Here is a 118,025-nt window from a genome sequence, read left to right as displayed (position 1 = left end):
CTTTAATCTCAGCACTGTTGAGGTGGAAATCCCTGAATTCCTAACACCCCTTTGTGCTCTTGTATTTGGAAGAAATAGGCGGCCAGTCCAAGAATGGCTGAAGAGGTAACAGTGGGGTGCAGGGGCAGCAGTGCTGCACAAGATGTGGATGAACCCTCCTTTGTTCAGCCTGTGACTTGGGTGGAAGACAGCTAGCTACATGTGTCTCAAAGGCCGTGCTGTCATTTGCTTTCCATCACACACTGCTGGAGCACATGTAACTGCAGTCAGAAACCCAGGTGCAATATATCCATGTCTGTACCTGCATATAGGAAGCAACTGACAGATTGCTTTGCAGGTATTTCTCCAGAACTGATGAAGAATCTCTTAGCACACAGGCTAGCATAATTCTAAAGTTGTTTGGGCCTCTGAGTGTTCTATGAATTGAGATGATATAAAGGACTGAACAGATTGTTAATGTTTAAACCCAACAAAACAGGTGTTAGGTGATGTAAAATCATCCTCTGACCCAACCACATTTCACAGTAATAGTTCCCAATGCACTCACGTACACACCTTTGTTCTCTCCCAAGAAAAGCTTAAATTTGGTAGAAAGCCCCAAGGGATTTGCAGGAGCACGCAAGCATTACATGTGGCAACAGTAAGTACTGATTTGTGCACCTCCCTCTGTCTGTCTACTGCAGGTCTCTTTGGGATGACAGGAGTACACTTTGGTTTTGTGCAACAAGATGATTTGTTTCCTGTTAATGCACTTTAATGTTACGTGTACGTTTATACCTGGATTTGTTTGATGCTTTTCTAGTAAACTGTTGCAAAAATAGTGAATAAATATTTATTTGGTTATCAAAAGCTGTGGATGTGAGAAAATGAGATTAGAAAGAAAAATTCTACCACCCAGATTTGGTGACTGGGCTCTGCTGGATGTGCTCACAGGGCCATACAACAGCAGTGTCAGCATCAGCAGAGTTATGATCCCTGTGATGCCCTTTACCACACTTGGATCTTGAAAGCTTCAAAGAAAACATTAAGAATGCACTTGTGGTGTTTTCTGGGCACCTGGCTGAGACCTTCTCAAAGTGCATTCCCAAGGCTGCACCCAAGTGAATCAAAACCACAGTTCCTTCAGTGTAGGAAGAGCTCCGTTTTGCCATCCAGAAGCATGGGGATTTGGAAAGTTCTAAACTATTTTCACATAATTCTAAGCATTTCTGCTGAGAAACCTTGGAGGAATCCCTCCAAGTACAGCTTCAAAAGTTTCTGTGTATGTACGCTTTGAAAATCCTAGATCTAGTTTACTGTATATAGATATATACACGTCTAAGATAGATATCTAAATAGGTATTGAAACAAAAGTATGGTCACTTTTTAATGCTAGTTGAGATGGAGAGGTGAGACTTAAGGTCTAACCAAAAGCTTTGCTATCCCACTCACCAGATCAAACCACGTTCTGCTGCAAGAATGAACGTTACCAGGTAGACCAAAGCCACAGAATTAGCTATCACATGCTTATAGCACATCCATGGGAGAGAAAACCAGTTTTACCTTTGCCTCTTACTCTCCTGAGCCTGAAACAAGATGGACATCCACTGTGAAGGAAAACGTGCATGGCCTGAACTGCACTGCTCTCTGATCCTGCTGCTGGACCCGTAGTGAGGAAACCAAACTGCTGAAGGAAGGCAACCTGCTAACATTTGAAGAGTGAACGACTGGAAATAGCAGAGGCATCGCAAATGAGAAGCAATGGTTTTGGGATGCATATCTTAATGGCCTTGTCAGTGCTCAAGGCCCAGAGCTTGTCTTCACGTGAGTAGAAAGATGCAGAACTTACAGCTCTTAAGTCTCTCTCCAGTGACACAACCTGGAAGATTGGCAGTCCTGTGTTCATCTGAGACAGCAAGGAAAGTGAAGAGGCACACAGAGTAAAGGACTACTTACCTCTAATTACGTGCTGCTTGCTCTTGGACCAGTTTCAACACCTGCTTCGCTTTCTCAGCAATATTCCAGCTGGCAAATTCCTCATTGACCCTCTGAATGCACTACAAAAATGAGGACAGCTCTTCCCCTTCTGACTCTTTGACTATTGCTGTTTCAGAACTTAAAACGCTCTCAGTAGAAAGCCAAAGTCAATAAAGAACTGCATCTAGATTTTAATCTTTACACTTCTTTAATTGAAAAAGTCTTTTTAGCCATGCAGAAAGAAGTGCAGTAAGATCTACAGGTTCACAGCATCAATCTTAAAATGCTACTTTTTAGCAGTGGGAGCAGAGAAACACATTTTCTTCCCAGCTGTTAAAGTATCAAATGATTTCCTACTCTGCTCCACCCCTCCCCCCTCCAGTATCTTGAACGGCCACAGGAGACAAAGACACAGACAGCAGCAGACCAGGGCTTAAAGCATTAGGATACAACAGATAATTCCCTCCTTTGCCACGTTCCTATTTGTTCATTATATCTGTTTTTTTTTTTAGTGGCTGGTTCTTACCCACGTCTGACAGTGCAGAAACTTCCCCCGTGTAACATTAAGAGATGACACCATGCTAAAGAAGTTTTGCCTTTTATGTACTGTGCTGTTTCATGGACTGTGTATAAATAGATGATCCAGTTTTCCTGCTGTCCATCTGCCTGCAGCACGCGACAGTTTCATTCAAAGAACACAAATCATTCTATTTCTGTTCAGGAGAAAAACCCCACGAACATCTGAGCAGCGTCCTTGTGCACATACTCACAGGATTCAGCTCACAGGATTCTGCAAGTGAAACAGATTCTCACTGAGGATGGGGCTGCTGAGTGCTCTCCTGTTACAAACACACTGCATGGCAAAGTGCTTCACACAATACAGATTCACAGTGAAACGTAGGCCCTGAAAAACCAACGCTGTTTTTAATAATGAAGTGCTGCAATCTGTAAGGGCAAAAACGTGCTAACGTGTCTCATTCAGTTAACTGCAGGAGCTGCACTGTTGTAAGATTAAATCCATGGTGGATTAAGCTTCCTCACAACTGAATTAAACCTACATTTCTGACCATATGGTTCAGCACTATTAAACAAACAGCAGCATTGTCTGTACACGTGAAATGAGCGATGTTAAAAGGAGCTGCTTTTGCCAAGTAGAATTACAAAACCCCATAAAATAAATACTTTTATTTTGTTCTTTTACAAAGAAAAAATATGACTGAAAAGAACAGGTTTCACTCCAGCCGACGATCGACTCACACATCCAAAACCCCACTTTAAAGGTTCTCGTGGGGAAACTCCATTTCTGCGAGCGTTGCCCCAGGCAGTTTTTACAGAGCAGCTGCCACTCGGATTTGTAACACAGAAAGGCAGACACAGGAGCTGTGCTGGGGCAGCCCTGCTCTGCTGCAGAAGGAAGGATGAGGTGCTGCCACGTGCTGCACAGCTTCCTCCAAGGGAGCTTTCAAGTTCGTTGGTGATGCTAACGTGGAACACACAGACTACCTGCAGGCCTTTACTTCAGTACCTCTGCTACAGGGTAACATTTATTTTCAGTTATTTTCAAGGTATGTGTACCACAGAGAGGTCAGGAACTTGGTAGCCATCACGATTACGTACAACTGGAGCACAGGTGATGTTTGCCACATTAAAGTACATAGTTTTAAATGAGATTAAAATAATACTCCCAGCTTTTCAAGGCCTATTCATCAGAAACAGAGTACTCCTCAAGCTATTTGCCCTCAGATTTCCTTGTGAGGACTACATAGCAAAAGCTGGTACCACACAAGGCATTGTGGGCATAGTTGCTTTGCTCCTACCTCCCGGAACCGATCCAGTCTCGATAGCAGTTCTTTCCTGTACCTCCTCTCACTACAATGCATCACTTGTTAGATAAAGCTCTTGTGAAGATGACTTCTAGAAAAGAAGCAATACTCAAACAGAAACATACAGAGACAAAAGAGGCGCCCTCTGCCAGCAAAGCAATGGATGTCTTTTTTCCCCCTGCGTACCTTACATTCTTCATTCTGACCCTCAGTCCTTCAGCTGACATTCTAGCTATCACCATTTCATCAAACCTTTGCAATGGACAGCGTTCTATGTACAGAAATCATTAAAAAAAAGATTAAAAAATGTTACATCAAGTAAACAGTAAAGAGTCGTTTTAAGTAAGTTACACCAAAGAAGAATAGAAGTCACTATGAATGTATTTACACAATTGTTAAAGTACACAAATACAGTGGTAGTACAAATGAAGTGCTCTGATACTGGTTTCCAATACACAGGTTTATACAGACAGTCTAACGATGTCCTGCATGATGGAGTTTAACTGTTACGAAGGAGAAAAACTGCCCACAACTGAGAACAATTCTAGAAGTCTGCAATCAACTTTTAAGTATAGCACAGCAATCTAATGATCCAGATACAGAGAGAATAAAGAGGCTGCTGCCTTTGCAATCCCTCTAGCAGTACATTATTAACCACAGATATTTACAAGGAAAGCACGGTGAAGTGTAAAACTGTTCAAATGTTGGTGCACATGCCTAAAATACCAAAGGTTATAGTGACTGAGGAAATAATTCTCTTATGCAAACTTACATGGATCCAGCTCTGTAGCTTCCCCACTACACTAGCCAATACACACTGCCCCTCAGACCCAGCACAAGCAAATACTCAATGTCCTGAAATCACCTGAAAACAGCCAAAGGAAAATGAATTGTGTTTAATCAATGGATCTTCTGGGGGGGAGGAAACAGTGAATTTGCACAGTTTTAAATTAAAATCATTCTTCCTAAAACTTGGAAGGCCGGTAAGCCTTTAACAGTTTGGGTTTTCAGCAGGGAAGAATTTCTTGCAGTAAGTAACCTTAAACGACCCTCATATGTGCATTTTCATTCCCAGCATGGAACCTCTCATGACTCCTGTAATAATGGTATGAAGAGGACTTCTGGTACTGCTTCAAGCACTACTTGGACAAAATACTTATTTCTGCATTATGAGACTGCTTACAGTGGCAATAATATAAAGCATTTTCCATATTTAATAAGGACATTTTTGCTAACAACACCTGCAACAGTTTTTTGGACAACCAAAGCGAGCCACCCATTCCTAGCTAATGATTCTAGAAATACTCAGGTTGAATACAGTTTGGAATTAAATGTGGTACACACCTGAGTTCTAAAACTCCTCAGGATTTTATAGCAAGAATGCTTTAATTCCTTTTTGAGCCTTGGCATGAAACAGAAGGCGTGAATCAAAAGTGTGGCTGGTTTCTGTTTGATGCTAAATGCAACATTCATTCACCCAAGTGGCAACATGCATTGCCCACCTGCAACACCCTCCAACCTAACCCACCCCGAGTGCAGGAAACAAAATGGTACCAACAAAAGCAGGATTTGAAACCATCCGTTTAAACTCCAGTGTCTTTCACTTTGTTCTTCGTGTTCTTAACAAAAGAAACTGATTTTCACCGCTTCTCCTACACTGAGGCTCTCCTGGAGTCTTCCATTCTCTTTTATGCAAAAGAACATCAAGAATTCCCTTGTGTTACATGGGGAGGTAAATGGTAAGCGTGAATGAAGACATGGAACAGTAAAGTAAAACTCTCAACAGTTTTAAAAATCGTGAGAAAACCTTCTCAGTCAGAATGAGACAATACAAAGAAGTGAACGTTTAAATACAATCAGATGACTTTGATTCATTTACATGCTCCCTGCCAAACTGATTTTTTTTTTTTAAAACAAATTTCAAGTCATTGTCTTTAGTTTAGGATTGCTTGTATTCTACATTTTTAAATCAGAGAAAAGCAAGAGTTCTTTACAGAGAATTAAGCCAATAATTTTAGCAAAATGATACAAAAAACTTTCTTAAACCAAGTAAAAGATTTATAGTTACAGTGGAATAATAAAAAGGGGGTAAAGTCTGCCGCCTGTGGAGGGAAAACTGAAATGGCCATCCAGTAACAGACGGTCAACTCTGTAAACCATCTTCCTTCTCCAGCCCTGTTTCCACAGGGTTCTCTTAAGGTCACTGGGTTTCTGGCAAGTGTCCTGTAATGGCAGCTGCTGGAGTCTGTCCATGTTCCTCCAAGTGCCTTTTAAGTCACATGGAGAACTCCAGTCGTATTGTTTCCACTCTAGTTCAGGGTATTTTTGCTAGTAAAGCCATTGATAACATAGGAGATCAGCCATGCATTATCTGCCCTCCATGGCAAAATAAATGTTCATCGGTGCACAGTGGACTGGAGAACACCGGTAGTTACCCGAGCAGGAATCTACCAAAGCCAAAAACAAGACAACATCAGCACAAATCCTTCCAGTTAATGCAAGAGTGGCTCCCGACGTATTTTCAAATCGTTTGGTGTGAAAAGTGAGAATGTGAGTTAGTAATCCAGTGAGCTACATGGTGTTTTGCACCCACCTTCAGCTACACGAAGTCCCCTGTATTTTCCTCCTTTATTAGAAATTAACATGGAAAAGTTACCTTTCCAGCCAGGAGATGTTTTGAAGATAAGTAAACAGAACACAAGCATGCACAGAAGACAGACCCAACCAGATGAAATCTCTACCAGTGTGCAGAAATAGACTAAATGCACTTTTATGCACTGCAATTTAAGCAGCAAGACATATCTAAATAGCTGAACCATTAATCAGCATTATTTTAAGTTGTAAGCAGCTGCAGATTGGAACACACACGGTGAAGGCCAAACAATGCAGACACAGCCCTAAGCAGAACAGAATCTGGACTCCTTCCACACAGGTCTTTTCAACACAAAGCTGAATGTTTGCTTTTTTTTTTTATTTTGGAACAAATTCTTATTTTTCAAACAAGCTCTGATAAGTGGAATTCAGAGTGTTAAGCTGCAATTTACAGTCGGATCTTTTCACGTTAAAACAGCTGAAGAAGCAGCCTGTGCACAGTCAGCCAAGCACACAAAGCAGGAGGAAAAAACAGAAGAGAACAGCAGGATTCTTCGGCAACTAGAGATAGAGATTAGTGCAAGCTTTGGCCTTAGAGAGGAAGTGAGGCAGCAGATGGAGTCAGACAACAGAATTTACTAAGGAACAGAAAAATCTCACGGCTTTTTTGTTTTTAAACAAGAAGCAAAGCAAAGAAGAAGGTCTTGAAATACTTAGGAAAGCTTTCTGCTATCAAAGTTCAGATTCGAACTGAAACTTGTTATTTCTGCGATGAAATCTGTTATTGCCAAAAGCAGAATGGACTACAAAGCTGGAAGTTGCACACAGCGAGGCAGAAACTTCTACTGTGCTGAACAGTGGAAAGGAGTTCTAAGTACCCAAATCCAAGTCTGCCTGCCCCTGAGATGCTCAAGTTTCAAATGATTCTCATTAGTATCTGAACATTTTTAAAAACGACAGCTCTTAAGGAATGGAGAAGAACGTAAAACAGTGAGACTTCTGTAGCAGAACATTCCATTAATGACAAGACAATCTTTGAGTAATATAGTTAGCTGACTCTTCACACAAGCGTTTTGCTTTTACAGTTCTGAAGCTGATCTGTTTTTGAGTAGATGGCACACTGCTGCAAAACGTTCCTGGAAAGACCCATGATTCTAAACCATCTCCATTTTAGAGCTGGTTACTTTAGTGCTGATGCTTGAGTGATTTTATGGACTCTTCAAGCCACTATTTTTGTCAATTCCGCTCAAAAACCCAAATGGAACAGCAGCAGTCATTCAACTTTTGGAAGGACATTTATTTTTACCTTTAGAGAAAAACATGGCTGCATCAAGCATCTGAGGCACAGCTCAGCTATGAGATGTGAGAAGAAGCAAAGACTGATGTTTCCAAATGCTTTTCCCCACCCCAGCCAAAGCTTTGGTGTCTAAGGAGAAGGACTCACCCTGTGCTGCCTTCCAACGAAAGGAGACGAGCAGCTACTTGCCATGGTGTTCGAAAGGAATGCTATTCTGAGGTAGGGGAAAAGACAGCAATTTGTAACGGTTCCAATGCCCCCGTATATAAAGATGTCTACAAATACCCAACCTAAATCGGCAGTTGCAAACGTATCTTTTGAAGAGCTCTGATTTCAGATTTCTATCAGACATTTCTACCATATTAAGAGATACATACAAGGAACAAACCGTTAGTCTTCAGAGAAAGCAGGTATGATCAGAAGAAAACGCAGAGTACGATGCCTACTAAGATACGTGTATGGAGAAAGATTTGCTCATAAGGAGATGGAAATTGCAAAGGCACTGGGAGTATGTTGCCTCTGCCCAGTGAACTGGCACAGCACTTCAGTTTCTTGATGCCAGTGTTGGCTCCGGTTTTCTAATAACCTCTATTTTCAAGGAGAAATATTTGAACAGGTCTTTGTGCAGCACTCCAATCTCTTCTTCCAGATAAGGAGAGATATATCTCCGTTACCAACAGGAATTATAACAGCCTTGACTGTCAGGTGCTGAACGTGCCAAACTCAGGAGAAAAAACCAAAGTAATATTGAGGAACTTACTGTGCACCGTGAGCAGTCCAACTGAAGCAGGCTTTCACAGGACCAAACCTCTTGTGAATGGAAATGAAGGTTACTCACCTGCACCTACACTCCTGAGATGATCACTGCATACTCACACTTTTGTGACGCAGTCTGTGCAGTCTGGACTGACAGAACTGATTCAAAGCAGTGTTCATAGGAATCCTCATGCCTTCTTCACTAAGTTTTTCTTTTATGTTTCACAACTGCCTACCCATAGGAGACTTAGTGACTCATTCATAGAGAGTTAGAGACTCATTCACACCGTTCAATAGTACAAGAACCTTCAAGCAGCTTGAAGCTCTGACCGCTCCTATCACACTGCACTGAGTAATTTAGGTTTGCTTTGGCTCTGAACATGCCACCGGGAAAGGAATCCAGTTCTTTCTCACAAATACAAAGGGAACAGATGATCCTCTATGTCTTTCAGAGGCTATCTCAATGGCTGTCTTTGCTTAGATCTCTGCATCACTCCTCCCCAAAGGTGAGTATTTTAACTCCGGGCAACAGGAGCTTCATGTCTATTTTCTGCATAAACTTAAGTTAGAACAATAACTGTTGTTGCCAAAATTCTGCTTCAACTAAATCAAAGTGATCTCTCATCTTTCAGACAAACTAAAAAGACCAAGATGAAACCTCACCATACATCATGTTCTCCCAAGCACAATTTTCACAGCTCTTCCGTTACTTTTAGTTTCTCAGCAGTTCAAGATACTGAAAACTGAGCTGGACAACATTCCAGCACCCATCTCATCCATGAGATGAAAAACCTTCCCTATTCCTTTTAAGTACTGCATCATATACATATTCAAGGATGAAATTACACCCTTCCATTATGACATCACACTGACCTTCACAACACAGAACTGCAGCCTCCTCCATCACTACCTATCACAGATATAGTTTCCATGTATGAGACAATGGGCTCCACTTCCTAATTATGACCAGATTTTGGAGTCCTGCCTTACACCTTTTATTTCATTAGGCTTTATTATGTGACTGCCCAGCTCCCACCACCATTTATCATCATCAAACCACCTTGAAAACCTGCAGCTTCTTAACTGCTGCATTCACTCTCTACCACCAGTAAAGTACAAATAGCACGTGCAGCAGAATTCCTCATTTCACAGGTAACACTAAGTTTCACAACCCCTTTTTGGAGACGTGCTAGTTGGTATTCGAATAAACTCCTCTCAGTGCTACAAAGCACTAATAGCTTTAATGGGGATGGCTGAGGTACAGTGCCTTGGAGGTGGAAATATGGCTATGGTGCATTTTGCTATTCTTACCAACCACTGGCTTTCCATGAGTGTCAAATTTCTCTATCAGATCTATTTTTTTTGCAGTGGAAGTTTGGTTTGCACCATCTACATTCCTAACCTTTGTTTTCAGTTTCAGCCCAAACTGATTTAAAACTATTTGAGAAAAAAAACCAAAAAGAGTAGGATAGACTAAAAACATGAAGTCATCTTTACCACCACCACCTCACTCAGTGACACCTGCGTGCTTCCATCACCAAGAGTTCAACAGCAGCAGCCCTTTCTCTGGGAGCGGAGATTATAGACGCAGTGTTGCCTCCAAAGCACCCAAGTAAGGCAACAAAAGGAATCAATCCCCTTACAAGTAACAGAACACTTAGATTTTAACCCAAGGCATCTGTAAATCTTGACAACAAAGTTTAAAAGTTGCTTTCTACCTGGAGTGTGGTCTAAGAACTTCCTGAGAAAGGAACGCTGGTAGCTTATTTTCTCAAGGTTCCCAAAGGAAACTAACATATCTGAAAGCAGACATGGATAAGCAGTTGCTGTTCTTTACTGTTTTCATGAAAAGACATTGAATACCTTTTTTTTTTTTTAATCAAATATTCTTTCCACCTACTCAAAATTGTCCTTTATAGCCTTGCCATGCAAGCTGGATACTTGCTATAGCTATAAAGTAAAATTGAAGTCTACCTCTCTTGCCTTCTCAATCTGACAGGTCCATGGGAAGTTGTTCAAGTTATATTCTGGTTGCATACTGTTATTCAGCCACCACTAATGGTCAGCAGCTGCTCACTGCCTTGCTAAGAACTAAGGGAAAATGACAGGTGATGAATGATTAATATAACAAACCCAGAGAAGAACCAGACTGGCTGCTATTGTAATGAAGTCAAATTCCATACTTGGAGTGATTCCACGCTTGAAGCAGAGTGCTCAAGGGTGGGTACAGAGATATGCAATCTCACCACAAATTATATAGCTGGCAATTTAAGGATCACTCAAAAAAAAAACCCCATCCATATTCCTACACAATCTCAAGAGTATGCTTATTTTACAAATCAGACAATCAAAACTCAGATGGGCTTGCAGATGTGTGTTTCAAACCTTGTAACACAGAAAAAATGCAATGTGTGCGCTGAGCTTGAAGTCAGTACTACAGGAAAAAAACCCTCTAAGATACATTCAGATTAATCAAGTTTAACTGCCTACCACAGCCAAGTAACATAATTACACTTACGTGTTACACCCTTGCCTGACTGGCAACAAAGTACCTGAAATTTGCTTAGATCGCCAGGGACATTCATACTTCAACAGGAAACCATCCTTACAGTGGAGCAAATATCCAGGACCATGAGCTCACAGAACAGCCAAGGTCAGAATGGACCTCTAGAGATCATCCCATCCAATGACACAGCCCAAAGCACAGCCAGCTGGAGCAGCCAGCTCAGGACATGGAGCAATGGGGCTCTGAATATTCCTGAAGACACTCCACAACCTCTTAGGTGAACCTGTTCCAGTGCTTGATCACTGCCATAGCGAAGGTCTTTTCATGTGTAAGTGACATTTCATTTTACTCTGTCCCCACTGCCTCTCACCTGTTCACTAGAGAACACCAAGGAGAGTCAGGCTGTGCCTTCTCCACATGGACTTACGAGGTTTTGATGCATATCTGATGTTTATCTACCCTGAGCCTTTCCTTCTGTAGACTAATTGAATCCAGTGCTCTCAGCCTCTGCTCCTATTTTAGATGACTCCTTACTCATCTTTTTGGCCCTACCCTGACCTTGCTCCTCCACAATGCTCCTCTCCTGTACTGAGGAGCTCAGAACTGCAATGGTGCTTCCAAAACTCCAGATCTGTATTTTGCCATGCTCTATAGCACAGATAACCAGCACCTAAGTATGCACTGTTCTGCCTTCCTAGTTTGGTACTTCTTTTAAAAACACCTCTGCCTTGAAATACTACTTTTGGTGGCAAGAATTGTACTTCAGTGAGTAACTTATACTGGCAAGACCTGCCACCAAAGACAACACAAAGCCTTACCTGTGAACTATTTTCATCCAGCCATTTCTGCTCCTGCATTGTTTACTCCTTGTGCAAGTTAGTGCAACTCATTGTTTAACTCTTCATTCAGTTGAAAATTACCCCAAAAACCCCACTCCACTTTTGCTACAGCACAATTGGTTTTCCAATCCAATTCAGCCTCTACTTGCTTGAATGAGGAATCACATTACTGCACATACAATTCAAGCTACCAAGTCATCCAGATGAGATGATCTGCAGAGGTCCCTTCCAGCCCTTCTGTGATTCTGTTGTTTTAACATCATCTCCATTACCACCCAAGGATCTGAAACGTACGGAAATCCAAAGTAGCACAACTCCAATCCAAATTACTGACATCCTGAAGTTCAAGCCAGGCCCACTGCTAAAGGGATACATGGCACCATCTGTACTTGGAGCCCTTTGATGTGGATATGCCTAAAAGCACTGAAATAGTTTTACAGTTTCCAATTTCTCATTTGGTTTTTGGCCTGTTTCTATCCCCATTATACAGCTGAGGGAAGGAAGTTTCCTTCTTTCCTAAAAGCATTTTGAAATCGATTAAAAAAGAAAAACTTCTTCAGTATGAGTATTCGTCATCTTTGCATTCTTTTTGCAACCTCATTCCATCTCACAGGCTTTTATTTTATTCTCAGAAAGAGAATGAAGCCAGCTACACATTTATATTTTACTAGATTCCATAATCCTTCCGCTGTCTGAACTTTTTCCATTTATGCTGCAGGCCACAATGTCAAATCCATGCACAAAAACCAACACCTTGCCCCTTCAGTCTTCACACCCACCTCATCTTTATCTAAAAGAAAGCTCTCTAGAGTGCTAAGGATTTATGTATAAGAACATGTATTATCCAAAATACTTAATTCTGCCAATTAAATTGTGAAATCTGCCAATTAAAAAAGTGAAAGGGAACTGAATTTATTTGTATTAACAGCTCTGACAACAAGGAATAGCATCAGTTCACAGCAAAGATCATGTAGTTAGATCTCCAGCACAGTGCTGAGGAATTAATTGAAAATCTGTAGGGAACTGCACCAGTCCTCCTAACATTCTGCTCTGTTGCAGTGCACCAGTGCAGGTGAGGTTGAAGATAAGTGATACAAAGCCAGGCTACTCACTACTTAGTCTATGTAAATACCTTAAAAAAAATTCAGGAACAGAATGAGACACCTAAGATACATTTAAAATATTTGCCAGTCTTAAAACTAAGATCTCAAAATCAATGAGGATAATTTCAGTGCAGACTACAGCTATGAATCACTGCATCGCTCCTGCTCCTGCCATCTGCTTCAACTGAGCCTCCTGTGACCTCTCTATCACTCATGGATGTGGCTTCTTATCTGCTTGGAACTGAAGTACTGCACTACAGCATTTCTTGATTTCTACTCTTCTCTGTTTTTTAACCTATCATTCGTTGTCTACTCTGCACCAATAATCTCTGCTCTATTCAATTGGAAACACGACTCTCACCAACTGGAGGACCTGTAATTTAGGGTAAATCTTCTTCTAGGTTTTTGCACAATGCATACACCAATGACTCCTTTTGTACTTTGAGGATTTTATGCTTTTTGCACAGGACTATAAAAACAATAAGAAATTACAGCAGTCTACACCAACATCACAAACATTCAGACCAAATTTCAAGTATTTATTCAACTCAACATGGTCTGAAAAAATCAGTATGAGATCACAAGAATTACTCGGTACGTTCACCTGGCAAATTAACTGCATCAAAGCACACCCATTTTTTCCATGACACAAGAATTATTTGTTACCTGTGAAGTGGACATGCGAGAGGTGTCCTGGCGGCCCGTTAAGTCAGACGATGAGACATTGACAGGGGCACCACGGTGCAACCTCATACTCACTTTTCTTTCTCGTTCCATACCAGACACTGGTCGAGGAGATGTGTTGGCTGCAAGAAAAAGTGCATTCCAATTTTCAGAATGAGGAATGCAGTAAGAATGCAGCTAAGGAAAAATTACGCTGTTTGCGCATGTAAATTCTACAAGATCAAACCAGAGAAATGAAGGCTTTCATCTTACATTCACAGATAACTCTAAGTAGCAATTGGCAACGAGTGTGTGCAATTTCCATAGATTGAAGGTAAAGTTAAAAAGGAAAAACAGAAAACAGTCAGGCAAACAAAAAAGTCCAAATGCTGACTCACTCAAACAAACACCACTCCCATACCCTCATTTTATTTTCAAATTCCAACGACCAGGAACAAACTGCAAATTAGAGCAGTCTGAGAGGTGCATCTGCCCACGTATTTGCTTACTTACCAGCATGTGAAGTTGGGGTAAGAGGAGTAGAAGGAGCTACATCTTGTGTTCCCCTCAGCCTGCCAGAAGCAGTGGAGGGCAATCCACGCACAGCTGGGTTCCGTGTGTGCCTCAGCCTCTCCTCTCGTTCTCTCCTTTCACGTTCAGCATCTTCAGCCCCTCTGCTTGCACCCTATGGGTCAGGACTAGTGAACAACTTAAGGGATTACTGAGCTTACAGCTATGCAGTTGGATAAACACTGACAATAAAGAACTGAAGTTTGAAGAACTTGACATTTGATTGGGTATCAACACCTTGGTAAGATTTCTTGAGAACAATCAGATTCAATTCATAGAATTGCTGGGAGAGCCTTTAAATGGCTAATGCACACACATGCTGTTATGGCAGTTGGACACTTCCTAAACTGCTGCATGTGACCTGTGCTAAAGATCAAGACAGGAGAAAATAAGAATTGAGCTACCAATGTGGCAACTGCCTGAAAGGAAGGACCTTAAGAAGCCTCCTACCCTGACAATCCTGTAACTACAACTTTGGTATTAAATCCCCATCTAAAGCCTCCTGTATGTCCTGCTTCTCCCTACTCCCCCCTCCCCTTGTTTTTAAGGCAATAAACCTTCTGGGACAAAACACACTTTAGGTATCGGTTAAGAAATCACAGTGTGATAAAAAAGCAGCATTACAAGAAATGGTTTTAGAAAGCCATGCCAACTACTCACAAATTTCAGCATGTTCCAGTCAAACACATAGTCATAGGAGAAGCCTTGTCTGTGGAAGAGGTTTCTGAATAACTGCCTTAGGTAAGAGTAGTCAGGTTTGTCATCAAAACGGAGAGAACGGCAGAAGTTCAGGTATGTGGCAAATTCAGCTGCAATAAAACAAAGCCTGTTTTTCTCTTTCAGCTCCACATTTGCTTTTTATGATTCAGAATCATTAAAAACAACAACACAATCTCCCAAACATAAGAATACTGAAGTAATACTGGACATGTACTGAAAGTAACACTATTTCCCCTCTGCCAAGTATGGTCTGAAAAGAAAATTATCTGTCTATCACAGATTAGGCACAGACTCCATTTATCAACAGTAGGGAGGACTGCGTGAGGAGGAAGAAGTTTAAAACTACATTGCAGCAAAGACACCATTTACTTGCCTTTCTCTGCTCTGAATGCATTAAACTTAATGTACTGCAGGGCACAGAATTAGCATTCCTTTGCTAAAATACCAGCTGTGCAGCAAAAGCAGAACATTGTTGTGAATTCAGTGCTCCAGAGATACATCAGTGTCAATCTACCAGCTCTTGACTTCAAGGCTTTCCAGCTAAAATGACGTATTAATAATTCACATTAAGTAAGGAATTCTAGCAAACAGCACAAGAAAAGTTGGCTATCTTCTGACTGTTAACCCCAGAGGAAAGAAATAGTTAATGAGTAAAAGAACATGAACAGGACTTTTGAAACACTCCAAAGAAAATAAGCTTTCATACAACCCTAATCATAGCTACAGTTCCATCATCATTCTTAGTTGACAAAGGACAGAGCAAGGAAAGAGCAGAGAGAGACCAGGTAAACAATATTCTCTGAGGGTAACTAATATTTTAACAAGGTTTAAAACATAGTTATTATTCTGCGTGGATCAGAAATTCTTATTTATTATCATGGTGTAAATACCAAATTAAGAAACAGAGCTTTGAGGGACGATGCCACGATTTGGAGAGATTCTTACAGCCCTCAGATACTGGCCATGGTCAGACTGCATGAACTTGGAATGACAATTCCAGAACAACACAACTGCAATAGGAGCAACTGACTGCACAGTCTGGTTTATCCAAGAAAGAACATCCACACACGAAGAGATGGGCAGCTTCTCAGAAAGTTATTTAGCTGTCAGAGTCATCCAGCCAGTATCTATGCATGCACACACACCACAGCACAGATCGCACACACCATGCTATCTTTCAAACTCAAGAGCAGCACAGTGATTGCTTGCTAACACTTAAGACAGAGGCTAAGTAGAAGCAGTCTAAGAACACAAAGATTCTTGTCTTGAAAGCACGGTGTCGTTACCATGAGTGTGCTCAACTGTAGGAAAAAAGTCAAGACAACTGTAAATATGCTTCAAACATTCTGTCAGAGGAGCTGGACAGCATAAGTAAAAAAGAGATACCACTAAAAAACGAACATGTGGGCCTGGTGCCACAAAAGAGCAACTTACAAGGATATCCTTTACACAAAACCTCAATGGGTGTAGACATTTTCTTTTCACTGATACGTTCGTATTTCTGTCTCTTTGTTGCTGCTTTCAGTCCCTGCCAGGGGAGGGAGCCCAGGTTAAAATACATCAGTACATAGCCCAAGGACTCCAAGTCATCTCTGCGAGATTGCTCTACAACAGCATAAAAAAGTGGACTCATTAGGTTTCATTATCTAGTGGAAATAAAACAGAAGACTGAGCAATAACGTGTCAAAAACCCTTAAAAAACAACAGTAGATGAAACATGACGTTAAACTCACCCAGCACTAGAAAAATAAACTATCACCCTTGCAATTACTGAAGAAACGTTTTAATTCCTTAGAATTACAAACTGAACCCCACCCCAAGAGGCACAAACCCCAGCAAACTGTGTCACGAGTGCCAGAAACAGGGACTGTCCTCTATGCCCCCAAAAAGCAACATCAACTTGCACTGGAAAAGGTCTGATTCATTGCTCTTCCCTGCTCACCAATTCCAAGATGAGTGTTGATGGATGCATAACGGGCAGTTCCTGTTAGGTTTTTGTTCTCACGGTATGGGATGTGTTGGTGAGTTCTGGCGTCCCGATACTTCTTTGCTAATCCAAAGTCTATGATGTAGACAAGATTGCCTTTCTTCCCCAGCCCCATGAGGAAGTTGTCCGGCTTCACGTCTCGGTGAATGAAATTCTTAGAGTGAATATATTCAATTCGACTGATCTACACACAGAGGACAAAAAGTAATTGAGATATCAGTTGTACCCTTGTCTCTCAGAAAAACACCAGCAACGTTATCACTATTATCACATCATCTTAGTGGTAAACCAGATAAAGATGATTTTATTGCAAAAGGGCATCAAAGAGAATAATTTAGCAGACAATAAATATGCCTTCCCTGCAGCTCTTCCTCTGTGTCTATTTTACATTTGTTTCTAAAAACTTCCTTCGCATTTGAGCCATAACAGCAGGCTTGCAAACTGCTCACATCCAGTTTTAAAACCAAATCAAAACTCTGTACCTACTTTTGATACAACATTTTATATTTAACAAAACTCATTTTGAGTCCCCCCCTCTAATGATACATCCTATTCACCTCTAAATAAATATAAACAAAACATTAAATAAAACACAGCTGCCCGTGGCCACTCAAGACATTTTAACCTTAACATACTGCACAGTCACAAACAACAATGCAGTTCCCTACCATTTGGTCAGCAAGTAACAACACTGTCTTGAGACTAAACTTCCTTGAACAAAAGTTGAAGAGGTCTTCAAGACTCGGTCCCAGCAGCTCCATCACCATGACGTTGTAATCCCCCTCAGCACCACACCACTTAATGGTGGGGATACCCACTGGAAAAAAAAAGGAAAGTTTATTAAGCATAATAATTTCATTTATGAAGTTGGTAAACACAGATCTTCAGAGCTCTTTAGATGAACTCCAAGAGTCATTACTGTCAATGTGACCCTTAATGTTTCGGAGGCATTTTGAAATTAAGTGTTTGATCCCTTCACAGCTGGACCAAAACAAAACTGGAGCTCAGGAGATCTGACAACAGCTGCCTCCTTGCCCACTTCCCTTCCAGCCTTTGTGTTTTGCTTGCAGCTTGCAAGCAGCCAGTGGTTTTGCTGGATTTCAGCCTCAAGAGCTTTGCACGTATAAACATTCATGGAGTCTCCAAAACAGCAATAAGGAGAAAATCAGAACCCTGAAAATAAAGACTGACAAACCACTGAGTTTCATTGCTAGAAAAGGCTTTAGAAATCAAATTATTAGTTTCAAAGCCTACAAAACCAGTGCAAAGTACCTCTCTTTTAGGTTACAATTTGGAATGCATTTTCACCCTTGCTTCACGTTCTTGCCTTCCCTCCAGTTCAGTGACATTTGTTGGTTGGTGAATCCCTACCAAGATAGCATTGTTCATGAGAAACATTACGTACTGCTATACATCTAGATGGAAAATTAAAGTCAGCTTCACTTCATGGAGAAACTTGGGAAAATTATTCCACAAAGAACTGAAAAAATGCTCAGATGTCTTGAATTAAACCTGTAGATAGCCTCAGTCAGGATTTCAAATTTCTTTTCTTTGATTAATTATATGCACTTTAGAAGTTAAGTGGTATAGAAACACTTCCAGAACCACAGAATGGCTTGGGTTGAAAGGGACCTTAAAGACAACCCAGCTTATAGTCACCTAGACTGTAATCATTTAGAATTTTCACTCTTATTTACTGCAGATTACCTTTTCCTAAATTCCTTTTACAGAAAAATCCTTGTCTGGACCATTACTAAACTTCTGCCACCTACCCCTGCACTGTTCATTCTGAGAAGAAGCCAACATGGCCTTTGCAAACCCATACAGGAAATATTTTACCCCCCATTACACGCAGGCTGTAATGAGATTTAAATTGCAGAACTGTCAATCATGACTGATTTCTCCTGTGGGTGAGGATAAATGCCACACAGATACTTCTCCCCTGTTCTCTTCTACTAATGCCATTGTATCTTAGAACACCTACTGCAAGGAAGTATCTCAGATGAAGGAATGCTACCACATGAAACAAAAAACTATCCTGAATTTACTACGTTTAGAATTGTGCTCCTGCATCAGAGCAAACCAGGTTAAACCCTACCTCACACAAGAAATGAGGCAGTGCTCTTCGCTTATTCTTCCACCTTTCCCACTACTGAAAGAGCTCTGAGCCATTAAATATTACAGGTGGCAGATACATCAAATACAACATAAAAAAAACAACTGCTGAAGAATGAAAGTTTGCTTGCCTCCACCCTGCATCATTTTGTAGATTTTACTCTCAATGTGGAGTTGAGGGTGTTTGGTTTTCACACATTCCAGCTTAATTGCAACCTCCTCTCCGGCAGCAATATCAGTGCCTAAAACAAGAAAAATGTAAAATATTGGTCAAAGTATTTTTAGGGTGAGTTTCCTTCGTCAAGACTGAAACAAAACAAACAAGTTAATTTTCAATGGCAAAGATTCAGAGGTTAAGTCACTGCAGATTAGCAGCTTATGAGAAAACCATTAGAAATTGTAGCTCAGGAAACCAAGAGCTGCTATCCTACACAAAGCAACCAACAGGGCTGTGCCTTGAAAGGAGTCCCTCCACTTCCAGCTTGCAGTGCTCAGCATGATTTTTAAGTGTGGTGAGTATCCCCACCAACCCACGGAGTTTTTGCTCCAGTTAACAAGGAACCTAAACTGATTTACTTCATCACTTCTGAAGATGAAGCATCTACAGGGAAAAACCTCCCAATCTTAAACTGGTAATGAGTCCAGTAAAGCCAGCACAGCACAGCAGCTCTACTTAAGAACTGTAAGAAATAGGGTTTAGTTTTTTTGTGTGACACTTCTCAGCTACACAGCCAACTCCCTACTTGCAGAACATGGCTCTCTGCTCCATTACCTCATAGTTTAGGATCACATGAGGTGCCATCATCTGTTATTTGTTCTTATCTCTGTTTCCAAAAGCTTCCTTGGAGGTCTGCTTTTTGTTAGCAAAGGAATACGTGATCACACTGTGCACTCTTCATGGCATCCAGGATTTCACAGACTTCTGCAGTATTTTACTCTTTTATAACTCATCAGTGCTCAAAAGCCCCCCTCATTCTTCATGCAAATCATTTTTACTGTTCTATTTATTCCTTGTTTCACTCATTTTCATCACTTCCAGCTCAATAGTGCCCACTCTGAGGGTCACACACCATGACTAAGAGACAAACACACAATTACCATTTTTCCTGCTTATCTACATTTTCCCCACATGCTTTTCTCTGTTACTGAGTACCAGGCCACATTCACAGAGCTATCACTGCAAAAATCATCTTCTTGGGATTAAAGAGCAACTTCAGAGCTCTATCATCTCGTGGCATACAGGCAGTTTAACACCACAGATTTCAGTGACGTGCACTGAATTTCCTGTTGTTTCACTGCACGTCATTTGAAACTGACATCTTCCCAGCCTTGCAGTTTGCAATTAGCGTTATGAATACAAACATATTCATGCTGTTATTCAGCTGTGTTACCTCAGAATTCCATCCGTCCTCAGATTCATTCACACCGAGTAACATTGGCTGTAACACACTGCCACAGAACTCAAACTCTGTTAACCAAACCTTTTGCTCTACCCTCCACTTCTACCTTTAAAGCAATGTTTAACTCGTATACAGATTCAGCTTTCTGCACCTTCATTTCTTGTTCACCACCAGCAAGGTTAATTAGGGTAACACAGGCAGATCCATTACCTAAGGATCAAGGCAAGTTGATTTCATAGTGAAACTACTTCACCTGCTCTCGAGCACTCGCAGGGTACAAACAACGCCTCTAACACTCTCAATGAGTAACCAAGGCTCCCAATGAAACCTCTTCCTCATTTTCTTCATATTTCCCCCAAGTCTTTGAGGAAACAAAGAACATGAAGAAGTCTGAATCTACAGGGAATCCCCACGGGTTTCTGCCTGCTGAAGTGCAAACATCACGACCCTTGGAAGGAATGCTCCTCGGGATGCCTCAAACAAGGCACCCGACAGAACGCAGACTCACAGCCTTGGTGTGAAAACCAACCATACGAGCTGCTCCTGACAGCTCTTCTCTGCCATTCAATCACACTGATGCCAGAGGGTTCTCAAAGGCACGCAGACAGCTGCAGACATCTGAGCCTGACCAGGGCAAGGCCTGCAGGAAGGAAAATCAGGACTTGCTGCATTTCCTACCAAATCCTGCTCACTGCTGCTCACCAAACCACGGTCTCAACACAGGAGATCATTTCTTGGGACATCTGCTCTTCCCAAGAGGCCTGCATCACCTGTGATGGAAAAAGTCCTTAGCCAAGACTTCACTTCTATAAACACTCTCTCTGTGAAGATTTTTCTATTAAAAATAACATAATTTAAATATGAGTCTTGCAGGGAATGAAAATACAAATCACTCTCCCCAGGAATGCAACTCAAAACGTTCAGTTCCTTCCTCACACAAACCATGGCACAAATTTCTAAGATAATTCTGCAATGACAAAGGATTCGTTTCCTTTAAGAAAAATGTTAGAATAATCAGCAGTAATGACTGATAATTAAAAAGCAGCACAATGAGAAGAGGCACAGTATGGAGGCAAAATTGACGAGTCATGAAAATATTTCACTTTAAATAGGAAAATTCCAGTTGAAACTGCAAAATGCTCTGCCAAAAGGAAAAGCTTAGAGGTTATTTCACTAGTTTACAACACAAAGACCACCTCTAAGAAAAGAGATGCGGTGAAAAAGTCACGAAAGCACAGTGACTGTAATGCCTTCATGACTCCTATCTGTTTGACCTTGTGTGTGGAGCCAAACACAGATGCTTACCCCGATTCTTTTCCTGAACACTGCTCATCTTTTCTACTCTATAAGATAGCTGGCAATCCATGCTATTCTTTCCTCTGCACAGGAACTTCAGAAGACAGAGGTACACTGAGTTCTTCACTTTTATTTTCTTAAGATTGTCTATAGTGCTTCATTCACCACAGCATCTCAGAGCTCTGTGCTATGGACCCTGCTCTGCTAAGTGAGCCCAGAAGAGCTGTAGTATTTCCCTCCCAAGCACAAAACAGATGGAAGCTCACAAATGCACTGAGAGCCATCAGAAATAATTGTACTTTAATTAATTGATCCTAAGCTCTGAAAGAATGCAAGAAGTAAATTGTGCATGGCTACGTGCACTGCCTGAACGACCAAGCAGAGCCCTTTTGTTGTTAAACACATTTCATTATCACCAAAAGCACAGATTTTGAAAGCCTCTGTTTTGCCACAAACGGCTGGCAAAGCAAACCATCCTCTTCAGAAGACCACAATATTTAAGTTCTCGACACAGCGTTTTCCCTTGGAAACAGATAACTGTGCCATTAGCTGGATCTTCAAGGCAAATCCTTCTCTGCTAGCGGATGGCTCAGGAGTCACACTTGTAATAAGATGCAATTATCAATCCACGCTGATTACTTAAGAAGAACAAAATTTGAGGCATGCACAGTGCTCACAGTGAGAACTAATTGTAGATCTGCACTGAGAATATAGGGATAAGAAGGACAACACCTGAGCATTAGGAATTCTTGCACAAAAAGTTGCAGGAATAAAGAGAGAATTACTGACACCTGAAAGCCTTTCCTACTGCGGGCTGCATGCATTAAGATAAAAGTGACAGATGAAATCATTTCCCAGCCAGCTTCCATACATGGCAGAGTAACAACCCAGTCCTTTAGCTTCTCCCCAGCAGTTAATCTAGATTACAAAGTATCATTTATCCTACTTGCACTTTAAAACTGTACTCTTCACCATTTAATTTTCAGCAGTCAAATCTTTGGTAGGAACACCTCAAATCACAGCAACATGTTTCAGACTTTAACTGCTGCCTTAACGCAGCAATGGTCGCTAATAAAAATTTGGCATAAGTGTCACCATCTCCTCTCTCACAGCACTCTTCATTCTTTTACACAAGCATTATGGAGAGCACGAATCACATCCTCTGCCTCTATACAACCACATGGCTGGAAACATGGAATCTTCATCAGGAAGATGGTCTGTATTATGGATAAGCAGCGTTTCATTACCCATAATCAAGAAGCTTCAGCTAATAAATTATTTCAGAAGACAAACTGTGCACTGCGACACAAAAAGGTATCGTTGCCTGGAAGTAAAATACACTGATGTTCTGTGTACCCCACTAAATATACCATACATGAGCTAGGGATGTTTTCACTCTCTAGACATGTGGATTTAACCTACTTTAACACCTGCAAGTTCCTCCCCTCCAGTTATTTGTTCTACTTTCCCGGGTTACCTCAAGTTTCAAACATAAAATGCTCATTCCTATACGGCAGCATAAATATCTGCATCTGTAGAGAATATTTATGTACATTTAATGTATTTCTTACAGTTTGGCAGTTTGTAGAACACTGTGACTATCTTCAGCACACCCATTTTCAGAACTTGGTGTGCCCATTGCCTGCTGGCACAGCTGGAACCATCAGCAGTGAGCCATTACGACAGAGAGCTCCATAAACCAGCAGGTAAAGGCAGTCCTATCCCACAGACTTCACAATCACACAGAAATTGCAGCAGCAAAATTAGCTACACACCTTAGGACACAAGGGCAGCGTTCAAGCAAGAGGATAGCTTAACAGTACTGATTTTTTATTTTTTTTTAAGGATTTGATGCATTTTTAACTTGTCATCACTTAGTTGGGTGGTATTTCTTTTTAGGCCTTGTAGGAGAAAGCAGCATCCCTGTGACAGCGATTTTTCCCAGTGCGCTGCAGTGATATTTAATGCTGATGCTCGTGTTTCTTTCCCCAAACCTTTTCCCCTTTTACAGACGAGACAAATAACAGACGCCCAAGGTCACCAAACAACAACGTTAAGAGACAGCCAAATAATCCAGGAGTCCTGACGTCCACGCTGTCTAAATTAGGACATGATGCGAAGAAAACATCGCGCTGTGCTGGCAGCGAGGCACGACGCACCAGTGGCCCTTTCCCGGCGGGCAGCGCTACCTGAGCTCCGTCAGGGTGAGGCGAGGCCCCGCGGGTCGCTCCCTGAGGGCCGGGAACGGGCACGAGAGCGGCTCCCAGCCCGGCCCCAGCGCTCTCCACGGACCCCCCCCGGGTACGTCCCCAGCGAGCCCCGCTCCTTACCCAGGTAAATGTCGCCGAAGGAGCCGCTCCCGATCTTCCGGCCCAGTCGGTACCTGTTCCCAACCCTCAGTTCCATGGCGCCGGTTCGGTTCGGCCGCGACCCGGTTCTGTCGCCCTGCCCACCCTGCAGGCCCGCGCTCTTCTGTCTCACAGCCCCGCCGTTCCCGGTGCCATCGCGGCCTCAGTCCCACCGCTCGGTGCTGGCGAGGCGGGCAACACCGCCCTCGTAACTCCTGAGAAGGATGGACGCGGATTCCCCACAACGCCGACCCCTCAGCAACTCCGGCCCCGAGCGGCCATACTGCGTGACCTCACTTCCTTAGCAACGGGGGCGGGGCGCGCTGCCTGTGGCGTTGCTAGGGAGCCGCCATATTGCGTGACCTCACTTCATTAGCAACGGGGGCGTTGCCGGGGAGCGAGGGTGACGTCCTGCTTCCGCGGACCAGTTTGGCTGCTCATCTGCCCTTCCCGCCGCGCTCCGTAGACCGCGCAGCCGGCCCGCCAATCGCTACCGCGCATGCGCTTCCTCCCCTAACCTGTCTGCTCCGCCAGTGTCTATGGTCTCCGGTCCTCCAGGCAGTACCACGCATGCGCGTACAACGCGGTAATGGAGTCTCTTTGCTTTTACCGCGCTGCGCCGCCAGTCTTCCAAGATTTATGGTTATCAGCCCTCCAATTTCCCAATGAACGTCGTCTTCGATCCTCCAGGCAATAACTTTCACAAAAACATAAAACAAACTTCCACATGCAAAATAATCTTTTTTTTCGTTCACAAATAAAGGCAAAAAAAAAAAAAAAAAAAGTTAAAGTTCAGCTCTGTGGTAATGAGTATAATTTAGACCAAGACGTTACAAACATCTAAGAAGCAGTATTTTCCAATGCTATGGGAAGAATTAAAAACACCCTGCAGTCATTCCAACAGCCCTCGTTACCAGTTACCAGTTGCTCACTGCAACGCCTGTTTTGCAATGCAACTCCTGAGAAACGAATCAGAGAAATTAACAGCAAAGAATTGTTACGTTAAGCAGGTATTCGTTCTTAGTGACACTGGAAGCACTGTGGATAATTACGCCATAAGCGCTTCTAAGGCTTCCACAGATAGCACACATCCATAATTCCTTCAGGAAGCAATTAACACACGCACCCATCTCAAGTAATGGTCATCTATTTCATGGTTTCTGCTGCCATCTAGTAGCCTTTCGGTATCACGACAGTTCACTCGGCAGCTTCCCACTTCCTCCACCGACCTTCCTCGCCTGCCCTCTAGGTGAACTCTCTTCATTAAGGCACGCTCAGTAGACGAATGCCTATCACAAGTAATTTATAGGCACCGAACCCGTAACATTTGCCTACTGATGCACATCTGTCAGTCCCGGGATAGAAATAAGTTCAGCATCCTGTCCTTCACTGATATGCTGGAGAATCAGAAGGGAAGGAGGATAAGGGGAGTATTTCAATGCCAGCCTGTCACATCCCAAGCTACACCCAAAATAGGGCAAGTCAGCCTCGTGGGGAGGCCCTGGCCTCTTTGATGCTCAGTAAGCCCTCTCATGCCTCTTCATTCTTGTGTTTCTTTTGCTGAAGATCCCTGGTTAAAGCAGAATAGCCTCCCAGCATGCTTTCTAGCTTTTAATCCATAACTACATTCATTACTATTCACAACATCTAAAAGCAGTCGCAGTTTTGCAAGCAAGAGTGGATCATATCATGCAATTCAACAGCCATATTTATAAGGATATGCTACTAAAATATGTGGTACATTTACTCCTTCGGATAATGCTGAATGCACTCTCCATTGAATCTGAGCATCTGGAGGATGTGGATGGCATGTTCCAACTCCTAAACAGCCACGTTCTAAAACACAGAGGGGGGAAAATAAAACAGCAGACCAACCTAAGAGCCAAAGCACAGCACTGAAGCAAGGCCTGAGCACAGATGCATGCCACTCCAAGACCAGGAGCTGCTAGGAAGGCAGAGGAAAAAGAGAGCCCTCCTGCACCTGGCTTTCAATTGAACAGCAGCCCCAGGGATGCCTGATTGCTTATGGGTCTCAGGTGGGACCTGCTGGGTGCTCAGCAGCATGTAGGGTTTGAGTATTGCGTGCATGTTCCATCCATCTAGCCAAGCCTGGCTTAAGGAGAACAAAAGCGTGTGCCCTGGGAAGGGGCTGGAGGAGTCCAGAGGGTGGCAGGGGTGCTGCTCCCACCTCACCTGGCCCAACAGGCTCCTCATCTTTGTTAAGGCCTCCAGGCACCATCTTAATGTTCTCTGATAATATTTCATCTGCTTCATCCAATGAGGTTGGGCTCATTTGATTTTTGCAAAGCACCTTTAATTACCATGCAGTTTCCCTGTTGTTATAAGCAGAACCTCCACACACATTTTCAACAATCCAAGACAGGCTGAGAAAACACTGATACGGCCCACGTGCCTTCATTCCACTGTCATTACATTTATCCAGTGGTGAGATTTTGGTGCACAAACATTTAAAAGAAAAGTGACAGACAAGCTGACAATAAAAAGCATAACATTAATTTGATCATTTTTTAGACAGGCACCTATAAAATTAGAGCAGATTTCCCATGTTTGGAGACTGTTTCCCTGGAAGATTGCAGAGGTGCCTTCTGCCATGCCATGCCATGCCCAGATCGGTTTGTGTTTCTTTTCCAGACAGGATTTTTTTTTTGCTTGGACAGGGCCCAGATTTTCTTTCTGTCAGATAATCACAGCAGCACTCTTCGTTTGAGTCTGTTTCTGTTCCCCCCATTGTTTGCTTGATGAGGTATCTGAAAATACATTTACAACAATAACAGGTCTCAAAGTTCACCTGCTGCTGAGTCCCTCCTTTTGCCCGCTCCCTGCAGTCCTGCCCTTTGTACTTTAGCATGCCTACTGTCTTTCTCAGCCCGGCACTCATCACCTCCCATCTAGCCACACCATTCTGCAACAGGCAAGCAACTGAGAGAAGTAGGGAGAGACCAAGTCTCTCCTTTTTTACCTTGGAGTAGGAAGCAGGTGAGTGCTGGGGCTGGGAGACATTGGTATGAGATGGGAAATGGCAGAGCTGTGAGGGGGTTCAGCTCTTGGTATCCCTCCCACCCGCTCTAAAGGAGTCTGCCTCCACGGAAAGCTTCCTCCATCCCGTACTCTTTGATGCTGAAGGAAACAGGTGAATGTTTCTGACAGGTTCTGTGCGCTTTTGCTCTAAGACAAGGCAGGAAAGGCTTGGCGGGGATGCTGGGCTGGTGTTGTTCAGAGCAAGTGGAGTTTCAGTGAAACTAAGGGCTTTGCCTGGGCATCCCTTCTTACCAGGTTGGATTCCAGGGAGGCATTGCAGCTTTTCTGTCACTTTATCTGCTGGAGCAGGACACCAACTCCTGCCTATCTGCAGGTCTGCTCTCAAAAGCAGCTGGAAGCGATCACTAATACATTGTCTTTTCTCCTCCAAACATACCTAACAGCAGGAGATACAAGAAAGGAAGCGACAAAGAAATTCCCTGGCCAGTGGTGACAGGGAGAGCAGTGACAGCCAGGGAATGGTAAGTTGTCATCAGCCTGGGAGAGTCTGAGACAAAACAAGGGACAAGAAAGAAGGGGACAGTCTCTTCATCAGGGTCTGTTGGGATGGGATGAGGGAAAATGCTTTCAAACTAAAAGATGGGAGGTTTAGATCGGATATAAGGAAGGAGTTTTTACACTGTGGGCGGTGAGGCAGTGGCACAGGTTGCCCAGAGAGGCGGCGGTGCCCCATCCCTGCAGACAGCCAAGGGCAGGGATGGGCTGTGAGCACTGATGGAGCTGTGGGTGTCCCTGCTCAGGGCAGGGGTGGCACCAGATGGCCTTTAGGGTCCCTTCCAGCCCCAAACATCCCATGATTCTATGATTTTGGAGATTCCCAAGGAAGCTGCAAGGAAGCTTGCATCCAGTCTAAATCTTCCCTCTTTTACTTTGAAAGCATTTCCTGGTCCTACCACAGCCCCTTCTTACAGGTGCTGAGAGGCTGCTATAATAAATATAAAGCAGCAGTGAGCATCAAAGACCTGGGTCAGGTTTCTTCTTATTTGTGCTGCAGCGTTCTTGGATACTGAAAAATAAAATAAAAATGATGTAGAACTGAGCAAGAGGAAATGGTGTTTTGCCTTAAACCAACGTCTCCCATGCAGTGTGCCTAACTTGTTAATGATGACAAATGAGTCAAAGAAAGCCAATTCCTGTCCCTCTTCTCCGTGTCAGGAATTACTCACCTTCCCCTCCCATCTGATGCATATCATGTACCTGTGTTCTGTACCTGTACAATACTTCCTTATTTTGTAATATTTCTGAACACTGCCTATGCAGAAATTAATCTGTTGCCTGTCAGTGAGTTACCCAGCCTCAGCAGAACAGCTCAGGGCTCACGTTGTTTCATGCCTGGTACCCCAGTATTGACTTGCTCCCTTTCCTCACAGGATGTAGAGCTGCTGGAGATCCCAGCAGAGCTTGCAGCCCTCCTGCAGTCAGCTGGAGGTGAGAAACCCTTCCCTTCCTGCACTCTTTTATTCCCTGTTTATTTGCTCGTTTCCTAGCAGTGTGTTACCTACGTGCCTGTTCCGCCTGCTGTCTGTCACCTGGGTCGTGCTTGATTTATTATCATTGCAGTGTAAATAGGATATAAAAGCTAATTGTGCTCTATATGCATTTTTGTTACCTTTTCAGTTCCCTGGCGAGCTGTGCTGATAGAGCTGGTGATAATGTTGGTGCAAAAGTGTTTGGTAAAAGTTCTGTGACAGTGAAGTGTTTATTTAATGAAACCAGGTCTCTTGCAGAGCTGGATATTGGAGTCTGAGGTCTCAAACCCATTTGTCTTCTCAAAAATCCTTAAAGAAATCAAGGGTTAAGAAGTTAAAACTAGAGTTTTGGCACTTCCAAAGAAATATATACTTTTTTCCCAGCGAGGAAAACAATATATATATTTTTTTCAGTGGCTTGGAGGCCAACGTTCACTGACAGTGGTGAAGATGAAGCCTTCATGTGCTGGGATATAAACAGGAAGAGAAAGGAAGGGAGAAATGTGTCGGGGGACACATTGGGGTCAGGATAGAGAAATGCACAGAAGTTGTGCAGCACTGAGAATTCCCTTGGCTTATCAAGGTGCTTGCTCCTGTTTATGATAACCCCATATCCAGTGCCTCACGATGACCTCTGATTTAACTGTTGACTTAACACTTGTCAACATTATCTCTGCATAGATTTAATGTTCTCTGCTCCTTAAATTCTATGCAACAGAATTGAAACTGCAGGTGCTGCATGCTCCCTGGATGTTACCTAGGGATAAGAGTCTGAAAGAACTGAGCTGGAGTTAAGTGCTGTGGTTTCAGGGCAGAGAGGAGATGCCTGCAAGGGGGTTTGGGGCAGCAGGGATGGACTGTGTGTCCCTGGAGACAGAGGACTGGTATGAGGACACTGTTGCTTGATCAAGAGTAGACGTGTGGAACAGCCAGCCATGCACTGCACTGTGAGTTGGGTGTGTTCTAGCTGCCATGACCCAAGACCTCCTTCTCTTGCAGGTCAGTATGCAGCACAGGCCAAACAGATAACTGAAGCTTTGCCTCCAGAAGTTAAGGTCAAAGATGACCTTTCCCTCCCAGCCAACATCAACAGCTATCCTTTCTCCTCCTTCATTAAGTCATACTTCCAGGTGGGAACTCTATTTTTCTTCATTGCTTCCCAACTGGAGAAACAGACTGGTTCCAGTGACACCAGGAACAAACTGCATATTTTGTCCTTGTGTTTCTTTTCAGAGGACAGATTTCCCTGCCCCTGGTCATCCCCTGCAGCAGCCCTTAACACGCCTGGAAGCTGAATACCGGGAGAGCGCACTTGAGATCAATAAACTGGTAAGAGATGTTTTCTTTGACCAGGGCCTTGTGGAAGAACAGATGGGCATAAGACAATCATAGAACTGCAGGATGGTTGGAGTTGGAAGGGATCCTAAAGGCCATCTGGTGCCACCCCTGCGCTGAGCAGGGACACCCACAGCAGGGATGGGCACCTCCTGTATGGGCAGCTAGATGCTGGTGGTGGCTCGTCTTACAGTACATGGTGTGTTAAGAGAGCAGAATAAATTCCTGTTCCTTTGAGGTATTGGAGCAGTCTGACAGCCTCTGGGCGTTGTGTTCTTGGTGTGATATAAACCAATTAACAGGTGAGATCAATGGGATCCCAGCCAATTGCCTGGTGATGTACTCTCAAAACTTGGCTGGACATATTGAAATTAGACTGCTAAGCCTCACTTTCACAACGTTCCAGATTCAGTAGCCATGACATTGTAAGGGAGATCTGGCTTCTCTCTCCCTCAGTCACAAAAATGTTTAATTTAACCCAGATTTTTTTCCCCATTATCTGGTTTACAGTAAACACATTGGTAGTTCCTCAGACACGCAGTTAAATCAATGCAGTATGTAATAGGGGACAGTGAACTGTTGTATAAAGGCTGGAAGAAGGCAGGGACTTTGTCATCAAGACGACTACACCTGGAACCACACCCTCAAATCTGTAGTGTTGGCATAAGGAGAACAGTGTGACCTCCTCCTCCCTGTGGATGGGAAATACGTTTCTTAAAGTCATGAACAACTCCCTGAAAATAGAATGAAACTAACGAGAGTAAATCCATTAATCCCTTTGAGAACTACATGTTGTTAAAATTAATATGCATGGCCAAGAACCCAAATCATTGCTTAGGTGAGTTGGTTGAGCATAACAAATCTGCTGCTACTTGGTATAGTGTTAGCTACACCGAAGTCAGTTTACCATTCAGCAGAGCTTCCTTATGTCTGAGCTGTCTGAGCTCTGCACAGAGATCAGCAGAGCACCAATTTCATTTACCTGTTTGTACAGGTAGGCAGCCTGCGGGCTCAGACACACTAATGAACCTGTAGTAATTTGCTCGTGGATCCGAGCTCTGATGCTCAAAGAAAGGGAAGTATTCTGACTACGATTTTGCTCTTGGGCAAAAGCATAACTCAGAATAGCCTGAAGAGTGAAGTGAAGAAGTTCTGATTTCTGGTCAGGGTCCTACCCTGATGAGCACTGCCTCCCAAATTCCCCAGAACTTTGATAGTGCACAGAAGATAAGAGCAGATCCAGATCTGACTGCTGGGTGCTCTAAGGCTCACAAACACACTGTGTCTACTCTCCAGTTGCTACTTCATAATGCAGTTCAATCCAGAAAGCTGCAGCTAAAGCTGTTTCTTTCCCCCCATGAATACTTCTAGATTTTGCGGTTCATTGGTGACAAGAATCTCCACGGCTGGCAGGAGGTCCTTCTGGGCAACTACATTGCTGGGAGAGGTTTGAACAACAGGGCTCTGCGCAACGAAATCTTCAGCCAAGTGGCCACCCAGGCATGGAAGAACCCAGATGTGGAACAGAGCCAGCGAGCCTGGGTCCTGATGGCGACGTTACTGAGCTCCTTTGTCCCTTCACCAGCACTGGAGAAGCCATTGCTGAAGTAAGGAGGAGAAAAGCTGCGCTTTCAGGGAGGTTAAGAGAGATGAGAAATGTGCTGAAGGCAGATATTTCTTCCTAGGTTTGTGTCAGATCATGGCATGGATGGCTACAATGCTGTTTGTCAGCGCAAGATCTTGACAGCAGCGCAGCACGCAGAATATGCATCGTCCCGTGTGCACCCTCCCACTCAACTGGAATGGACTGCAAACAGGAGGAAAGGGAAGATGGTGCTGGATGTTCATACATTTAATGGTAACTTATGTGTGCTTCTAGCTCCTAAGGACTTACCAGTGCAGAAATCGGTGTTCAGAAATGCTCCCACCAGCTTAGTGCAGAGTGATTGGATCAATTGCAGCTGGCTGGTGCTGCCATGGGGAATAGAAGCATCTGAATCCAGACCCCAAACTCTGAAAGATCTGACCCTGATGAGCCAGGCCTGCTATTCAGGCTGAGGGATGAGATTCTTCCGGGTTTGGGCCAATTTCAGCAGAGGCCTGTCCTGCTTGTACATCTCTCTGGGTCCAGTTTTCCTGTTACCCATCACTGCACGACCCATGCTGCAGCTGCTAATGCCTTTGCTGCAGTGGCTTTCTGAGCCTTTCTTCCTTCTCAGACATTGATTTATGCTGCCCCGTGAGCCCTTGGAATCAGTGTGAATCAGATGCAAAGCATCTCCACTTCAGCTCTTATGGTGGGTGGGGTGGTGGATGACCCACGTGAATCATGACACTGCAAAGGCTTTCAGCTGTCACACTGGAAATGCTTTGAGATGTGCCATGAGCAGTTCTTACGAATGCAAATGTGTTCATGCAGAGCCTTCTGTCTACTTTCAGTCCCTGTGTGTCACCTGAGAAAGGTGTGAGACTTTCCATCTGGTCTCTGCCTGCGCACTGCAGAGCTCGGATGTTGCTCTGGGTCCTGCTGGGGGGCAGTGTACACTGATTGTTTCTTTTACGTGCTAGATGAGAAGTTCTCAGCTGAGGTGGAGTCCTGGATGACCGGGGAACAGTTTGCAGGATGGATGCTCAGTGCAAGGTACTGCCAGAGGACAGGAGATTCTGGGATGTGAAAGAGTCTATGACTGGTTTTAGAGTCCAGAGCGATTGGGCTAAAATTTATATGGTCAGATATGGATGGAATAGCTACTCCTTACCAACTCTGGATCATGTTCTCTCCTTGTCCCTTCCATCCGTTTGCATGAACTGTGGGACTCCTGAGGAACAGGGGAATCACTGCTGTGATCAGTCAGAGCAGCTTCAGAGAAAATATTAAGACAAATAAAGTCAAATTATGGGTGTTTCACTTTTTTTTCCTGATTCTAGGTGCTTAATCATTGATTTACATCCTAAAGCTTATGGCTACAGAAGGCAGGATGAAGCTGAATGCAATGTTTTCCTATTTCTCTCTTTCCTCCTGCTTGCTCTCACACCTTTTCTCTCCTTTTCCCTGTTACCAGGGGCTGTGATAAGAGGTCTCGAGGGTGGTCTATCTCCATGCTAACTGGCAACACGTGGCAGGATTTATTGGGCAGTGACTTTGTGCTGGACCTCATTGGAGAGATGGAGGAGGCCAGCAACCCCAGCAGCCCCTCTGCGTCCTCACAGAGATACCCCATTGCTCCTGAAAGGGACAGAAACTTCCTCCACAACTCTGCCTTGGATCTGTGAGTCACCTCATCCTCCTGCCCCGCACTGGTGTCCCTATTGCCCACTGCCTATTCTCTGTGCTGTTCTCATCTCATTTTCCCCTCCAGCAGGATTCCCCCTGCCCCAGGCATCCAGGCCCCTGCCTTCCCCCCGCCCAGACTGCCTCCAGAGTCCAGCAGTGCCCATCGAGGTGAGCTCTTGCCCGGGACACTGCACAACACTGGGTCACCTGTGCCCCATCCAGGGAATCAGAGCAGATGGGGGAAAATCTTCTCGATGGGTTCCACTCCAAAATTTGACTAATAGGGTCTGAAGAGAGGGGAAATGTTCCTTACCTGCCTTATCACCAGTTTCCTCTCCACCTTTAGATTTTGGAATCAGAGATGAGATGGTGACCCCTGGAGGTTTGGATCACTATGTGGACGATCTCTTCAGCCCTGTCTTACATCAGGGCTCCAGGACACCAGTGAGTCCTCTGATGTTCTCTCTTATTCTCTGCAGCTCTCCTCTCCCCATGACTCCTTCTGGCCATCCACTCTGCCTTTGCTCAGCTCAGACGTGCCTTTGGATGGCATTTTACTGGGAAGTCCGTCTGTCTGAGCTCAGCAGTGCTGTTTTTTTCTTGATGCAGGATTTGGACAACAGGGAAAGCCTGACCAGGCGCATGAAGGGAGGTGGGAAGATCGGACCCACACAGAGAGGAATCTTTCCTTCCACAGGTCTGTAAGGGGAGGTGGGCAGCTGGAAACACGTGTGGATAAGCTCCAGTGAGCACAACGCAGGGAATCCCTCAAATGTTAGTTACTGCGTGGGTTCAGCTGGTTGAAAAAAAGCATTTGAGTTTAGCCTGGGTCATCAGAAATTGCACTTGTTCCCAGCTGCTGGGGGAGAGATGCTTGGAGGAAGAGGTGAGGTCAGCTTGCCACCTTTTAATTTTTCTCCTGAGTTGTTCCAGGGGTCAAGGCGAGAAGCAACTTTTGTCTGACCCAAGCCACCTCTTCCCAGTGCACAGTCCCCATAAGCCATGCGCTCTCTTGCAATTCACCACGTGCTTTCCCAAAGTAACTGCTGCTTTTTTTCAACTGAAGGGCATTAATCTTTCTTACTGCTTCTTTTCAGACTTTTCCATCATTTCTATCTATTCCATGTAAGTCTGAGCTCTTAGTAGAGGTTCTGGTGTATGTGTTTGGTTTCCTTTCTATCCTTTATCACAATCCCACCCAGGGTACCTTGTGAGCGTGTGGAGGTCCAGGAGCTCTGCATCTTAGCAGCTACCTGCTGTAAAGAGACCCACATGGACGTGGCAGTCCCAGAGACCTCTGACCATCCTTCAAGAGAAAGCCTTCTCTGTAATCATACATAAGGTGCTTAGCCAGGAAGGATGCAGTGACCTAAGCAGCACTGTACAAGCAAGGTCTCTATCCTGCTGTAGCCTCACGAGCTGCACGTTTCTCTTTGGTTTCTTTTGTCTACCTGAATTTTGCTGTGTGTTGTGATGTGTATGAAGAGAGAAACCATTTGCATGTCCTTATAGTTAGTGAGGGGTGAGAGAACTCGAGGGCTCCAAGCAATGTGATGTGTTTGGTGGGACTGATAGGGCCTTCCCAATCTGTGATTCCCCAAAAGTCCTGTGCATGTGGCCTTCTTCTCTAGGCTTCTCTGGAATGATGCAAACACCAGTCTACCAGCCCATGCCTTCGATGATGGGGATGCCAGCTGCCTCAGCCATGATGCCGGGGGCTGGTGGGATTGCCCCTATGCCAGGTAATCACAATTTCTTGGAAAGAGGATAGAAAGGTGGGCATCCTCACAAAGCCTGTATGTTTGCATGTCAGGCAGAGTGCACAGTGAGCACTCAGCTCCATGCTGCTGCTCAGGCACCATAGGGAACAATTGCCTGTGGGTACCTGCAGAGATGTATGTCTCCCACAGCCATGTACATGCCCCAGCCCGTGGTGCCCACTGTAGACCCCAGTCAGCTGGCAGCACAACAGCAAGCCTTCATCAACCAGCAAGCCATGCTCATGGTGAGTGGAAGGGATTGGGTGGGAGAGGCTCCGGAACAGGAGAAGGAGAATGCACTGGTGTACGTGCTGTAAAGAGGCCAGCCATGCTCCCCTTCTGGCTTAGGCCTGCTCTGTAGCTCTGGGGTTTGGTATACAAAGTTAGGTTTTGATATATAACATTGTGGTTATTGAAGATTGCAAAACTAGGGATCCCCTTTTTGCCTGTAGTGTCCGTGGGGACACTGAGGTGCTATAGGTGAATGAGTAGCAGCAACAAGATCAGTTGTAAGTCCCAAATGTTTTTAATATGGGATTTACAAGAGATGCAGAACTGCAGTATTCTGCTTTCTACACAAAGCCTTCTGAGTGTGTGGATGTCCCAGGCTATCTGTACGGTCAGGATCTGTGTGTACCTGGCCAGGTAGGAGTAGACACCGTGGTCAAGGCTGCTATGTACATAACATCTGGGATATTTGCAGTGGATTAGGTAGGTGTTCTATGACTACTAATCAAAAGTAGGACAGCCTGGCTGATGGTTGATGTTTTTGCGTAGCCTAGAGCTCATGGTTGCTGCAATTCCTTCTTCCAGGCTCAGCAGATGACCCTTCAAGCCATAAATCTTTCCCAGCAACAGCAGCAGCAGCAGCGACAGCAGTGGCGGCAACAGCCTCCTGAGAGCTCAAGGCCAAGAGCCTCAAGCCCACCACGAAGCCAAGCCCCAGCCCCAGCCCCAGCCCCAGCCACTTCCCCCAAACCCAAGATGTCTCCCAGCAACCAAGTTGTGACACCACCACCAAAGGCTCCAGAGCCACCAGCTCAGGCAGAAAGACCGGTATGAGAAACAAGCAGTGGGTTCAGATGCCACATTCTGCATTTATTTTGCTTTCCTTTCCAGCCTGGCATTGATTTGGCAGAGAGCAGAGCTGAGAGTTATGTTTGCCTTTCAGGTTCCACTTGCTGAATCTTTAAGACACAGGGTCAGAAATGGTTACACTTAGGTCTGCGGAGTTTTGGCTGCAGTGCATTCACTGCTGATCTGAATTTCAGTGGGGTCCATATGAAAATTCTTCACTTTTCATTCTTTATCTTTCAGCAAGTTGTCCTGGGGCTGTAACATACCCCTCTTTCTCTGACCTGGGTTGATGATTCCTTGGGTCAGAAACTGGCCTCCTGAGACACATCCAGACTAGAGCAAGTTTTGGATGAGTCCAAACCTATCTAGAGAAGATCACTGCTGACTTTAAAGGGAACTATGGAGGTATGCTGGCTGGTACTAACTATGTTGTGAACTGCCTGCAGGTTTACGACTCCAGCAGTGAAGATGATGACTATCCTCCGGAAACTTTCCAGCAGAAGAGAGCTTTTTTTCAGAGGATGGGTGAGTGTTGACCACTTTGGGAATTTTACTTATCATAACACCCTGTTCTGCCTCCCAGGTGCAGCAGCTGTGTTGGACATCCAAAGCCAGGCTGAGTGGGGTCACGGGCAGCCCCATCTCTTGTTACCAGAGTTGAAACCATGTCTTTAATGCTAAGCTTTGGCTATTAACAAGCCTTTGGAGATTAACAAGCCTCTTTCTTTGTAGGAGAGCAAAAGATCCTAGTGAAGAAAGTCAGGGTGCCTTCCAAAACCTGGACACCTCCAGCAAATCCTCAGCCAAAGGAGATGGAAGAGGAGAAAAAAGAACAGGAGAAAGAGAAGAATATGACAGAAGAGAAACCCAGCCCTAAAACAGAGGCAGGTAAGGTGATGCTGAGTGGAGACCCAGGCAGGTTGAGAAGCAGGAACTTTCCAGGAGTGGGTGTCAGCCCAGGGTATACCCAGAAGAGGAGAGATTTGGCTCTTCTGGGAGTCTCAGCAGCAGAGGAGAAAGTCCTGTGCTTTGGAAAGTGGGCTCCTAAAGTGGGGCTGGGAAAGGCCATGAATGGTCAGCCCAGAGGTGAATGAGTGGGAGACTCAAATGAGACAAAGGGATTTTTCCCGTGCTTTTGTTGGTCTGTCAGTTAAAGCTCTCACCCCCAACAGCTCCTGCTGCCCCTTTGCCACCTCCTGAGCCAAAGCCGAAGAAACAGACACCAAAAGCAAGGAAGGAACCACCAGTAGTGAAACCTTCAGCCCCTGAGTCTCGACCTGAACCAAGCCGGGAGATCCGTAACATCATCAAAATGTACCAGAGCAGGCCAGCCCCCGAGCCCCAGCCTATTGAGCCTGCCAGGTGAGACAGTGGGAGCCACCCAAGATGAAAGGCACCACATCCCAGCTCTGCCACATGGCTCCACTGCGGTGACAACCCTGCTGCAGCTCTAGCAATTCCCTTTTGTTCTGATCCCTTTGTCTTGCAGGAGAGTGTCCAAGCCATTTATGAAGAGGAATGACCCCAAAAATGAGGCTTTGGCCAAGCTGGGGATGATGAATCTCAATTCTCCCAAATCAGTGAGTGCTTTCTGTCCTTGATCACCCCAGCAAAGAGATCCTTTGTATCCAACCTCCAGCAGGCTGAGTGCGGTATGGTAGCAGCCAGTTGATTTCTTACTGCACTAATAGTTCTCTGTGAACTCCTACACCGTAGTGCTGTCCATCTCGGGTTCCAATCTATAACATCCATTGAGTTCCTGGAGAACAGGCTCTGCTGCAGTAAGTTCCAATGCAGAATGTTTAGGACTGATTTGGAAGCAACAATTCACATACCCCATATTTGGCCCCATGATCTTGGCCTATCAATGTCCTTTTTCCTTTTCCCAGCTGGAGGCTCGTGTCTCAAATACTCATTTCTCTGTGCCTCTGTTTGCCTAATCTTAATCTATTTGTAGATCGTGTGCTGATTTAAAGGTTCTGGTATCCCCGCTCCAACAGATGCTGCTCCCAGGGCTGGGCTGCTACCCTGGGTATTATTTCTAACAGCAGTATACATGCAGAGAGTGACTGTCAAATGGTTTTGCTGTCTTGTAGCCACCCCCACCGCCTCAAGAGAAGCCCAAAGGGACACCACCACCCACCAAGCCCAAGCCAGAATCAACTTCCACCTCTATCAAGGAAAAACAGATACCTCTGCTGTCCGTCTTCAGGGAGCCATCAAGTACCCCACCAGATTCCCCAGCCCCTCCTGTTCTCCCACCTTTGCCCCCCTCTTTTCCTCCTGGGAACCAAGGCTTGCAGGAAATCTCATCAAAGGGTGAGTGTTGACATCACCCAACTGGGATTTGGTAGCAGATAACGAGGGCAGATTCAGCCTAACAGCCTGGGAGAGTCACAGCATGAGCTGTCTCTTGCCAGCAGGTCAAAGGCTGAACAGTCACAAACTACAGTGACAGTCAAACTATAAGACTGTCACTATAATTTGAGTCTGGTCCTGCACTCTGAGACCCTCCCCAGTTCTAACTCTTCCCTTCCCAGTGCAGTGCAGGATGTCAGGTGTTAATGACAAAGGAAAGAAGGGCTAGATGAAAAATGGACCTAAAAACAGAAGGGACCTTTGGGTTACAGCTTGATCAAGGTCCAGTCCATAAGATATTTTATTGCCTACTTGAAGCATAGTTCCTTTATCAAAGCTGCAAGTAAATGGCTGGACTTTAGACAAGGGAGGAATGGAAAGTCAGGTGTTTTACACTCTAGAGCCTCTGGAGAGCCCTTTAAGACAGGCTGAGGAATGAGGAAGTGTTATTTGGGGTGCATACATCGAAGTGTTTCAAGCACAAAATGCTCATCAGCATCACATGTTATAATGTGTAAAGAACAATCAGCCCAAGCACATTACTGGACTCCAATCTGCAGCAGCTGCCCTGTTATAAAAGAACTTTCCTGTTTCCTGCTCCATTTGCTTTAGAAGATGGACATTCAATAAATCCTGTGAAAGCAATTCTAGGTAACAGGGTTAGCCTGAAAATTCCCATGTTCTTTTGAATAGGGATAAAGAAAACAGCTGAATATATTCCGCATTTCTTGTTTGTCTATGAACTGAAGTTTCAAAGTTGTGACTGCTTAAATGGAGACATTCCTAATCTCATAGAGAAATGCCTTTGAATAGTTGCCTTCCAACCATGTCTAACTTTAACAGATTTCCTGCAGAGAGCAAATCCAGTGTAAGTACTGCTGCCTTGTACTAGAATTTTACAGCCTGCTGGCTCAGGAGAGTTCTTCTAACAGTTTTTGAACCCTCCAGCAGCCTTTATAATGACATAAAGTGGGGCCACGTCTTTCAGCTTCAGTGCAGGGGCGCTCAGTTGCCAGGGTGCTGCGTGCTCCCGATCTCTGGAGTGTTTCTGGTATGAGCACTGAACTTTGTGGCTAATGCAATGAGTATCCATACGATCAGAAATGCTATGAGTTGTATGCTGACTGTTCTGTGCATTCACATTAGCTGATCACTGATCTTCAGGAGGCTTCCTTACACAAATGTTCAGTCAGGCACGTGGCATTGTACCTTTCTCTTGGTAGATCAATGGCAGATGACGCTGTTGTCAGCAAAGCCTCTCATCACTGTCCTTTCTTCCCACCCAGGCTCTACTGTAACAGAAGATGATGGGATCAAGACCCAGCTGTATAAGCTGACTGCTGGTGTCAGCTTTTCCTACTTCAACCCTCCTTGGAAAATCTTTCTGCGCAAAGAGGTAAGGTTTGTTAGCTGAGCCCTGGCTGTAGGGGGAGGGCAGTGATCCCACGTTTGGTTAAAATCACTTTCTGTCACGTGTAACCAGAGTGATGTAACAGCACAGAGATAGTTCGGAGAGGAGATCACATCACACGTGAGCTGGGAGTCATGAGCCCATCTGATAGTCAAGGAATTCCAGCTCCTACTTTGCCTTACTCATGAGTCTTAGTTTTCCTGTCCTTCCCTTCCTCTCTAAAGCACAAAGATATTTACAAATAAAGTAAATCTGTTGTTACCTGGAGCTTTCCTATATAAACAGTACAAATGTATGTAAAATCTGGTGTGCTGAGCTGACCCCAGCTCATCCCACGATCTCACCACTTCACTTTTGATCCTTCACTCCTGCTCACATTTGGTCATTTTGTTCACGTTCCCTCTCTCCCTTCCCTGCCCAGACATGGAGATTCAATCCTGGCAGGAGGGAATATGGATTACAAAGCACCTCCATTTCTGCTACAGCTGTAAACATACATCACATCATTATTGTTTTTATCCTCTTCTTGCAGGTGTTTTACCCCAAAGAAAACTTCAGTCACCCTTATTGTCTCAACTTGCTGTGTGAACAGGTAATGTATGACTCAGGGTTGTGTCTGTTTGGAGACTTCATAATTGCACTGCATGATTACATCACACACATTCACTTAGAGGTACTAGCCCTTCCTCCAGGTCCATCTAGTCAAGGCCCTGCTCTTTTCTCTCTGAGACTCAGCCTTTTTTAACAGCCCCAGCACACACAGTGGCAGCCTTTCCATAGAAGCTTCTCTGTTTCCCTTCTCTGCAGATCATACGTGACACCTTCTCTGATTCCTGCCTTCGCATTTCCAAAGAGGAGAAGCGCAAGATGAAAGACCTGCTGGGTAATGAGCAGCCCTGTCCCACCTTCCTCTATGCACCCATCACAGCATCCAGCTGCAAAGGAGGAAGAGTTCTCTGTGCCCTTCCAGAAGGACTTAGGGCAGAGGAGAATTGTCACTGCAGCAAGAGAGAACAGTGTGTGTGCTGTGCAGTGCGCTGTAGGGATGGCTGTCTCTTCCAAATGCATAGAAAATGGCTCTGAAATCTCTCTCAGCCAGAAGAACTTCATTATGATTTCTATCTCTTTGGTGGAGGGGAAACTGAAGCTCGGGGATTGGGTTTTGAGTCGTCTCAAAATCCAGCTGTGTTTGACATGAACTTGATGGAGGTGGGTGGAAAAGAAACTTGGTAGATATGTGCAAGTTACATTGGTTAGCACCGTGGTGTCCTTTCAGCTCTGCGTGCCCTTTGCTGCCCCATGGTCACTGGGTGGGGACAGTAGGAACAAGATCCCTGAGCAGAGGGAGGCATTACCATCTTTGCCTTGCTGTATCTCTCCTAGCGGTGTTGCAGGTTGGCAATGATGCTCAGTCCATTCAGGAGGATGGGATAAAGAAGAGGATCGTGGTGGCTGCTCGGGATAACTGGGCTAACTATTTCTCCCGCCTTTTCCCAGTTCAAGTGAGTCTTAATCATTTCAGCAGACCCCAGATTTGCTGTGGCTGCGTGACTCTGGTTCTCCTGGGATGTCTCTTTGTGCCCTGCTTTTCTCTCCCTCATCTGCCCCACTCCACTCAACCTCCTGCACTTCCTGTTCATTTCTCCTCTTTCTCCTCCCATGCCCATTTACATCCTTCTGGTGCCCTAACTATTTCTCTGTTTCCTAGGCCACCCGCTTAGATGCAGTCACTGGTGGCCTTGTCCCCCACTTCTCCCACCTGCCTCTCTGCATCCTCACACTCCTGCTCTCCTGTCTCCCTTTCCTCACCATCTTTGTTTTCCAAACACCTTTGAGAATGTTGCTAGGTCTGACACCTCTGTCAGCCTTGGACCTCCTTCATTGCACATGGTGCTCTTTCCCCATCCTGTCTGGCTGGAAAGGAGCCTTTTGGTGCTCACTGCTGCTCTTCTTTCACAGGGTGAAAATGGAAGTGATGTCCAGATCCTGAGTGTTTCCCACCGAGGCCTGAGGCTGCTGAAAGTGGTGAAAGGAGCTGCCTATGCTCCTGAGCACCTGAAGATCCTTTGCAGCTACAGGTGAGCAGAAGGATGATGTGGGCAGACCGACAGGGTGAGCTGAGCATTTCTATGGTTGTTCCATGTCTATGGTTGTCCAAGACCTGTGGTGACTCGCTGACCCTCTCTCAAGTGACTTCACTCTTTCCCTTTCCTTCCTACCTTGTACTTTGCCTGTAATGAATACTGGGAACCAAGCTCCCAATCCCATGATCAGCATCCCCTCGCTCCATCAGAAGCACTCTAAATGTGCTGGCTGTGTTCTCAGCTTTGCAGATGTGTTCTCGGTGGAGCTGAAGGACAGCAACTCCCTGGAGTTCTCTCTGAAGTCGGAGCAGCTCTTACTGCACTCTCACAAGGCTCCGTGCATCAAGGCCATGGTGGAACTCTTCATCCAGGAGCTAAGGCAGGTGAGGAAGCAGCTTCAGAGCAGCTGTCAGTGAAGGTGTTTTCCTATATGGACCTGGCAGGTTCCATGGGGTGGTGTAGTCTAAGTCCCTCCCATTTTGGGGACAGGATTTGACCTCTCCACTGCTTTTTCCACAGGATACCAACTACGTTGTTGCTCTGCGCAGCTATGTCACAGATGACAAGAGCCTCCTCAGCTTCAAGAAGGGTGACCTGATCCAGCTCCTGCCCATGCAAGGCTTGGAGCCAGGTGAGGGGATATGTTCAACTGGATGGGAAAGGTGGGGGTTGTGTTGAAGAGCCTGCTGGACCTGCAGAGCTTAGAAGCACTACAGGCTACTGTTGAGCAAACCAGAAGAAAGCAAGCTGTTAAGTGCTGGCTTTGTCAACCTTCAGCTCTGCTGCTCTCTGACTGCGACTCTCATCGTTCCTTCTATCACAGATATAGGGGATGTTCTCTACAGCTCCCTGAAGGGAGGTGGTAGTGAGGTGGGGTTCAGCCTCTTTTCCCTGGTAATGGTGATAGGAGGAGAGGTGATGGGCTCAGGTTGTGCCAGGGGACAAGGTTCAAGGACAGTTCAAGCTGGACAGTAGGAAAAATTTCTTCTCTGAGAAGGTGGTGAGGTACTGGCACAGGCTGGCCAGAGAGTGGCGGCGTCCCAGTGCCTGGAGGTGTCCAAGAACCATGGAGATGTGGCACTGGGGAATGTGGTTAGTAGTATGGTTGGAATGAGCTGGGTTGGGCTTGGTGATCTGAGAAGTCTTTTCAAGCCTATTCAGGGGCTGATGCTGCCTTTGCCAGTAGGAGGCCTTACTGCTTGGTTCTGTTTACACCTGCCATGGTTCCCAACTCTCTCCCATTTCCTCAGGCTGGCAGTTTGGCTCCACTGGTGGCCGCTCCGGTATTTTCCCTACCAGCTTAGTGCAATTGGCTGCAGCCCCTGATTACCTCAGCGCCAGCATGAACAGACGTGGAGGGCTGGAAAAGAGCAGGAAAGTTTCCTTTGATAGCAGGAACACCAACAGGGAGGTGAGTTGTCCTTGGAAAGCTGCTAGAGGATCTGGCTGTGTTCTGTGGGACCTGCCAGCATAGGTCCATGGCCCTGGTAGTGTCTGACCACTGTGGCTAAGGAGGAAGATGACTGCTTAATTCTTAGAGACAAAGGTGCTCAAATACCATTGAGAGTATGTGGGGAGGGACGGCATCACAAACAGATGAGACCTTTCCAGGTATAGCAGAAGGGAATACACACTGCAGCTCCTCAGCTGACCTTTCAGGGTGTTTGGTGCATGTCCCTGCAGACCTCTGTTCCCAGCCTGATATCAGAGCACTCCAGCACCACGTCAATCCCTGCTGGTGATCATTACACCATGATGGACTTCGCCGCTGCCTATTTCCGAGAGGCTCAGTTCATGTGAGTAGACTGTGCTCTTCCTCAGCAGGCACACACTGGATGTGTGTAGCCTGGCACTCACCAAGACATTCCTGGGGGTATTTCTTAGATTGGCTCATGTTCTCTTCATCTGGCTAGGACGGAATTGAAGGGGACACCTGCTGAAAAGAAGACTATAGCTGATATGGTCCAGTACACCAAGGTGAGCCCATGCTTTCCCCATGGCAACAGCCAGAATCCCAGCTCCAGCACTGCCTCTAGTTTTGCTCTGACGTGGCAAAAACAGATGACAGATTTTTGGCTGCACTATGCAGAGGAGTAGGTGACCCCTACTTGTCAGTGCTGCCTGCAAGATACTGGGAGCTGTTGTCATTTGCAAAGCCTACAGCAGAGCTCTGTGCTGGTCTGCCTCCTCAGCTCACCCTTGTGTTCGGGCCTTGCAGGTTCCAATCCAGGAGTCTTTGCTCCGGTACTCTGATAGTGAACTGAATGAGCTTGCAACAAAGAACTTCATGAGTAAGTGCCCCCCAAGGACAAAATGGGCTTCAGTGGGGATGAATGGATGCTCTTGGTGGCTACACATAGACAACAGTGAAAGGAAATAAGAGGGTACTTCCTAATGCACTTCTGCTGTTAGTAACTACCACTGTCATTGCTGAAAGCATCCAAAAACAAAATGCTCCTTGCCTTGAGTGCAAAATGTCCAAGAACCCACACTACCTGGGCTCATGAACCACTTGTCCAGTGCTGCCTAGTAATGGCCTGTAGAGCAGAAGGGCCTTTGGGACATTTCTAGCCCCATGGCAGGATCACCTCTGCTTACACTCAAGTATTATCCTTTGCTTTGCAGCTCTGATGCGTTTCATGGGAGATCAGGCAAAACTCAAGAACCAGGATGATGCTCACTGCGTCTACGAAATCCTTCAGGTCTGTGACTTTTCCCTGGGCAAACTGCTGAAGCACCAGGGGGAATGAGAGCCCAAGGCCTTTCAGGAAAGGGAGAACAGGGAAAGCCATAATGCAGAGCCCTGTGTGAGGAAAGGAACTGAAGCAGAAGCCAACTAAAAATCACGTGGAAGAGTGCGTGTTTCTATCTGCACTTGTAAATGCTTTTCTTAGGCATCACAGTCTGGATGAGAGCACAACCTGCCTTCTTCTATGGGCCTATATAGCACTACAGAGCAGACGTTGTGAAGGCTGAGCTTAAACCCATACTGGGAGTCTGGGATTTCCTGGCAAAACTCGAGTTGGGAGAAGAAGGGCATGGAGATGAGCTGGAACCTCTCTGATGTTCTCTTCCCCTCTTTGATGCTGTTTTCTCCTCTTTGAATGCAGCTGTGCAAGGAGAAGGAGAATTTGCAAGATGAAGTTTACTGCCAGGTCATCAAACAGGTCACTCTCAACCCCAACCAGTGAGTAGCAGCACGGTTGGTTCCCATTCACGCATGCATGGAGGGGATCTGCGTGCCTTGCTGTGTGCATAGGGTGGTGGGGGGGTACCCCTTCATTTCATTACCTCATGTTCACTGCCACCTCCTTTTGGCGTGCAGAAGGGCAGAGGCTCACTTTCAGCTGAGTGGAGCAGGAATCGTCTCATTCCACAGTTCTTTCTGTCCCACAGGCAGAGCGTGCTGCAGGGTTGGCTGCTCCTAAATCTGCTCACTGGCTTCTTCCTCCCTTCTAACGTCCTGATGCCCTATGCCACCAAGTTTCTGCAGCAAGCCAGCAGCGACCCATCCAGCACCCACCACGGTATGGCTGTGCCTGTGTCCTGTGAAACAAATGACTGCCCTGTGTTTACTAAGGCCCTGTGTCAAGGGAAGAAGGAAGGATCCGGATGGGCACACAGTTTCCTCATTCTTGGCAATGGATTAAATTAAATTAAAAGTAGCCAGGAAGACTCAAAACTATAGAAGACAATGCTTAGCTCTCAGCCCATGAAGCTTTTTCTCTTTTCCTACAGAAATAGCCAGGACTTGTCAGAGCAACCTGCGGAAAAACTTCATGTATGGGGGCCGTCGCCACCTTCTTTTCCCTGTGGAGATGGAGGCACTGCTGGTATTGATGGGCAGGGGGGTTGGGATGCTGGGAAGGGAGGGAGGGCAGGGGCTTGGCAGCAGGTGCTGTATGAAAGAGATGGGTAGCAGGGCTGGTTAGTGCTCCAACAGAGGGAATCAGGCATGTGTCTGTAAGGGAGATGTAAGCGAGATGCCATGGAGTGGGTAGGGAAGGGTCAGGAATGGTGGCTAGCAATGTAAGGTGAGATGAGGAGGAGGGAAGAAGGAGAAAGGATTACGTGGTTGATTCGTGTCACTGTGTGTCACTGTGTGTCACTGTGTGTCACTGCCCTTTGCAGAAGGGGCGCAGTGCCCGCCGGCTGGAGGTGCTGATGTTTGGAGGTGTGGAATACATCACCCGCATCAGGACATTCACTGTGAGTTTCTGCTTTGCATCTCTCCTTTGGTCTGGTCTCAGAGCCACACCAGGGAATTGCCATATTTGTCAGACCTTTGGCCTGTGCTTCTCACAGTGCTCTGGTGGTTTCCCACATCCTTCCCAGGAATCCCTGCAGCAGCCTGGAATGCCATATCCAGCCTGCTTCTCTGGGCCTTGGCCAGAGCTGTACTGCTGCCCTCCACCTGTTCTGGGGCTGAGCTGAGCTTAGCTGGCTGCAGTACTTACTTGCTTCTTTCCTCACTTCAGGTGGCCAAGGAGCTCGTGCAGGAGATCTGTGAGCAGATGGGGGCAGGAGAGCAGGAAGAGATTCAGGAATTTGCTCTTTTTGCCATCAGGAGCACCAGTGATAAAAATGGCAAGTAAAGACAGACTAGCTCTAGCTTCTTCCCTAAAGCATTTTCTCCAGCAGGGACTGTTTCAAATAATTTCCCAACTCTTGCTGGCTCTGGGGATCTTCAGCAGTTAACCTCTGTTAGAGACTGCGCCTTCTCAGGGCCTGAATTGCTCTTTCCTGGAAGTGGTGCATGTCTGCATGGGGGCTGCGTCCCTTTGGGATGGCTGATGCTGGGAGCTGCTAAGGGCAGGGTGAAACAGAGGTGTGCAGGATTGCTCCTTGCAAGACTGTGGAGCTCAACCCGCTGCCTCAGCACCAAGAGTGATGACTCTTTCTCTGCATAAATATGTAGACAAAATTGTGAGGCCAATAAGAATGGAGGAATACCTTCATGACTACTTGCTCGAAGACATGCTGGTCAGTCTGAGTTTACGCAGGCTCACCTGGAAGACACCTCTGCACTTTGAGGACAAAATCTATACTGACATCCATTACGGCCAGGTAAGCAATGAAGATGGTGGGAGCACTTAATGTGAAGGCCAGTGTGGGTGTTCCAAGACAGCTGAAGAAGTGGGAGGGCTGATTGGCTCTGTATGCTGTTTCTGGGCATGACTAATAAGTGATGCTAGCGAGGACGTAGCCTATGGGCTGTACTGTTCCAGATGTGGTTTGTGCACAATTTCCCCAAATGCAACAAGCCTTTGCTTTAGAGTGATCAGCATGAGCTCTCTGCAAGGCAGGATGTGGGTCTCTGCAGTCTTGCACTGCCCAGACTTGCCTGGACCTCCTTCTGGTGCTTTCAGGTACAATGGGACTACCTGGCAGGGAAGATACTGATAAGCTACAGTAAAGAACTGGAGATGCAACTGGCTGTTTTGGTTATGCTCCAGCACTGGGCCAAAACAGAGCAGAAGAGCTCTGCTCCCTCCAGGTATGTTTATTTCAGGGAGGGTTTCTGTTGGCACCACATGGGTTAAGAGTAGATGACTGCAAGTATTCTCTGGATAATGAAGGAATGGAAAGTCCTAGAGAAGATAAGTCATTAATTAACATCACTCAGTGACTGACTTCTGCCTGTAACCAAGAAAGTTTACTTCCCACTCACACTCCTGATGGTGACCATCTCTGACTCACAGTTCCTTTTGTGATTCCTCCTGAGCTCAGGGACATGCGGGTGCCACATGCATTTCTTTAGGCCATGTGGTACCAAGAAGAAAGCGTATGAGCTTACAGCTGTACTTGTAACTGAGATGGAGATAAAGAGGTAATACTTCCATCAAACCCCCTTACAGCTCCAACAGGAGGAGTAACCATATAATTGCTGGGTGTGGGGAACTCTGCTCTGTGTAGTGTTTGCAGCAGAGGATCAAGACAGTGAAATGTTTTTCAGAAACACCCTGTGAAAGAAAACTTTTCTGTAACTCTACTTCCATGCTACAGTTCTTGCATGAAGAGCTCTTGCTGTCTCCAGGAAGGAAGGATTTCTTGCAGTGTACTGGGTGGCGGTGCACAGCTTTTTTCTCTGTGGAAATACGATGTCTCACCATCTCTGATGTCTTCTCCCACATCATTCAATTTCGATATGACCTGTTGGGCTCTTCCCTCTTTCTCCACCTTTGCCCCCAGCTCTGCTCTGAAAATCGTTGGCACATCCCCTCTCTCTAACTGCCCTTGGTTGATATTTTGATTTTGGCCAAGCAAGGAGTCAATTAGTCTCTACTTTTTGGCACAGGGAAGAGCTGAAGGAATACATACCAAAGTCCTTGCAGTCCCGAATCAGCACTGAGACTCTGCAGAACCATCTTGACAGGCTGCTGCAAACCATGCAGCCGATCCAGCCAGTGGATGCAAAAATCCAGTTCATAGGTGAGGAGACGTGAGATCTGCCTGGGGAGTCCACTCTGAGAGCGATGGAAGCTGCTTCGTGGGGCTGGCAAACATCTCTGGAGTCTGGAATGGTCCATGATATGTAACTCCCTGACAGCCTCCCTCTGCAGACTTGCACAAGCTTCCAAGCAGGACAGTCATAGTCCAAATCCCACCTCATGGTAAAAGTCTGTGGAAGACTCTGCTAGTCCTGTGCTTTAATTTGTGCTTTAATTGATATTCTGGCTGCATGTCTGTTTGCTGCTCTGAAAAGAATGGAACGTGCATTGAGGCTGCTGGCACTTGAACACCAGGAGCCTAAGAATGGTGGGAGAAACTGTGAATTGCCCTTCTTAATGTAGGAAGACTTGGGAATACCTGAAGCTTTTGACCACCTTAGGCTGGTGCTAGATTACTAGCTGGGAGCTGCTGCCTGAACACCAGCTTTTGTTTTCTTACAGAGCAAGTGATGAAACAGCCATTCTTTGGCTACAACATCTTCTTGGTGGAGAAAGTCAGTAACAGCACAATCCCTGTGCCCTGTTATTTTGGTGTGAATAAAGAACAGATCATTGTGGTGGACAGCATCACCCAGGTATGCCAGACAGTTCCTCCCTCGTGTCCAAATCCCTGAAGTCTTTCAGGTATAAGCTTTGACTTTCAGCAGAACACGTTTCAGGAAGAGGCTGTGTCTATATGCATCACAGCCAGTCACTCTAACAACCCTACCCTGAGAGTCAGGGAGTAATGTCACAGATGCTATTGCCACCTGCTCTTTTGCAAGTGTACAGATCAGGCAAACAAGCATGGTCCATGGTAAAACTAAGCGTAGGCCACAGTCCTATTTGTCCCAGTCCAGAAGGAGCTCTGAGGACACAGCAGTAGTAGAGCCAAGCAATTACTGTGATCTGGTCTATGTCTCACCTTTCAAGAGATGTATCCTCCTTGGCCAGAATCAGATGGGTTTTTTTCTGAAGTGAATGCACCAGAGTGCTCTGTGGCTCTGTTCCCTCACACAGGAGCTCTGCCACATCATCCCATTGAAAGAGCTGCAGAGGATGAGAACCCTGCGCCCCACCTCCGAGCAGGGGCTTCCTGGCATAGAACTGAACTACGGCTCTGCTGCCAGCCCCAAGACTCTATGGATTGAGCTATCCCAGGTGAGACATCAGCCTTGAACTACAGCTTCTTCATGGCAGTCCAGAAATTGCCCTCCACTGTCCCTCTGAGCCTCTGAGCAGCACTACTGCTCTCTTCTGTCCCAGGGGTGAATGGGGACACTGCGTTTCCCCATTCCCAAAGAGCAGCTCAGTCTCAGCACCTGCTTGGTATTGAACTATGGGAAGTAATTTACGGGAAGATGCTTCATTATGGGAATATTTTGTTATGAGAAGCAGTCATTTCCAGAGTAAAGAATGACTGGTACTGCTTTGTGTTTTGACAGGCTAAAGAGATGTACCACACAACTGTTGTCATCCTGGATAAAATAGATTTTCAGCACTAGAGTTTGAGGAGAACGCCTCCCCAAAACATCCATGACCTCTGCTGCTTCTACAACTGCTACCAAGTGATGGCATGGTTCTTGATGGACTGGACTGTGAAGTCACCCCTGGTGGCCCACCATTCAGCCTAAGTCCTCTTTCTTGAAGCAATACTTGCACTGGTTGAACAAACCACAAGGCACCCTCTCTATTCCCTTGCTTTTTTGTGGCTTGTTCCAGTACAGCAGCACAAGAAATGCAAGTAACTGCCTTCAAGCTATGCACTGTGGGACTGTTTTTTAAGTCTTTTTGAATTAATTAACATAAGAAAGCAAAGCCAAGGCTATCAATTGACTGCTGCTGTTTTCCACAGACCAGCTTTTTCTCTGTATTGATATGCAAGAGGCCCTGTAGCAGGGTTTGTGAAGCAGAAGCTTGTAAACAGCATCACAATGCAAAGCAGATCAGTGTTCATTTACAATTGCCACGTATTATATACAATTGCTGGGGCACAGATTGAGCTGCAGTGGTAAGAAGGTCCATTGTTAATTTCTCACTGACATAATTATATGGGTATTTTTCCTTCCACTATACAGAACTCAATTGTATCCATGCAGCTGTCAAATTATGGCTCCATGCCCTGGAGAAAGTGTATTCAAGTGGAAATTGTATTACAGCAGAGGAGAGCATCCTGGATTGTACAAAACCACTTAATTTATTTTTATTTCTATGGCTATCCTATTGGACTAATAAGTATCTTCATTTTTAGGAGATTTAGAATGAAATAATTGCATAATGGATATTTTGAAGCTATGAGATGACAGATACTGCTTTACCTCTGATACGGGATGATTGACCTGCAGGTAACTGCAAAAGCTTGAGGAAAAGGTTGCAATTGTTGGCTGGGCACCAGATCTGGGGTCGTCCAATGCAGGCCATGATGCACAGCTGGCTGCTTGCTGCTGATGCCAGCACCAACCACAGCACTTTCCTGTCAGGAGCTTCCATGCTAAAGCTGAACTGTATGGCACCTTCTCTCTTTATCAACACAAGGCTTGGTGAACAGCAACATGAAATAAAGAACTAGAGAACATCTCTGAAGAGTAACTCATCCTTTTTTCTCTTTCTGAGCTTTTCCAGCCTTATACAAAAGCACAGCTCACCTGAAGAACTGCCCTGCACTGTGATTCAGCTCCATGCCACACAGCCACGTGCCCTTTTGGAAGTCCTCTGATTTACAACTCACACAAAACATTTCTGAAAAGCTCATGCAGCCAGGCAGCAGCTGAACTCTGCAGCACTGATCTTTGGAGATAGCAACTCCACTTAAGTGGCTGATGAAACAGGATTTTTAATGGGAAGCTGAAGCAGAAGCCAGCAGGCAACAGCTAAAAAAAAATAGTTGTATCATGTATCAGCTTCTTTCATCCCTTTCATCCTTCAGCTGAGCAGAGCTGCAGATAAGAGACATGAGGTACACATTTCCAGGTTCTTCTCGTTCTGGTTCTCAGCTTGAAGTATCCTGCAGCTACCAGGGCTGGGAGGTGTCTGCACTACACACTTCCCACCCATCCCATACCTCACCTTCATTCATCAGTTGTCTGTTCAGATAAAGAGTTTCTACATCTACGTTCACAGTCTTACTGTACCTGAGATAGGATAAGTCAGAAAAATCTTTCAAGTCCACAGCTGCTAGAACATTGTTTTATTGTTAGTTCTGCACAGACCTTTCAGCACATAAAAATAATAATCCGTTGAGTACAGTGATTCAAAAGTCTGTTTCATGGCTTCTCAGGCTGCAGATTTCTCTAGCAGCACTACTGCCTGAGGCCACCAGCCTCTGCAGGCATGGAAAAAAAGCAGAACCCAACTAAAACCCAACAGAAAGAACTTGTGCTCGGACATCAGGTTATTTCAAGCCCACTGATACCCTACAGTTCAGGTCTTTGTATAAATATAGCAGCAGAGGCATCACAGTGTCAACCTGAGAGCCACAGCAGTACATTAACCAGTAGTAACAGCAGCATTGCCCTCTGTACTGCGGGCTGTGGGTGAGGCACAGGGAACAGATATGGCTTTAGGGGTTACAAGCAAATGCTGGAAAGGCATTGGCAACCTTAGTGCCACTGCTGGAGAGGTTAACACTGAGAGATCAACACCACTGAAGTTTAAAGGGCAGGCAGAACTAGACACTGTTAAAAAGAAATTAACTTAGGATTAAAACAAACAAACAAAAAATCATCTGAATTTCTCTACCTTCAGAAAGTCAGCATTGCCTGCAGGGTTAAAACAAAACACTCCCTTGCTGCCTTCCAAGGAAAAATGTCCCATCCAAAACTCAACCACGAAGTTCAGCATTAGCAGCCCTGAGCAAAAGCACGTGAACTCGTTTGTAGCATAAGGCTTCTATTGGTAACACTTAAATAAGGACTAAGAGATGGGGGAGCAAGGAGAGGAGCCATCCAAAACAGAATCCCATTTGGAAGGCGTGACACCATCCCAGACTGCTGCGGGGAACAGTGCTTGGAGGCACTGCAAAACATCTGAGGCAGCAGCCTCTAACCTACACAGGAGGAGGAGACTTTGTGCCTCTTGGCAAGAGGTCTGCAGGGCCTTAGTTCCCTGGTTTTTGGAGAAACACTCCCTAAATTCACAGAAACTGGTTTCCTGGAAATCGGTGTTGCTAAGGTGATGTTGTAGATAGAAGAGAGCAAAAATGCAGTGGGAAAAAGACTCACTTCTGCATTTTCTTGAAATGCTCCATGGCTAAATTCCTCAATATCCTCTGGTCCCACTGCTGGAAGAAGGAAGAGAGCCAGCAAGATGCAGTGATCATCCCTCCAAGCAGTGCAGCTCCTGCCAGTCTGTTTCACTCTCACATCTGACTCGCGTTTTGAAAAACTCCTTAATGAGTCTCTGTGCTTCTTCCTTCACTGCAAGAGAAGCAGCACCCCCTTTGACATGATACTTAGACACGTACCCCTGCTGCAGACATCACCTCATCGAGCATCCCAATAACCAACTCACCAGTCTTGCGAGCAGGGTTCTGATCTTCAGTCAGTAAGTGAGACAGGTGCCGAGCAAAGCCCTTAAACAGGTCCTGCAGGGGTGGGGAGGATAAAGAGCAGCAAGGAGACATCAATAATTTCACCAGACTTATTTCTGCATTTGTTCTGCCCTGAGCATAGACTGGCTGTAGCACAAAGCATCCACAGATTTATACTGATTTATACTACAGGACTGCTACAAGCCTGCAAACTCACCCAACCCTGTAGTGTGTGCCATGCACACACATGTTGCCTTGTAGAAAACATCATGTAAACCAGACTAAAACTCAACTTCATCTGCTGCCACTCCACAGCACGAGTTCCTAAAATCTTGCTAGTGCTTAGTACAAAAACATGAGCAATAACAAGTGCAGGACTGACAAGATACCACTTCAAATTACACACAAATCCTTTCTTGCAAGAGAGGAACTGCTGCACCTACCCATCAAAGACATGACCTGGAAATGAAATGTGGTACCATTATCATATTTCCCTTTTCAGAGCCCCAGATCACTAGGGAGATGCAGTTTCCTTCTGCTACAGAAGTTGTTGGGCTGTACCTACCTTGGAAGCAAATTTGCCACCCTTGTAGAATGGGGTCAAATATTTAACAACGATGTCTGCTGTCTCTTTGAGGGACATGCTTTTGGCCACAGGTTGTATGGTCTTGCTGGCTCCTTCTTTATCACTCTGCAATAAGTTTGGATCAAAAGTCACCTTCTTCTTTGTCAGACCCACACTTTTGCTTTCTGGCTGGGACAGAATAGAAGATTTTGCTGCTGTTCGCATCCGCTTTGTTGCAGGACTTTCTGTATCCTGGAGATGGGACAGAAGAAAACCAAAACCACCAATTCCTGCATCAGTGTTCTGAGAAAAGGAATCTTTGCAGCATCCTGCAGGCTCTTCCTACATGAATACCATGCAAGGAGTCTATGCAACTCCTTCTTGGGCACATTAAGCTCTGCAGACATAATATACTTTCTTAGACTGGCTTTGAAAACACCCTTCAAAGCTACTACCTATTTCTTCCTGCTCTTACTAAGGCAGCTAATTGCAAGACCCTGTTTTATACAGGAAAGGCTGGCAGGAAAAGATTTCCTTACATCCCTCAGGAAGAATCAGCCTCTTCAGAAGTGCCACAGCCCTGTTCAACAACAAAAAAGCAAGAAGCAAACAGCACTGTTCATTACAGACAGCTCCTAGGCAGTCTTGGATGCCAAAACAAGAAGCAGAGACTGACTGTCAAGAAAGGCTGTGTGCATGATTCACTTCTGAGTAGTCCCATGGGCCACTGAGATGTGGTTGTTCCCAAAACTTGAGAAAGCACCTTTCTAAATATAGTTAGTTACAGATCTAGAAAGGGTGGAGAGTTTCATTCCAGGCAAGTTATCAGCAAAAGGTACAGTCACAGAAAAGAAACAAAGCAGAGTGGAGCAGAAGCTTTTCACTGCAGTCTGAACTGCTGGCATTCGTTCTGGGGGCAGCAGGGTGACACCAAGAGGCTCATCAACAGTTCTCCTCTCCACTGTAACTGTAGCTGGGCCGTCCCGAGGTAAATAATGCTATCAGGTGAAGATCAGACCAGGAAAATCACTCCAAGTGAGAACCTTGGCACAAGGTAAGCAGAAATAGTCAAAATCAGCATACACTGAAGTCTTACCTCATCTGATCCTTGTCGCTTCCCACTCTGCCCTTCCCCAACAACAGCTTGTTCAGTTTCTGTGACACTTTCAGCAACACTAATGGAAAGAGTGGAAAGAAGGACAATTTTCAGTGGCCATGAGATTCTCCATGGTAAAGCAGGAAGTTTCCTCACCAGCCTATATATCTAATATGGATTCCCAGTTTCCAAGACCAGGCTGGCAGGGCCCTGCAGCTAACTAACAGGGCAACACAGAGAGGAGAGAGGTGGAGATTTTACCTCGATGCATCAAGTTCTTCCTGAAGGAGTTTACATTCAGCAGCCTGCTGGGTCTTACAGCCCTCCTCCCTCTCAGTCAGTGTTCCTTCTGTCTCTCCCAGCTCCTCATTCTCCCCCTGGGACTGTCCTGTCACATCTCCTCCAGGGGTGTCTTTGTTTTCCTGAGTTATAGATTTCTCTTGACATATGCTTTGAGAAGAAACCTGAGGTAGTGTGCTTGCAGTACAGCTGACATCCTCTGTTGAGCTGCAACTTTTGGCTTTAGACCCACCTTTGGAAAGGGAGAAGAACTTGGAAATATCCTGTGATTCTTTTTTGGCCGCTTCTGCCAGCATTTGCTGCTTTTTGCTGGGTTTGGTCCTCTTAACAGAGCTATCCTCAAGGACAGCTTTTGTGTCTGGACTGGTTTGCTGTTCCTTCTTCTCAGGAAGAACAACTACTACCTCAGCACTCTCACACACTGCTTTGGTTGCTCGCTTTTTTTTCTGGAAAACAGTGGATTTTGTGTCCAGTTCCAGACTGCAGTTGCTGTTGTCTTGTTTCTTTGGACAATCTTCTTTTTTGACAAGTTTTGTATCACTATCTTCCTGGATCTTCAGCAGTTCTGAAGCTGTCTGGAACAAACCGGACTTCTTTGGAAAGCCAGCTCCCACACGCTTGGGTTTGAACTAAGGAGAAAGGAAGGAGAAGATATTTATGACTTTTGTGGTCTGTGTGCAGAACTCTGAAAGGAGACAAGCTTATGAGTACAATACACTGCAGTGCATACAGCTGTAAGCTGAGGATGACTCTAAAATTGACTCAGCATCATGACCATCAACTGAGACATCAGGGAAATGGATTAGGCTAAAGTCATAGTTCCACAGTAAGGAAACAAACTGCATCTTTGGTAAGGTAAGATCAAAAAAAAGAAATGCATTGTACAGCCTGCAGATAGGTTCTCCTTTAGGAACCAGCATGGTGTTGTTCTTACTACAAAAACAAAAGGTGGATAAAGAAAGCAATTCCAGTCTGAGTTATAGTGATGGCAATAAAAAAACCTAAAACAATCATGAAAAAGCAGGTAGATAAGCCATATCTCATCTATCCCATCTGTGCTCACTCACCGAGTAAACTTGGGATGCAGGGAGGAAATCTTCCTCTGCTGGAGACTCAGATTTTGTTCCCGAGCTGCTGCTGCCTCCAGTTCCTGACCCAAAGACTGAGAACAACTCTCCTCCTTTTGATGCTTTGTTGATCTCTGCTACCTGAAAAAAAAAGGATAGAAGCAAACTCCTAGTGGCCAGAAAGAACAGGAATATCCTCAGAGACTTACGGCAAGCAGCTAACCTAAACTAAGATTTCTCTGTTGTCAGTAACAGTCTGAAGAATTTCCCATTCCCTCTATTGCTAGACCTAGAGGATGCCTGGATAAGCTTGCACTGATGAATAGGTTTCTAAAGTTTGTAAACTCATAGGCTGCAGCCAATAAGGATACAAAATGAACATAGATCCGGTTTCTCCTGGAGACATAACCAAGAAGAGAGATGTGGAAGACATTCAAGGCAAAGAGGAGTTTCTCCTTCACCTCTCCTACGCAAATACTACTCTATTTCCCTTTGAGCTGAAGCCACACCACATTAAGAGGCAAGGGCAAGCAACAGCAGACGTTAGGCCCTACCTTCTTTAGCACAGATGCCTTGTACGAGTTAGCCATTTTACTGGTTCTGAAAGCTTCATACTCCAGCTCCACCGCACAGGCATGAGGGTCTGACCTGTAACACAGGCTGGGGTGATTTCTGGCAAGACACACTTCTACATCTGCAAAGGGAACACTAATGCTTAAGCAGCTCCCTGACAGTACAAAGGTTTCTACTTCTGATGCTTTAAGTCTTAAGTGATGCAGTAGTGACTTGGTGGGAAATGGAAAAGGTGTGAAAACAGATCTAAATTGAAGTCCTGTTCAGCTGCTCCGTTTGGAAGTACACTATCCCCATCTTGTGGGACAAGGAGGAATTGTGATCAGGCTGATCTAGCAGAATTACACATAGGAATCCTTATGAAAGATGCTGTTAAGTGAAGCTACATCCTTAGATCAAATAAAAAGGCATTCCCTGAGAGCAGTAATGTTGCTTGGGGAAGAGTAAGCCCTATGTAAAGGGACTCAGTACACTATCCCTTTTCTTTCATCTCGTACCATTTTCCTACTGCTGTTGGAATCTCTTGGTTGGCACTCAAAGCTTCTTCCAGTATCTTCAAGCAGTGTTCCCGTCCCTAGGAAACACAGGATTCTCAGACATGCTGTACAGAAATCACAGTGCCTCTAGGACTTCTGTCCCTGAAGGAGTTAAGAACAGGGAAGGCAGAATCTTTGTTCTCCTTTGCAAATCAGCAAGACTGCATGTTAAACAGCCTTTCTTACCTTTACTGTCAGCTTAGAGATTCTTCTGCTGAAGGCATCCTTCAAGGGGCAGTCTGCACCTGCCACACGAGAGACATTTAGAAAAGGCATTGTAGGAGGGCTGGAGCTGATGAAGAGTACCACAGCTTTCACAAGGAGGCCAATTCAGCACTGCTTGGCCTGTTCCTTCTTACACAGCGATGCCAAGAACCACTACAGTCACCCCAGCTCAAGGCACCCCAGCTCTCAGGAATTAAAAAACAACCAAAACTAGAGAAGCTGAGCAACATGAGCCACCAGGTACTCATTGACAATAGTGTAAGACCTGGGTCGCTAGACAGGGTTCCAAGTGTCACAGATACAAATGGCAAAGTCTTTCAAAAGTTGCCTTATAGTCCAACTCAATACTTCTGCATAAACACTTACAAATAGCCTAAAAGGTCAGCTTAGAGAACAACGCCTTCTTTTTGTCTCTGTTAGGAAAGTTCAGGAAGATGCATTCCATATCTTCACCCCAACCAAAGCTAAACTCTGATTCTCCGCCTCCAGCCAAACTTTCACAGCCAAAAGCCCAACCCCTGTGCCTAGGGATTGATACCCCCAGTGCTGATGCTACATAAATTACGTGCAGCTGCAAAATACAAGGCTTCCTTTTCCCAAGGAGAACCCACTATAAATAAAAAAATATTTACTTGGGGGAACAAAATCTTCTTTTTCTGGTTCTTTGCCCTGGAAGAAAAAAAAAAGGGATCAGTGAAACATTTCCATTCCTGCAACACACATGTAGGTCTAGAAACACGAAAGACAAATTTTTATCCCCCTGTAGCATGGAAAAATAATGTTGAAGTTACAAAGGTGCTGAAAAGGCAGCAAAACAGGGAGAAGGACAAAAGATGAGAATCAAAGCCAAAGTCTTTGGCTTATAGTCTTTGCTATAGGAATATGCAAGAGGGTGAATAGGGAAATCTGTTTCTACTCCTATCAGAGTTGCTAAAGGCAACAGGATCCTCTTGATAAGCACTGCAGAGAGGCAAGCTGGACTTCTTCACATTATGAAATTGGCCCAGCATATGGAGAACGTCACAAATGCAGAGGTAATCAGTAAAAAAAAGAACAAGCAACAGCACAGTGCAATAATTTACTTTCATTTACTGCCAGAACGCCTTTATATCTATAAGACAAGCACACAGCATAAAGACTGTACCAAACCACCCATGAATCTCTCACAAAGCTACACCAACTCACTCTGCGCAGGCTCATCTGTTTCTTGTAGAAATTGTCCCACTCCCGTTTCCGACTCTCTTCACTGGCTTCATCCCCATTCCCACTGCTTTCTTCATCATAGCTGGACAAGGAAATAAAACAAGAGGCACAAACATTTCTGTAGATGTAGCATTAATGGGGGCACAGGCCTGGATCATCCCAGGGCTTACAGAGAAGATGCATTTCAGAGCCTTTCTGAATGAGTCGTTCTTAGCTTTTAGTTTCGCCACCATCTGACAACACGGACCATAGTGTTCATGGGATTTATTAATTTCATGAAATAGGAGCAGATAAGTAGTGCTCTGAGAATGGAGGACTCCATTTCAAAAGCTCTGACATCCCCTGCCACAGGGCTGAGCAGTTACTGCTTTGGGTCATGTACTCCATCTATCAGTTATTACTGCCCATGGAGCTTAGCTGGCAAGAAAGGCGTAGCATCCACTCCCCAGCAGTGCCTCTCAGGTCCTGAGATCAAACACAGGCTTAGGTCACAAGTACACCAGTTTTGTCTGTCTCAGCTGGAAGTGCCTGAAGAACGAGGGCAGCAGTCTGAAGCTGTTTAAGGAAAAGCAGAGGGCTGAGCCAGCCGACAGCACTGTGCATCCTGGCAGACTTTCATGGGCAATGCAAATGGGAAAGCTTGCATCATGGCAGAGCAGCACAATGGCTGCAACCCAGCCAAAGAACAAGGAGAACAAGGAGAACATCTCCACACTTCCAAGCTTTTTACAGAATAAATCATGTTTCCAGCTGCACATCTTCTTTTTGCTGTCAGCCCAATGGAAACACTAAAATCTAGCAATCGGCAGAAGAATTTGATGCTGGCAGTCTATCATATCCACAGTGATGACTAAGTCCTGTCACTGGTGCCCCAGACTGCTTGCCCAAAGACAGCAGCACTAAGCCAAGAATGAGTTCTGGATCATATCATACTTTGCTGTCATGCTGGTCTCAATTTAAGCATTCTAAACCTTGTGACTCCAAACAGAGCTGTGCCCATTTGCTCCTTTCACAAATGTCAGGCTAGTCTCTTGAACCAATTACCTTCTGCAAGGCAATGCTTAGGTCACTCAAAACAGCTTTTGGCTCTCTGGGATATGAATCTGATCCGGGGCTGCCAAAGTGTGTGGAAAATGAAATTCCAGCTCCTGCTGCCAGGAAGTTACAGGAAACTGCCATCACACCGAAACATGTGGTGAAAATAGGAGTGATTGGGCCTGCAGCTGGGAGATGCTCCCTTCTCTCTGATAGCTCCTAAGAACTGGACTTGAGCTACCAAGTACAGACCTGCTAAAACCTCTGCAGCCTCTCCTTCCCCCTTCGTACAGCTCTGGGTCATAGCAGTCCCACGAGGATCCTGTGGGCCCAATGCAAGTTTTGCTCCAGTTGTTGCTGCAGCGCTCCAGTGCCTCCAGCTGCCTTTTCACTGCCTCTGGGTTCTTGCAGTAATCACAGCACTTATTGCAAGGTGGAGTGACATCGCCAAAGTACTTTGCGATGGCAGCGTGACGACACCTAGGAGACGAAAGGAAAAAGGATCTGGAGATTATTTCCAATGAAGAACTCCACCCTTCAAATGCAAGTTGTCATGTGATAAAGACTTGGGTTTTTTTTTTAAGAGAAGTCTATACTAGCAGGAAACTGGACTTCTGTGCCTGGTATTTTGCTTATGGATTCTGTGCCTTCGCTTCCCCACATGTAAAACAAACTGGTGTCAATCTATTCTGATAAATGATTTCAGATCTTCGAGATCCACAAAAGGTGGAATGGATGGAATATGCAGTTCTTAATTCTGCGTCATTGGCCAAATATCTGCCATCAGAAGATGACACAGGTTTCAATCAATGGCACAGGTTGCACAGAGAGGTGGTGGATGACCAATCCTTGCAGACACCCGAGGTCAGGCTGGACAGGACTCTGAGCACTGATGGAGCTGTGGGTGTCTCTGCTCATTGTAGGGGGTGGGACCAGATTACTTTTAAGGGTCCCTTCCAGCTCAAACTGTTCCATGACTCTATGATCAGTGGCCAGTCTGGGGAGAGTCCTACATGTATGTCCATGTGCTCACACATTGCACAAGCTCTATCAGCTTTAGCAAACTAGCCATTTGAAGACAATTAGATCCTTCTTCCAGCAATCTTCAAAGATTTTTGGCAGACATCAGTGCTTTGGGACATGCGAAAAAAGTTCAGTAACAGATATACGATCATTAGCAACATGGGCAGGAGGCCATTCCTCCTCTGGAACACTCCCTAATTTAAATGAGTGAAGATAGTGTTTTTGCCAGTGGAAAAAGAACCAGGGCAGCCACTTGTTTTCAGAAAGCTGGAAGAATTTAGAGGAGTTTTTCAAAAGTTGGGTTTCACAGCAGAGGTGGCCGTGGTATCTGAATCCAAATCCCAGCACCAGACACACAGAAACAAAATCATGCAGTTAGAGATAAATCCTGCAGTCAAGCAGCAACATGAGAATTATTTTACTGCAAGGAAGATCAAAGTGGAGATTTTGCTCCTGTATTGAGGAGTGTCTCAGCTGGCTTACCAACTTTGTGTGCAAAAAACTGAGTGACAGGGAGGAAAACCGAAAGAGTGTACACTTCATTTATTCTTATTAAAACCCTTTGAGAACAAGTCTGAGCTTGCCAGCAATCTGACTAACAAACACAGCTTGTGAACTTGCGTGCATTCTTCTGGGCCAGCATAAGTGCATGTGTACATGGCACAAAAAAGGCCTGGAAGGGTCTGCAGTGGTGGCTGGCACATTGTTCCCATCAGTTCCCCTGAGCTGGTGAGCTGGCCAAGCAGATGAGCGAGGAAAGCAGCAGCTCACAGTTGCCAAGCAGGAAAATGAGTGTATGCTGAAGTGCCCAGGGCTGGTGCTGCTCAGGTGAGGGCTGCAGCGTGGTGACGTGCTGCAGGGGCTGGGGACTCAAAGCCCAGAAAGGGCTCCCACAAAGCTGCCTTTATATCAGTGGCACTGACTCACTGGTGCCTTGAGCACGAAGAAAGAGCTCCTTTCATGTATTGGGGAGGGGTGGGGGGATTGGGACGGACACAACTCATTTGATCCCCTTGTCCTCCTTTTCCAAAAGAGCTGCTGGTGCAGCCTGTCCTGCTGTTACCAGACAAACTCCAGTTCAAATGAAAGTCCTCAACATCAACATGGCATTAAGAAGCGTTCTTTGTTACAGTGTCAGATGCACGGGGGATCCCTCCACCTCATGTGCACGCCTGGCACAAAAGATCTTCAGCTTATATGCATTACTTCTGTTACATATGTAAAGGTTTTCCCGGATAGCACATTCATATTCAATACTTTTCCCTAAAATAACACGGGGTTCTGCCTCCTTGCACATACTCAGCCTTTTCGTGGAGGGGTATCGGTGTGCCCTCTAGTTGAACTCTTTTTACACTATTAGGGACAGAAGGTTCCTTTTTGTGTGATGCTTTGCTGATGGCATCACCAACTACTGGTTCTTATCTTCAGACTGGCCTTGTGGAGGTGCAGGACATCCCCTAGTTCTACTTTTCCTAAAGAACTGCTGCTGTGGACTGTCCTGCCAGTGCTATGTGACTATAATAGCATCAGTGAGCTAAGAGTTCCCCCCCAAAAAAAACAGGAGGGTGTTCTTATTACTTCCCATCTCTCTCAAACACACACTGATCTGAATTAGAGTTAAGTGAGGCATACAGGAGTGGTCAGGTCTCTCCCATTCCTACAGAACTCACCAGGCTTATGCTGGGGACAGACATCCACACGTACCCCTGTCTCTTAAAGCAAAAGGAGAGACCCTGCAAAGAAATCCTCTGGAGAAGCAGAGATCAAGTCTGATGTCACTGGAATTTAGAGAAGTTCAAGGTCCTTTAGGAGGGTCTGTCGTGATAGGACAAGGGGAAATGGTTCCAAACTAAAAGAGGAAAGATTAGGATTGGAAGTAAGGAAGTTTTTACACTGTGGGCAGTGAGGCAGTGGCACAGGTTGCCCAGAGAGGCAGTGGTGCCCCATCCCTGCAGACAGCCAAGGGCAGCAGATGGGCTGTGAGCACTGATGGAGCTGTGGGTGCCCTTGCTCAGGGCAGGGGTGGCACCAGATGGCCTTTAGGGCCCCTTCCAGCTCCCAACAATACTGTGATTCTAAGTTCCTAGACTGCCAGCCTTGTAAAGTCAGGCTCAGCTTGCAGTATCTGCCTCCTTTATGCAAAACCACACAAATCAGGGTCACAGCCTCACCTGACCCAATGATAGCCATGAGTTGAGTCACTCAAATTCAGTTGCAGAATGAAGTTGCAGTCCCAGAAGTGGACACAAAAGGCCAAAAAGAGGTACCAAAATGGATGCTGGGGGAACCATTGGGTTAATGGGTAACTGAATACAAGGTCCTGAATCAGTTGGCTACATGTTGCCATGGTGAGGAAACTTCCCACATCTCATGAGCACCTGAAAAATGCCCAAGAGATGGAGAGCTGATTTACATCAGTTAATGATAGCTTGAATTATTACACATGTCCTGAAATGATTGAGTCTTTCCAATACACACTGTGTTGTTTTCTCCCCTACTCTTCTACAGGAGTAAGTACGAGCTGACCACTGGTCTCTGAAATGTAAAGTCAGTATTTTATTTCAGACATCCTACCCAGGTTTTATGTCATGGTATAAGATGAAGAGCAAATGACAACCAAGTTTATTCATGTATTTTTGTCAGTGGCAATATGTGTCAGGAGAGTGCTATCTCAGCTCTATGGATGCCTATACCATGCCTCCTTTTTGTACTCCTTGCTTTGGTAGATCAGGTAAAACAGTACAATTGTTGCTACCATTAGTAGAAATGAGTGAGCTGTTCGAGAAGACACAAAGTCACATATCCAAGAAGCAGCTTTGCCTATGCCAGAATATGTCAGGAAAAAAGCATTCCTTCGTAGGAGCCAAAGGAGGGTACACAGCCCCATTGAGAGCTCCCCAGAAATACAGCAAGTCTTGAAATGAACCCAAGAAAAGAGAGCAGTATGAAACATACAAAAATCACACAAGGCCAAATTATTTACACAGATGCCAGTTGCTGAACAATTTAATGTGCTCCACCAAATTCACTGCAGGGGAGGTAGAACAGACAACCTTTAAGGGTCCCTTCCAACACTGGTGATTCTATGATTCTGTGAAAAAGAAGGACAAATGGTGTGGTTGATGGAGTATTACTGTTTTGCACCTATCTGAAAGGCTGTAGCTCTATAGCAGCAGCTGAACTTCAGCAATCCGGAGCCAAGGCAGTGGGCATCAGCTGTCCCCAGCCCATCAGAAGCCCAATGCATTGGGAAAGTGAATGAGTTGGCCAAGGGCATGAAGCATATTCACCCCCAGCAGCAGCACGCTGTGCTGCACTGTCACTGCAACTTTGCAGTCAGAAAAGTTCCTTCCCCTGGGACTGGGAAGGAAACTGAGCAGCGCAGAGCGACGGTAATTGCTTTAACACACCCCCAAACTTGTGCAAGGTGAGCATCGGCTTCAGCCCCGCTCCAGAAAACTCCACAATAAAAAGAGAAGAAGAGAAAACCTCACTCGGAAGGGATGTGGAGAAGCGAGCCCTGGAGGCGGGGGCTGCAGGCAGGGCTCCCCACGGCCGCCCGCCCTGGCACACACGTAACCCAAAACTGTGCTGCTCCGCGACAGCCGGCGGCACACGGAGGCAGAGACAACAGCTGGCTGTCAGTGCTGAGCGAGCAGAGCCAGCGCCGAGCCGGGATGAGGGGAGGGATGACGTGAAAGTTTCAGAAGGCAGAAGGAAAACAAGAGGAGGAGAGCTCGTGGCACGGCTGGGGTAAGGCTATTGCTGGTGTTCGGTCAACCATAGCACCTTCGCATTCAGCTGGTTAGCAAGTAGCTGGAGCTGGTGGGGCTCTTTAGGGTGAGCTGCAAAACCAGCCTGTGAACAGAGCTCGCTGGTTTAAGTTTGTTTGCAAGGGACATTCAGTTGCGAAGGTGGTGAGGGGAAAGCTTGTAGTAGGATTCCAGAAAGCTGCGCTGCAGCCGGACTGCTAACAAAAGGATTCAGCCTGCAGCCTTGCATTGCTCCTACAGTCAGAGCAGGGTAAGCGACTTTTTTGTTGATTAGAAAGGCTGTGCGCTCGGTTTTCTGTTGCTGCTATGGAATGTGACCTTAGCTGATAAGCAGGTCTACTGCAGGGCATTCTCTGGAGGGCTGATTCGATGCATTAGGACTCTGTTTGGGTGAGGGAACCGCTCTGCTTCTCTGTGTATGTGCCATTGGGGAGCAGCTGCCAGCACAGGGAGCACACGTCAAACCAGGGGGTGCAGCCACAGCGTGGCTCCAGAGCTCCTCCCAGCTGGAGCCAAGTTTTATCTCCCGAATCCTGAAGCAAACAGAGAGCTTAGAAAACAAACCCTGCTTGGGAAACTAGCACACTGTGCAAGGAAAGCATCTGTGTCCAATAGCAATAAATGGAAAGATTTTACACAGCTTCTAACAAGAGAATTCAGAAAAAAGAAGAAACTCGAAGCAGTGTGTATCCAACACAGCTGGTGGTTTACAATCAAACCAGCATGGGAAGCCACTGCTCTGAGCGGAAACGTACACACACATACATGGTATATGGTTTACAACAACAGTACTGACAGGTCCGAATGCAGTGAGAGAGGAAGCAGAAAGAAAAAACTGTGAGCTGTGGTTGTACAGAGGGGTGTCCCATAACCTGCACTGCCACCTGGCTGCTGCTGGAGAGGAGGAAGGGGCTGGCAGGAGGCCGAGCAAAGAAACCCCATTTTGTGCCACCTGAATGTGATTGCTGTGCTTGGAAGACCTGAGCTGAGCCTCTTCCAGCGGGTGCTGGGGCAGCCAGCTGCGTACCAACAGGCACAGGGGCAGAACGCCAGGAAGATGCCTTCCCCATTTCACACGTGCCTGTATGGAGGAATGTTAAGGAGCAGGTATTTCCACTTCTTTCCTTCCCATTAGAGTGAAGGGAGGGCAGGTTGTGTACAAAGACACGGAATTGGAGCTGCCTGCGTGAGAAGACCCGGTGGTTAGGAGCCACACGCCTCCAGCTTAGCCCGAGGTTCAAAGGGGATGGAGGCAAGTTTCCATCCCGCTAATGAAGGGTCTCTTGTTTGTTGCAGCTGAGACGGTTTCACAGCAGGAGAAAAACAAAGTTTGGGGGGGGGGGGGGAAGGAAGGGGGAGGAGCAAGGAGAGATGTGCAGTGAGAGGGAAGGAGGGAAGCAGGCCAAGTTCTCCTTGTGAAAGAGAACCTTAACGGGTTTGGCTGGGGGCTCGTCCAGCACAGCAGTGTGTACATGTGGGAGGGGGGAGCAATATGAAACACATGTCTGGATAAAGGCGGCGGGACATGGCTTGTGTTACAGCTGTCACAGCACACGGCCTCTCACCCCGAGTGAAATGCAAAAGCAGTTCTGGAGGTACAGAACAGAACCATTTGAGCGAGCAGATCCCGGCTGCAGCAGCAGCTCTCCAGCACAGCCTGCCCACGCAGCAAGCAGCCACACCGGGAGCGGACAAGCAGATTTCCCAAAGCTCAACAATGTGTGCCATTGTCTGGGAGCAGAGCAGGGTGGCTGACAGCAGGTTGGAAAGGGATTTCCATTGCCAGAGCCATACCTCACACACCAAACTGCTCATAGATCTCAGTACATTTGTGAAGCGGCATTCATAGCCATCCAGTCACCTCTGCCCTAGGAAATTGTTTTGCTAGTATCAGATGAGACTTTCAGGTTAGATTCAAGCACGAGCAACCCTTCGGCCTATAAAAAGTTCTCTTGTTTTATTTTTAAAATTGACCTTTTCCATTCACTGGATGGCTCTGTGCCTTCGTTTCCCCACTTCTTAAACATGGGACTGGCACTGAGGAGCTGCATCGTGGGGTGATGGGGATTTGCTTGTGGGATGGACTGGAGTAAACCACGGTGCTTCACAGAGCCAGCACAGTGCCCTGATGGGCACCTCACCTCCTCCAACTGCTATTGCAAGGAACTCGGAGCCTTTTTATATTAGTCTAATATTAGGTTGGAGGGGAGGAAAGCAACATTTACGCTGCTGCCTCAAAACCAGTCTCCAAATAGTGGGTGGTAGAGATGACAGGGTGTCCCAGCCAAATGGCTATTCAGGCAGGGCTGCTTTCTGATCTGAAGGAATGTGTGGCCTTCTTTTCCTGACCAACTGACAAAGTTAAAGCTTTTCTCCCATGACATGGTGCTGTAGTTTACCAGTTTGGGTGTGTGCTGTTAAAAAGCTGAATTCTCTCGATACTGGAAACTGTTTTCATCTGTTTGGGAATGAATTATAGGTCTGTCTGGCTCTGTTCACTCCTGTTTTAGGAAAAAAAAAAAGGGCTTGCCTGTGAACCAGAGCTAAGATTCACATGGTTGATCAACTACAGCATTGCACTAACAATGATGAGAGAAAACCATGCACTAATAATAATGCTGCATTTCTATAACCCTTTTCATCTCAGAAGTACATTACATACTTAGAACAATAAACAATCAGACAAGAATCATTACGTGTGCTGCCAAAATGCATCTAAACTTTAACAGCACCAAGCAGACCAACCCTGTTTTAGGACAGGAAGTCTGCAGACCTTATCCACACGAAATCAAAAGCATGTTTCAGGAACCAAGAACAAAGGTGGTGGGGTTAGGAACTTACCAAGCCTTCATGTTCTTAAGAAAGTGGCTAAGTACAGTCAGAAATCATTTTAAAGCAGAACAGAAAGCATCTCTCCTCCAGCTGCTCAGCACCTTCTGCTCCACTGAGAGGCTGGGATTGCCTTCTAGGATTTCCTACCCAATTAGATACCACAGCCCACAAAGGCTTCCCATTCCTACACTCATCCAGTTTCAGCCAGCTTATTGGACTTGTCCAAGAACAACACAAAGTATTTGCTTCTTCACAGCCAGAGCCTTGGAAAAATGACAACTCTACATGAAGGATGTTACCCTGGCATTCTGCTTCTCAGGCACATCGGGGAGGTGCTACTTCATAGGGTCTGACATGGTCAGTGAGTACTGTGGGGAGGATACTGAACTCTCCTTCACAGGCCTTGCTGCATTACTGCTCCAGGCATTGGAGGCTTCAGGGCACCACCACCACTGAAGCCTCCATGGCTTCTTCGTCAGTTTTGTATGACTGTAGCAACAGACCCATACAAGCAAAGCTTTTCAGAGAGCACAGTAAAACCAATGGACTGGGAAGTCATGCCAAGAGAAATAAAACCCTACGAAGCAGGACTGGCAAGGAGCAGCTACGCAGCCATGCTTTCATCTGCTCTCACCCTGACTCAATGACTGCAAGGCAGATCGCAAGCAAAGGTAATTCCTTGTGTAGCTGCAACAAAACTAGGGACTTATCATCTAGGTATTTCAGAACATTTTGGAGACACGGACACACAAAAAACAGCAAATCCAACCCCTGATAGTGGTTACATGCTCTGCAGCTTCACAGAAACAAAGTTGTGCAACAAAGGCATGGGATGGGATGACTTACCAAAGTCACACAACCAGTAAGCATCCACGGCAAGTCCGGAAGAGTGCCTGCATTTACTAACTTCCAGTCCTGGGGCTAAACCACAAACTGAAATTCATGTTCTTTGTGCTGAAATAGGCTGCTCAATGCCACCACAGGTATGAGCAGAAAGGTGCCTTACTCCTCTGCAGTAGATATAAGCTCACAAAGTTTTGATGCAAAGCATTTTTTCTTGCTTGAAGCCTGGAAGCTACCACACACAGCCAGTTCACAACACCAAACCTGACCAAAGCTTTTGTCTGAAATGCCTCCAAATTGAGGCTTTTTAATGGCTTAATCTCAGAAAAGCAGAGCAACCAGCTTCTGTGAGTGCTTCAATACAGCTTAAGTCCATTAAAATAGCTCAGAAAGATAATCTCAGGCTATTAGGGCAATTTTTGCAGCTTTGTTCAGTAGGATCAGCAAGATGAATCTGCATTAAAAACAAATAGCAGCATTTTCTGGGAACCTAACTCCACAGATGCCCGAAACATAGAACATGTTTCCTTGGTGTTAAATGCTCATCTGATCCTTGCAGCACACCTGCAGACATCAGGCATCCTCCTGCATTATTACTGTGCTCCCCCTTTTCAACCAAAGCTAACAATCCAAGGCATATGGCAAGTTCTGGCTCTGTTATTTTTCTCCCCCAAATCCAAACCCAAACTAAAAGGTTTGTTTTATTCCTTCCTCTACCAGGCCCTGCAACACAGAGGAGGGCAGGGAAGCTGGATGACCCAGTCCCACTGTCAACAGTGGGTAGACAAGCTATTTTTTAATGGACAGCCAGAAGAGGAAATAGCTGAAACCACAGCGCTGCAGCACCAACTTCCAAACTGCCAGTCACAAGGCATCAGTGCTGCCTTCACTTCCTTTTCTATGCAAATTTGTCATCCAACTCCCTGTCTTCACTTTGTATCATCTACAGCTACTGTTATGGCAGAAAAAGTTCATGACAGTTGTCTGATGAGGCTTTACTGCATTGCTCCCCAGTCACTCAGCATTTCGTCCATAGCACTGGCTTTGCTGCCCCAGCAGTTGAGTTCCCTCTGCTCTGGAGGGCTCCCATCCTCACTGGATGCGTTTCTAAGGAACAGCAATGAGCAAAGTGAGATTCCCAATTGAGATTAAAAAAAATTTGCAGAGACTCAGTCTTGCTCCAAGCCCCACAGAATCATTGTCATGGGACAGCAGTCCAGGCTTAGAAAGTAAACTATTAAGACTTAGAACCTTAGATTTCAAATCTCTCAAGACTTGCCCATTTCAATAGTAATCACTACAGTTACTGCTTCCATCAAATCTGTACTACCTGGTCTTTGCAGCTGTTGGCAACTGAGCTTACTTGAAACATGAAAAAAAAGGAATTAATTCTTACAGTTCCCCTCTGAAATCTGTAAGTAGTGTCATCACTGCTGTGTTGTAGATGAGGGGGACAAGGCAGATGCATGGGACAGTTTATCATGCAGCCAGCACTGCCCTCATGCTAAGCTTTAGGGTAAAAGTGTGTGTGCTGAAATCAGTTGGAACAAAAGATCTCTACCAAAGCTAAACCTGACTGAAGTCTTTACATGCAGGAGAATGGAAGACACAAAAATCCATGGATATAACTAGCCTTTTTCGCGAGTTTTAGTATTATCTTACTTATTTTTTTCTGAGAAATAAATGACCCTTTTGCTACACTTAAGTAGAAATCCCAAAGCTGTGAGAGCCCTTGGAACCAATGCGCAGTCACAAGTTCAGCAGTGCAGTCGAGTGGAAAAACATTTGCTTCCTTGTGCAGACTGTGCCACTGATTTCAAACTTTGTCCCCCCGAAGAAGTTCAAACCAAACAAGCAACATTCCTTGCAAGTTTTAGAACAAGTCCTTCACGTAGCTCCAGATCAGGTAGCCCCAGAGATGACAAGTCCCTGTCATTTTAGTGTAGATACTCTGTTACTCCACGTGGAGTTCTGGGGTGCTAATGGCCAATTTTATGCTGCATAACCATTGTATACCCAAACTTCAGAAGCCCGGTTCTCATACTTGCTATTCCTGTTGCAGCCCAAAAGCACCATACCAAAGGTTACAGCACACTCCTTACTAGGAGAGCTTCTGGGCAGGCAGGAACAGCCCCAAAGGGAGCAAACATTTTAGTTTGTTAGAGCCAGGAATAACGGTCTTCTTACATTTATTTATTCTAAAGTTTTTCTTCGAGAGCCAAGAGCAGAAAACACAAATCACTTCACCTCTGCCCCCACTGCCATCTCTTGGAATGGAAGCAAAACTGGAAACTTGCTGATAGAATCTCACAGTGCTGCGTGAAGGGGAAAGGAACCACTTCTGGAGCAGCTCACTTGGGGTACGGCAATGATCCAGAATGAGCTATTTAGCTCTAGACCCAATCGTGACCTGCCAGGTCAGCAGCCCATAGTAACGCCTCCCTCTGCTAAGCTTCACAGAGATCTTTCTGTAGATGTAGATTTTTCATCCACCCCCAAGCCCTGGAAACCAGCTGGTTCCGATTTTTATTCCCTAGCTCGGATTTAAAAGAACAAAGAAAACCCTTTCTGGATTGCGTAAACACACAAAATGTAATTTTATTTGGCACTGAAGTATTTAAGCCCAGCATGCAAAGAAACAGCCACGGTCTCTCTGTCCTCAGTGTTTAGAAAAACTGAACTCCAAGGATCCATTTGTTTGAGTAACCAAACCAGATGTGCAGCAGTGAAGTAGCTGCCTTATTCTGGAAGTACTGTCCTGGTCTTTTGACTTTGTTGTATTAACAAGATTAGGAAATTAAACTGCAAGGTACAAGAGCCATAGAACAGTGCTGACTGTTACAATACACAGGAGCTAGTATATTTTGATGTAATGATATTGTTTGATATAAGAACCATAATCAATCTGCAAGTCCCAACGCTTGTTTCAGGCAAACTCTCAGCTATTTCAGCATTTAAAGGAAGATGTTTAATTTCCATAGCTCTCCTGCAAGCTTGTTTGTTTTAATACCTCCCAAAATTTTGCTCAAGGGGGAAAAGAACAGCAAATATTGGTGGTGAAGCTGAGGCCTCTAAGATAGCTACAGCTTACAGGACACCCACTGTTCAATTTATATACTGCTCCACTAGAACAGACTGTGGCTTAAAAATTAAAATAGAACTAAGGGCTGCATTTAACTTACCATACCAAACTTGCAGTCATCTGGAATGACTTAAAAAGCATCCAGCTCTCCCCACTGAACGTGGGCTTCAGCTCTTCATATCAACCAGCTTTACTGAACAGTGACAAAACATTACGAATGGTGCTGTTGTGCCAAACACCTTCGTTTTTGAAGGGGTTTTCTACAGCTGGAGTGCAGGAAGACTTCTAGGGGATCTACTTTGTGTTCCTCGTAGCACACAGCTGAAAACTACTTGAGTACAGCATCGTAAGATACCTTGCAATGCATTGCTTTCTGAAAAGACACGTCAGCATAATTACAAAGCAAACCTTGTTTTCGTTGGGTGGAAGGCAAGAGCAGCCAGGAATAACTTTGTGCCTGCTGAAGTTAAGTTCCTTTTAGAAGAAACACCGTTTCACCTTTGCACAACAGCGTAACTGTCAGAAGCTCCCTCAAAGCCAGAGTCTGAAATGAGAACAGTGCCAGGATGCGCAGATAGTTAATAGTCCTCCACCTTAGCTACTGGGAATGAGGACTGAGACCAGATAAACTTGTTTTACTTGTGATCAACACCCCTATAAAGAAGGCTGGCAGCTTCCTAGCATTAGTCAGTGAAAAGGTTTATTTCTATTTGTTTTCTTCCTACAGCACAAAGGCTGGAGAGGTTGAGCCAGAATGTCTTCTGAAGCCTTTCTGAAGGAAATGCAAACCATTGGTGAGAAACTTCTCCTTAAGCTCCAAAAACTGCCCAAGGCTGACCCTGTGGAGATCGTGTCCTTCTGTGTGGTGCTCCTGTTTATTGGTAAGTTTAGTGGCAGAGGTGGAGGGGGGTCAGAGTGTCTCTGCTATGGGAATAGCTCGCTCTGCTGTCTTTGTTGATGGATCAGAACTGTTGGAGTTGTTTTCCAGGCTGCTTTCTGAGGCTCTATTTAATTGCTAGATCATTTTTTAGTATTCTGTGTGTACCTCTACACACATGCAGTGTATCACAGGCAACAGCAGAACTTTCCTCAAGGCTCCTCTAGTTTAGCATTAGTTTAAAAAGTGATATTTTAACAAACCCAGAGTTGCTGCAGTGTTTTGATGCGTGGGAGATAGCTTCTAACAAATGGCATCAGGGGACCTCACTGCCATGAAAAATCCACGAGTCTGAGACCCTAAGTGTCATTGCTGTGCTTAGTTCAGTAGAAGCCAATACGCTGCAGATGAGCCTATTTATTCTTCTCACTTAATGGCAAAATCTCTCCTGATGCTCTGTGTGGGGATGGCATGGGAGGAACAAACGAGACTGTTTGTGCGTGGGAAACAAAATTTGTTTAAACAATGGGGAAACAAGCAGCAAGGAAGGCAGACCCACCTCCTCGGAGTACAGCTCTCTCCCAGCCTCAGTGCTGGAAGGAAGGGTGTGTGTGCAGCCTGGACACTCCTCCCTGGGCTGGAATTCAGAAACAGACACACCTGCTGATCTTTTTTGTTCACAGTGCCAGCTGATTCCCCACAGCTCAGAACATCTGGCAGCCCTTCTTCAGACTTTTAAAGAATGCAGGCATGCACATGCTCCTTATGGGCTTTGCAGGATTAAACACGACATCTTTCTCTACTGGGGATAACCTAAAGTATCCCTTCCAACCCTGGCCATCAGTGTAGAATAACAATCTGCTAATACACTAATGTAGAGTTATTCTACACTACATCCTGGTGTGCAGTAACAATAGGGCAGCCTACTGCTTTGTGAAACAAAACCCTGTGTTTGAAATATTTATTTCCTCAAGCTTAATACAGAAGAAAGAGTAAAGCCAATCCAATCACAAATATCTACTCTTGTCCAAGGGTAAATATCATTACTCTTCAGAAACGGAACTGCCAGTTTGATTAGCCAAATCCTCTCTAGCTGCTTCTGACATAACTGTGGGGAGTATTTGATCTCTGTCCTCTCCAGTGCATAGCTCTGCTTAGTTGTTGCATGTCATCTCTGAAACAACAGCCCATAAGGCAGGTAAAGCTATCACAGAATTATAGAATTGTTTCACTTGGATGGAACAAACTCCCCTGCAATGAACAGGGACATCTACAGCTCCATTAGGGTTCTCAGAGCCTGGTCCAGCCCGACCTTGAATGCCCTCAGGGATAGGGCATCCACCACAAAGCTTTGCTCTTGCATGGTTTGGTATGCAGCTCTTAAGAGCTCAAAATACCCAGTAATGACAGTAGTTTTGTGTGTGCAGTGAATGAGCTCTAGGGCCACAGCCTAGAAAGCTATCTTTTGGTCTGACGGTGATGTACAAATAAATACATTCTATATTTTTATTGTTATTGTCTTGCCTACCAAAAAATACAAACAATTAGGGTGGACAAAGGGGAAAACCCCAATTCCGTGTCCAGACTGTGGGTAAGTCAGTGTACCTAGCTCCTTTAACCTTATGAACAGCCAGCTGGCCAATCAGCACGGTTATTGACACCTACAGCTCCTGCCAAGGCCTGACATGCATTGACATTTGCCCAGATTCAATGGATGACTAATACAAGAGAGCAGGAACTTTCAAGGAGAGAGTTGGGAATATAAGGTAAAAATCACCAAGAAGCTTGACTCTGTTCATCCTGCTGCTCAGACAGCCTACAGGAGATATGGGATGAGTCTCCAGTGATTCCCCCTATGTCATGAAGCAATACCCTTTTTCCTTCTCTTTCCAGTAACTGTTCTCGTGCTGATGATCATTGCTTGCAGCTGCTGCTGTTACAGCTGCTGTAGCTGCAATGAGGGTCCTGACCACAGACGTAGGAAGGCCCAAGTCCGCCCGACTGCCCATCCATGAAGTGCATCAAGAGGTGACATAACCCATCATCAAGGACACGCACGGACATCGTGATTCAGTCCCATGGGAATGACTCTCTGCACTAATGCACTGGAAATGGCAATAACAATATTAATGATTATGACTCAGAGGACCAGAAATCACAGCATGAAATACATTCTTTCTGTGACAGCTACGGCTGGGCTCCACGATGTGAGCAGAAAGGTAACACAACTTTACCATAACTGTCTCCATGTTTGGGGTGGGCTGGGAGTGCATAGACACCAGCTTCTGACAAAACAGACACACTTACCCAATAACGGTCCTGCAGCTGAGCTAGCCAAGGGTTCCATTTGTGAGCATCAAGCCACACACCAAAGCAGAGAATATGAGAGTTGCCACATGGATAGGGGGCACCTACTCTCTTCATAAGTGCCTAATCCAGAAGCATGATGTTGGGTGCTAGCAAAACCACTGACATTGCTGGGATGTTGACATGCTCAGTACATCTTGGATCAAGCCCAAACCTGCTCTCTCAAAAGCCATGTGCAATAGACACCTTTAGCTGAGATGACTGCTGAAAACAACAGATTGTCAACCTGATGTAAATATGCCACCTGAGACTCGATGTACAGCTCCCTGACTACAAATACTCCCTGCCCTCTTTTGTGTCACAGCAATGTGAAACTGTCAAAAAGAAAAAATCAGATCACGTGCAATTCTCTTTGTAAAGAGAAAGATAAAGGCATTCAAGAAAAATTCACTGATGTTACAGTTTAATTTGATAAACGTGCTGCTTCCCAACTTCCATGTGCTAGTTAGATCTTTCGTGAATTCTGCCCTTCTGCATATTGCAGGTGAGTGGTCCTTAGAGCATGGGAGTTACAGGAGACAAACAAACCCTCATCCTTACTTGAGGGACCTGTGTGCCTGACTGTGCACCATGTGCAGCTCATTTCAGTGGACATAAACAGTGTGCCAAAGGTATGTTCATTAGCATTCACAAAGGCATTTCAAAGGAGTGACACGCAGTGTGGTAATTGTCACTTCAGGGTACACATGCAGCAGCTGACAGCTGGCACTGTGACAAAGCACAGCCAAGAATGGCCTGTACAGCTGAAGTTACCAAGTGAAAATAAATCCCTATTCCATGTTGCAGCCACTGTGTATGTTTGGTTTACACTGCGGTGAACGTTAAGGAATTTCTCTAAGTACAAAGCTATGGTGCAGAGAAGGACTTTCGTAACTTCAAATGGAAGATCATCATATTGCATCCAACTCTGCAAGCCAGTGGGCTTTCTTTCAGCCCAAAGTGTGAGAAAAGTCACTTTACAAGAAGATATAAAAAGATGAGTACTCATAGATAAGTCGTCTTCTACCCCTTCTATTCCACATTCAAAGTGCAGAGGAGTCAAGGGGATTACACATATGTATACCACAACCAACAGAGAAAGGAATCAAGTTTTTAACAGTGGGATTTTAAGTATTTTCATGCTTCAGAAGGGACAACAAAACAGAAACTTTGTAAAGAGACCTCTTCTCTCTGATGCCTGTGCCCAAATTACTAGAATGCTCATTACATCTGCAGCTTCTCATGAACTTAATGCACTTTAAAAAAAAAATAACCTAGATGTAGGTATTTTGCATTTTTTCCACTTGCATATTGGAATAAATCCACCCCCACCAACACAGAGAACAGTCTAAAATTTATGACAAAGTTCCTCAAACTACCACTGTTACTTGAAAATTAATTAAAAACAAAACAAAAACAGCATTTAAAATTAACTAAAGCCAACAACCTTCCAGGATAAAGTGGGGACATTCCCTAGATATTAAGCCTCTGAGCCCCAACTTGATCACTGCAATCAAATGATTACTGTACCAGTATAAGCTGCTACATGCACAACCACATTAAGGCCAACAAATTGTGGCCTTTATTTTGCTATCCCAGAGCTTCCACTTACAACAAATATGCTAGGGTAGGGTAAGCTCAAGCACAGCATCAATTTACTGCGATCAACATGCCAAGGTGCTTCTCATTAACCTGTCAGATGTTTTTGCTCATTTATTTACAAACAAGTGACAACCAAGGTGACACAGAAGTCTCAGAACCTCTCTTCTGCAGGAGACAGCCTCAACAGACATTTCAGTTTCAAAGTTAAATCACGAGACCTGTGAAAGAACAGAGCTTACTTTCTTTCCTAGCCTGTGCTAGACAGTGCCAGCTACAGCAGTTAACAGAATCCCATTGAGAAATGTTTCAGCAGCATGGAACCAGGCTGTACTAACAGTCAGGAGGAAGCTCAGCAGGCTGGAAACATACCAACAGCTCTGACAGGTGGCTGTCAATGGGAACGAGCTGCCAGGCATTATTGCAAAAGGAAAACCACAGATACATTTCCCGGTTGTGTTACAACTTAAGTCACTGACAGACACAAGGCAGGGGATAGGGAAACGGCTCCTTTCCTATTTCTCCCACTGTAAGTTCATGAATTAGAAGCAGAGATACAGTGCTGTTGGGGGGGGAAGAGAGAGAGAGAAAAAAGGAAAAAAAATTAAGCAACTTTGTAAAGAATGCATCTGGCTTCTGGAGAAACCGCCAAGCAGAAAAGGGGCTGTAGGCCAACTTCTGCAAACCTGCCTGCACCTGATGTGTTTTTTTGTTGTTTTGTTTCATCCTTTATTCACATAAAGGCATCTGGAATGCTCTGAGCACTAGTGAGCATGGATCCTCTGTCTCAAAAAGCACAGAGGAAGGCAGACTACTGAAAAACTGTTTCAAATGCAGCAGTCTGAGTTTGCCTAGAAGAAACTACAAGGGGAAACAGTTACTTCAGTCTTGATGATACATAGCTCCTTTCCCTGAGAAACACAAAGCAGATCACAGCCTCTTCAGAAGAAGCAGCTGAACCACTTAATGGAAAGGCTTCTATTCCGTAATGCCACCTGTTAGACTCCAAAGAGACTTACTTGGCTTGTGAAAAACATCCACTCATACCCTCCTTCTCCTCTCTCACTTCTCTTTATTTCTTTCCCTTTGTTATTCCTCAGTTAAGAAAGCAACAGGGAGAGTTTATGTTGCAGCTAACAGCAGTACAAGGTTCTATGACTTCAACCATCTAATCTGTCATGACGACGTTTGGATTAGAGGACAGAGTTGTTCAGAGTTCACTTTACACATAGCAGCCTCCTAGCAGGATTTGTAATACAGATACAGTCAAGACCCAAAAAAGAACTTCCTCTTCTCCCCATTGCAACCTTCCTAAGATAGAGAACACAAAAACACTCTAAAAACCCTCAAATAGGTGTATGAGTGGATAAAGACATGGAGAGGAAGAAATTAATGACATGTGAACTGAGTCTTTCTAACTGGGCTCAAAGCCTTTAACTAGATTAGCCACACCTTTGCAGGATAGCCAGCTGTTAAACATTTACTGCAGTACAAATAGGTAATTTCCATGCTAATTCTACAGCTATCCAGGTGTAGCAAAGGGATCTTTGCTAGGTTAAGATCTTTTCAAACAGGTGAAGAAGAGGCACCAGAAGAACTGCCTGCTGCAAACTCAACAGCTTCAGGTATTTATAAAATTGAATACAATCTGTATTCAATTTCAAAGTGTCCTATTTTAGAAGATTAATTTATCAAAAGAGACAGGAACCTTCTAAGGCCATATGTGTTTTCAATCGTTAAGTCAGCAGAGCTCGTATCTAGACTACCTTTTCTTTAAAGCAGAAGGAAGCTGTTCAGAGCAGTGTCTGTATCCTTTGTACCTTTGGTGATCTGACATAATTCCAAAATGGAAAATGTATACTTTGGATGCTTAAAAAGTAATAAAAGTCTCAGAAAATTGAAGTGTGAGCTGGTGCTCCTAGTCAACTGTAACTTGCTGAGGCTGAAAACACTTTACAGAATTTGCATTAAGTATTTAGGATGCAGATGTAAGAGGCAACAAGTCAGGCAAATACTTGGAAATAAAGATCTCTTCCTGCATTGGGTCTGCAGTCACTTTTGAGAGAAAACGTGAGAAATAATCTATGCTTCCTTTCCCTTGAGAAGCATCTAGTAATGAAGCTTTAGTAAAGCCACAAGATACTCTACAACAGATGATATATCTTCCCTTAAAACAGCTGATAGTGAAGTCATAATGCAAAGTATCACTGATAGAGCAAGTGTGTACAGCCCACTGAGATTCCACTTTAAATTACTGCTGAATCTAAGTACTGAGTAGGCAGAAAACTTATACTTCTGTTGCAGAGTAACTCACAGCATGTGGCTCAACATTAAAACCATTAACAGGAGGCATTTCTCATGCAAGTGACTGTTCTAAATTGTATGGACATGACAAGCTCTATGTTACGTTCTATACTTGCTGTTGGTGTGCATTTGGTTGGTTTTGTTTGTTCTTAAATAAGTGTTTTTTTTTCTCTAGTGTGTTCTCAGTGCTTCAGTGTTCTACTCTCACTTTTAGAGATCTCTCTTTCCACTGGAATCAATAAAGGCTTCCCACTGGATGCCTGTCTTTCATGTATGGGCTGTATAGCTGAAGGATTCATATGCAATATGCTGGGAGATATGCTATATTAAAAATGTTGATAGGCTATGATGAAAGTAAGTCTCAAGTGCCAAAACGTTGCGTAGCCAGATTTCCCCTCTACTTTTCTGAAGAGCTGACTGCTCAAGTGGCCTTGGTTATGCTGTTTCTGGCTTATGCTCCAGATTCTTCTATGACTCTACTTTTCAGAAAAGGGACACTTACCAGCACACAGAGTGTGTGTGCCTGCGGTGGTTTAGAGCATAGAGGGGATACATGAATATCTGATACAGCTCTTGTCTAACTCCAGCAGGGTGGAAGGCACCATGTCACCAATACAAGAGAAATCCTCAGCTCTGGAAGACCTCAGGAGTCGGATTGAAACGAGTGACTGGGCTGTTGCAGGGCTAGTGGTGATTGGCATCTTCTGCCTTGTTATTGTAGCTTTCTTCTTAATTGCAGCCACCTATGGGTGCTGCTCATCGCCAAGACACAAACGGACTAGGGCATGAATAGTGAAACTGAGGAGCAGTACTTGGAGCTCTGCATTTAAGCAAGAATCAGCCCAGCTGCAATATGGTGTTCTCATCTTCTGTCCTCAGGTGGTTATTTTTCCCCATACAGCTTTCCCAGAGCAATTCACCTATGCCAGCACGTTGTTCTGCAAGTCCAGAGCAAACTCCACAGCAGGCAATCTGTATTCAGGAAGCAAATGAGGACTCTGGCATTTTGTTAATTACACTTGCTGAGTGGTCAGCAACTACCTGGAAACCAAGAAGATCTCTTCCACTACTGCAATTACTTGTTTGTTTCTTCTATTCTGCAAATGGGCATTAAGAAACTGACTACAGCTTTGTCTGAATCAATTCTCTAAAAGCAGTTTAAACAGTTGTTCTCCTATCATACTCAAACAATAGCCTAAATACACTGCAAAAATTTGCCTGCCAGAATACAAATGTCTGCACGTGTTCTTATTTTAAATCTTGCAAGGTCAGAATTTCAGCTTTACTTTTGCTGTTTGGATACTGAACAGAATTGTACTAATTCAAAGTGTGAAAAAGCAATGCGATGTAGTATTTCTTCAAAGAGCATCTTACTCTCTTGTCCAGCTGCAAGCAAGAGAAGCCAGGCAATGTTGCTGCAATGGGTGACCTTGGAATGCACATCTTTTAATCTTGGGGAGGGAGTAACAAAACAAAAACTTAAAAAAAGGAGAGACACGATTTCTAATCAGGTTAGTGGGCTTTTCTTACATAAATCTCTTACGTAGCCAGTGAAATTGTTTCTATTGTTATTCACCTAAGCAAAGGAGAATGTTTTCTCTCTATTCTCACCAAAGCAACAGAAAAGCACATATCACTTGAAGAACTTGTCCTAGATACAAGTGTAAAGAATGAAACAGAACACGAACTTGAAAGCAGGACACATGCTGGTCACTTTCAGTTAGTGAATACATACTGCTCTTGTACTGGGAAAATTATAGCTTCAGTGTTTTATCCAGTATAGTAATTAGTACAATTACAGCTTACAAAGCATGAACTAAACCTGAACAATATATGTTGTGGTTGCCAGTCTGCATTTAGATGGGGCACATCCATAATTTGGGCCTGTTTCTGAAAGAATCTAAGCACCACCAGGTCTTTCTAAGCTTGATGAAAATCAAGGAGACCTCATTCTTTGTAGAGTGGAGCTCCTGAGGTTTTAAAGCTAAGTGGTTCTATCCTGTCCTGGATAAGGCTGCTTAATTATCTCAAAAGAGAAATGATAGCTGAGGGAGAAGAGAGTCAAAACAACTGGAACCAAGTCATCTTATCACAGACAAAACATTAAAATTCATATAATAAGAAATCATACTTCTGCATTAACCAACATCTCAGTTAACTCAGAGGTGAGAATGAGTGACAGATGTTTGAGGGATGCCTTCCTCAAACTGGACAGAAAATATCAGTTGAATCAGTCACTATTTTCTTTTTCCTGGACATGCATTTGCAGAAAGATCTCTGCCATAAAAGTGCCTCAAAAAGGTAGGACATGATTTCCACAATATTAAATGTTGCTTGGAAGAAGCATACTCACCCCAGCTCCTCACAGAAGCTTACAATAGCATCAAAGGCTGTCATCACAGCCTTGTCAGATTCTTTTAAGGTGCCTTTTTTTTCCTGAAAGTAGAGAGGGACAAGTTTTCAATTCAAATACAAACAGGTCAACTAACCCTAGTGATAAGCAATTCCATTCCTCCTGAGCAATGTGGCAAACTGGTACAGGCACCATCCTGCTTCTACTCAACCGTGCCTCTCTAGGGCTTGAGCTGCGCCTGGAGCCCTCACCTCCCTGCTCTCCCTTGAAATTGGGTTACAGACAGCTGTATACTCAAAACCTGCTCTTACAGCTCCAGAAAAAAAACTCATTTCATCTTTGTGTATTTAGGTGGATCAGGTGGGTGCTTGCTCTGCCAAACTTACCTGGATTTTAGAGAGCTCCTTCTTGATCAGGAAGCTTACTTGATCCCGGTCGTTCCTGGAGTAATAGAGGCGGCAGCAGGAGGGCTTCCCATCTCTCCCAGCTCTGCCAGACTCTTGGTAATACCCTGCCATTGACTTGGCAATGTTCCAATGAGCAACAAACCTGCAAGTGATAAGAGAGTGGAAACAGAAGGCTGCAGCTTTCTCAACTCAGGGCACGCACAAATGTGTTCGTGGATATAAACAACAGAGTAAATAATAAGGCAGCAAAAGCATAAAAGACAGAGAACTTGGCAGAACGAGGGATTCTGCACATAGAATTATAAGTCTTAACATAAGACACAAGGAAAGCAGCAGAACTATGTAAGCCAATGCGTGTGAACAAGTGAGCAGGATGCCACACAAAATGGATGAAAGCAAAAGGGCACACAAATATCCAAACATAACTGCACAGCTGTGAAGAGCAAGAATAAGGACACTGATTTAAGGAGTCTGGAATATTTTACCACAAAGCAGGGGATTTTAAAAAGCCCTATTTATTTGAAATGCTTGATTTTAAAAAGACATTTCAATGTCAAGTCTGCGAGGAAAATTCTACCTCACCAAACTTATTTGTAGACAAAGGCACCTTTCCTAAGTCAGCAAATATGACTACGAACTGCTGCTAAACTGTGAGTAATCTCTGAATGGATGTTTTTAAATGCACTGCCACAAGACTGCTTTAAATCTGCTTGTGTTTGAATATTCAGAAACTCAGTTCATACCTGTGTTCAGCCCTGAGAGGTCTGAGCATTTTACCATGCAGTAATGCTGCCAGTATTTTAGATACCAGCCTGCCTCAAAACCGGTCCTTTTAAAGCTCTGCCCAGAGGCAGGAAAGATGTACACTGGTATGATTGAAGACTAAAAGCTAAAAGTTGCTCCAAACACAAATGCTTCAGGACCAGACCAGGTATGAATAATCTTAACTAAAAATGAACTAGCAGCAAAGAAGAAATTTCCTTCAGAGAGACAACACCTCTGTTTTTCCTTTTGATACAAAGGGTCACCTCCAGAACTTGTCTGACTTGATCTTACTTGATAGAATACGCATGAATACTCAGGACTCTGCCAACAAAAACTGAAGACTAAGCAGCAGGGCCTCGTACCTGGGCTAGGGTATAACATCCTTAACTTATTGAAAAACAACTTATAAGGAGTAATTTTAACTTAATTTCTTGGACATCAACCGTACTACAAAAGCAGGTTTCAGCTATATTTTACCCTCCATCAGCCCTATGCATTTCAGATATTTTTTGCTGGTTTATTGGCTATTGCAATGAACAGGAGAGAGAGAAATTTCAGCAGGTCATTAATTCATGCTACTCTGTTAGAGACTTCTAATTGCTCTTTTCAGAAATTAGTTGCATGTTACACGCAACAAGCAGTAAGAAGTCTGATATTGCTATAGAACCCTGTCTGTCAGCACAGAGGATGGCATAATTATTTAACAAGGCACAGTTTAATGGCACAGTTGTGAATAGATGTGATAGCCTCAGTGATGTCTTGTCACTCTCCTACAGCATTCAGAGTAATTGCTTTTCATGGATTTTGTGTAAAGATCAGCTCCACAGACGTCGTTGCACGTGCTGTGAGTTTCAACAAGCCTTCATCAAGTGTTTGAGTCAGGTATACCAGGTAATAGACACTGAGGTTTTCCCTTCCTGCTGCTCAGGTTTCAGTCTCTGATGGAGCACAACACTCAGCTTCACAAACCTGACATTTGCTTTGTCTACTCCCATTCCAAAACTGATGGTTGCAACAATAACTGGGATCTTCTCCTCCATCCATTCATTCTGAACTGAAGTCCTGTCAGCTGCCTTGAGCCCTGGAAATGGAAGAAGGTGAAAAGAAACAAAATCAAACAAAAAAGAGAAGAAGTATTTTGTGCCCCCTCCTCACATTGCCCCATTTCAACCCCCTCAACTAAAAACAAACCGATGTACACACTCTTCTCTGTCCATGTTTAAGCTGGCTGGGGATCAAGCAGAAGTCAGCAGCAGCTGTTTCTGTTCCAAAGAGAAAAATCTGGAACATTCCTGGGAGGAGTGCAGTTATATTTAGGCCATGCAAGGTCCAACAAAACTAACAGCTCTGAAGTGGAGAGAATGTTGTTCTGCTCTGTTACCCATATTTACCTCGAAGATCCGATGTATTACAGACCATGCCAAGAAAACTAATTTCTAGGTAATCCCATCTAGGCCTTAAAGGTGGTTCAGTTCAGTTCTACCAGCTGCTGAGAGATGCAGATTTCAGTACCTGCATGATACGCTTTGGCTTTCACTCCTCGGTAGCTCAATTCAATAGCCAGCTGGTCACACACATCCCTCATCCTGCAGTACACAATGCCACAGCCAGAGTACACCTGGGCACACAGGAGAGAAAGTCTGTGATGCTGGCTGAAGTCAATCAACAAAGCTGCAGTTATCAATAAGGAGGAAATGGAGGGATGTCTAAGGCTCATCTCATCTCCAAGCTGGTTCCACAGCAACTTCAAGACATTGTCTTGGCACAGAAGTAAATTAGATTTAAGGACAGCCTCTTTACAAGTCCTACAAGGACTAAAAATGCTGAACAAACACGGTCCCCCAGCCTCTCTCAAAGAAGACAAAGCAAGAAGCAGTAACCTTCCACACTACAATAAATTAAGGTGCAGAGACTGACTTATTTGCCAAGTTATTTTGGGAATTTTTGGTGTTAGAGCAAGAAATTCAACACAGCACTCCAAGCTGTTGTTTGTCCTTGTTGCATTTCATCACTGACACTGAAAGAGCAGAACACTATCATACACTGACTGCCTGGGACATGAAAAAACAAAGACAGAAATACTATTTGCATACTCCTAAGACATTTTCTTTTAAATCAACTCCTTTCTGAAGACATCTGCATTTGAAAAAAATGCAGTTCCATATTCTACTTGTTTTAGAGGAACTAAAAAACAAACGAGCACCTTCCTTCCAGGTGTTCCTTCCTCCTTTCCTACCACAGACTTGTCTCAATGACCAATCATTGACCACTAAGGAAGATTTTGTTCAGCTTAACCATCGTCCTGAAATGAAAAACCTACCCCAGTGGTGTTCTTCACTTCCAGTGCCTTCAGACAGAAATCCTTCAAGTTGGCATAAGGATCAGTCAAGAGCTCTTTGAATTGCACATCGTAGAACAAGTTAGATCTGAAGCAAGGAGTCTTAAAGGTGGCAAGTGGCTGCTTTAGCTTGAGTGCTGTCACAATATCCTCCTGGACTTGCTTGGTAGCAGTGGCAGTCAAAGCAACACATGGTGTATTGGGGATGCGAGATCGCAAGGTGCCCAGCCGCAGGTAATCCGGTCGGAAATCGTGTCCCCACTGGGAGACACAGTGAGCTTCATCAATTACCAGGTAGGACAGGAGATTTCGAGACACGAGGGAGTTGAGTGTAGGCTGGAAGGATGAGGCAGCTGCCATCTCTGGGGTGATGTACAGAAGCTTTATCTGAGGCTTCTCGCTTGCTAAGTCAGCCAGGATGGTCTTCTTTTCCTGGGCGGAAAGCTTGGAGTTCAGGGAGCAGGCTTTGATCTTCAGAGCCAGCAAATGGTCCACTTGGTCCTGGAGTGAATATATAAAGAAAATAAAATGAGAAGGACTTAGCATTAAAGAAAGCCTCCATCTCTATGGAAGTCTACAGGCAAGATTTGTGAGGCCCCAACTTTTACCTCCAGGACCAAGCCTCAGGATAACACCCAGTTATAGTGCAGCTGTTTACCACTTCACTCCAGATGCCTTTATCTTCAGCAGTCAATATATCTGTTTGGCTCTTAACAACCAACTCCTTTTTTCAGCTTCCATTCACTCTAAATGGTCACTTTGCTACTAAGGAGTATCAGCACAGAGCTATGCAGAATACTCAGTCATAGCCACAACGAGATTAAATGAACACCAATGCCTCAAAATTTACCCTACCAAGTTGTCATGGATAGAAAATGAATAAAACTGCCATACAAAAACAGAGCACATTTCATTCCAAAATAACCAAAGGACTTTGTAAAGCTGGATGAGATATGATGAAACACAAAGGCCAGTGTGAATCACCACTGTAACAGAAGGGAGTGTGAACAAGAATCACATCTTGAAAATCAGGAGGGAAACAGCATCACATTCAGGTACATCTAGATGAACATGGGGTGTACAATTCACCCTATCTTGACACTGATTCCATTCACTTGTGCTTGACCAGCACACAACATTTCAAAAGATACGAGTAATCCTGAAAGATTAAGCCCTCATCATATCATTCTGGTTTCAGTTTCAAGCCAGTTCTTAATTCTTGATGTTCACTACAGGCTACAACACCAGCTATTGCGCATTGTTAGTGCTACAGCTGCTCTTATAGGGAAGCGTTAGGGGATGAAAACAGTAGAAAAGACAAAATACACAAACAAAAGGTCGTATCAATGACAGTGTTCAAGGAGGAGCTCTGCTAAACCAGCTTCTCTCCATGACACAAAGACAGACCACAACAAAAGATGCAAAAAAATTTATGCCTTCAAAAGCAATTTCATCATTCCTAGAGTTGTAACCCTATAGGTAAAATGGAAATTCTCTTCTGAGTAAAGAGTTGGTACTTTTGGGGTACTCTACTTTACTGCTTCTGTACAGCACAATGGAGATAAAAGACAGCTGCTGAAAATGGAAAAAGAACCAGTTATAGAATTCAGCAGGCTATGACCAAGGAAGAAATGCCCTCTTTTACAGAGCTACATATATCAAACCAGAGCCATCCTGTTGGGCAGTTAATCTGCAGCCTCTTCACCTGTCACCAGGCTAAAGAAAGCATGCCAAGACATCAAGACAAGAATGCAGAAGCAGGGTAACAGCAAAGCCTTGTGGACAGAAAAGAGAGAGACAGCTGTGCCTCCAGAGTCTCCCGACCCCCTTCACTGACTGCTTTTCCACAGCTAACAGGAGACAGTTACCTGAATCAGTGCAATCAGAGGTGAAATGACAATGGTGATGCCCACTGCCAGAACTGCAGGAAGCTGGTAGCACAAGGATTTCCCTGCCCCTGTGGGCATACATACAAAGACATCCTTCTCGCCTGCAAAGACAACAGAACAAAGCTCAAGGCTATTGAGTGATGGCGAGTTCCCAGGGCTCTGTCTGGAAGGATGGGCACAAAGGCAAGTAATCTGTGAGAAACAGCAAATCTGTGCACGTACCACGTAGCATACCAACAAAAGACACTTCATTTCAGGTTCTAAAAGCATAATTATTTGCATACCTGCATTGCTTTCCTTCAAAGAATCTCTGATCACTTTGTGAACATTAAGGAACAGTCTTTCACAAATACTGCAAGGTGCACAAGAAGTTAAACAGCTAATCCAGATTAATGCTGATTCTCTTACAGATTAGCTGCTTTCACTCATCTTACAAACCTCCAGTTACCAAACAACCAGTCCCAGGACAGATTTTTATCACGCCCTCCCAAAGCTTATCCCAAAAAGCAAATCTCAACCACGCAGATAACATTCAGTTAGTAACTGTCCCCATGCTAAGGAGTAACCACTTCAAGTCAGGAAGATGCCAACACATACAGTTTTAACACGGAAGAACAGCCGGCTGACAGAACACTACTTTCAGCCAATCTATTATCAGCAGCACATCTGCAGGTGACAGATGAAAACTGTAACCACATCCTGCGTGCTGATGTTTATTGAATTTTACACTGTTCTGATTTGCATTATGAGACCTGCAAGGAGAGCAGATGGTCAGCAGTGTGTGCATGTGTGTCTGTGAGTGTGTGAGCTGCCCGTCCAACCAACAGTGGTGGACAAGCTAACTTCAGCACAGCTGTGTGTTTCCAATCTACATCATTCAGAGAATAGAGGTTAACTGCAAATGTGGATAGTTTCAACCTCATCTGACCACAAGCATGCTACCAGATGCCTCTAATGGAGATACTGGAAACACTACAATTGAATGCTATTCCTGGTCAATGCAACAGGGTTCTTACAAAATAAAAACATGGGAGAACAGGTAGAGCCACGCTCAGAAGCCATGCTCAGAAAACTTTGTTTGCAACACATGCTTGCACTCCAATGCCACTGATGTGACCTCTGAGCAGAGGAGGCTGAGGAGAGCTCAGAGGGCTGGCGGTCCTTCATGGAGCAGGCACTGTCTCCTCAGAGCCAACTGCTGCAGAGCTTTCAGACACTGAGCCTCACCTCTCACCACAGCCATGGTTGCACTTTCCTGCAGGGAAGTCTTGAACGATTCAAACCCGAAGACCTTCCCCAGCGTTTTCCGGACCCTGCCCTGCAGGCCTGGAGCTGCCGTGCTGCTCATCTCGGAGAAGCTGTGGATGGAGGAACTGATACTGAGTCTCCCCTTCTAAGGCGAGCCCCCCGCCCTGCTCCCCTGACAGATCCGCCATTGGTGGGAGCTGCCCCCTCACTGCCCCTCAGCCTCATTCCTTGTGGGATCTCCATGAGGCCGGGGTCAGCTGGGGGTCTCGAAGCACCTTCCCGTCGCCAGCCCCTCACAGCTTCCCCTCAACGCACCCACGGGCCGTATCTTTCCACCTCTTCCCCAACCGAACCCCTCCGCACCCCGGCCCCCGCTCTCTGCGCTTCCTCGGGGTCCAGCCGTGCGCCGTTGTGGCGTCGGGTGATGACGTCAGAAGCCGCTCTTAAAGGGCCAACCCCATCTTAAAATTTAAAAAGCAAAGCAACCCCCCAAAAAAAATTACCCGTCTCACCTTTGACGTTTCTTTTCATCCTAAATAACGTCTTCACCGAGAGTTTTGCCCCCCTCGCAGCGTGCTAGCATCGACATTTCCCCTGTCGATCAGCGCGCGTTTAAAACGGAAGGAGGAGGGCGGCGTTGCTATGGCGACCGCTCTGACGTCATTTCTGCGCGACGGAAGCACGCCCGCCTGGGGCAGAAGATGGCGGCGGCGAAGCGCAGCGTCCTGTCCTCTTTGGCGGTTTATGCCGAGGATTCAGACCCGGAATCGGATAGCGAGACCGGGACGGCGGGAAGCGATGGGGGAACGGCTACGGGTGAGGGCGGGGAGGGGCCTGGGGAAAGCAGCGGGCTGACCTGGGGCCATCCCGCCGCCTTCCTATCAGAGAAGGGAAGGCCCCTCTCGTTCTCGTCTCTCCTTTCTCATTGTTTGCCTTCTGTTTTTCTCCTCTTTTGCTTTAGGAGAGAAAGGAGGGCTCGTCTCGGTTGGGTATGGAGAAGATGATTTCAGCCGCCTGGATGGGGATGAGGAGGGGTATGAAGAGGAGGACGATGAGAACAGCAGGCAGTCAGTAAGTATCTCACGGTTCCTGGGGCTTGTCTTGCTCGCAGCCGTGCGTTGCAATGCCTTTTGCTCCTGGGAGAGCCTCTGAATGGCACCCTGAGCTGGAACCTGGTGGCACTGCCTCCTGATGCAGGTTTCAGCACTTCCCAAGTATTGTAATTCACTTTATTTTTAAATAGAAGGCACTTGCCTTGGAGCCCAATGGCAGTTTGGCGCAGGTCTTGCTGCTTGTTACTAACTCTGTTGATGCTGTTTGACTCTTCTATGGGGAAGAAACTGTCACTGTGAATGTACACTATTCCTTAAGCATTGTTAGCATGTATGAGAATGCTAAGGGAGAAAAATGCTGTTGCGTTGTCAGCTGGAAAATTGAAAAGAATGAAGTTCTGTCATGTCTGCAATTATTCTTCTGTGTGTAACTCAACTTACTGCATCAAGTTAACTTGATGTAGCAGTGTCTTGTCTAGACTTGAGTGGCTTTTGTTTGTCATAGGTGCATGGCATGTATATAATACCACATAAATACCAAAACAATTGATGCACTTTAAGATAGGGCACGTAGTTTACTGCACGTGAGTGCACCTATTACACAAAAAAGGACAAATACTTCTGATGTGTCTGTAGGAGTGAAGCAATAAGTCTTGAGGAGGTAGGGGGAGGTTCTTGTCTCCTTTTTCTTCTGTCAGCCTTTTGCAGAACCCTGTTATTGTCTTGACTGCTCTATTTTTTTGGCAACTTAGTACATGAAGGAAATAGGGCTGTGTTGCTACAGCTTCCCCTTACTGAAATCTACTTTGTGTGCATTAGATCATTCTCTTATGTGATCCTCACTGTTCTGACCATCTGCTTCCCCAGTTAGCAGAGAAGAAATTGGTCTCTTTTCCTATTTGTTCTGTTTCTGACTGAAATGAGTGTGAGCAATAGCATTCACAGTGATTGTCTGGCTAAGTGAAGTAATGACACTTCTTTACTGCATTAGTCATTCTCCTCTTCATATCCAAAGCTTATAGACTCTTTCAGTGAGATCTCTTTATTTTAAAGGTGGTAGATGTGATGCAGATGTTCCTCAACAACTAAGTATGTAAAATGGGTAGCCTGTATTGCACATGCATTGTCAGTGTAGATTTTAACCATCCAGCACCTGGGAAATTCAAGGCACTATGCAAGAAATGGCAATTGGTGAAATCACTCCAGTGTTTAGCTAGCAGATCTTGCATATGTTTCCAGTTACTGTACTGATCTGTGGAGATTAATTAGGGTGCCTTATCTGTAGTCTTGTTGCAAGGCAGCAACATATTTTCTTTAACTAGAATCAAGGGATTCCTTGATAGAGTGTAGCATGGGTACTCACTGGTTACGAGCTGTTTTTGGAAAGCAGTAAAAATTGGATTCAGTTGTTTTGGGGTTTTAACAAAATAACCCTGTGCTTATATTATCTACCTTATCTGCTGTTTGTTATTTTATCTTCAAATGAAGTTTCAGTAATGTTCTCTTGCTGTTTCAGAGATGTCCCCTGCTAGGTTAGAAGGTTTTTGAAGCTATTTCACTTAAGTGTTCATCTAATGAATGATTGAACCTATTGTTGATTATTTGAAAATTACTTCTTTTTGAATGTGTGTGGGAGCTTAGAGGGGAATTTGTGATCAAGTACCAACTAACTTGGTACTGTGGTTCTTCTTAGTTATGCAGTTACTGTTATTGAACTTGATTGCTAAAGCTGAGTTATTGGCACACGTATATTTTAGGAAGGTAAGCTGGAGAGGATCTGCAGTGAAGAAAGGGTTTGGTGTCTCACTTCTGTGGTATACACATGTTAATTCCTGCAATTAAAACTTTGGTGTTACTGGATAATCACTCTGTAGCTTGCCTTGCCAGAACTTGAGTGTGTGCTAACACCCTGAAGTGTGCACTTCATGTTAACCCCTCCTTTCAGTTGCACGTAATCTTTGTTTGTTTGTTTTTGAAATACCAAATTAATATTTTGGGGCCAAAGCTCAAACGGAGTAGTGAAGTTCAAAGGAAAAACTGTTTTGAATTGTGTGAGCATGAAAACTATTTTATTTTTTTTTCTGCTCCTCTACTTGCTTTGAACCCAGAGCATCTATTTGCATACATAGCTCTAAGATCCCCAGTGAAGCAGTAACCCATTGGGCAATGGAACAGTAGGCTTACCTACCAGTTTCAGATCAAAGCTATTGCTTACTACTTCTCATGGGAATTTTATACAAGGCTGATTCTGGTATTTTAAGCACTCAAGGCAAAAACTTGCCAGTTTTTTTCTGATATCTGGGTGGAGATGAAAATTAGCTGGTGTCTGTTATCTGAAACTGAAACCAGTGGGTTGTTCCTTTCCATGGAAGTTCACATAATCAGTAATTGAGGCCACGAGAGCACTGTGCAAGTAAGAAAAGATGTGTCAGCAAGCATCACTGGATCTTTCAAACTTGGCACTAGGGCAGATCCTTACCAAGCCTGCATGTTTGCTTGGATGGTAGGCAAGTTGTGTGTCTTCTGTGTGTTGCTGGTGTATGCTTGGGAATATAATAGGCCTTGCAAGTGCTGCTTTTGCTGTGAGCCCTGCTCAACAGGAGCGAGTGCAAGAGAAGCCCCCACCTGCCAACCAGAAAAGACAGAATTATCCAATGACAAATATCTTTCTTCCTAGCTCTGTTATTTTCATTGTCTAGCTCTGAACATTGAGGAGCCACGTGACTTTTGTGGAAGACATTTGCTACTGAATTATGCTCTTACCTTAAAAAGGAAGCAAACTCCTAACAAAACAACACTTTTTTTTCCTTATAACTGTAGGGCTTGTTTGCTGGTCATGAGTGGGTTGGGCAAAAGTAACTTCCATTAGAAGGGTCTTGGAGAACTGCTGGGCTGCTGAGCACAAGCCCTTTGCTATAAGTGCAGTTACTTTCCAAGCCTTCTCTTTAAGCTTAATCCTGTAAATTCTTGTCTTGTAGGAAGATGACGATTCAGAGACTGAAAAACCTGAGGCTGGTGACCTGAAGGTATTTGGAAGTGTGGCACGGTGGTGGGGGGAAAGCTCAGTACAAGAGGAATAAGTCTTAAAAGCATGGCTTTGGTGTTCATGTTTGATCTTCTGTAGCTAGTTTTGTACTTTCTTTTTGAAGATGTAATGTGATTTCTGGCTTCTGCCAAAATCAGTTAAGTAGTTAAGCTATGGACTGAGTGATGGTCAAGATCTGTATTGAAGAACTGCAGTATTCTGAATTAGATCAGAGGTGTATTTTGTGACAGCATCTTTCCTGTTTTTCAGTGATCAGGGAGATGTGGTGTTAAGTGCAGAATTCTCTTATTTCTGACCAGCATTATTTGAAAAGCTGTAGTTAGAACCACATAATGAGTAAATGATTGTATGTTCCCAGAGGTCATAAAACATGTCAGTTATCAACATTATCAATTCAATTGTGCCCAGAGAAACATCCCAGGTCTTACAGTTAACACTTACATCTGTTAGAAAAATGTGTGGCAATAGGAAGTTTGGCTGAAATACAAAAAGCAGTGAGACCTGGATTCAGGCAGAAAAAGAGTCTAAGCTTGACCCCCTGTCTGCAACTGAGAGTAGATTATGGTAATACATAAACTGCTTGTTCAGTTTCTACTTATGTTGCTATATAAGTTGGTTTCCTAAGTTAAATTACATTAAAACCCTTTTACATAATGAGCAAACTTTTTAAGATAAAGGAACCTGCCACGCTGTCATTTTCTCTGCATTAGGAAAATTAAGTAGAAACAGTGAGCATAGAAACAGTGTGTGAATGCTGTTGAAGTTTTAACACCTATTCCTCTGTGATCTCTTCTTTACAAGAAATATGCATCCTCTGCAGATTAAAGAAGATGCCTCAAAGCAAGATACAGTGAAATCTCTATGTAAATTTGTTAGTAGAAAAGACACCAGAAGAAGCAGCTTAGTGGATTGTAAAAATGACAATAAGTAGAATGGGCATCTTTCCTCTGCTTCTTGAATTTGGAATGTTCTTATTCAGCACAGGCACACCCAAGTAGAAACAGGCCGTTCAGGTAAGAACATTCTGAGTAGTTAAGAGCAAAACAGGTAGGTTGAGCTGAAGTGTTAGAGAAAAACGGATATTCAGACTGCATACTTCAGCTTGAGTAGACTAATTTTTCTGCTTTAAAATAAAGTTACCAGCTGTAAAGCTGGTATTACTTCCTTACAAAGCTTGCTAAATTGATTGTTGCTTTTGGCTTTCACAGTTAGAAAGTAAAATACAATCCTTGCATGGCATGAAAAGTGAGGATTTGAGAAGGTTATCAGGGAGGCAGATCTGAACTTCAGGAGTTCTAGACTTCTGTCATCTCTAATAGTGGTCCTTAAATGTAAGTGGAAAAAAGCCACAGCCTCCTTTGCTATGAGCATAGCAAACAGCCCAGACGAGGTGTGTTCATGTTGTAAAGCATAGTGTGGGATGCTGAATGGAGTTGCTCTAGCCATACTACAAAGAAATTCATTTGGTCTGGTGGGAAGGAATAGAACGTTCATGTAAAAGTGGTTTTTACTTGTAGCAGTAGGAAATGTTTATCTCCCTTTTCCACCAAGTGGCAGTGTTCTCCTGGTTCCTTCCTCGCTGCTTTGAGCTTGCAGGGTATGTGAGAACTAGAGAGTAAGAGTGTGGTTACTCTAAATCCAGAGTGTGGTGAGAAGTGAGGCATTTGATCAGCTGATGCTTCTGGATAATTTTATTTCTTTTTTCCCAGCTGAGTGCTCTAGCTCTCATCCTTACTATGAGATGTCTGAAGACATCTCAAATGAGATGGCCTCTTAATGAGAGGCCTGAAGACATACTTAAATAGATGATGTGAGCCTTTTATATGTGGCCAGGGTGTTCCCAGTGTCTGAGTCTGTGTGCAGAAAGCCAATCCTTTAAGATGCATGAATGATGTGAAACCATTGCAAATGATTAGTTAATTATAGTCTTTTCAAGCTCTGAATGTACATTCAGACTCCTTTTCTATTGTTTTCCCATCTGAACATGTGGTGAGTGAACTATTTTATCTTATTTGAATCATTGAGGAGAACAATTGACAGGCCAAGTTGTGTGGAGGAGTTCCTCGTTGCTGGAGCGTCCTGTGACTTGGCTTCATTTTTTGCTTGGATGGTAACACAAAACCTCCAGCTGGTGGTCAGTTTTGGATGTAAATCAAGGAGGCTAAAAGTGGGGAATGGTGTAAAAAGTGTCAGTGGCATTTGTAATGGTAAAGTGATGATGGGGAGAGTGGAATTCATTGCCTGCCTCAAAGTTGCAGTGGGGAGACTTTTCTACTCCACCATATGGTATTTATATTTGCCTGTGGTTTTTAATCTTGACTCTACCTTGTTTTGATCTTGAGGACTCATCACATCTGTCTGCCCTTGCAGCCCTTGTTCCTCACTAGAGGTAAAGGAAGTAAGAAGGCCTGGATGGAACTGCAGCTTTCATCTTTTTTTCTTCTTTAAACTTATTTTCTGCTGAGCAGGAAGTTACAATGAGTTTATCAAAATAAAATACTGATCCACTGTGGTGTCTACCCTTGGAGAGTCAAGTGGAAAATTTCTTTGAATCTATTTGGGGAAAGAGATGTGCCAGGTATAGAAGAATATTTAAGCTCCCACATCAGGCTTTTAGCTCATAGGATTTTCTGTTACTGCACACCTGTGAGGCAGTCCTGAATGCTATATGCTTGTAATAAAAAAAAACAGAACAATTTCTCCTCTTTTGGAAACAAAGTCAGAATTCTTGCATCCTGTAACTGAAGTGTTTCAGGGACCCACAGAAAATGAGAGATTCACAGGGAAAGGTAAAGGAAATTCCTTCTTCACATTATCTGAGAAGGATGTGCTCAGACTCTGGAGCAGCGCATTGTTAGTAACCAAAATGACTTCAGTGCTCCCTGCTTTTAGTATTAAGTAAGCAGTTACAAACTTCAAACAAACTACTGTCTTAAAGGGATTTCAGAAACAAAGCTTTCTGCTTAGGAGGAAAAAGAAGTGGTGCACAGAAACTGCTGGCAAAGGACTGGTGTCTTTTGGAGTCCCAGAGCCTGGATGGATTCTTAGATCGTTTCATCAGGCGATGGAACCATGAGTGCAAAACGAAGGACGTTGTGAAAATACCTGAAACTTGACGTTCTGCTGGCAGTATTGGTTTGGAATGATGAGGGTTAAAGGCCCTGTGGTGCCTGCCAGGTGCTTGGGCTCTTGCCAGCCACTGGTTATAGTTGCAACCTTGATGTAGGAACAAGATACCAACCAGGCTGCAGAGCCTGCTACAGGGGCCTGCCCTGCAGGAGGAGGAACGTGAACCTTAAGTGCTGACTTTGTGCTCCAGGTCCTATTGGAGGGGTTCTGTGCTTGGTGCTGTAGGGCTGAATGAATAACAGACTGCAGGAGGACAGGGTGCAGCCCTTCAGCTTGGTTTGCTGGTGTTTTCACAGAGGGAATCATTAACTCTTGAGCTTTGATTCTGTTATCAGGACTAGCCAGCGCAGGAACTCTGATAAATATTGGCACTCCCTATGCAAGTATATGCTTAACACGTGGTAACAGTTATTTGAAAGGAGTAGCTTTCAGGAGAAGCTATGTTCTCTGGTTTTAAGGGTCCTCCTGCATCTTTGTGGTGTTCTGTTGAGAGGCAGTCCAAGTGGGAGGCAGCAGAAAGCTGTCCCGTTCTCAGAGGTATGCGATGTTTCTATGCATGTCTGGGCACCACCTTTTGTAGTCAGCAAAGCTGTGGAGCCCTTATCAATCCAGTCAACCTGTGAACAACTTCCCTGTGTTACGATGCATAGACATGTATTAAAGTAGAGCTTTTGATTGTGGAGTGGGTTGTTGTTTTTTCAGTATATCTTGCCTGGTCATTTGTCTGTCTGTTTAAATACCAAAATTATCTTGATTTCAAGTAAAAGTCTTGGAGGATAAGAACAAGTAACTGGGGGATTGTGAGTAGTATAGTCCTGATGATTGACTCTCATTTTGATAAGGCATGTGAAATTTTCTGCATTCAGCATGCATTCATCTAGCTAGATTATCAGAAGATACCTGAATGTACTCAGGAACTTACACCTCATGTAATTTTACTATGAAAAAGGGAGAAGAAAAAAAAAAACAAAAAAACATTAGGGGAAAAATGGTATCTATAATAGAAAGCTGTTCTTCCTTTTTCACAGGCTGCAAGATGTAAAAGAAGGAGCTGACCTCTAAAATCTTTAGAAAATAAATTAGAGTTGTTTGCTGTAGCGGTGGCAAAGGATGAAGTTTGTTTAAGAAATACCAGCCCTTGATACTTGCAGCTGCTTAGAAGGAATCCAAAAAATTCTGCTTAGAATGTTCCAGGTCACCCGACTGAAGAACAACTGTTAAAACTGCTGTTCTGCCCCAAAATTTTGCTCTTGGTGGCTGGAGAAGCTGCGTGTTGATCTTGCAGTGGTTGGATTTGGTAGGATGTAATGGCTTTAGAAGTGTGCTGTAGAAAGGCTGCTGAAGTCCCCTGCCCTCCCTTGTTTGAGCTTTCTGATGCTATCAGGCTTAGTATTTTGGGCTCTGAGAGGCAGGAATGGCAGAAGAGCTGCCATGCTTTAAAAATGGCCTTGTGTTACACGTGGCTGTGCTTGGTGCTGTGTGCAGCTTTCAGGGTTCAAGTTAAGGTTGCCTCTCCAGTGGTTTGTTTCCCACTCATTTATCTGCCTGTGAGTACAGCCTGCAAGAGATAAGCTCTGCAGTTTCACACTGGTTTCACTCTGTACTCTATCTTCTAGTATACTTGTGCAGAGTGCTGTCTGCCCTTCAGCTCTACATATTTTCCCTCATTTTGGCATGCTCTTTTGCAGTGCTCTGTGGAGGCAATCAGGAAGATTGGCAGTTGAGCAGGCAGCATTACACGTGGAAAACCTTTAGGGGGAGTAGAGTTAGCTCAGCTTCTCCTCCTCTCCTCTCTGCTTTAAAAATGAGTGCCCACACATTGAAGCAGCTGATGCCTTTCCAGGTTCCCATTTTTAACCATGTGGCTGACATTAGTAAATGCCAGCAACAGGCAACAAAGTTGTGTTCAGCATCTTTGGTTCTTTTTTTTTTTTTTTACTTTTTAATTATTATTTCTTATAAATTGTATGATTATTTTTTGGTGTCTTCCCCCATGTATTTCAGTCCAGTTTCTCCAAGAGGGAGATAGATCACAGCATTTGAAGCTGGCTTACCTACTTCAGAGCTGCTGGCTCCAGTCCAGCCTGTGAGCTGCTTGGAGGATGAGACACGTCCATGGACATGCTCGTTCCTTTCTCCCCGCCAGGCATACAAGCTGTAGCAGACTCCTCACTCCCTGCAGTACTAAATACCACAGATTATTGACACAGGTGTGGCTTCCTTTTCTCCCAAGGAAGAGCCAGGCTTTTTCTTCTGTTTGTCTTTAAACTTGAAGAAAAGTCCTTTCTGGAGCTGCTTCCCATTGCATATTTCACCTGATAAAGGTCTGAGTTCTTCAAGTCCAGTTCTGTTGCAATTATTTCTGTTTGCTGTACTGAAATAGCCTGTTTTGAATTAGCACGTTAGTGCTTGTCAGAGTGAGAATCTGAACAGTCAGCACAGATGGAGGATTGCCTCAAATACCAACAAATATCAGAAAATAGCTTCTTCCACCTTGCCTGTTATCAGAACAGAAGGATGAAAATCTGCTAAATCTTCATGGGATCTATTCATGGAGGAGGATGCAACCCAATGAGGTTATTTTTATGCCTCACCTCTATTCCAAGTCCGATTAAGAATTTTCAGTACTACATATTTGGAAAGAAAGCTTGTGCAAGAAGTTGAATTTTATCACTTCTCTTAAGCCTCAGCTGCAGCAAGGGAAAGGTGCAGGACTTCTTGCAGCCCAGCTTTATTTTGCACTGCCGCAGTCTGTTTAAAAAAATAAAATGAGAGTAGCCTGACACCTTGAGTTATGCCATGTGGTGCCTGTACTTCACCTCTGAATTCCTGTTTTATAGTATGATGCAAAACTGACTTGAAAGCGGGGTTCGTGGGCTCTGCAAATCAAGGAAGCTCTCTGTGAACCATGGTTGCTCCTGGTGGAGAGTAGCAGGAGCCGAGCAAGGACTGCATTTCAAGTGTAACAAAGCACAGGCACAGAGGGATGATGTGCAAGTGTTAACCTTGGAGAGGCCCTAACAGCAGTCCTGTCAAGAAGGAGGAGAGAATAGAGACAGCAAACGCAGGTGGCTTTGGAGCACTACAGTAAGGCAGGCATTATTAATAGTCCCTCAGCTTTTCCAACAAGAGTCTTGGCACCCTGTTCCTTAACTGGAAATTATTTTTGCCATATCTTTGTCAAATATTGAGATAGCATATGCCAGGTGAATGGAATCAAGTTTCAAAGAAGTTATTTAAAGGCTTTTATGCAGTGAAAGCCTCCTTTCTGAAGTCTTTTCTTACTGAAACATTTTGCCAGTTGCCAGATCTTAGGGTTTTTCAGTGTTTTTTTAGTAGAATTGGAATGAACTGGAGGTGTATCTCAGACATACTTTATCTTAAAATTAAAAAGCAGCGTCAGCTGCACATGGTCTTTGTTTTGGTAAGGATTTGATAAGGATTTAATAAGGAATGTCTCAGGAGTTGACTCTTTCCTGACTTCTTCCTTTTTTCTTTTTGCCTGTGATGATAGTATCTTGAAATAGGCTTGTAGTCTGTGTATCTGCTTCACTGGAGAGGAATATATCAGTTGATTCCCATGGGTAGCTTATTTCTAAGCTGCTGTGCTGCTCTTGGTACCTAGACTATGGTTCCTGCAGTTTTTTCTTAGTTAAGTTTCTTATCCTGTAGCAGGCAGTTTGCCCAGAGCTGTATATTGGAGTTGGCAAACAGGATATAGCTGTAGGAAATGGGCTTGTTTCGGGCTTTCTCTTGGGATTCTTCTATCTCACAATACAAAAAAAAAGAAAATCCCAACAAGGTGGGGAGGGGGGAAATAAAAGCACTATACTGTAGTTCCCTTGTGTTCCCTTTGTCCAAACTGAAAAACTCTCTGCATTAATATCTTCACTTATCCACTGGCATGACAACAGGACAACAGTGGGACTGGCTTACTAGTTTTGTGGGTGTCAGGCTAAATTGGTGTCAGATCTCTTTGTCTGTGTGCAGCAGCATCTCTGGAAAAAGAATATGTTGTTGGGTGACTGGAAGATTTCTAATTGCTTTGTTTTTTAAATGTATGCTAACTGGAAGAGTGTGGAAAAAGGAAGCTGCAGCGCTAAGTTGGCTGCAAGTCTGGGAAAGCAATTGAGTGGTGGCAAATCTGGCATTGATGCCTCCGTTTTTTTTTATGGCTTACAACTTAAAATGATCACCTTCTGTTGTCTTTCTTCCCCGTCTCCCTGCTCAACCATTTCTTATAGCTGGAAGTACACCTGTGCTAACAACCTGCAGATGCAACTGCCTCTATGAGAAATTGAAGGTTGGATTTGTACCCTTTGGCAATAGTGCTAATGGTTATGTCCAATGTGAGCTTTGTACTGGAGTTATGGATCTTGTTTCAGGAAGGATTTAGCAAGCATTGTTGTAAGTCAGTTCATTCTTTCCATTAAATAAAGCTGTTCTGGGCAAGGCTTTCCAAACTCGAATTCATCAGTCTCAGATTCATATTGTTTTTGTTTCCTTCCGTTGATCTCTGTTCTAACACTGCAAGGACTGTGTTTGGTTGTTTTTCTTCTCCATGAAACCTGAGTAGAGGCTTTTTTAAATGTAACTGAATGGAAACACTATTATTGAAAAGACAGTCCATATCTCACCACACTGAGATGTAGTCATAAGCCAAAGTGTTGCTCTCCTCCTGTGCAAATGCACGTCCACTTTCTGCTCACTGTCCTTCCTTAACTGATTACAAATCTTGAAAACCTAACTGTCAGACTGGGTTCCTATCAGCTAGGATCTCACAGGCAGCATTGTCTTTCCCAGGGCTTGAAGAAAGCATTTGTCTGGGCTAGAAATGGAAATGGAAAACCTTTTCCTGACTGTGTCCAGGAGCAGTGCTGCAATAACTGTTTCCTGCCATCTGTGAGGTGGTATCTGTGGTGTGCAGAATCACTCCTAAGTGCACAGAAGTTGTGACTTATCTCGGTTGGCCAGTTAGATGTTAAAATTCTATTACTTTGCCCTTAGCAGTTTATGCTCTTCAAAGGCTGTCATTTGTTAGTGTCTGGATCAGGGAAAGGAATCTGTCTCCTGCTTGTCATGCTGTCCTGAAGTCCTCTCCCAACTTGGGTCTGAGCTGCTGTGGCATCCCTTGGCTAACTCCAGTCGGTCTGCTGGAGCAGAGCCATCTGCCTTCAGGGCCTTTTCCAGCTGATCTTGTGAAATCCAGGTTGCAAAATGAAATCAGCTTGCAGAGTATGTGGAGAGAAAAATGCAATACTGCTTTTTATTTTTTTATTTTTTATTTTTTTTAAATCTTAGTCTAGCTTTCTTAGGGGTCATCATGTAATACTAGATGGAATAAAGAGGCTAGAGGAAAAAGAATGAGCAGGGAACGCCTTTTTCTTGCATGGGCTTTGTATTTCAATGATGTTGGAGATAATTTTCAGTGTAATTGATGCGTCAAGCTGACTTTGTGTAAGCTGTGAGAGCCTGGATGCTAAAGTCAACTCAGAGGTGCTGCTGTACAGCCTTCAGAGGTTGGGTTTGTGAAAACTGTGCAGTACTGGAAGGGGCTGCCAGTGATGTCTTAACTGTGCCTTCAGTGATCAGGATCCAAGTGGAATAGAACCCAGCAAGTAATGTCTGAAGCTCTGGGATACTTGAGGGCTCTAATAGCTTTTGTAAGCTGACTCAGATGGAGAGATTTGATGTAATGTTGGAACCACTCAGCTATCTTCATATTAGATACTGGTATATAGGACTGGATGTTGAAGTAGCAATCTATAAAGAGATAAACTTGCCCTGAATGGATCTAGATAATTTCCCCAAGTCCAGTTATATTCTAAATGTTCCATTGTTTAAAAGCCTTGGCATTGCTTTAGAAATGTTATCTGTGCATAGTATACATCTTCCTTCTCACAACTAAAACGTAGCTCTGCAGTATTAATTGTCCCTCATTACCCCCATTTACTGATTTTTTCTGTCTCATTGAACCACAGTATTGAATTTGATCTGCAGAAAATGTTTGTTTTTTTAAAAAATTCTGTCTCTTCTTCTGATCAACTCATTATATTTAGTGTTTGTCCAAGACTTAAATTAGCCAAGGAAAGTGTAAGGAATCTTTTTGGGAGTGTTACTCAACCAAAGGTTTGACTGTTCTGAATTCCTGGATCTTCAGCAGATGCTGAGAGGTTTGAACAAGACTTCTCTTAAATCTCTTGTCTGCCAAGCTGTATGTCTGCGGTCAGGCTGTTGGTACTTGCCTTGCTGTGGTGTTGGACAGTAAACCAAGCAAATACGAACAGATGCTGTAGGATGAGTCGGTCAACCCTTTGTTTTTGGAAGGCATTTGGGAGGCTTGAAAGCAATCCAACTTAATGAAAAAGCTGTGCTGATGTCTTCAGCTTGCTAATGATGGAGCAGTGGGTGAAACTCGTCAGTAAGCAAAATTCATATCCTCTGGGGAGTGAGGTGTGGCTATAATGTTAGCAAGTTTGTTCTCCTTTGTTTGATGTAGCTCTAGGGCTTCTAATGTCTTAGCTTTGACCTGAGGATGTATGGACTGGACTTGCTTGAGTGGCTGTGGTGGAATGAGGGTAGGCAATGTGGGCAGATGAATACACAGCAGCAGCTTAAGAGGGTTGGCTTCAGTTGGCCTGTTGTACAGAGTGGGCTCGTGATGAAGCTCTAAGATTAAAAGGTGTAAGTTAAAGAAATGTGTACTTCTAGTTGCAGGAAACTTACCGATTCCAGAAATTCATGAAACGTGCTATTGAACACATCTGACTCTAGAAAGAGATTTGTCTAGCGTGTGGTTCGTACCTGGGGAGGTTTGGGCCATCGAATTATCCCTCGGAATACTACTGCATGCATCCTGAGACTTGAAAAAGGCTTCTAAAAACTCCAGAAATGCAGCTGATACCCTTGTAACCCTGCTAACAGGCCACATCAGAGGGCAGCCATGTCTAAAGCTCCTGAATTTGGCCATGCCGTTGGGTTGCTTGAGGACATGTTTGGTACAGACAGTCGCTTTAGGGATTTTCCTCCTTGATGGCTTGGGCAGGAAAGCAGTGGGATTGTTAATGGAACAAGAAGCACAGTGCTGGGTGAAGGTTGGGGATCTGGAGGTGCTCAGGGAAGCAGTCTGTTTCTTCCTCTTCCCTCTCAAATCTGTTCATAACAAAAAATTGGGAAGTTGGCAAAAAGTAATTCAGTTAAGTTTGAAACAATGGCAGCCCTCCTTTCATCCCACCAAGTATTTGTTTGCTGTTTCAAACCAAGGTGAAAACCTAAATACGTAGGCAGCAAGTTCTCCCCCCCCAGGGAGGTGGAGCAGCCTTCTGACCTAACAGAATCACAGAATGGCCAGAGTTGGAAGAGACCTCAAGGATCATGAATCTCCAACCCCCCTGCCACATGCAGGGCCACCAACCTCCACGTTCAATACTAGACCAGGCTGTGCAGGGCCAAACATTTGCTGCCGAATGGGTAATGATATTGCTCCTGGATACAGAGCTACAGATGTAAGGGAAGCTTATGAACCTTTCCAGCCTGTGTGCAACACTTCCATACGATCTGAATTTGTCCTCGTAATCTGACAGTTACTGTGGAATCATCTCCATTTCTCTGGTGGTAAAGTGAGGCTCAGCTCTTTAATGCTGGGTCCGTGGAGGATGCAGCTGAATTCATATCCAGTGCTCCCACCAGAGAACTCCTTCTCATGGCACGTCTTGCTTTGAAATGCTGTTTCTCATTTATCTTTTTCCCCTGCTGTTCTGAAGACCCTGGGAGGAGAAGAGGTGTTGATGTGTTGCATCGAGAGCGTTGGCTTAGAGCGGCTGGAAGCTGTGCTGGGATCCTGGTGCCTTGCCAGCTGGCCAGCAAGGAGATGCGTGTTCCTTCGTGTCCTTTTCTTTTTTCTAAAATAACTTCAGCCTCTTATTGTTGTGATCCAAGCGTACTTAAGGAGAAACAGTGCTTTTCTTCATGAATGACTATAAAAAAAATGCCACACAGCAGCGAGTGACACACAAAGAATTTGTTTTTCTGCTCTGTGAGGGCTCTGGTTTCTCTGGAAATTTTTGAGTTTTCAGTGTGAATTTGACCCAGCCTGTTCCCAGATGCTGACCTCGCTCTGTTCTCCTCACCTTGTCCATCTCTCACCTGACTGGAAATGGAGTAAAGGAGGGGATTTAGAGCCTGGTTACCAAGCAGCGAGGAGACAGCATTTTGTCTGTGTCAGGTTGAATGAATAGCTTCTGTGTTCAGAGGCACTGAGGAATTTTGGACACACAGTCCAGTGAGTCACAAAAAGTCTTAGGGAGGGAGGCAGGGGGAGAGGACAATGTTAGGATACAGCTGATACTATTTCAGAAGCTGAGATGGTATTGCTTGTGACTCCCTTGGGGCTTAACATAAGTACCAAAATGCTTGAATGTTACTCTCAGCGTGGTGAAAGTGTATTTACAAATGTCTTGTCCTGCATAACACTCCTGCTTAGCAGACTGTAGTCCAAACATGTGCTGTGCTCCTGCAATTGAAGCTGCCTTAATTTATATTAATGTAACAAAGGAAGGACTGACTGGTTGTGTTGAAGATCTCTAAACAGAGTATGCAAGTCAATGGTTCACCTTGGAGTTCCTGGATGAACAGATCAGCTCCTGGAAAGCAGCAGCCAAGACAGACTTGCCAGCAGAGCATTCTTCCCAAATGTGAATGCTCTGAAACATTGACTCTTGGCCTGTGCCAAGGGCCAGGCACCAAAAAATGAAGAATTTATGGCCTGATCTTTTTTGAGGAAAGCCTGCAGTTGCTGTCGTTTTTGCAGAATTCAAAAGGAGCTGAGTTTGGGACTCAAAGGAACAAAATCCTAATTCTTCTGTTAAATTTAGACTTCAGCTTTGAAAGGAAATGGTGCATCCTGTTAGGCTTTGACTTTCCATGTTACAAACATTGCTCTATTATCTAATAAAATGCATTTCATTCTTAATTGATGTTCTTTTGTCTCAGAAGTAAGATGTAAGTTTCTAAACAAATGGACAACGTGGCTTGTTAGATCAAAAGTATATTTTAATGGAAATCTGTTTCTGTCCCCTTTCTCCCAGGAATTCTCAGAACTGGAGAAAAGAGATCCTCAGGAGCTAGTTGGTAAGTTTGTTCAGAAGTATTCACTTTTCTTCCAAGTTAGACCTTCTAGGTTCTCCCTTTTGTAAGTGTAGAGAAAAAAGAAAACCAACAGAAAAGCATCTTTGCTCTGTCCTGGTGATGCTGTAGTTTGAGTTACTGCCTCTGGTGTTTTACATCAGTGGAATTTTGCCAATGCAGTTGTCTTTTAGGAATAGTACCATGCCTGAAAATACATTGCGTGTTTCAGAGAGATGTAAAGGGTAGCTTGGGTTGGGGCTCATCTAGAAAAACACCAATAAAGCTGTAGCTTTTTCTGGGTACTTTTGTGAGAGTTGGCATAACCAGGAGTGAGGATGGGTGTTTTGCTCTGTGACTTCAAAAATTTCAGTGTAGCAATGTTTAGGTGGAGTACTGTGTGCTTTGTAATGGTTGTTGGAAATTATATGTGACATCTCATTCACTGCACCATTATTAGATTTGGAAAAAAATATTGGAAAAATCCAGTGCAGTCAGCCTGAAATAGAAACCTCTGCTTGATCTCTGTGGGGCTGTAAAGTGTTGTTGTATTTTGTGTTGAAGCTTGCACTATCTCACACTAACCCTTTCTTCCTGAGGTTACTTGTGCAGTTGTATGGTAGCAGATGGTAGTACCATAAAAAAATGGGGAGTTTGGAATTGACTTAATTATCCATCAAGCCAGCTTTTCCAGGCTCAGCTGTAGTATTTCAGGCACGCTGTAGTAAATGTAAAATAAGATACGGGGCAGTAAATACTTAGATGCCAAGTTGTGACCCCTAAAGCAGTCATCACTCTGAATTTTTGCATTTAAGTTCTGGCCTGCCCAGGCTTTGCACTGACCCAATGCCTATACTGAAATATTGCCCTTTAGAGGGCAAAACTCCTTTTACCAAGTCTTATCACAGAATACCATGGAGATCTTCATCCAAAGTGCTCATATGCCCCAAAATTAACATTAGAAACACGGATGAGACAACAGCATGTAGGGGAAAAAGTACAGAGGAATATCTGAGAACCATCTGCCCTTAATTCTCTGCTTTACAAATGAGTGAAGCTCTGTGCTTGTAGAGCAATGTAATGTTAAGATCTTTCTTCATTCAAGCAGAAGACTCAGATTGCAGTTCTATCAGTCTACTTTTTTCCAAGTGAATGCTCCATTCAGGAGATGAGACTGAATCTCGTGTATCTCATGATAACCAAGGCTTGCATGCAGGTTTGAGTGCTTCACAGAGGGCTTACGATGTCAGCTACTAACAGGGGACAGTATTGGTAAGTCACAAGCCTGGGTTAAAGTTGTAATATAGCTTTCATATCCTCTTCCAAATGTGGCATGCTCAGAACAACATTTAGGCTAGCTTTGTGTAGGTTGGCATACTTGCTGTACTGGACTCTGAGGTCCTTTGCATTAGGCCATATCTTATCTAGTCGAAAAGCAATTGTTGCACTAAGCCTTTTGGTTAGTGTAATGTAAAAACCACTCCCTCCCAGGAAGCTTGAGCTTTTAGAATTAGGGTTCTTGAATGGAGAAAGGTGTAAGATTTTCCAACGCAAAGCAAATAACTGCTTCGATCTGTATTTTGTTTAATTTTGTTAAAATTTTGTTTAATATCAGTATGTGGAAGCATAAGTCTCCCTCAGAAGATTTTCAAAATAGCTTTTTCCATTAGAAACTTGTGGGTTTGCCCTTCTCAGATAACCTGACGTTGTTCAGCGTCATCATCATTAAAGTCTGTGGTTATGCAGCTGCTTAGGTACAGCATTAATACTGGATCCTGTCAAAAGCAACGTTCTGTTTTGCGTCCACTGGACACGGCGCTGAAGTCTGTATGCTCTGAGTTCATCTGAGCAGTAAATTCAACTGATCCACCTTCCTTATTCTTTTTTTTTCCTCCTCTGTGAGCTTCCCAGCTGGACCTGTTCGCTCATCTGCTGAGCACGTGCAACATGAGCTCTACAGTTGGCACAAAAACCAGCTGGGATGAGCACTTAAGAAACTGCATGGTTGTCTTGTTTCATACAGAATTAATGATTGTACAGCCAAAGCCTGAAAGACAGTGAGGGGAGGTTTGCAGCAGTAACTCCTGTGTTGTTGAGAAGGAAGCATATATGAAATGTTTTTTGATAACTTTTTGCCCCAATGTTTTTGTTTTATTTTTTTAGCACTCTGAAGAGCACGTGATGCTAACAGCATGTCTACATCTGCTGTTTTCTGCAGCCTTGCAAAACAATATTTCTATGCTGTTTGTTTTCCTTCTTGAATTTTTCTTTGCAGCATAGTTGTTTACCTTTTGGACTATAACAAGTGTTCCCCCAACTCTTAGAATATCTCAGCACAAAGTCAGTGTTCAGAGCAGCAGAAAATATGGCTGAGTTGCAGGTCTTTTTCTGCATTTCTCAGCCCACAGAGCAGAAAGGGAACCAGTGTCCTCCCATGGATGGGTGATTCACTGGTATGTTGTTGCCTCCACTTCTTCCCTGTGATTTGGCTGTTCTGGTGCCAGGAAATTAGAAACCCACACACCCTGGTTTATGCCAAGCAGACTTCATTAGAGTGCCAAAGAATGCAGTTTTAGAGACCAGGCACCAGTGGTTTGTGTTTTCTCTAGGGAAAAGCTGTGCCCCTCTGATTGCCCCCTCCAGGTCTTTGCTTGTTTTTGTGTTTTTTTTTCTTTGCATAGCGTAACCTTTATAGACAGTCTGGCACCTGATACTGCCTGTAATCCCTTGCATGCTGCTTCTTAGGCAACCACAAGTGAACCTTGAAGGGGACAAGAGATTTCAGTCCTACCTGGGGAGCAGTGGTATTTGGAAGACTGAAGCAAGATGCTTTACCAGACCTCAAGTGATCAACATCTCAGGGTCCCCAGGTTCAGCCAGCTGCTCCTATGCTCTCTATTCATTTGGTTTTCTCTGCTCTTTATGACTTCATGTTCATCTGTAGGAAGCAGGGTTTGCTTTTTCTTTGCCTGTCTCTGGCATAGCCTTTGGGCTGTGAGCAGTCATTCTGGAATTAACTGAGCACACAGTATGGCACTTTCTGCCCTGCTATGCAATATCTCTCTGTACTCTTGTATATAGTGTGTAGTTGTATATAGTGGCCAAATAACCCACCTGTCTGAAGCTGACTATTAAATGGAAGCACTATATCCATCTGCCTCCTCAGGATCTGGCAAGCAGATGTCCTCAGTTGTCTACTGAGATGCTGAATGTTTACTAGGTATGCACTGATAGTTGGCTGTGCTATGGCCCTGTAGCCCAGGAATAGCTGAACATCTCTCATCACTGTCTGCACTTGCAACACAAAAAGTTCCAAGCATCTATTGCTTCTGGTGAGAATTTCCTCTTCTAACTTGTAGATCAGCTCATGGAAGGATGCATGAACTGAGCATGAGTGGTAGCCACATCCTTCTTCCCAAGTAAGATGCTTTCGGTTCCTGGCATGGCCCTACCTTGGCTCCTTATGCCCCTGAACCCCCAGCTGGGTTGTGGGACCTGTGTTTTACAGCTTTGTTCTTGTTAATGCTCTTTGCCTGTGCCATGAATCTGATTAGGGGAAGATATTTACTTATCATGAGCCAGAACTTGGGTGTGCCTGGGGAGATTAATCATGCCAACGGCCAACTTCCTGAGGTCCCCACGTGGAGATCGTGTAGGCAGCGAGCCAGCAATTGCACCAATTGGAATCTGCAGCCAGTGTCACTGCCACTGAGTCATGTAAAAGTAAAGCTTAGATCTGGGCTGAAATAACAGGATATACAGAGCAGTTGGATGTATCCTGTGAGGACACACCTTGGCATTAGCTGACCATCAACAGTGCATAGCCATGGAATGCAGTGCTTGGGACTTGGAAAACACAAAATCTCTTGCACAGGAGCCTGTGGATATTCATACAAGTTCCAGGATCCTCTTGAATGACAATCCATGCTGCCCCTTCCTCTACAGAAGTGGCTTGGTAGTAAGTGGCCATGAAGTTGGCCTTACTGATACCTTTTTGGAGAAGAAGTTGGAAGACTGCTCAAGGGCATGAATTATTTGCACTTTCTTACTGTATATAAGCCTGAAGGGGTAAAACTCATCTTTTGCTTCCTAATGATGTGGCTTCTCAAACTGGCTGTGATGTGATGAAATAACTGAGTAATGCTGAATGTTCCTGTGCTCATGTCTGTGCTGGATTTGCCAGGTGGAACATGATGCATGTACAGTGGGAAAGCTGTAGCCAGAAGTGTCCTACTTCATTATGAACTATTGAGAAGCTTTCCCCCATCTGTATAATGCTGTGAAATTATTGTTTTCACATGGCTCAAACAAAAGGGCAAATGAAGACTGAAACCTGGAAAGTTATGGGCAAAAATGTACTGTCTCAGTGGAAGCTCTTGTTCATCTTCCAGTGTCATTTCTGTTTCATGGGAGCTTTGAACTGATTGCTGAATGACTGCCTTGCAGAGTTCTGGGCCAAGTTTGGTACTGTATTTCCCAAGTTTGAGCCCACAGTGCCCCTACCCATAGGTGTGTTCCTTCCCTGTGGCTTTTCTGGTCATCTGTGAAGATGAGGAGCCAATGAGATGTCCAGGCTTGCTTTTTAGGATATTTATTTGCCTTATGAAATCTGGTTTGTGGCCTTTTTATTTTTTTTTAATGTTCCTGCTGGTGTTGTGAATCCCTTAAGCCATTAATCAGCTTTCTCCTTTTCCGGAATGCCTGGTGTGCTTTCTATTATGAACACCTCTGTCTATTTGCTACTGTCTCTTAGGGTTCCTGAAATTCTAATTAAATTAGAAGCCATGCCATCCAATCAGCAGTTGTAACTTACAATAAATGTCTGCCTTGTTGTCACGGAGTTTCCCTGCCTTTCTGTAGGGGCTCTGGCAAGCTTCCTTCCTCCATAGAGGCCCCCTCTTAGTAAATGCCAAAGGACACTTTTTGTTCATTGCTAGCAACCGCTGAAGAATTTAACCCTCAACAACATCTTGATCAAAGAGAATGAATGGTCGCCTGCCAGCTTTGCATCCCCAAAGGATGTCATCCTTGGTGTCCTTTATAGTCTCCTACATTTCTGTAAAAGAACCAGAAACTGTAGTAGCACTGAACATGTGTAATGTTGATTATCTGCAACCTCAGCTATCTGATGGTCTGTGCTGGAAGGCAGAAGTGTATGCTGTGCTCAAATGCCAGTGTTTGCCCTTTGGGAACAGCTGGGCATTAAGTCAAAGGAGCTGGACTCGAGTGTGCTGGATTTTTCAGTTCAAGCTGTTTTTACTCCAGCATATATAACTGGGGAGCCACAAATATGAAAGACTTGCTTGATGCAACTGCTGTGCTGGTGTTGGGTCTTTTTTTCCACTACAGACTGTGACTCTCTGTACGAATTATGGTTGAAAACAATCCCAATGGCTGAAGTGTGGCACAGTGCTCTGCTCTCAGACTTCAGCTAGAAAGCTCCCTGGGTTTCCTGTAACTGAGTGGGAGGGCAGCCAGTAATAGAGGGAATGTGACTGTTTCTTTTGCTGATATTTTTGGACACTAATCGTTAGGGAGCAATCAGGTTCTGTAATGCTGTATCCCAACACAAACAGCTGTAGGAAGCTGGCGCTCTGCTGGTCTGTTCTTGGTCCTGCAGGACTGTTTGTTCTTTCTAGTAATAGTCTGACTCTAAGCAAGGATCAGAATGCCCCTTAAGGAAATATTAACTTAAGGATGAAATGCAGTTTCTTGTGGTTCACTCCCTACAGATTTGGTGAGGCTTGTTTGCTTCTCGAACCATTTTGGTTCATGTGGGTAGGTCTTGAAGGGAAGAGGATCCAAGCAGGTAATGTCCCAAAAAATGGCAATGAGCCAGGCTGCTCTGAGGTACTCACAGGTATAGGATGCTCACAAAGAATCAGACTGCCACAAGATTATCTGGGCTGTTTAGAGCAGGACTTTGAAGTGTAAATAGAAGACCTGGACTAGCAGAGAGCTTGATGTGTTGTTCTCAACACTGGGTGATAGATGAATGTTCCATGAATATACTTACATTCCTCTGCAGATCCTTTGCCTTTGAGGATCTTACCAACAATTCCAGCTGGAGTAGGGAGTATTCTTGCTTTTTCCAGATCTACTTTGAGATAAAAAAGGCACCATAGAATACAACTTGGATCCTGAGTGTGAAAAAGCCACAGCATAAGGTAGACAACAATCCAGCAGCATCCTGTTATTCTGCCACTGATTTAGCCTTAGGTTAGTTGCTTCCTGCTCAGCACTTTGAAAATGCCACAAGTACCAGTTAACGTAATTCCAGTTGCCTTTACCCATTCTATTTCACTGTTCATCATATTAGCAAGGGCATAGAATGTTTCAGTGATCTGCATGGCTTAAAGTCCCTTCCACAGTACCAGAACTCATGCCCAATTTGCTCTCCACAGCTTCTTTTTCAGAGAGAGTGCGGAACATGTCTCCAGATGAGATCAGAATCCCTCCTGAGCCTCCTGGCAGATGTTCGAACCACTTGCAGGTTGGTATAGAAAGTGGAAAGTTGGGAAATGTTTCAGGAGGGAGGGGGGGATGTTTGGGAACTCTGCTCAGTCTTTTTCAACAAGTCAAAAATCCAGCATTATCGCTGAGTTCCTGACCAACTGAGTTTATGCACTGTTTTTCCTTGTTTGTTTGGTTTTTAATTTTGCAGGAATTTTAGCTTATGAATCTCACATTAGCTTAAAGCTGAATTTTTCCACAGTCTGTGTAGGTCATATTTTAAGATGGCTCTTGATCTCATCAGCGAATCAGAAGTTTGCTGTGAAGGCTGCTGTCCTCTGACTTCAGCAAACTCAGCTCTTAAAGAGAGAACAAATCCTTGTTCTTCTGCATGGATCTGAGAATCCCCTTACTGGAATAGTTGAGGCAGCATTGACTAGATTCTTTCTCCACCTACATGTTGCTGGATGACAAGCATTCAGAGGGCATGCTGGTAACCTAGATGCAGCAAAAGAAAGCAGATGTGTGTTTTCGCTGGTATCACAGAATGGCCAGGGTTGGAAGGGACCTCAAGGATCACGAATCTCCAACCCCCCCTGCCACATGCAGGGCCACCAACCTCCACGTTTAATGCTAAACCAGGCTGCCCAGGGCCCCATCCAACCTGGCCTTGAACACCTCCAAGGACAGGGCATCCACAACCTCCCTGGGCAGCCTGTTCCAGTACCTCACCACTCTCTGGGTAAAGAATTTCCCCCTGGTTTACATCCAAGTAATCTCAATGACCAACTAAATTGGTGCAAAAGTGTCATGGTTTCCTTCCATGAGAGTCTGAAGATGGAAGACTATTCATCAATTGGGTGTTAATTAACAAAAAGTCTTTCTAGGGACTTGATTCACACCATTCTGAAACTTGCAGAGTAACTAACTGAGCCTCTGGCTCTGATTTTGGGGCAGAAATGGTAATGTTTGTTTGGAGTATTCCCTGTATCCAGCTTGCAGTGTCTGCAAAGGAGTTGGTCTGAGTGTTTGCTGATGGCAATCCTTGGTTTGTGGTCTGAGCAAAATTATGTAGTCTTCTCTATGTAACAAAACTCCTGTCCTAGGAGGAGGGTGAAAGCACCTTCTGCTCTGTTTTCCTATTCCCAACAGAAGGCAAATGAAAGCACTGACTGCTGTTTTCTGCCATTTGTTTGAGATTTAACTGCACTTATTTGCCCAGTAAGAATATAAGAATCAGTTCTGGAATGCTCTATAAAGTCAGTTGCTACCATGGAATGGTGATTCAGAATGACTCACCAATCCAGATCATGCTTTCTTCTCCCTCAGTGTACCTGGGCGCACCCATTTGTCCTTGCATGCTGTAGGAGGATTCTATTGTTCTGACATCAATGAGTTAGTGCCTTAGATCTGAGGAATGAACAGAGCTTGAGAGTACAGACACACTAAAGCAGATTTTCTTTCCCTTTGAGAGCAGTTTACAGTGTAAAATCAAAGGAGAGAACTTGTCCTCTGTTGGAGGGTCAAACCACATCTTAGAGCACTTTAAGCAAGGGGATGGGATTGTTCTTCAGATTCAGAATGTTACAGGCTTTTACTGCTAATGTGTTTCTCTTCTGTTAGCTTTTCTCCTAATAAACTATACCTTGAACTTGGTCAAAGGGAATATTCCTTGCTATGAAGGTGACCTACTAGTTTCTTATTTGTGGACATCATGAATGTGACCCGTGTTGCTGCATCCAAGGGAAGGACACAAAAGGGGACACCTATTCATTCATTTCAGTTCCCCAAATTAGCCTCCTTTTTGCAGATAATCCTCCAAACTTACCCCATGTGCACTTACCACACATGCACTTCATGCTGATTTTGCAAGGACCTGGTGAAAATGTATCTTGTGAAGGTCTTTTTTTTAATGTTGGTTGAGATACTAGTTTTATAACAGTTCTCTTTTATTCAGCAGTTTGTAAACTCTTAGACAACGGCCAGTTTTGTATTTCAGTTGACTCCCTTTACAGAGGAAGACATTAAGCAGCTTATCTAGAAGAAACAAAGGAAAACTGACTCACCTCTCCCATCTTGAAAGTCTGAAGTCCTGGCTTCAGTGAGATATTTTCAGGAGGGATTTAAAGTGCATTCCTGCAAGTGTTTGGCTGCCAGCATTCCCCACCAGCAGTACCTGCTGATCATGTTGTGTCTGTAGCGCAGCACAGCTTGGCTCTGCTCACCTGTTTCTCAGTCATAATCATGAGCCTTGACTTTTACACAGTGTGACCCAGCAGCTGATGTTCAGGTGCCCTTCAGTCTGAAGAGGTGTGGAATGGCCTCTTCATGTTGTGGAAGAGCCTTCGTGGAATTCACCTGTCCCTCCTGGAACTAATTTCTGCTGTCTACTGAAGGGAAGGAGCGTGCACTGATGCCTTGAATACAAACCTTTAAACAGTGAAGCTTTCAGAAAGTGTAAAGACCAATTGCCTTACCCATGAAAGCATGGAGAAGATGCTGTCAGACCTTAAAGCAGGAAGTTTCTGTACTAACCAAACTGCCTAGCCTTAGGGCAGAGGTGGAATCCTTTCTGCATGCAAGGAGGTCACTGGTTCAGTTGTCTTGTTTCCACATGTATGCTTTGATAGTCAGCTGGAACACTCACCCTTTCTGTATTGGCTCACCCTGTAATCTTGTTCCCTTAGGATAAGATTCAAAAGCTGTATGAGAGGAAAATAAAAGAGGGCATGGATATGAACTACATCATTCAAAGGAAAAAGGAATTCCGCAACCCCAGGTGAGCCACCATCTTTTCCAAAGCACCACATAGCAGAATCAAGGAGTTCTCCTCCTTGTTGGAGCTGTAGCAGGAGCAGGATCCTGAGAAAGAAGTGTTGCTGCTTACAAAATGGAGAGACGTCGTTTGACTGCAACTGAAAGAGTAAAACTCTTCTTTGGTGCAATAACTAGATCAGCATTTCAGATAGGTTTTCAAGTATTGTACATGCTCTGGATGAAATATTTTGGAGAGTGTCTGCTGTGGGAGCTGGGAGATGGACCTGAGGGAAGTGGGAAATAATGTGGTTAACAGCATGCTGCATCCACTGCAGCAAGCACAACTGCACAGGCTCTAGCTTTACTCTTAACATTAAGAGGTGACAATTTCTTTTTACTAAAAAGCTGAAATGTTTCTATTTAAAGAAGGATGAATGAGCTAGAGGTAAACTCTGTCCTTTTCTTGTTTTCAGCATCTATGAAAAGCTGATCCAGTTCTGTTCAATTGATGAACTTGGTACAAATTATCCAAAGGTGAGATGCAGTTTTTTACCTGTCAAGGCAGTGGGTGAAAGCTGCTGTAGGGCTGTGAGCTCTTGCACTTGGCTTTCCTTAGCCTGTCTGTTTAAAGGTCCTGCAAAGGAACTTTTGTCTGATCCTCTGTACTGAAGTGAATGTTTTCACGTGGTACTGAGCCTCGGTGCCTCCAACTTTGCTTTAATGACTCTGAATAAAAACTGCTGAAGTGTGTACTCCTTTGGGGATGGAAGCTGAACAGCAGAAGAATGCACGTCTTACTCCCAACATCCTTTTGATTTCGAAGCTGTTTATTCATTCACAACATAACACAGTGCTATAAAAGCTCTGAAGTACAAGAAATCATCAGTAATGAATATTGTCAGTGAAAAGCAAAACATATTCATTTTTGAGCTGGGTTTTTATATATGTGACTGTATAGCCCTAATGTGACTTTATTTTTCATCTTTAGGACATGTTTGATCCTCATGGCTGGTCAGAGGATTCATATTATGAGGCACTAGGTAATTCCAGGAAATCTCTCTTCTTCCTGTCCTAATTTAGCTCTTTGTGTTTTGTAGTTAATGAACTGCATTGCAGCCTTCACCTTTAGAAATGAAAAGCATCACATGTTGCTTTTTAACTCTGTCATTCTGGTTGGGCGTGCATGAATGTTGTTGCTGCTTATCAGCCTGGGAAGCATTTAATTCAGTTCTGTGGTGTTTTCATCTGAAATCATTAAAGTAGATTTATGGTAGTTTTTATAGTTTGAAATGTGTGATTGCTTATAGAGTGTGTGAGACAGCGATGGCTCTGTAGTGTTTCTAGTGCTTCTTGTAACTTCTGTTCTTTCTCAGCAAAAGCTCAGAAGATTGAAATGGACAAACTGGAGAAGGCCAAGAAGGAGCGCACAAAGGTAGCTGTTAAAGCCAGGAGAGGCTGAGATGCAGGGATTTTGTTTGTTTCCCTGCTGAGTTTCGTTTTGCTGCTTTGCTGGTTTTTGTGATCTACGCTCCGTGCTTCATTTTGCCTGGTTCTGTCTTTTCTTGCACAATGTTTTCTCCAAGCTGTGCAGATCAAGTTGTTTGCCCTTCCTTATGGGTCCATTTCTCTAGGCTGTTTATTCCACTGGCTTTGTTCCTGTTTTGTCATTATTTTTAAGCCAGAGCTCACAACATGGTGTGCCATAAGCCAGTTACAAACAAGATATTCCATAAAGAATGGCCTTTTTCTTAATCTGTGACACTTTGCCTGGTGGTGCAGCCTGGTCGTTTAATTTCATCATACCTCATTGTGAGAGAATATGGGCTTTCTATTCTCTTTGATCTTGCTGTCTTTCTTCTAATATCCAGTAATATTGAGCATACTTTCACTTTAAATGGGACTGTCTGGGCACAAAACATGCATTCTCTGGTACCCCCTAGAAAGAACACAGGGGCTTTGGAAGATCTTTTTCCTGTCCTGCAGTGGTGTTGTGTTTTAGCTAGCAGCTGGCATTGGAAGACTGAAACCCAGCTGAAACTGAGAGGCTGCTTTCTAATATTGCAGAAGGCTCCTTTAAAACTCAGTACCTGGAGGTTTCTTTTTGTGCTGTGCATGCTGTATCTTGCTACGTGTTTTGTTTTTTGGCACAGTAACCCAGGTATCTGATTATGTCCTCGCCCATATCTGCAGTTTTGAAAACTGGGATTGCATGCTGTTGTAACTCTTGTTGCTAGGCTTCTTGCTATGATGCAGTTGCAGTAAATCATGCAGGTAGGGACTTGTCCTGCAAGTTTTTTAAAGGAAAAAACACAGGCTTTCCTGATGATATAAATATACATTTTAATACCATGATCTGTCCTTTCTGAGTTATTCCTATGCTTGTAGCAGTTGACAGACAGATTATCAGACCAGACTTCAGAGCTGAGACACAGGGAACATTGATGATTATGGCTTCAGGATTCTTTGACCTAAGGTCTACATCTTTCTTCCCATGTGCCAGCCAGCTCTGAGACCAAAGCCTCATGTGATGCGAAAGCTGTAGCTTAATTTCTGCAGGGTTTTTTCTCTTTAAAACAAACAAGCAAAAAAAACCCCATAAATTAAGACTTTATTTTTTATCTTCTCCCCTTTCTCCTCCTATTTGTGTCTCCTTTCCCAGATTGAATTTGTGACTGGCACTAAGAAGGGCACAACAACAAGTGCTGCCTCTACAACAACCACGACAGCCAGTACTACAGTTGGAGGTAAAGGCCAGTTGCATCCATATGTATTAAGCTGCAGTAATGCTGGGATTTGTGCTTCATGGGTTCCTGGGACCCCTGAGAGCTCCTTACTGATTGTATAATACAAGACAGTGTTTCTTCCAGGTGCTAGAGGACTAGCTTTCCTCTAGCTCCTGTATCCTATGGCTGTCCTTCTAGAGTGGAAGCCTAGGGACAGTTAGTGCAGTGCTTTATTAGGGTGTCAGGAAATCCTGTGATGTCTGTAGTTGGAGTGTTCTTAGGACTGATGCATCTGTAGAGAACTGGAAGACTGAAAACTTATTCTCTTGCCTACAGCCTGCCTTTTAAGCTGGAAACCTTTAAAACTTTAAGGACTGAGCGCGTCTTGTGCCCATGCTGGAGCAACTGGAAAACGTGTGCTCTGTTAAAATTAAACATGCTTTGGGGCAAGGAGTCAACTGTCTCCCATTTGGCTGGAGTTCACGTGTAGAGTTTGACTCCTGATTATAAGGTTGTTTTTCCTCCTCAACGTTTATAAGCAGTGCATGCTGAATTGATGTGAGCTGCCTAGTCAAGCAGAGTATATTAAGAGTTGATGAGACAGATTGTTAGGAAAGATTTAGTGCAACTTTTAACACAATGCTAATCCTTGTTTCCTTGATGAAACTTGCAGATGCACAGAAGAGGAAGAGCAAATGGGACTCAGCCATCCCTGTAACAACAATAGCTCAGCCCACCATCCTCACCACTACTGCCACACTGCCAGGAGTTGTCACAGTGACAACCAGTGCAAGTGGATCCAAAACTACAGTCATATCAGCTGTTGGCACCATTGTGAAGAAGGCAAAGCAGTGACCAGCACGCTGGGCTTGGATTTTTGGACTGAATTGTCATCAAAACCACTGTTGTTGAAAGGGAGGGGTGGCTTTCACCTTTGGTAAATGATGACAGGATTCTTTGAAACAGACCACAGCTCTCATTTGGAGGAATGGGGGCAGGAGCAGGCATGCCAGCTGTGTGCGCACACCAATGGACCTCTGCCCACAATGCCTCTCTTCTTGCTTCAGGAGGAACCAGTCTCTGTATTGTGCTGGAGGAAGATGAGATACACGTTTTATTTGTTGTATTACTGCATTAGGTTCTTGTCCTCCTTGCAAGTCTGGTTTAATTTTTTTTTTTTTAATATTTAAAAACAGAAAGATAAACAAGCAGTGAGAGAATATCAGCATTATCCTTGTTTATTCCAGGTCATCCTCAAAGGCTGTTCTTGTGATATGCACCTCCCTTGAACGTGCCAGCTCAGCTTCAAGGGGTGTGAAGCAGAGACTTGGTCAGTGCCCATCCTCAGATGTGTAGCAGAGACTTGAAGCTCAGTCTGCATCTATGAGTGTAGATGGACTGCTATCATACTGACATCTGTACCTGTGTGCATATCTGTGTGTATCTTGGTGATAACGTGTTTAATAGCTGAAATCTTGAGGTGACTGTACTGAAGTTGTCATGTTACCATCTTTCAAGGATGGAGATTTCTATGCAGAAGCTGCAGAGATTTGGTTCTTTAATTCATTTGCAAAGACCTGTGCAGAAACCTTTCATTCTCATGGAATGAGGTTGGAGTTACAGGAGAGCATCTGGTCCTGAATGTGATGTTGTCTTTGTTCTGGATAGTGACCTACCCCACAGTGCACACATGGCAGTCACTGCTTGCTCCAATGTTGTGAAAAAAGTATTTTCAGTTTAAAAATTTTATTGTATAAATCTTCTTACTTGTGTTGCAGAAATTATTATAAATATTGAAAGTCTTTAAAAAAAAAAAGGTGTCATTCATGTGTCTGCATTTCTTATCTTGGTAAGGGAAAATAAGCACCCATTTTTTTGTACTTTTGGTTACAGAAAACAGGCAGATATGCAGTACATCCATGGGAGATGGGTGCCATGAAGTTTTGTCTTGTTACTGATTTATTCTCTTTTTTATATCTCAGACACTGGAGGAAAAGAGAAAAAAGGTGTTCAATTACCTGGATTGGGAATGATTTGATTATAGAGGATGTCCTGAAATAATTGGTGACTCAGCTGTTCTCAATGGTAATTTTTCAAACCTGTTCCAGCATCTTCAGCTTCTTCAAAAGTTATTCTCTGTCATCTGGGGTTCCCCATAAGATCTCCATCTGTGGAGGTCAGTCATCCTGAATGGAGCTCAGCAGCAGGTGAGGCAGTTTGCTCACATTGTGGAGGTAGGTGGAATAGATAAATTCCACCTTTGAAGTTCTGCTGAACGGTGTGTGGGTGAAGGTACAGCAGGTTTAAATGAAATGAAGAGGCACCAGCTGCTGCAGGTTTTTGTTTTGCTCTATAGATCAATTGACCAATGGGGCACAAGAATGATCACTGCAGTTCGTTTAGTCCTAGGAGCAGGGGGTGGGAGTCTGGGCTGCTGGAGCAACAAACATCCCTCTAATGAATGTCCTCAATGTGTCGGCTGCGAGTCTGCACCAAACTGAGTGGAACTCAGTCTGGCTGGGCTGTGGGCCAACACACAGCAGTGCTGCCTGGTACCAGGTGTGCCAGCCTGTCCTCTGCATCCCATTCCTGCTCCCTATCTGATGGTAAACTGATGGTGAACGCAGAGTGGGAGAGTTTGAATTGCATTCACTGCACCAAATCGACAGAATAAACCTAAGCACTGTCAGCTTTGGTGGGGGAAG

The 118,025-nt window shown here is 44.4% G+C and overlaps 5 protein-coding genes across 18 annotated transcripts; 3 read left to right on the top strand and 2 right to left on the bottom strand.

The window, feature by feature from the left end:
• Positions 1–3,126: 3,126 nt before the first annotated feature.
• On the bottom strand, positions 3,127–24,289 carry CSNK1D (casein kinase 1 delta). Of its 2 annotated transcripts, XM_052688251.1 has the most exons (10): positions 23,954–24,287; positions 19,059–19,169; positions 17,481–17,629; positions 16,768–16,996; positions 16,260–16,430; positions 14,766–14,914; positions 14,049–14,220; positions 13,539–13,678; positions 7,816–7,882; positions 3,127–6,226 (listed from the first exon to the last, which is right to left on the bottom strand). In XM_052688251.1, the coding sequence occupies exons 1-9, from the start codon at positions 24,027–24,029 to the stop codon at positions 7,850–7,852; spliced, it is 1,230 nt and encodes a 409-aa protein (XP_052544211.1). In that variant the 5' UTR covers positions 24,030–24,287; the 3' UTR covers positions 3,127–6,226; positions 7,816–7,849. The 2 variants fall into 2 exon arrangements, with proteins under 2 accessions (XP_052544211.1, XP_052544210.1); XM_052688250.1 differs by lacking the exon at positions 7,816–7,882 and having other exon boundaries at positions 23,954–24,289.
• A 2,531-nt stretch (positions 24,290–26,820) lies between these two features.
• MYO15B (myosin XVB) lies at positions 26,821–50,807 on the top strand. Its single transcript, XM_052688241.1, has 43 exons — positions 26,821–26,968; positions 27,415–27,492; positions 28,402–28,459; positions 29,500–29,630; positions 29,734–29,829; positions 31,207–31,442; positions 31,521–31,693; positions 32,404–32,476; positions 32,898–33,104; positions 33,195–33,277; positions 33,456–33,553; positions 33,719–33,806; positions 34,741–34,851; positions 35,020–35,114; positions 35,683–35,925; positions 36,393–36,471; positions 36,679–36,834; positions 37,119–37,308; positions 37,436–37,526; positions 38,043–38,265; positions 39,591–39,700; positions 40,248–40,307; positions 40,523–40,598; positions 41,099–41,217; positions 41,675–41,793; positions 42,041–42,182; positions 42,319–42,430; positions 43,050–43,210; positions 43,483–43,595; positions 43,713–43,776; positions 44,018–44,090; positions 44,425–44,501; positions 44,910–44,986; positions 45,196–45,326; positions 45,538–45,632; positions 45,931–46,008; positions 46,278–46,386; positions 46,718–46,866; positions 47,169–47,296; positions 48,098–48,231; positions 48,693–48,826; positions 49,251–49,391; positions 49,676–50,807. The coding sequence occupies exons 2-43, from the start codon at positions 27,490–27,492 to the stop codon at positions 49,733–49,735; spliced, it is 4,896 nt and encodes a 1,631-aa protein (XP_052544201.1). The 5' UTR covers positions 26,821–26,968; positions 27,415–27,489; the 3' UTR covers positions 49,736–50,807.
• Positions 50,808–51,402: 595 nt separating this feature from the next.
• On the bottom strand, positions 51,403–87,676 carry RECQL5 (RecQ like helicase 5). Of its 6 annotated transcripts, none has more exons than XM_052688242.1 (20): positions 87,550–87,676; positions 87,017–87,147; positions 85,769–85,890; positions 83,883–84,401; positions 83,075–83,180; positions 82,532–82,643; positions 80,777–80,939; positions 80,391–80,473; positions 59,611–59,838; positions 58,306–58,405; positions 57,753–57,789; positions 57,082–57,140; positions 56,857–56,933; positions 56,341–56,434; positions 55,787–55,927; positions 54,681–55,348; positions 54,420–54,498; positions 53,324–53,575; positions 52,740–52,812; positions 51,403–52,666 (listed from the first exon to the last, which is right to left on the bottom strand). In XM_052688242.1, the coding sequence occupies exons 2-20, from the start codon at positions 87,135–87,137 to the stop codon at positions 52,545–52,547; spliced, it is 3,156 nt and encodes a 1,051-aa protein (XP_052544202.1). In that variant the 5' UTR covers positions 87,138–87,147; positions 87,550–87,676; the 3' UTR covers positions 51,403–52,544. The 6 variants fall into 6 exon arrangements, with proteins under 6 accessions (XP_052544202.1, XP_052544207.1, XP_052544206.1 ...); XM_052688247.1 differs by having other exon boundaries at positions 51,403–52,645; XM_052688246.1 differs by having other exon boundaries at positions 57,082–57,134.
• Positions 63,828–74,940, top strand: SMIM5 (small integral membrane protein 5). 7 transcript variants are annotated; one of them, XR_008207995.1, is made up of 5 exons: positions 63,836–64,134; positions 70,046–70,189; positions 71,639–71,792; positions 73,682–74,007; positions 74,640–74,940. XR_008207995.1 is itself a non-coding variant. In XM_052688257.1 (4 exons), the coding sequence occupies exons 3-4, from the start codon at positions 71,666–71,668 to the stop codon at positions 73,801–73,803; spliced, it is 249 nt and encodes an 82-aa protein (XP_052544217.1). In that variant the 5' UTR covers positions 63,830–64,134; positions 70,046–70,246; positions 71,639–71,665; the 3' UTR covers positions 73,804–74,940. The 7 variants fall into 7 exon arrangements, 6 of the variants coding, with proteins under 6 accessions (XP_052544221.1, XP_052544217.1, XP_052544215.1 ...); XM_052688257.1 differs by having other exon boundaries at positions 63,830–64,134; positions 70,046–70,246; positions 73,682–74,940; XM_052688255.1 differs by having other exon boundaries at positions 73,682–74,940.
• A 10-nt stretch (positions 87,677–87,686) lies between the features above and the next one.
• On the top strand, positions 87,687–117,083 carry SAP30BP (SAP30 binding protein). 2 transcript variants are annotated; one of them, XM_052688254.1, is made up of 11 exons: positions 87,687–87,853; positions 87,999–88,108; positions 91,068–91,115; positions 103,351–103,393; positions 109,792–109,880; positions 112,528–112,619; positions 113,071–113,131; positions 113,586–113,637; positions 113,971–114,029; positions 115,257–115,341; positions 115,994–117,083. In XM_052688254.1, exons 1-11 carry the CDS (start codon positions 87,739–87,741, stop codon positions 116,173–116,175), a joined length of 936 nt encoding a protein of 311 aa, XP_052544214.1. In that variant the 5' UTR covers positions 87,687–87,738; the 3' UTR covers positions 116,176–117,083. The 2 variants fall into 2 exon arrangements, with proteins under 2 accessions (XP_052544214.1, XP_052544212.1); XM_052688252.1 differs by lacking the exon at positions 91,068–91,115 and having other exon boundaries at positions 87,688–87,853.
• Positions 117,084–118,025: the final 942 nt, after the last annotated feature.

The sequence above is a fragment of the Tympanuchus pallidicinctus genome, unplaced genomic scaffold, assembly GCF_026119805.1.
Source record: "Tympanuchus pallidicinctus isolate F22 unplaced genomic scaffold, pur_lepc_1.0 scaffold23, whole genome shotgun sequence".
Classification (NCBI taxonomy): Eukaryota; Metazoa; Chordata; class Aves; order Galliformes; family Phasianidae; genus Tympanuchus; species Tympanuchus pallidicinctus.
The sequence above is the reverse complement of the archived record's forward strand: the minus strand, read 5'-3'. Positions and strand labels throughout refer to the sequence as shown.

Coding starts and splice junctions, on each gene's coding strand:
- CSNK1D (XM_052688250.1), bottom strand. CDS start 24,029: ATGGAACTGAGGGTTGGGAACAGGTACCGACTGGGCCGGAAGATCGGG. Junction 17,630..19,058: donor CAAAATGATGCAGGGTGGAG/GCAAGCAAACTT, acceptor TTTTTTTTCCAG/TGGGTATCCCCACCATTAAG. Junction 16,431..16,767: donor CAACACTCATCTTGGAATTG/GTGAGCAGGGAA, acceptor ATGCTGTTGTAG/AGCAATCTCGCAGAGATGAC.
- MYO15B (XM_052688241.1), top strand. Junction 32,477..32,897: donor GGATGGATGCTCAGTGCAAG/GTACTGCCAGAG, acceptor CCCTGTTACCAG/GGGCTGTGATAAGAGGTCTC. Junction 46,867..47,168: donor CTGACATCCATTACGGCCAG/GTAAGCAATGAA, acceptor TGGTGCTTTCAG/GTACAATGGGACTACCTGGC.
- SMIM5 (XM_052688261.1), top strand. CDS start 71,666: ATGTCTTCTGAAGCCTTTCTGAAGGAAATGCAAACCATTGGTGAGAAA. Junction 71,793..73,681: donor TGTGGTGCTCCTGTTTATTG/GTAAGTTTAGTG, acceptor TTCTCTTTCCAG/TAACTGTTCTCGTGCTGATG.
- RECQL5 (XM_052688242.1), bottom strand. CDS start 87,137: ATGAGCAGCACGGCAGCTCCAGGCCTGCAGGGCAGGGTCCGGAAAACG. Junction 54,499..54,680: donor GAAGAACTTGATGCATCGAG/GTAAAATCTCCA, acceptor TCTTTCCATTAG/TGTTGCTGAAAGTGTCACAG. Junction 52,667..52,739: donor GAACCCTGCTCGCAAGACTG/GTGAGTTGGTTA, acceptor ATCATGTCAAAG/GGGGTGCTGCTTCTCTTGCA.
- SAP30BP (XM_052688254.1), top strand. CDS start 87,739: ATGGCGGCGGCGAAGCGCAGCGTCCTGTCCTCTTTGGCGGTTTATGCC. Junction 113,132..113,585: donor TTGGTACAAATTATCCAAAG/GTGAGATGCAGT, acceptor TTTCATCTTTAG/GACATGTTTGATCCTCATGG. Junction 115,342..115,993: donor AGCCAGTACTACAGTTGGAG/GTAAAGGCCAGT, acceptor TGAAACTTGCAG/ATGCACAGAAGAGGAAGAGC.